Source organism: Rhinolophus hipposideros (genome assembly GCF_964194185.1).
Source record: "Rhinolophus hipposideros genome assembly, chromosome: 5".
In the NCBI taxonomy this organism is placed as follows: domain Eukaryota; kingdom Metazoa; phylum Chordata; class Mammalia; order Chiroptera; family Rhinolophidae; genus Rhinolophus; species Rhinolophus hipposideros.
The window spans coordinates 99,827,857-99,968,922 of NC_138051.1; the positions used below are offsets into that span (position 1 = coordinate 99,827,857).

A 141,066-nucleotide genomic window follows, 5' to 3' on the forward strand; every position below is an offset into this window, starting at 1 on the left:
TCAAGGACTGCATCTGAGCACTGTGGGACACACAGGTGAACCAGGCGTGGTCAAGGACAGGCGTGGGGAGGTCCCACAGGAAGTGTGAGACGGGGCAAGGACTGTCGTGGAGAGACAGCCAGGAGGTAGGGGAAGCGGGAGAGTCCAGAAAGGAAAGGCTTCAGGGATGGTGGTGTTCAGGCCACGGAGAGATCCAGGAGGATAAAAACTGAAAAATGGCTTGGCAACCAAGAGACGGCAACACCAACAGTCTGGTGCTGGCAGTCCTATCACAGATGTGAGAGCTGAAAGCCAGCAGTGATGAGCTAAGGGGTGGGGACGAGAAGTGGGGGGCACTAAGAATTGAGCTGCTTTACCTGGAAGATCACCTGGTGGGAGGAAGGTGGTGAATGAGGCAGGAGGACCAGGTCCCCAACCCAGTGGACAGGGGACCCTCCCACTGAGGCAGAAAGGATAACACAGGTGGGGTTGGGTGAGTCAGTTGGCAGAGTGGAGGACATGTGATGGAAGAGTGCCGGGTGTGAATCCCAACTGCCCCCCCACTGGCCCTGGGGCCTTGGGCAAGGCACCTGACCTGTGCCTCAGTCCTCCCGTCAGTACAATGGGCCCATGGGACCCACTTCATGGGTCTGCTGTAAGACCTGTGAAGCACTTGAAATAGCTCCTGGCTCACTGCAGACACACGTTTTTTTCCTTCCCCTTGGCCTCACCCTTGTAGAGAAAACAGACAGGAACACTAACAATAATCGGATTGTTTTGTGTCTCTCAGCTCACTTAATTTGTCCACAGCTCACACTGGAGCCTGGCTTGCCCCAGAGCCCAGGGAGAGTGGGAGGTGAAGAGGGTGCCGACAAGAAGCCTGTGGGGCCCAGGACCCCACTGACAGGAGACCCTGGACTTTGCAGGCGTACCAGTCCTTCCCCACAGTGCCACCTCAGGGTGGCAGTTGTGTAGTTTGTGTGGAGAGCAAAGATGCAAAGGGTGTACACAAGGGGTGTGGGCCATGATGGGGTTTAAGCAAGTTAGGAAATGGTAAAGGAGCAAGGAAGGAAGACATAAGAGGAAAGGGAGGAGGGCCACAAGTTTAGCAGCCGGTGTGCAAAAGTACGGAGGTTAGAGGTGGCGGCTTCAGTGTGAGACAGGTCCCGTGACCAAATCAGGGCATGCGTCGTGTTGCTCACATGACGTCAGGACTCCAGAGGCTACAAGGCGGGTGTCGCCACCAGGGACTGGGGCGGGTCTGCAAGTGACCACTGGAGCCAGCTCTGCTGTCCCCACCACGTGTGACCAAAACTGTAAGAGAATACACAGCGTTCTTGTGTTCAGAAGACTGGCAGGGCCCAGGGTGCCGCAGGTGTAGGCAGCTCGGCAGCAGAGGGCGTGGGGAACGGGAGTCGGTGGGAAGTTGTCTCCCCCTATCCCACACCCCCCAGGCGGAGACCCTGGAGTCGCCCCGAGCAAGCACTAACAGAGAGTGACTCCACACTTTGCATTGCAGTACACATTGTGTAGTCAAGCGAGCGTCGCAAGCATCCCGGTTGCAATGGAGACAGATGGGCCCTTATTGGAAGATGTGCTGATGCTGAGAAAGACAGTGAATGAAGAGGCTCGTCAGGTAAACACGCACAGGGCTCCGCTGGGTGCGCTCGTTGCAGGTTTGCTGCAGAGGTGCTGTCACTGCAGTGGGTGGTGCTCTGGCCAGAAGTGCCTTCCATGTTCCCTAAAGCGGAACTTGGTAAGCTCACAGTTAGCATTTTATCCGCACTGGTCGGATTACTACTAGACACAGACTTGAAGGATTAAGTATGTGCCTGAGATTTGTCCCTTTGTTTATCTTAACAGCAGTATCCCCACCCTTAAGTGTCTTTAAATGTGAACTTGAGCAAAAAAGCAAAAGCTTCGCAGTAATGTCTTGTGCTCTCTTTTCCCTCTCTCCCTCCGACTTCTGTTCTGGCCCAGCGGGTCCCCGTTAGTCCCCCATCCCAGTTACTGCCAAGCCCAGGCCCAGACAGCAGGGCCCACTGAGCCATGTCCCCTCCCAAGGACGCATGGCCTGCAGGGCCTGTCCCAGGGCACGAGCTCTGGTGGGCATTCCCGTGGTCTGGGGCTCTGTCGGGTCCATCTCATGTAGTACCCACGCTGCAGTGCTTTTGTTTCCACTGTGGCAGAAATGCATACTTAGATCACCACTGGTCCAAAGTCAGACCCATCGCTAAACTGCAGATCTGTACAAAGGGCTCAGGAGACGGTGTCCTCGATTCCTGCCTGTGTGCGAGGGCCTTTTCCTTGCTGTTTGTCTGAGCACACCTCCCGCACTAGTTCGTGAGAACTAGTGTTCTCGGGGGACACGGGCCTTCTAACTTTGAGATTTGAGTCCCTTTCAACCAGGGTAAGAATTTTTAAAGACACCCAGCACTAAAATTCTGACATGTAAAAAGTTAAGAGTCGCTAAAATTATACTGTATGCAGATGGTTCAGAAATGCTTGTGTCACTCTGGGCTCAACTAAACAGAGAGGGGTGTTTTTAATTCAAGTGAGTTGTATTCCCCACCTGGTCGGACAGGAACAGGTTGACGAGCTAGGCCGTCCAGACTGCACTGTCTGCACGGCAGCCACACGCCAAGCGGCCGCTGTGCACGCGAAATGCAGCCACTGAACTATGCTGTCCACTAAAGCTTGGGAATTCCCAGGCTTCATAGGAAAAAAAGAATAAAACACATCTCATTCGTAGTCTTTTATTATTTATTATATGTTGAAATGATAATATTTTGGATATATTTTGGGTTAAATAAAACATCAAAATTAATTTCACCTGTTTTTTAATGTGGCTACTAGAAAATGTGGAATTCCATATGTTGATGGAATTATTGTTCAATCGGACAGCACTGGTCTAGACTCCTTTCTCATAATGCTGACCACTATCATGCCTCTTCCTGCCCAGCCGGCTCCTGGCCTTAGGTTAAAATAAAAAGTTCATCAAAACTTGAAAATACTAAAAATGCAGTGGAAAAATTTAGTATATTCCTACTGAACATCAATAACTCATTTTTTACTTAATCTAGTTGAATTCCATCATTTCCTCACAGTTATGAGGTATGATGGAAAAGTACGGTGAATGTTTAAATTTTTTAACATTTATTATAGTAAAAGACACATTGTTACTAATTCCCCTCAAAATACTCCCCTCGCTTCAAACACACGTATCCCATCGTTCTTGCCACTTTCTGAAGCAGCTCTGGAAGTCCTCTTTCGTGAGCGGTGTCTTTACTTCATCCTCCATCGTGACATGCTCTGTGTCACATTGCTTCTGGTACGGCAGTTTCTGTCAGAAACATTACAGTGTGTCCTCATCTACCTTATTCACTGGATCTGGCACCATGTGACTTCTGGCTCTTCCCCAAAGTCAAAATGATTCAGGACATTGAGGCAGCCACACTAAAGACACTCACGAAAGAAGACTTCCAGAACTGCTTTAGAAAGTGGCAACAATGATGGGATAAGTGTGTGTGACACGAGGGAGAGTATTTTGAGGGGAAGTAAAGGCGTGGCAATGTATCTTTTTTTTTTTTTTTTTTAAGGAGGGCGCAGCTCACAGTGGCCCATGCAGGGATCAAACCGGCAACCTTGGCGTTGTTAGCACCACGCTCTGACCAATTGAGCTAACCAGCCACCCCGGCAATGTGTCTTTTGCTGTCATAAATTTTTTTTACTTAAACATTAACCGTATTTTTCAACCATTCCTCATATTTTAATCAATGAAATAGATTTAATAAAAAACATAAAAATTGTTATATTTTTGTCTATAGAGTGTTAATTTTCCTACTTGATTTTTTTTTTAACTTGGAAAGGAATTGGAGATCACCTTTTTTATTACCATTTTGATTCTGTGGCTTAAAGTGTGCTAAAGACATGAGAGCTAACCTCGTTACCTGCAGACATTCAGAGGGGATCAAAGTCAGTGTCTCCCCTTCCTTCCCCCCAGTAAGCCTGCCTGTGAATCTGTCACCGCATGTTAGTTTTTAAGTCACCGGGACCATACAAAGTTGAAGAGGAAATTGATGGTTTATAAGCCAGTTCTTCCACGTTAACTACATTAGGGTTGGAGGATTTTTCTTTTTGGTACATCCTTTAACTTGATCATTAAAGTGAGAAAAAGAATAAACTATGTCCAAAATGTAATGAACATATCACATAACTATGTAACTTATGGACAGATTTATGATTTAGGGCCTCCTCTGTAGGAGACCAGGGACTTGATCGTGAACGCAAACCAAAGCAGCATTCAACCTCATCTTGAGCGAAACTGCCTTTGAAAGTCAGCATTAGTGTTCACGTGGCAGCCAGTGGCCCTCTATGCAGTGCCTTAGAAAAGGGTGTGTCTCCTTCCGGGGAGCAGCACTACATGCGGCTCTGAGCTCACACACTTGTTTAGTCCAAATAACCGGTATGTAGAATGTTTAGTGGAGACCTCTTATGACATGTTTGTTTTTATGACTCTTAAAATTAGATTATAGAAGGGAGTTTTTTGTGTGATTCATCTTCTTACAGAGATTATCCCCCACTCTTACCTTTAGATTTCTGTGGATCGCATCCCGGGGGTTGGAAGACTCAATGCCATTAAGACATCAGTTCTCCCCAAATTAACGCAATCTCAGTCAGAATCCCAGCAGGCTTTTTTTTGTTTTTTGAAAGAGATTGACAAGCTGATTGAAAAATTTATATGAAAACACATAGGACGTAGAATAGCCAAAACAACTCCAAAAAAGAGTAAAGTTGGAAGAGTAACACTCCCCAATTTCAAGACTTACTATAGATTTCTATGGATCACTTGAATATGCCCCCCACATCTCAACCTATCTAGATGGAGATAGTTACAGTGCAGTCTCTTAGGTATAATATTCAATATGATAGACTCCTAATTTGGAACTATTTGGAGTCATGTTCCTGAAATTCTCAAAAACACTGTTGTCAAAGCAAAGAGAAGATACCGAGATACGGGGAAAATGAATGTGCATAATTTGGAGACCAAATTGACATAAGCTATAGCTAAAAATTAAACCTTTAATATATTCAGTGCCCTTTTATTTACAGCTAATTTTAGTTTTCCAAAATAATTCCACTTTAAAATGATTCAAATGTGGGCTGAGGACGGGACACGTGAGGTAAATGATAGTATTGCAGGAGGAAAGGGGAGAGGGGCTCTAATGCCAGCAGAATGTAGCTGGTTGGTATTTTGTGGAGGAATTGCACTGTATGTTTACCTGTGAGAACCATAATTTGGATTTCTTTTGGGAAGCTTGTATAACCCTCTATGTAACATCCAAAGAAAACTAGTAAGTTTCATGTGAATGACATTTATACCAGAGACATTTAAAATGTTTACAATTCTCATTTTTAACAGTCAGTCGGGAGAAAAGCAGTGTCAACCATGCAAATAAGGAAGGTGTAGAAAGACGAAAGGTGGGAAGTGAAGGTCTTCATTATTCAACCTGTAGAGTATATTTAACCTTTTATATATAAGAAAAGAATTGACAAGCTAATGTTGTGTACATGAAGTATTTTCCCGTCATTCCAGCTTGTGATGGTGAAGACCAAGGAATCTGGTCCCTTAAGAAATGTGGATGAGTTCTCTCCTATATTAAGTAGTAAAGACGCACACAATTATGTCCGTCCAACCCCTGACATTGTTTTACCACTAACTGTATAAAAATTCAGCCTCTTAGATCTGCCGTTATGCTGCAGAACCGAGGCCGTTTCTCTCTGGCTTGCATCCCCACAGCAGAAACGTCACAGTCACGGCTTTCCCGTCCGTCTGTCTGCTCTGTTCCGTGTGTCTAGTCTAACCCTCCCACTGCCAGCATGTTCACCAGCACACCCCCTCCACCATGCGTTACTCACTTAGGGTCACCGTCTGCATGTGTCATGCTCCCCTGCCTCCTGTGTTTGTCCCCCATGTGGTCTGTGACATTTTTCTCCGCTTTACACACCAACTTAAAATGCCTCCCCAGGAAGGCTGAGATGCGCCCATCACACTTGCTGTCCTTTCAGAAGCTCGAGGTCGTGTTGGTTTCCCAATTTGCATCTGTTGGTTCCTGTTCCCAGGTTTTTGCTGTTACCTTTTTCAATGAAAAGTTTCTTTTCAGAACGCCTGTCTCAGCAGTCACGAACTACCTCAAGTATCTAAAAGTCTTGGTTTTGTTTGGCTTCGTTTTGCTTTGTTTTACAGTTCAACCTGGAGCAGAAGTAAAACTTAGGGTAAAACTCTGAGTTTCTCTTGGGGCGAAGGCAAACCCACTTCACAAACAGAAGCACTCTCACAAGTGCTGTGAGTGTGACAGGCTCTGTTTGTCAGTCAATCTCCTGCTGTGCCTGCTTTTCCAGAAGCCAGCTTACACCAGGGAGGGGGAGGGGGTCAGAATTCCTGCCTTGGCCACAAGCGAATATTAATATTCAAACAACATCTTGAGAAATAATCTTAAAATGATGTCACACAAAATTCTTTCTAACGGCAACTGGTCTTGGAGCTAGGCTGCGCCCTCCACCACTAGATTGAAGGACAATGACTTGAAGCTGATGGGCCCTGGAGAAGCACACTATTCCCCCCAAAAAAAAATTAAATTAAAAAAAAATTCTTTCTAAACCTTGACATTGTTGCTGTTTCCATAGATAAATTTGCCAAGAACCCTAAGAAATATTGGCTCTGCAATAATGTGAACTTTTCACAGGTGACTTCTACAGGTCCTTGAATTTTTCATTAAAGCAAAGAAAAGTATACGTTACAGATTATACTGAAGTTAGAGATCCGAAAACTATGAGAAGTTGTTCCAATTCTGTTCTTTCTGTTGTCAAATGATTGGCTTAAAACAAATTTTCTCTGGTAGACGTTTGTTCATCACAAAGTAGATTATTCTCTGTAAACACTCTCGTTTTTGATGGAGACACTAAACTGAAGGGAAGACATGGTACTTACTGGTTAAGGTTTCTCGTTGACAGCCCTCCATATACACACGGTGTTCGGACGGCTTGTTGCCTTGTTTCAAAAATACTGCTATTAATGCAGCAGCCCTCCTTCAAAACTGAACGATTTGTTGCAGTGTTATTTATGGAAATGGGTGCTTTTGGTGTGTAAATGCCCCATATCAGGCTCCCCTTTCTTAGCAGACACAGTTCCCCCAATCCTTGTGCAAAAATGGGGCTCATTTAATTTTTCTTTAGGTAAAACCAAAATGTCCTAAACTTAAGGAAGATAATGGGATGGAGGATCCCTCCTTTTATTTCTTACCATTAGTATTAGGAGATTTTTACATAAATAATTAAATACAGTATAAGTTCTAGATGGTTTTTCCCCCATGTGACCCATTTAATACTTCTTAAAGTATCTTTTTCAAATGTGATCGAAGTTTGAGACCTTCTATTGGCTTTAAATTCAATTTAACTATGCTTTTCTTTCTTTTTCTTTACCTCCAAAAGAAATTTCAACTTGGTGAAATACTTCTGTAGTGGCCAGAGCCCTAGGATAGCTTTGCAGTTTTATGAAATAAGAGATTAGCAGTGGGATTGACTAAAACTGGTGAATTTGCAAAATAGAGGTACTGAGTACTCTGCAAAACTACACATTTTGGAAGAGCAAAACGCACCATTGTCCACACAGCTCTTCGCTAGGCTGAAGTCATTTTTAGCAGACGTGACGTTTTTGGTGAATTGGCACCAGAAGGACGACCATGCCCCAGGGCCTGTGCCTTAGAACTCATAGGGGGCCGTAGGATGTGTGCTGCTTCCTGCCACCCCGTCCTCTGACCCATCATGCAGCCATGCGCTCGCTCTCAGAGCGTAGTTCATAGCCAACCCCACTGCGTTTTCACTTCCAGGCCCAGAAGGATCTGAAGAAGGAGCGGCCTCTGGTGCGCCGCAAGTCCGAGCTGCCTCAGGACCCCCTCACCAAGAGCGCCTTGGAGGCTCACTGCAGAGCCGACCAGCTGCTGTCCCAGGACGGGCGCTAGCCCCGCCGAGAGCCCGCGCCAGCTCTTCTGGGTTCTGTAGAAAACATATTTTCCGTGCCATACAAATCAGTTACACTCAAAGTCAGAGTTTTCTTCGACCCCATCCTCTAGGCAATAACGCACTTCCGCCTCAGCTCGAGATTAGGAGTTCAAACAATGGTGACCCTCAGATGGGGCAGATCTGGGGGCTGCCGCTGGCGTCCCCATCACGGCGTCGTCGACCCGGGCATGTCCCAGATAAGACAACTTCCCCAAATCAGAGCTAAGGAAAGCACCCTGGTCGTCAGCTTCATGTTCTACCCAAATGGAATTCAGGATTGTTTAAAATAAGTTCTAGGATAATACCAATGTTTTCAAATCAACGGGATACTTTCAAAAAATATTACAGATTTTATAAGACTTTACAACCTTAGAAATTGTTTCCACATGATTGTTAGTGCCAGCAGTTTTGTTTTTTTGTTTTTAAATCATTGAAATGGTTCTTTGCTGTCATTGTTCTAACACAGCTTACTGGGAAACGTGACATGACAATCCTCCCTCGGCCACTGCTTTTTCCTAAGGTATTTCCTCACTCTGAGTGACGACATGTCCCCCATGTCGGACTTCTTTCATGTATTTGTAAAGCCATATATCCCAGTCTGTGGTCCAGCACCAGGACTCCAGGAGTAAGCTCATAGGAGAAATTTATTTTCCGAAAAGCTTTCTCCGTCTACCTTGACTGGAAGTGGAATTTTTAAGTAATGTGTTCATTTTGGGGTTTGCAGAGTTTTTTCCTCTGCTTACGCATTGTTGCCCTTAAACAAGGCTCTTGGGTTAATAGAATTAGAGTCTCTAAGAATTCCACACTTGGAGAAAGCTACAATGAGCACATTTTGAGTGAAGCCAGTTCGTGGCCTAATGCAAACTGCGGCTGCCTTTGGGCAAACGTTAACAAAAACACCACCGTTGGCGCCGGGCACTGGTGTGACACTGGCTTAGTGCTGTCACATGGTTCTAAGAGCTTACAGGAAGCAACAATGAGCATGACTTCGAGTCTTTTTATGTTGAAAAGAGCACACATTCTAAACACCCCATAAGGAAAATGCAGTGTCTAAGTTTTCATCAAATGCTGCTATATATTTCAGACTTCCTTGCATGTGTTGAGCTTTTTGTTATTGATGGAATAGCACGAGGAGAAAAATCTTTACACTTAGTGCTTTGTCTGTTCATTTCTCTCAGGGTGGCCCGTATCTTGACTTATTTATCCTGCTTGAAAGCTGTTTGAGACGTGTACTGCTGTTCTAAACAAGTGATTCTAGTTCCTTTTGTCTCCGGCATAAGATGATATAACTTGATGTTAAATGTCTTGATGCATAAAAGGTAAAATGTGGCTTCTTTTAGGATCTGTTTTTTAATCGAGGTCTTGGGTATCCATTCAAATGTTGTGAAAAGCAGACATCGTGCCGTGTGGCTGGGTGCCTGCTGCTGCCCATTGGTTCCACGTAAATCCCTGACAGTGTTTATTTCCTGTGTCTTGGAGGAAAATCATTTGGGGGGAGAGGATTTCTTGAGTGAAGAGCAAACATTAAATTCAGAGATCACCCCAGCCGAAAGTGAAAGACCCACTTTGTGAGCAGAAACACGTCCTGAGAAACTTGACAAGTACCTATCTATTTTACCATTATGAAACTTACCATTTAAAAAAAGTTTAGATGCCTTCTCCTTTTGAGGGAAAAAGGGTGCTTTTTATTGTACAAAGCAGCGTCTTACGTATTTTAATATACCATTGTTTGAACTTCTGTCTTCAGCTGATAGATGCTCTGATATCCTTGATTTTGGATGTTCAGCATGTTTGTGAGCGCTTTCTGGAAGACTTTTGTCCGAGGGAAAAAGCTAAACATCAATGTTTGGGTGATTGTGTGAAGCTCACCATATAAGAACATCTTTTTGTCTAGGTTTTATTTCTGCTCTTTATTGAAGACAAACATTCACCAAAAAAAGGGGGGGGAGTTTTGAGATAAACTAATTTTCTTTGACAAGAGTATTACTTAATATTTTGGCCTATTAAAGTTTTCCTAGTTAGTACTCAGATTCCCTGTGCTAATTGTTCAGCTTATATATTATTATATAGATACATTGTTTATTCTGTACCAAACTGATCTCAAAAGTACTACATTGAAAATAAACTGGTGACTGTTTTTCTTCATAAAGTTCTGCGTTTGGCATCTTCACTCCAAAATGTATCTGTACATCAGAAATGTCACTATTCCGAGTGTCTTTTTAGTGTGGCTTTAGTATGGCTTCCTTTTAATATTGTACATACATTGTATCTTTGTTTTATGGTAATAAGTAATAAAAATGTAGACTTCATATTTTGTACAAAATGTCCTATGTACAGAATTAAAAAGTTCATAGAAACAGCAAAAATAGGTAAGTGGCACAATTATTTTTCTTTAGAAAAATATCTGTAACTTTATGCTTTAGTGAAATGTTAAGTACCTACATATTTTTTAACATTTTGTAACTCAAAACTTTTTGTTTTGACATTGTTTATGGAGAGAAACTTCATACACTTGCCATTTAATATGCTCTTTTATCTAATTTTAAAAAAACTCTAAAAATGGTGTATTATATGGACTAAATAAAGAAATGTGAATTTTATTGCTCATCATGAAACTAAATTTAGTCCTGCTGTTGGGCAAGCTGGTTCTGACCATTATCAAGACACTGTTAGGGTCCGGCAGCCACGTCAGGGACACTGGCTGGAAGCTGGCAGCAGGGGTCCCTCACTCAGCTCAGGGCTGGCTGCCCACTGGGCTGTCGACTGAATTCAGGCCTTTCCCCAGCTTTGTGTGAACTCATTCTCCACTTCTCTAAAAGAAAAGTAGAGGTGACTTGTTACCAACAGCCTCTCCTTTTCTGAGTAGGGAAATATGAGTCGGAATACAATTTATGAAAATGGAATTATCTGAGTCCTAACTATCATGTTGAAAATGATTCTTGAAGTTAACGTCTTGAAAATAGAGTAGAATCACTGAGAATATGAATTTGGGATCTTAGTGGATCCACCCCCTTCTTATTGCAGCTCATTATCCTCACCGATGCTGCTACTAAAACGTCAGTGAGAGGAGGCCTAGAATAAAGCTATTTCATCAAGTCATGGTGATAACCTCACCTCTTCGTGGTTGTGTATGATCAGCATTGTGGTGGGTGGGTTGTGACCTGCGCTCCTTAATTTCCTTGGCTATCAAAAGGCTCTGTGACTCCCTTCTCATGGAAGAGGCCCTAGGACCTCCCCATGTGTCTGGCTGCGGCATCAGGTAACCTTACGGGGTGTTTTGGAGAAGCACGCACTCCCCACGTCCACCTGGGAGCAGGTACGCTGGTGAAGGATGCTTTAAACCTGGCACAGCTACTGACACTGTATCCTCAGAGTACATGTTCCTGTCTCCCTCCTTGAAACCGGAGGAAGCTGTAGTGTTTAGTAACGTCCTTTGGTGCAAGAATTCTCGAGAGAACTTACTGAATAGAGGCATGCTACGATTTCAGTCTAGCATCATGCTGCACTTTTTTCAAGGTGAAAAGAGGCCTAAAAGTAAAATTGAACTGGCTTTGTGTCTCCGTCCATGAGAATTGGTCTGACGCTATCAACAGTAACCATGACAGTAAGTGGTAACTTCCCGCCACGTTTATGCCACAGGCTGTTATAGGTGCCTCGCTCACTGTGTTAATTCCCACCACCCACCAAAATATTTACTACTGTTACCCTCCCTGACAAATGAGGAAACTGAGGCACAAGGTTAAGTCACTTGCCCAAGGTCACACAGGTACTGAATGGAGCCAAGTACTGAATGGAGCCAAGTAGTGTGGCCCTGGAGTCCAAGCCCCTCACACTGTTACAGTGTAGGAACACCCAGAACATTTTAGAAGCCGCTTGAACACATGATGGGGTCCCAGGATCACTAGAGAAACACCGTGGGAACTACAAGTTCGAGGGATGAACACAGGCGAGAGCTTCTGACCGTGCACTGCTGGAGCCCGAAGAACCTCAGAAACCATCTCGTCCAGTGGCCTGAACCCCCACTTCAGAAGCTATTGTTTCATGTAAATTTACACTTAATGTAGGCAGATTTCTACAAGATGTATTTTGGAGACAGAAATGAAAATAATGAAGTTACCAGACCTAAGAGAGATGGGCCTTAGACTGACGTCTCACGTTACAATTTAGTGCCGGGTCCAAGGTCCTGCTGTGCCCTCCACAGAGCCCTCCCCTTTACGGGTGAGGCAGCTGAGACCCCGTGCGCGTTGGCAGACCCACAAGCGGAACTCCGGTGCCCAGGTCCCCAGAATGTGCCCGGCGGTGCCCGTGCAGAAACACGAAGGCTTGACATCTCTCTCTCTCTGCCTTGCCATGTTGTTCAAAATTTTTAAAAGAACAAAGTGTAAGTTCCCAACCCTGTGTGCCGCCCCCCATCCCAGCCAGCCATCCAGTTCCACCTGTTACCAACTTGTGTATTTTTCCAGGGATTATTTTGCCTGTATGTGAGTCAATGCGTGTTTTTTCCGAGAGTTGCAGTTCCTGGCGGTGGTATCCCCTAAAACCCAGACAGCGTCACCTAGCATTGCTAGTCCTGCTATCCGCACGTGACAAAGGCAGAGCCTGAGGCCCGGGGAGCTGGGTGACCGGCCCAAGGTCACAGCACAGGACAACGGAGGGTCTGAGTGTTAAGAAGGGCTCTGACCCCGACGGGCATCGGGGTGGCGCTCTTCCCAGTGTCCGCCCCCTTCCTGTTCTCTCTCCCCGTTGTGATCACGCCCCCCACCTACCGGGAGTGCTGCTGTATCTGAATCACAGGTGTGAGGACCTTCAAGGTGGAATCCAAGTCCCGCTGTACAGATGGGCACACCGAGGCCCGGACAGTCTCCACACGCGCTCCCTCCTCTGCTCCCTCTGGCCGCCTGCGCCCTCCTGCCCTCGCGCCCCTTTCGTGAGCAGCCGGCTGGCTCTGGCTGCGGCCGGAGACCCACCCGAATCGGCCGCCCGCCTGCCTGCTGCCCAGCGACACCCCCTCTGCACCCGCCCCTGCTGGACCGTGAGCTCCCGGAACGGCGCCGCAGCCCGTGTCCGTGTCCCGCGCTGTCCCGTCCCATCCGCCCCACACGCGGGCTCCACCAGTGTCTGACGGGAGGACGAGCGTCCCGGGGGGAAGAGCGAGCCCCGCGGGGGGCGTGCGGGAAGCGGCGGGCGTCCTCCAGGGCCACCTGGGCTGGAGCAGAGGGCGGCCGGCAGAAATAACGCCAGGGCCTTGTCTTCCGCCCCGTCGGCGCCTCCGAACCTCGGAGCCTGGCCCTGCGCCGACCAGCAGCGCACGGACGGGCGGCCCAGGGCGGCCAGGCCGGCGGGGCCCAGCCTGAGGGCCTGGGCGAGCCAGGAAAGCACGCCCGCCCGCAAACGCACACACAAGCCCGACAGCCTGCTCCGCACGTAACTCGAAGGCAGTCACGGTTCCCAGGAGCCCAGCCAAGGACCGCAGGTTAAATACCCCTAGTCTACTTGGAACAAGAACGATCCAGAGTGCTTGGAGCGCGAGCCAGGCCGTGACAGAAGTGAGGAAGGGACCGGGGGCGTCAGAGCAGGTCCGGGGACAGCGGCTCGGAGCCAGGGAAGAGACGGCGACGGGAGGCCCTTGGGGCCACGATTAAAAAAAAACTCATCACATTCTCCATGCGACAGGAAGCCAAGCACTCGCAGAGCGAGAAGCGCCGCTCAGAAAGATGACGCAGGCGGCGCGCGAGGCCGCACCAATACGTGACGGCTCCTCCCCCCGATGCATTGTGGGGCTTATGGAGGCACCGGCAGGTCGTCGCTTCTCGCGAGAAAGCGAGATTCACGCGGATGACAGACTTGGGCGGGGAGGGAATGACGACACTTCCCCGTCCGGAGCAAAGTCCCGCCCCTAGCCGGGAAAGGCCAATCCCAAGGCTCCCCGTTCTGGCCGCGGGAATTGGTCCAAAGGCTCACGTGACCGAGCGGCCGCTGCACACGTGACCGAGCCTGCTACCCAGGTAGCCGACCTGGGCGGCGGTGTCCTTGAACCCAGGTCTTCCCTGCGGTGGGAAATGGCCTGAGAGACCTAGACGCCAAACCCGGGTTCGGGAAGGCGAACCTCGCGGGCGGCCTGCGGATGCCAGACTCCTCCTGCGGCCGTCGGCAGGGCCCGATGGGTGCCTGGCTAAGTAAAGAGCGCGCCTGATTCGTCCCGGTCCTGCTGTCAACGTGGTGAGGACCTCAGTGCGCTCGCCTGTGAAATGGGCGGTGTCACCCGAAGAACAAGGTTGCCCGAGGCCTGGGGGGGGGGGGGCAGGGTGCGTGGAAATGCGCTGCCGGGTGTGAAGCGGGGCGGAGAACGCGGACGGGGAACCGCTGCCGAGCGGGCAGAGCCCCGTCGTTGGCTGACTTCAGCAGGTGGCGACCGCGCGCTGTGGGTGCAGGCCGCTTGACTGGTCATCTTACTGAGTGTGCGACAGCAGTGAGGTTCCGGGGTGTCCGGGGGCCCGGGTCCCCACGCCCCGCCGCCCTTCGTGGGGGGTCACCCCAGCCCCGGTGACACTGCCTTTCTCTGCGGCTTCCTGCTCAGAATAATGGAGACCCTGGAGTCTGGAGCCAGCGGCTTCCCGTTCTCCCCTCCCAACCGGTGTGTTGAGCCGGTGGCACCGGGGGCGGGAGGCTGTCAGCTCCAGGAAAAGACGAGCAGCGGAGGGAGTGCGGAGCCTGGCAGCCACCACGGGAAGAAAAAGGATGAGAAACGGGCAAAAGCCCGAAGAGAAACCACCACCCACAACTTAGTTCATTCAACACCGAGTATCTGTTGAACCCTCCTCGATGCCGGGCGCTTGTGCTAGGCCTGGGGACCCAGCACTGAACGGAAGTAGAAATCCCCGCATCACAGAACCTCCAGTGCAGGAAAGAGACGGACAAGACAATCACCATTCTTACTGTAGTATAAGTGACAGTGCTACTGGGGAAACGGAAAACTGGGGAGAGGGGTAGGAAGGATCCAGGAGGGGGGGACAAATTGACGTAAGGGGCAGGGGAGACCTTACTGAGAAGTGACTTTGAAGGGAATGAGGGAAGAGCATCGGGGCAGAGAGCACAGCACGTGCAAGGGCCCTGGGGTGGGAGTGAGTGTGGGTTTGAGTAGTAGGAGAGGGTCAGAGAGGTAACAGGTGGCACAGAAAGCTCTTGGAATTTAACTCGGAGTGACAAGGCCATTGCATGTTCTCAGGCAGCGTTCGCATCATCCCCTGCCCCCCCAGCCTCTGCTGTTCTTACCACGCTGGACACACCCCAGAGCAGGAAGGCAGTATGCTTCCTAGTCCCCAAAGCCCAAACCACACTGGCATCTCCGTCATCTTTGCCCAGGGAATGACAGCAGCCCCCGCTCAGGCCCTCAACACCCAGCCCTCTTCCTTCCACCTTGGTTCTCCTATTCCCGATCCCCAACCCATCCGGTGGAATCTTCACGGGGAAAACCTGACCCTCACTGGTGTCTTCCTGTGCGTCATTCTCAGCCCGGTCTCTGAGCTCCAAGACTGCCACACAGGGTTGTGCAGGTGCTGAGATGGCCACTGGAGTGAAATCGCCATGCTGTGTGTCCTGGCGTGGCGCTGCACACACACAGGCAGTTTCCACAGCACAAGAGGGGCCTGCAGCTTTGCAGACTGGGCACAGCCAGTTCAGAACTCCCTTTCCCTGACTCCCGAAGCCGCCCGTCAGCCCCATAAGGATGTCTGGCCCTCAGGTGGAGGGGCCCAGGAGACGTGGTCATCACAACATCCACTGCCTCACTTTCTCTTCTTAAATAGGCTTTATTTTTCAGAGCAGTTTTAGATTTTTATAGAAAAATTTGAAGTACAGAGAGTCCCTCCCCCATCCCAACACACATACACACACACACACACACACACACAATGTTTCCCTTATTAACATCTTAATAATGTACATCTTCTACAGTTGAAACAATACTGATACTTTATTATTAACTAGAATCCATAGATTGTTCAGATTTTTTTAAAATTAAAGTTTATTGGGGTGACCATGGTTAGTAAAGTTACATAGATTTCAGGTGTACAATTCTGTAATACATCATCCATAAATCACATTCTGTGTTCACTACCCAGAGTCAGTTCTCCTTCCATCACCATATATTTGATCCTTTTACCCTCATCTACCAGCCCCCGCCCTGCCTTTCCCTCTGGTAACCACTAAACTGTTGTCTGTCTATGAGTTTTTGTTTATTTGTCTTATTCCTTTGTTGTTTTCAGTTTTATATCCCACATATCAGTGAAATCATATGGTTCTTGACTTTTTCTGTCCAAACTTATTTTGCTTAGCATAATAATCTCGAGATCCATCCATGTTGTCGCAAATGGCATTATTTCATTTTTTCTTATGGCAGAATAGTATTCCATTGTGTATATATACCACAACTTCTTTATCCATTCATCTATCAAAGGACATTTTGGTTTCCATGTCTTGGCCACCGTAAATAAAGCTGTCATGAACATCAGAGCACATGTATCTTTACGGATAAATGTTTTCAGATTTTTTTGGGTAGATACCCAGGAGAGGGACTGCTGGGTCATATGGTAATTCTATTTTTAATTTTTTAAACAACCTCCACATTGCCTTCCATAGCGGCTGCTATTCAGATTTTCTTAGTTTCTCCCTAACGTCCTTTTTCTGTTCCAGGATCCCATCAAGATACCACGTGACACTTACTTGTCCGCCTCACTTGTTAAATTGTGAAGATGCAGTAATGAGAAAGGAAGTTAAAGGAGCCGTAATTGCTTATCTTTGGCTTTAAGCCTCTCCATAAGTGCTAGGGATGGGGTTTGCTCCTTGTGGCTGCGTTTCGTGTTCTGCCTGACTGGTGGCAGTGCCTGAGCCAGCCCTGTCCTGTATGGGAAGGAAGGAAAGTCGGCGAGGGCAGTAGGCAGATGTGGCGCTGGGGTGGTTGGGACGAGGACGGCGACCGCTGGGGATTCCTGGGAGCATTAGGGACGGCACCCAGGCCTGCGGGCAGGACCTGCAATTACACTGAGAAGCCAGTAGGTGTCAAGATTCCCTCGGGCCTGCGTCCTGAGTCAGCAGGCTGATTGACCTTGGCATCTTTCTGGGCTGATGCTCAGAGATCCTTCAGCACCCTCCGAGATCACGGTTTGCACCGAAATCGTCATTTTACAGATGGAAAGCTGAACTTCGGAGAGCAGGCGCTGGTCGACATTTGAGAGAGGGTGGGGGAGGACTGGAAAAATGACAGAACATGCCCCAGCCTAGGCCCTCCTGGTGGTTAAAAGGCTCTAGACACAGGCAGTGTCTGAGTTTGAACCCCTCCTCTGCATCTTGTTACCTAGGAGACCTTAAGCCAGTTCCTTCTCCCTCCGAACCTGTTCCGGCCCCCATCTTCAAACTGCAGTGATAATAATATATCTCATTGGTGTTGTGAATGTTAAAGCAGTTAGAACAGGCGAGCCGATGGCGATGGCACAGCCTGATTAGCTCAGACATCACACTCCAGCCACAAACTTGGCTGTGGGGGGAGCTCGACTTGCTTCATTGTCTAGGACAGCCTACTTTCTGCCCCAAGCCCCCATTCCACGATTCCACAGGCTGGCACATCACAGCACTCGGTTTCAGAATGCTGCTCCTGTCCTCAGTCAGGACCCCTACAGGGACAGGGCCCTGTGGAAGAGCCTGCTGGTCACTGGCCATAAGTCCGCACTAGTTACTGCAGCCGCCTAGTCCCATGCCTCAGCGCTGCCGCCAGCCTCACTGGGCATGAGGGCCAGCCTGCCTGGGGTTCTGCCACACCCTTCCTGCGTTGCTCTCTGGGGGCTGGCGGGCAGCAGGCCCCGAACCTTACCACCTGCCTCTCCTACCCCAACCCAGGGGAATCTTCCCAGGATGCCTCATTATCCCCTGCTTCTCCTGGATACTTCGCATACAAGGGAGACCCCGTTCTCCCTCCTCCCCCATACACGCTTATTCTCTTAAGGACTTGAACTTTTGGGAAAATCCCAAATCTGAAAGACCCACAGATACCTTCTGCTTTAAATCGTAGGGCAATGGGCCCAGGCCAGCTTCTACTTGAATAGGGAGAAGGAACAGGTAGAGGGAGGGGAAATTTTTCAATACAGGCAGTCCCTGCTTTGCACGGTTCCAATATTCACAAATGTTAGTTACTGATCTAGTTAAATAATACCAGTCCCCCAACAAAACGGTTATTGGCCAAAATACTGTCAGTTACCACAGTATATTCATTGTGAGTATTTGCATCAAGTACGAACTTCTGTCAGCTCTTCAGTCCACAAATGACCAAATAACAGATGTGCATCATGACCCATGACCATCACGTCCGTTCTCCCGAAGTCCATGGTCACCGCCCACTGTGCACCTGGCACTCATTCCCACACAATCTAGAGCCATGCTGTCTTCTGTGATGAACTCAGTTAACTGCTGACAAAAATGCATCATGGAAGCAGGGAAGTGGCTAGTGGAGGTGAAAAGCAGCCAAGATAGGAAAAGCGATCGCGCCGGAAGTGACACTAGAGTGGCACAGTCATGGAGTCATAGAGAGAGCTGCTGGAGGAAATGTGGACACTGACCCTGCTCCCAACACCGAGAGGGGCAGCCAGAAGGGCCCAGTGGGGGTGGCTTGTCGACATAAGTGAGGAAGGCGGGGGTGATGGGGATGAAGGTGTCCCGAGCAAGTGGTGGGAGCAAAAACGTCACATTAAACAACTCTTGGAGACGTTTCACATCATTGAATGTGCAAAGGATAAAATGCTGAAAGCTGACCCAAACTTAGAAAGGACTTTGACAATTCACCAAGGTATGGAAAAGCTGCTTGCTCAGTTTTGTAAACACCATTAGAAGAAGGCAAGGCGTGCTCAAACTACTGGTAAGATTATTATTATATTATTATTATTATTATTATTATTATTATTATTTTATTATTATTTCTCTACATACTTATAACCCATAAGAAAAGTTCTTAATGTTTTGAAGATCATAGAACACTCATACTTTTCCACCGATTACTTTTTCTACATGTTTGTTTAAAAATGTTTTTTATTGAGATAAAATCACAAAACATAAAATTCACTACTTTAACCATTTACAGTATACAGTTCAGTGGTTTGTAGTATATTCACACTGTCCTGCACCATCACCACCCATAAGATGGCTTTGCATGTTTTCAGTTGCACCATCATTTTTATAGTCCCACACTATCTTGCAAAGCAAGGACTACCGTACTTCAAAATATTACCCCATCACACAAATAAGCAGCCTGGTCATTCATTCCTAGAGCAGTAAGTGGTGTGGTGTTCTGATTCCAGGCTGGTAGTCTCGGCTGTGCCACCACCCAGCAATGTCATTTTTAATGAGGTACGTAAACTCTGTGAGACTTGGTTTTCTCATCTACAACTAAGGGCTAGTCATCCATTTGTTCATTCAGTACATTTTTGTAGCGTCCCAGCTCTGTGCTGAGCCCTGTTCCAGGAGCTGGAGACACAAGACCTTGGGCTTCCTGGGTACACGATGGGGCTCCTACTGCTAGCAAGGTATGCACAGTGGATGCTTTCTGTGCTCGCAAAACAAAAACTTAGGTCACAAGGAGCCAACAGGGGGACAGTCTGGAGAAAGAGTGTTGCAGGCATCTGCTCGCAAAACTCCTGTACAAATGGTAAGGGGTATACAGCTGTTTTGATTATCATAAGTAGTAGTTCAAAATTTCCTACTTTTACCTGAGTATCCAAGTCAAATCCACTCTTTCTGCAACTTGTCAGCTCTCCTCTTACAGTGCCCTTACAGGGTTCACCCATTACTGGACAGGCCTCTTGTACATTTTGAATTATGTTAATGCCTTATCACCTGAGGCATTGGGGATTAATCATTAATAACAAATTGGTGAAATCCAGGAATCATAAAATATTGGTATTGGAGCATCTGTGCCCTTAATTTATTTTAACTTAAAATATGTAAAAGAAAAAATATTCATATGTAAAAGAATATTTATTCGTTTATTAATTGTGCCAGAGACAGTTTCTTTGAACCCTCATTTAATCCATTTTCTAGTTGCTGAAGTTTGAAAACTAAAAAAAAAAAAAAAAAAATCTGTTTTTCCCAGACTCTCTTGCAGCTAGGATTCTGTTGGTAATTTGGTTTTGCCAAAACACACCCACACAAGTCTTGGGAGGTAATCTTTCAAAGGAGAGTAAGAGAATGGTTGGGCAACCAGGCCCTGGTAGGTGTATGTGTTGACAGTAGCTGACCCACATCCCACTGCCTGGTCACCTGCTTCAGGTGCAGGTGACTAGACAGGAGCAATTCCCTGACTTCTGGATGACATCTGTGACAGTGGGCCTCAAAGCACAGGTCCAAGGGCAGCCCCTGACGTCTGCACCTCTAGCCCTTCCAGCACTTCTTCCTACACTTGACTGCCTAGATTAAATTCTTTTCTACTTGAAATACCTGGAGGGGACAGAAATAGGAGATGAGTATGGAGGGAGAGCCAAGGGTCTAAGTGGGCAAGCCAACAATGAGATGAGAAGCCATGGCAGTGTTGGGCAGAGAGCTGCCGACTCTGCCTTGTGTTTCTAAAGACTGTTCCCCTTGCACCTGGAGAACAGCCTGTAGTCAGCTGCCACGGGAGCCCAGATGAGGGTCGGAGGCATTTGAACCAGGGCTGAGGTGCAGGTGGAGAGGAGAGGTCAGATTTTGGAGATATTTGAGGAGAGTGGCAGGGTTTGCTGTTGGACCAGGCAGAGCTGTGAGGGAACGAGAGGCACCAAGGGGTACCCTGAGCACAAAGTGAGTGGCGGTGGAGTTACTGAGATGGGGCACTCTGGGAGAGGAAGGGGTTTGAGGAGAATCATGAGTTCACTTTGGGACAAAGAACAGGTGGGACAAACAGAAAACAAATTGCAAGGTGGTGACTTAACCCAGCCATAGATATATTCCCACCACACACAGGGCAGGGATTTTCAGAGAGGATTTTTCAAAAACAAGAGGCAACTATGTGCTGCCTTCCAGAAACCACTTTAAATATAAAGGCACCAATCAGCTAAAAGTGAAGGGTGGAAAAAGATACACCCCACTGACACTGATCAGAAGAAAGCTGGAGTGACTATGCTAAAATCAGGCAAAGAAAATTGTACAGCAAATAATACTGCTAAGGATAAAGGGGCATGTTCCAAAATGATAAAGGGGTCAGTTCATGAAAAGGACATAATGCCATATGTTTATGCATCTAATAAGGGAGCTTCAAAACACATGCAGCAAAAACGATTTGAACTGCAAGGAAGAGAGACAAATGCATGACTATAATCCACATGCCTCTTTCAGTAACTGATAGAACGAGTGGCTAGAAAATCCGTAAGCATGTGGAAGACTTGAACAGCAACTTTCAACCAACCTGGCCTAATTGGCGTGTCCTAGAACACTCCACCCAACACAGAAGGCCCCCTAAGGTCCATAGTCATCAGTGTAGAGATGTATTGAATGTCACAGGGCCAGGAAGTCACCTCAGGAGGGATCGTAGCAAGAACACAAAAGCCATCTGAGGGCTGATCAAGGCCACTGCAGCATGAGGACCGTGAGCTCGTCACTGGATTTGGCCATGTGGAAACCCTCAGTGACCTTCACAAACGCGCTTGCCCAGGAATGGGGGGGTGGTTTGAGAGCCCACCTGATCAGTATGTTCAAGACAGGTGAGAGGCAGTCCCCACAAACTCATTCTCAAGAACTTTTGATGAAGAGGGCAGCAAAGAGATGAGGGGCTGGCAGGAAGGTGTGGCAGGGTTTTCTCTCTTCTTTCTTTCTCTTGCGCGCACTTGTGCCCACGTGCCTTTTTTAAAAAAGATTTTTATTAAAATATAGATAACATACAATATTATATGTTTCAGGGGTACACCATAGTTCAACATTTCTATACCTAGAGAACTGACCATCATGATAAGTCCAGCAACCATCTGACACGGTACCATACTATCACAATATTATCGACTATATTCCCAATGCTGTACGTTACATCCCTGTGACTTACTTGTCATGGAAATTTGAACTTTTTATTCCCCTTCACCTTCCCCCGCTTTTTACATTTTTCAATTATAGTTGACATTCAATATTATTTTATATTAATTTCAGGTGTACGGCATAGTGGTTAGACATTTATATAATTTACGAAGTGATCCCGAGTTGTACGTCGTAATCCCTTCACCTTTTTCACCCAGCTCCCTACTTCCTGCCCTCTAGCAGCCATCATCTTGTTCTCTGCATCTATGAGTCTGTTTCTGTCTTGTTTGTTCATTTGGTTTGTTCTTTAGATTCCACATATGAGTAACATCATATGGTGTTTGTCTTTCTCTGTCTGACTTATTTCACTTAGCATGATACCCTCTAGGTCAATCCATGTTGTTGCAATCTCTTCTTTCTTTTTAAAGTAGGGATGCACTGGAACAGATTGGACACCACTGAGAAGAATTTAGGAGGGAGAGAGAGAATGTTTGGGAGCAAGAGGAGAATTTCAGAGGCGACATCCACGAGAGGGGTTAGGGTCCAGCGCACCCGGGAGCGGTGGCCTTGGCTGGGGACACAGACAGTTCTGACTTAAAGGAAGGGGCTCGTACCTCCAGAGAGGAGTGGCTAGGGCAGCGCCGGGTTCAGAGGGCCTGCGGGCAGGACAGCGACTGTGAATTGTCTGGTTGGAGGCAAACTTTTCTAACTTTAACAACGGGCGGTGGGGTACCGGCTGGGCCTGCGGCTGATATTCCCCTCTGGTCACTGCCATTGCTCACTCTGTAAACCTGGACAAGTGACCCAGGTGACCTTGGGAAGGTGAACCCCGTGGCGCCACCCGTAGGGATGGTGCAGCGTACTGGGGCGGGGCCTCCCCGCAGCGGGAGGAGGTTCCGCTTGCAGGTCTCCTCTGCACCACCAGAGGACGCAGGAGACCGCGCTGCTCCCGGCGTTTCCCCCTCCCTCCCCACTACCACCCCCAGCTGGGCTCAAGCCTCCAGGAGCCCTGTTTCTTTCCAGCCTTACTCTGATGCTCTCTTATAGAGGAAGCGAGACCCAAAAGGGGGTGGGTCCTGGGAGGAGCTTCATCAGAAGTCCTGTAGCCCGGTGATCGATAGGTGGGTGGAGTCCCACGCTGGCAGCCGCTGGGAAGGTCAAAATCCAAAGTGTGCCCTGTGGGCGGACTGCTGCTGTCACCGCCAGCACCCCGTTTCCTGGGCATAAGGCATTGGATTCACAGCCATTAACCAAGCATCTTGGCCAGACCCTGCTGGTATTGGGAATGAGCCCATGGAATGAATGAATGAATGAATAGATGAATGAATGAATGGGCAAGCCCAAAGTGGAACTCCAGGGAGAGGAGGAGACATCCCAGGCACAGAACCTGAAGGTGCCCCCAGGGTTGGAAGGGGGAGGGTGGAGGGAGGGGGGAGATGAGACTGACCCCAGGGTTGGGACTTGAGGAGCCACCCAGTGCTGTAATTTAAGGAGAAGGGCGGGGAGTGGACGGGTCTCCTCCGTGTAGACAGTTCACAGCCAATTTCTGATAAAATACAAGTGCCTCCTTAGCAGTAACTATCATCCCCCATCAACTGAGAACAAAACTTCTCTCCAGTGCCCCCTGTCCACTGCCAATTGAAAGCTGATTCTACTATGGCCTACAGAAAACTGAGATGCCAATGGAACAAGAGGGAGGTGGGCCCCACCCACTCCCACCCAGGGTCAGCTTGGGGCATCATGGGGGGAGGGGCAGAGTCCTGCAGCAGGTGGCCAAAGGGACATCTCACAAGAAGACCCCCTCACCTTTCAGCCCTGGGGCAGCCTAGCCAGCCCCAGGGGAGGAGTTTAGAGTGCTCAGCGCCCCGAGTACAGTAAGCACTCAATAAACGATGACCATTCTTATTTATTAAATACAGCAAACATCTTTAGAAAATAGAAATGCAAGCACTTTGGGTCAATGTATGAATCCTTGTAGGTTGATCGTTCAGGTTCCTCCGATTTCCATTCTCTTAGAAATAAGCCCTTTAGTTCTGAACCTATCACACAGGGCTGCCAATCTGGACACTGCCGCTCTGCTGCCCTGGCTCAGGGCCACGGTGCAGATGTTGGAGTCGCCTGGATGCCTGAGCGGCAGTGTCTCCAGGCTGGTGCTGACTCACCGTGCAGCCCGCAAGCAGCCTCTCTCCGTCTGTCAGGTCGCTGCTGGATTTCTGGGTCTCAGATGGCGTGCGGTCAGTTCACAATTCACTGGCCTGCTCCTAATAGATTTTCCTCTTCGTCCCTGTTCTTACCCCAAGGCCATGGTGGTGGGGGAGCACTTAGCAGCAAGCCTAGCATTGAGTGAGCAGTGTTAGCTGTTGATGGTGCTACGTATTACGTATACTGTTAGATAATAGCACAAACTCATCATAGTTGCCTCCAGTTCCTAGGAGACTATTTCAATCTGCTTGGGCATATTATCCAAGAGTGGACTGGTGCATGGCAGGAGGACTGGGTATTAATCTATCACCTCTTCCATTAGCTCCTTAAAGACAAGAATTGTCTAATTAGTCTCCATGTTCCAGCAGCCGCTGGAGCCTGGCACCTGCTAATTGAGCAAGGATAAGCACATTGTACGATTCGAAGTTTTCCAAAGATGATTTGGGGAAATCAAATCATCCCATCATCGTTTCACCAATCAGGACTCAGCTCTCTGACTGTGCACCCTGATATAAAAATAATGTCTTTGGCCTCCCTTCCTCCACTCAATTTAAGAAGCAAGTTATGAGTTTGAACTATCAAAGGCCAATGAATGCTCCTTAAAAGAATCTGTCATCTCTAAACTAACAATGTGGGCCACCTGGATTCTGGCCCTAGTGTCCTCTCAGTGTAACGAGGAGGTTCAGAGGGAAGGGAGCTGGGGTGGGGGAACCTTAAACAGCAGGCATCTCAGCCTTCTGTGGACCCAGATACCCAGGACCACGAATGACAGTGCCAACCCCAGTTGCGAGAGGAGCATCATTGTTCTAGGTGGATGCCCTCAAATAGGTCCCACGGTCCTCACAGCATCCTGGGGACAATTATTTTGTCATTAGCAGCCAGGAACCACCACAGCTTGGCTTTACCCCACCGTTCAGGACTCCAGCTGTCACCTTCAAGGCCCTGCCTTTGTAGAGGTTAGTTCCTCGGCTGGGAATGCCCCCTCCCAAACTCCCTCTTTCCAGCCTAGCCATGTGGCACGCCTGGACGCGCCCCTCATCCCTTCCCCCTCTGATAAATGTCCTTACTCTCCATCTATACACCTAATAACACATATGTCACGACTATATTTTAGCACTTAACACATTGTAGTCATTCATTCGTTCAATGAGAGAACACGGCTTCAGGGTTAGAACAAAGTCGGGCACAAACTAAGTGCACAAACAAAAAACGTTAGCGCTCGTCGTTAATACCATTAATTCATTCAATATTTATGAAGTCTCAGCTCCCACCTGTTTGCTGCCGCCAGTGCAGTAAACAGGACATACCTAGCTCCGGTGCCGAGTTCCCATCTTTAAGGGATTGCAGTGCCTAGATCGGGGGGCGCCGCCCAGCGCTGGGACTACAAGTCCCAGAAAGCTGCGCGGTGGCGCCGCCGGGGCCCGCGCGCATGCGCGACGTCATGACGCCAGGGCCGCGAGCCCGCGCCAGTGGCTGTGGCGGATCGCTGGCGGGCGGGGCGGGGCTGGCTGGCGGCGGCCTTTAGGGCGGAGCCGGTGCCGCTCGCTTCAGTCGGCCGCAGGCTAGCGGCGGTGGGCGTCTGGTGCCCGTTTCTCTCGTTTGCCCGCTCGATCTCGCGCAGTCTCGGCCGCCTTCTCAGCGCTGCCTGCAGGTCCCGAGCGCGGCGTCATGTCGGAGCCCGGGGGCGGCGGCAGCGAGGACGGCTCGGCCGGCCTGGAGGTGTCGGCCGTGCAGAACGTGGCCGACGTGTCGGTGCTGCAGAAGCACCTTCGCAAGCTGGTGCCGCTGCTGCTGGAGGATGGCGGTGAAGCGCCGGCCGCACTGGAGGCGGCGCTGGAGGAGAAGAGCGCGCTGGAGCAGATGCGCAAGTTCCTGTCGGACCCGCAGGTCCACACGGTCCTGGTGGAGCGCTCCACGCTCAAAGGTGCGGCGCCGGCGCCCCCGCCGCGCTCCCGCCACACCCCCGCCGGCCGGGGCCCGGGGCCCCTTCCGGGTGGCGGGGAGGGGAGGGAGCGTCTGTGTCGCCGTCGCCCACAACAATAGGGTCGCTTTGTCTGCGCGGCCTCAAGATGGCCGAGTGGGGTGGAGACGGCGTCTCCCGGGCCGGGCGCGGGCGGAGGCCGCATCCCGGACTCCAGCGTCACATGAGCTTTTCGGTTTCGTTTTGCGCCCGGGCCAGGCGGCCTGCGGAGGGACGTGTCCGCGGCAGAGCCGTGCAGCCGTGGACAGCTGGGCGCCGGCCCTCGCGTGGCGGGGGCGGGGGCGGGGGCCGCCTGGCGTCTGGGCACCTGCTGTGCGGACCCCGCCGCCCGAGCGACAGGCCTGCGGGCGGGCGTCGCTTCTGGGGGCCGCGCGTGGCGGGCCCCGCTCGGTCCTCGCAGCCCGGTGGGTCTGGCCCCCCCCTCACACGCGAGGAAACTGAGGCCCGGGGAGCCACGGCCTCCAGCTAAGCCTCGTCCTTGGGGTGGACGCCGCAGCTCAGCTCCCTGTCCACTGCCCGTTGTCGCTAACCCTACCTTTGGATGATCCCAGTAATGCCCCTGTGACGTTCGAGTGTATTTGACAGATTTTCTTTTAAAAAGGGAGACTCAGGTTAGGCACCTAGTGAGGGGCGGGGGCGAAAGGTCTCCTCAAATGTTGACCCCCCAAAAGCAAGGCCAGGTTAGCCTGGGGAGGGGAGCTTGCCGTCAGGGGGCTGTTGCGCTGACGCTAAGGCCGCGGCACATGTGACAGCCCGCGGGTGGGTGCAGCGCTGTCCATGCGGAAACGCAGGGACGACGTCTAAGCAGATTTTAAGGTCGGTCCCAAGCGATTGTGCGTTGTCTGACGGTGTTCCCCAGCAAGCTGTTTATAGTCTCAGAAAGCCGTATGGACTGTCAGTAAGAACCCATGCTATCTGCCTCACCCCCACACACTGGTTTCTTTCTGATAATTTGTTTCTTTCAAAGGCTCTTCTTAACTCAGGCGATGCTTCATTGTAGCCTCTGTTTCTTCTGGAGGAGTGGAGGGTCAGAGACTGAAAGATTTTTCTTAGAGCCACATGGAATGTTGCAGCAAAGAAGCCATTGGGCGTATTTAGAGCATTAATGTATTAATGTCTAGGATTTTCTCTTACGTTTGGGTTTATGTTTTCCTGAGTGGCAATCCACTAGTTTAAAAAATAAATTAACTCACCTACTCTTTTTCAGAAAGAGTATATAGCCATCGTAGAAAATTTAAAGTATACAGATAACAGATAAAATTAAAACCACCTGGAATCCTTCAACCCAGATAGAAGCACTGTTCGCATTTTGGCGTCATTCTGGTCATTTTTCAATGAATACACATTTTATTACAGTACGTTTTAATCTGTTAAGTTAAATGTATTTTGAGTAGTTTGACCTTGACTAATTCTTGATCATATTTTCATTGCACAGTTTCCGTATTGAAATCAGCGATTTCTACTTTGGCTCTCAGTTTCTTTTTATGGAAAAAAATGTGTGTTTTCTCGATGGGCGTAGAAGCGAATATCCAGGCATCCAAATCTTGGCTCCATAATGACTTGCACTTTTGAGCGTTGACTAAGGAATGAGACAATCTAAAATTGAAATCCTACCTCATTCCTGCATATATAAAAATCCCTGAAGTATTTGTAGTAATCCAACCTGTCTGTAATTTATTTTTCACTTACAGAAATCTAAAGAAAGGCTTTGTGGTCCCATCAGTCCTGTAGCATTCTGGCTACACTAGCATAATTGAGGTAGAAGTACAGACCCAGGTCACTCAGTAGGAGGGCTTTCTCCTGGGTGGTTTTTATGGGTTAGCATTGGCATCTGTGCATTGAAGCAAAAGATGAGCAGCCAGTAGTAACTACAGTGAAAAGGTAGGCTTACATTATAATATGGAAAACAACTCTGAATTATTTAAACTGAATAAAGACCATCACCAACAGTGAAATCACATGATTTACTTAACGAACGGGAAATTCCTTTTATGCCCCTCCGCCTTTTTCTGGAAAGAATTTTCCAAACATTTGTAATTGAATATAGAAGCATTTTTATATGAAAAAAAAAAATATATATATATATATATATATATATGTGTGTGTGTGTGTGTGTGTGTGTGTTTGTGCATATATATTATATACATGTTTATATATTTATACATTTTTTTACCCCAAGCTAACCATAAACTGTTTTTTTGTTAAAGTACAGTATTCCTTAAAATGTAGAATGAAGGTTGTGAATTGACCGGTTTATTTTGCTAGGGAAGAGTTGGTGGGAAAGGAATGTTAAATTCCGGCTCCTTACTTTGAAGAGGAACCTTCTTTCTCTAATCGCTGGCCTGTAGAACATTGTTTTCCTCATGGTGTCCTTCTAAAATTATGACCGGGTAGGGCTCATTCTTTAATAGGCATTTCAGTGTTAATGATGTTTCCTAGCACTTCTTCCTGAAGTGCAGTTCTGGTTGTGTTTTATCCCGGGGAGAGGTTTATGGTGAAGGTGGACTGGTGGCTCCAGGACCTGCCTCTGCGTTCCAGCTAGTTGGTGACCAGGCTGGGATCCGGTGCTGTGGGTTTTGTTTGTAACACAAACCCAGGTAAAAAACTAACTTAGAGCTTTGAGACTGAAACAAGTGGCTGCTTTTAGTCAGTACTTACTCTCAGCTTAGAATTAGAGTTTTTCTTGATGTATAATATGGGGGATTTTACTTCTTCATTAGATGGCGAGGGACTGGAATGTGAAAGAAAACTAGTTTTTTAGAGCACTCAATTTCTCAGAGAGGATGGTGTGGGAAACTTGATGGGGAATTTTTTGATAGATTTTTTTAAAAATTATTTTTCTGAGGACTTAATTTCCCTAATGGACAAAGAAATGTAGTCGATTGATGACCGCAGAGCACTTGTTTCTGGTGTATGCTTAGCGCCCAGAATGGTTACTACGTTCACCGGAAGTTTTCTGTGACTCCGTACTGCCTTGGCACACTGGGCCCGGCGTCCAGCGACCTGCGTTCTTACTGTGTGTGCTGTCACCCTGTAGGCGGGCCGAACGCCCTGCTTAGGACAAACCAGTCTGCAGCAAGATTCGTTTGAATGTGCAGTATAGCATGGTAAACGAAATTTATATACAGCAAAGGGAAACCAGTCATCTCTTCTTTTTAAAAAGTAAAAGGATGGAAATTCTGTTCGCCAGCATCACGGAGGACCAGACTGGGAGCAGTGGAGAGATTTTAGCCCCACCTCCGGTGCCATGAGAGAGGAAACCGGAACCCAAGATTTTAAGATCCAGTTGGGGAAAAGAGGTTTTAAGTAGGATTCTGAAACCAAAAAGCCAAATTTCTCTGTTCAGTTCTTTGGTCTCCATTAAAGTAGGAGTGTTTGTTTTCATTTGTTTCGTATCCATTATTTCTTTTGAATTAGTAGTAGCCTTAAAAATATTAAATCATACGTCCCTTAGGCATCAGTAACTTACTAGATTTTTCAATTATTTCTCTTTTTTCTGTAAATACCAAGATTTACCCGTTTTACAGCATATACAAGTATTATGTGGGGTTTAACCCTCGCTTCATGTTCCTAACCATGTTACGTGGAAGTGTTCAGGTTGAAGAGAAAACTCAGACTTTCTCAGCAGCTTTTAGCCTTGTCCCAGAGCAGGGAGTGGGTGTGGCAGAGAAGTCACAGACCCTCAGAAGGAAGACGAAGGATGGACCTCAGGGTGACAGGAGAAAGCACCAGAGACAAGAAAGGGGGAAACTAAAGCAGCCACCTGCAGCAAAAGGGGAGGACATGTATGGCAGTGAGCAACCAAAATCTGTGGTGTTAGCCTACTTTTTATTTTAAAAGGGAAAGATGGAAGGTAGAGAACCAGGAACATGTAACCAGTGATTTGGTGGTGTGTGGGGGCAAAGAAAATGACTGGCTTCATTCGCTGGGTGGAGAAGAGACTTGCCCTGTGGCTGGGAGGGAAGGGAATGAGGGAATGACCACGGGTGCAGGGGGCCGGGCAGCCTCGCCTGGTCCTTAGCAGTTTGCTCTGTTCCTTTTCCAAGTGCACATTCATCGGACTTTGTGGAAATGCGCCTCTCGCCCCAGGAGAGGCAGCACGAGCCTCACTGTGACCGAATGTGCATCTTTTTTGATTTCATTAAAGGAGGCGTAATGCTCACCTAGTTCACAATGTAATGACACAAATCATTCGTAGTTTGCAATCAATCAGTCCTTCAATAGAAGTGTACGCAGATTAGTGCTAAATGACACTTGGAACATCTCTAAACACTTTGAACAGCTCTAGAAATTCTATGAACTCTCAGAAGTTAGCCAAAGAAACGTCCGCGGGTTGTGGGTATCAGTGTGGCTTGCAGCAGAGGAACTCATGAGGCAGGCCCAACACTTTCTGTCCTGGTCCTGGGTTCTTTGACTGTATTAACAGGCAGTGCTGGTCCGTTATGTATCGACCAGTAACTTCAGCAGCATTAGGAAAGTGACGCACACTTGACTGAAAGAGATGACCTGATAAAACGGGCAGGTCATATTTGTCTATAAGCCTCTAAACATAGCACGATCAGTAGCCTTCTTGTTATTAAGCCTTAACTGTCAAGTATCTTTTCTTCTTTGAATAATTTTTAATGTTTCTGCAGAAGTAGAATGTCAAAGTATTGTTATTTGGAAGAGGTAATCATTTACAGAGAGGCAAAAAGGGTACTTGATGGCAGTTTATAAAACAATAGCAGAGTTTCTTTAACTATATGAGAGTCAGACATATTCAGACTTCATTTGATCTCTATATTTATGGGGAATAAGCAGTTAACAGACGAATCCAAGGTGTATTCTATGACTGAGCGATAATGACCTGCGTGAATTATTGTCAGAGACACGTTAGACTGTTACCAAGCCGGGGAGCATGCCTTCTTGCGGCTCTGCATCTGAGGATTACGTCACTGGGTGTGCCTGGCTGGGCCGCAGTCCTGCTGCAGTGCCGGCTTCCTCCTGTGACACCACCTGGCGGGGTGCCCAGTCCCCAGCCCGTGTGCATTAGGAAGTACAGGCAGCCGGCACCTCCAGCCCGTGGGATTTCATTTGTGTAGATGATGAATCTTTATCTGAGAGGAAGAAATGATTCGAAGTTCACATTTTCAGTTATGTCAGTGATTTCCTTTGGGGATTACAGAATATTACTTTTATTTTCTACATATTGTTTGGGTGTTATTTTGATGGTGTATTTTATGTAAATTGTAGAATAGTATTATGAAAGTTCAGAAAATTGAGGGAGAAAATATTTCATAATTCCACCCCCCTGACAACTATTTTAGCTTGGCGGTATGTCCTGATACTATGTGTACTTGTGGTTGCATTTTATGGATTGCAGTTATATGCGTGGTTGGTTTCAGGCAGAATGATTTATCTTGTGGTATATCCACGTTTCAGTAGTGATAAAACTTAATTGATTTGATGAGTTGGTATTCTGTTTTTTAGTTAGTCATTATTTTGAAAAACAGCTTGTAAGTACCTGGCATACTAGAATGTTCTACCACCCTCTCCTCCCCTTCTAAAAATTAATACGAAAAACAATATTTTGGAAGAGTTATTGTCTTAGATATACTAATTGTGTGAATTTTGTATTTGTTTCATCTTACAGCTAATGAAGCAGATTAGCTTTTGCGCAGACCCCATACCCTCAGATTTCCTAGTTTTTAGCCCTTAAAGAAACTGTACAGACCACGTAATTTAATACCCCACTCCCTCTGCTGCGCACTTCACAGCTCACGAATTGGAAGCCCAGAGGCAGGAAAATCACTTTCCCAAGATCACTTAGCTAAGTCTGGTGCCTTGGCTGTTACGTGACAACAGAAAAGGGAGGCCAGCCCTGTGTATACCTTGTTGATTTCCTCCTTAGACAGTGACTTTGGCAAATGCAGGTGTCCCACCTGACGTGTCACTGCAAAGCTAACTCGACGGGAGCACTGAGGCATCCAGTGGGTTAGTGCTAGGTCTCCAGGCTTGGGGTACGTCCCATTCTCACACATTTTTAATTTTTCAGTTTTGATTTTTAACTATTTAGAAACTTTGTCTACATGTATCTTGAGCTGTCTTACTATTAAATTCATTAAGCTTTTTTAAATGACTGCTGTGTGTGGTGTTTGCTGTGTGGGATACAGCAGGGTCCCTGCCTTCCAGAAGCTCACTGCTGGGGAGAAAGAGACATCCATAAGAGGACCCCAGAGCAGGCCCTGAAAAGTGCCATAGGGGCAGAGGGAATGGTTAGGTGAATGCAGTTTGGTTTTTTGTTTGTTTCAATAACATTAATGATGCAGCTCTTTTTTTTAAATTTTATTGGGGAATATTCGGGAACAGTGTGTTTCTCCAGGGCCTATCAGTTCCAAGTCATTGTCCTTCAATCTAGTTGTGGAGGGCACAGCTTAGCTCCAAGTCCAGTTACTGTTTTCAGTATTAGTTGCAGGGGGCACAGCCCACCATCCCGTGTGGGAATTGAACCGGCAACCTTGTTGTTCAGAGCTCGCGCTCCAACCAACTGAGCCATCCAGCCGCCCCTCTGGGAGTTCAGCGGCAGCTCGTTGTCTTCAGTCTAGTTGTGGGGGGCGCAGCTCACTGGCCCACGTGGGACTCGAACCAGCGACCCTGTACAGAGCTCGCATTCTAACCAACTGAGCCATCCGCTGCCCCCTGAATGCAGTTTCTTGATAGCAGTTTTCTTGTTGGGGGTTTGCCCTGGGGGGCCTTGCTGAGGGAGGGGGCCGGCCATGTACTGGTGAGGACCCTGGGTTTGGAATCACAAACTTCTGAATTCTCACTTTGTCCCATTCCAGCTACATGGCAATTTATTTACATTCCTTACTTGGAAAACAGGCATAGTAACAGCCATGCCAGCCCCCATGGGTTAAAGGTGTGCCACACCTAAAGTACTTAGTAAAATGTCTGTCACATAGTAAGTGCTGAGTAAACAGCTGCACAGAACAGGCAGGGAGGTGGGTGGAGGTGACTTCTGTGTTTGGAGCACGGGTGAGACTGTGGGATGGCGCGGGCACAGCAGGCTGTAGGGGGCACCTCGCACTGCCCGGCCAGGCCCTGAGGTGGCACTTCTCTGCGTCAGCTCGGTTCACCCTCCTAAAACACTGGCCTGCCGGTGCTGCCCTGATTTACAGACAAGGAAACGGAGGTCAGAGCCGTTAACCACCTTGCCCAGGGTCATGCAGCGAAGAGGTGCCCCGTCAGAAAAAATGGGTAGAGCCAAGTCAGAGGGGTTTAAATGTCAGGTTGGGGGTGGGGTGAGCTAATCATTCTCTAAGCAGTTGATAAATTAAAAATTGGAAATGTTGACAGGGATTTGATGCAATATTTATTATGATTTGTAGAGGACGTTGGTGACGAAGGAGAAGAAGAAAAAGAATTCATTTCCTATAACATCAACATAGACATTCATTATGGAGTTAAGTCCAACAGGTGAGTAGTGTGAAAATGCCGTGATCTCGGGCGCTGAACTTGCCAGAATTAAATGTCAATCTTAATTGACTCAAACGAAGACATTAAGAAACACTCAAAAGATTTCTGCTCTCTAAATTCAGTATCTTAGCTTTGATTTCATATGTTCAAATTAAGAGGGTTTCTAAGTCAGTATACATTCTAAAATATTTTTACTTTTGTTGCCATGTCATGGTACCCATTTTAGGTTATCTAACAGCACTCAGATTATGTCTGGATTTTCATAATTATAAATAACTAGTAAACAAATAACTACAAATAACCAGTAAACATTCTTAAGTACATTTAGGATAAATCCCTAAACATTGCATTCCAGGTTCAGATGCAATGCGTCATTAAAGTTTTTAATACATGTTACCAGATTGTCCACCTTTCAGAAACATTGTGCCAATTTATACTCCGATAGACATATAAATTTAAATACATAAACGTTATAATCAATTCTGCATTGGCTTTTAAAACCTTTTTATTTTGAATAATTTCAATTCTTACAACAGAGGGACACGAGTAGTTTCTTGAACTACTAGAGAGCCATTATGAACATTTGCATCATTTTTTCCTGGACCATTTGAGAGTCGGTTACGGATAACCTGCCCCCTTCCCTACATGCTTCAGGGTATTTTCCTCAGAACAAGGACATTCTTGTTCATACAGGTATCAGTATAGGTGTCAACCTCAGGAAACGTAATGTTGGTATCACACTAGTCAGGGACAACACGTATTCAGATCGTCTCAGTAAGGTTCTTTACAGTGATTCCCCTGTGATCCGGATTCAGTTCTGTGTCTTTCTTTCTGTGTCTGCCTTTTTGTGTCTTTCATGACATTGACGTTTTTGATAAGTATAGACCAGTGGTTTTATAGAACGTCCTTCAGTTGGGTTTGTCTGATGTTTGTGCATGATTAGATTCAGTTTGTACATTTTTGGCAGGAATACTATTGCGACTCAGTTCCTTCTCAATGAAGTCAAGAAAGCCTCATTGACTCCTTAAATAATGCTAAGTATTATGTATAAAGTACTGGCCTGGGACCTGGAAAATTCAAATATTCATTTTCTTAAAGCTATTAATTCAACCACCTTTGAGCATCTGTTATGTGTATGATGTGGCAGTAGGTATGCAAAAAATGAAAGCTAGTTCCTGTTCCTAAGAAACTTGTGGTCTTTGGGGAATAAGAATGGTAGATACACAACTAATTGTAATAGTTGACAAAAATCTACCGTGAAACATGGAGATTAGAGAGACTGCTTCTGATTAGGGAAGGCCTTGCGGAGGAAGTAATGCTGGAACTGAGTTTTGAGGGTAACTGGAATTTCAGCAGATGAATATAGATTTCTTAAGCAAAAACACAAAAGCACATGACACAGTTAGAGAATGGGACATCTAGCTTAAGTAGTGCCTCAGGGTGGGGAAGGGGTGCGTAGCAGGAGACGGAGCTGGGAAAGGTGGTTTAGGCCAGGCTGTGGGGATCCTGGAATGCCCACTTGTCACTTTAACCTATTGGTGACTTTTGTTGTTCAAGCTGATATGTGACTTAGTGCCGTCAATGAATGCTACAGATTGTTATAAGATCACAGCTAAGCACATTGTGGCTCGTAACTTGCAGTTGCCAGGGAGGTCAGTTTTAGTGAGGCCAAGATTAAATTTAACCAAGATATGGGACAAATAACTGCCTGGTTTCATGGTCACATGCTATAACCATAACCTTGATTTGATAGTTCTCATGGAAGTAAATGAATAAAGAAAAAGGAGCAGTATATTTCACTATTAGAAAAGCAACAGTTTATTCATAATAAGATTTTTCAACTAAAACATTCATATGAATTTTTAGTTTGTATGTGACACAAAGAAGGCTGCAGTTGTTAAGACTGATTAGGAATGAGACTTCTTATTCTAATTTCTTCTTGTGCTTTCTTTTAGCTTGGCGTTCATTAAACGTACTCCAGTAATTGATGCAGACAAACCAGTGTCCTCCCAGCTCCGAGTTCTTACACTCAGTGAAGACTCACCGTATGAGACCTTGCATTCTTTCATCAGCAATGCGGTGGCCCCCTTTTTTAAGTCCTACATCAGAGAGTCCGGCAAGGCAGACAGGTAAAAACTGTTTCTGGTTGGTTTGGATCGTATTTCGCTTAGTGTTTACAAGACACTGGGAGATACAAAATTCAGGAATTGGGACGGTAAAGCTAACAAGCCAAGAGGGTATAAATCCACTGCATTAAAAAATGTATATTATTACTACTTGACCTAAAATAAGAGCATCTCTTTGGAGGCCAATAGTGCACTCAGTTTGGAGGTATTTCCTATCTTTTTAGGGATGGTGATAAAATGGCTCCTTCAGTTGAAAAAAAGATTGCAGAACTTGAAATGGGACTCCTTCACCTGCAACAAAATATTGAAATTCCAGAGATCAGCCTGCCAATTCATCCAATTATTACAAATGTTGCAAAACAGTGTTATGAACGTGGAGAAAAGCCAAAAGTTACCGACTTTGGAGATAAGGTTGAAGACCCAACTTTTCTCAATCAGCTACAATCTGGAGTTAACCGCTGGATCCGAGAAATTCAGAAAGTAAGAGCACAGATTGAAAGTATCGTGTACAATGTTTCGTTCTTTGCTGTCTGTGAGCAAACTGGTCCCAGATTCTGTCAGTGAGGTCAGTTCTGCGGTGACTATTAGCCGTGCTACTCTTGGTCCTGGGGGAGCCCCACAGAGGACTGACACGGGCCGGGGGTGTGTGTGAGATTGTGTACTTACTAACCCTGACGGTGCTCATCTCAGCCATCTCATACCTTTGATTTCAACAAGTTAAACCATTTACAAGTTACAGGGAAGGAAATCTACTTGAAATATAAACAATGCAATTAAATTGTGATGCATGTGTTTAGTTAATGATACTTATTCTATCTTTGTTTAAATAGTAAATACTCTTGAATGTTATTTTTTCTTTAAAGGTTACTAAACTTGATCGAGATCCTGCCTCAGGAACTGCTTTACAGGAAATTAGTTTTTGGCTGAACTTGGAACGTGCGTTATATCGCATACAGGAGAAACGAGAGAGCCCAGAAGTTCTCCTTACTCTGGATATCTTGAAACATGGCAAGCGTTTCCATGCCACCGTCAGTTTCGACACTGATACAGGTGAAAACTAGAACTAATAATCTGGTCAAGTAATTAATCTGGCTTTTGTGAGATCTTACTGATAATTTAGATGAAAATGAACAGATTCACCATCTTTCCTGACCCGTTCCTCTCTTGCATCTGTCTCATCCCCTCCTCCCCCCCAGTTCTAGGTAATGGAAATGACTTTTCCACACCCCTCCCTTCCCTTCAGGGCTTTTGAGAACATGAGCCAGTTTCCAGGCCTGAGTATAGAGAGCCTTGGGAGTTTCCCTCCTGTTCCTAGTTCCTTGGTTCCTTGAGCAGGCTGCGCTTTCTTAGTGTGAAGTCGCTGTGCTTCTGCCAGTCCAGGCAGGAAGATGGTTTACATTAAGCAGAAGTTACTTGGTGCGCAGGACTGTGGAAGGAGAGCAGCCACTACTTACTTTCTCTTCCTCCTTTGACCTGCCCTTCCCGTGCTCTCCGCCTTCCTCCCTGCTCTGAAAAGTGGGTGAGGGGAATTTAGTTTCCCGCCTGGGTGACAGTGTGAGTGACGCTGCATTAGCACACAGTAGGCACACGGACGTTGGAACAACCTGGCACGGTTAGCATTTCTGTACCACTCCGTGCCCACAGAGATGTGTTGGAATGAGTAGGCAGGGCTGCGGTAGTTGTCGTGTTCTTTTCCTTTCCTGCCAAAAAAGGCATGGTGCCCACGTTTTAAATGTTAGAGGAAGTTCCGGGTGGAAAGTGCCCTGTTACATTGGTTACACTGCACACCTTACCTGGGCATTCACTGGGGCTGAAAAGTATATCTTGACTTTTTTTTGTAATACCTCTGAAACCTTTATTTCCTTCCTAATACATTTTTTTTTTTAATCTAATATCAGAGGAAATAAAAAAACAGACTGGGACCCAGGTGCTTCGTGATTCTGTGTCCATAACACACTCACCTACTTTGAGCCATGGGTATATAATTTAAATTTTAGTGTGTTTAAGGAAGATAAAGTTCTAGTTTTTCTAAACTCGGATAATATAGAAAGCAAAAGAAGATGAAATGGGAGGATACCACCCACAGCCTTTAGTGTGTACGAGTTGACTGATTCGCTTTGAAAAGCAAAAAGGAGACCACACTAGGACCCGCCTGTTAAAACATGGGTTTGTTCTCAAATATCAAACCATTTCTGTCACTAAATCTTCTATAACATCAAAACGTCAATTGTGAGGATACGTTTTAGTTTACTCACCCAGTATTAAGTCTGTATGGAGTATCCTTTTACTACCTTATATCCTTGTATTACCCTGTTTTTTTTCCAAAATTTTATTGGGGACTATTGGGGGACAGTGTGCTTCTCCAGGGCCCATCAGCTCTAAGTCGTTGTCCTTCAATCTAGCTGTGGAGGGCGCAGCTCAGCTCTAAGTCCAGTCGCCGTTTTCAATCTTAGTTGCAGGGGGCGCAGCCCACCATCCCATGCGGGAATTGAACTGGCCACCTTGTTGAGAGCTCGTGCTTTAACCAAATGAGCCATCTGGTCACCCCTACCCTTTTTTTTAATTGAGGTGAAGTTGACATGTAACATTATATTATGGTTGTATTACTCTATGAACACTGTTCACTGTTTCTCTGTTAAACTAGGTCTCAAACAGGCTTTGGAAACTGTCAATGACTACAATCCTCTGATGAAAGATTTTCCTCTGAATGATTTGCTGTCTGCCACTGAGCTGGACAAAATCAGGCAGGCACTTGTGGCAATTTTCACCCACCTGAGAAAGATCCGAAACACAAAGTATCCCATTCAGCGGGCGCTGCGTTTGGTGGAGGCCATCTCAAGAGACTTGAGTTCTCAGTTACTCAAAGTGCTGGGCACTAGAAAACTGATGCATGTCGCTTATGAAGAATTTGAAAAAGTACGTTTTCATATATCAGAAATTTACCTCAGGGCGTTGAGGAGAAACCATGCTCTAATAATAAGCTTGCTTTCTTGAATTACATCCTAGGTTATGGTCGCATGCTTTGAAGTTTTCCAGACTTGGGATGATGAATATGAGAAACTGCAGGTGTTGCTGAGAGACATTGTCAAAAGGAAAAGGGAAGAAAACCTGAAGATGGTGTGGCGGATCAACCCAGCCCACCGGAAGCTGCAGTCCCGCCTCGACCAGATGAGAAAATTTAGACGCCAGCACGAGCAGCTGAGGGCTGTCATCGTCAGGGTCCTGAGGCCACAGGTAGGACTCCCGTTCTAAAAATTCCTACAGTCAGCGTTTTAATGATGCACGCTTTTTTGTTTTCAAGAATTAGCTAATTGTTTCTATTTTGCACTGTTAAGTACTTCTTCAGCTTTATTTCCATCCTGTCACTGTCATCTTTGCGATCGAGTAATTGTGTTTTGTACTATTTCAATCCAAATCTTTTTAACGTTCTGTGCACATTTATTCCCACCCCCAAATTTCATGGACTCTAGAGCCAGACTTCTTGGTTTTTAAACTGTGATTCCACCGTTTAACTAGCTATGTGACTTGGACACAGTATTTAACCTTTTCTCCAGATTCCTCATCTGCAAAATGGGGATAATAATTGCATGTGTTTGAGATTTATTGAAAGAATTAAATGACTCATTTTCATTGTACCTGCTTTTTTTCTCTTTTCTTCACCAGTGCTTTTCTTCTCTTAAAAAATCTAGTCCAGAAATATAAGATGGATTGAGATATGTAGGTAGAGGAATTGATAGAGAGATATATGATAAAGCCAATACATAGCAAATGTTAATTGACTGAATGTTAATTATAGACCCTAGGTATGGGGTATAGGTGTTCAGACTGTAATGCTTTCAACCCTCCTGTGGTTTGAAAGTTTTGTAATAAATTGTTAGGGGGGTATCCAATCTAGAAATCATGCCATCTAGGAAGATCCATTTACAGATTGGGGTGCTTACTGTTCAGGGTTGAGTAATTGTTGATAACGAATCCTCAGCATGTCTTCACTCTGTGTGGTACTAATGTACGTGCACGTGTACGGGGGCTGGCTTTTAATGTTTGACACGCGAGAATTTGAGGCTCGTGCTGACTCCCAGCTTAGGGCTCCTTAGCCCCTCTTGCATGTATCTCTGCTCATGTATCATTTTCTTAAAGAGCTTTGTATATTTTCTTTCTGTTTTTTAAATCACGTGGTACACAGCCTTTCTGTCAGTAAAGTTGTATAAATCTATGAATGCGTATGTTTTTAGTGTGTTTTATTGGCATGTTTAGTCAGTTCATGTATGCATATGTTTTTAGTGTGTTTTATTGGCATGTTTAGTCAGTTCATTCAGTATAACTACCGATGTGGTTGTATCCAGATGTGCCGTTTCCTGTTTGTTTCCCACCCACCTCATTTTTCTTGTTCCGCTGTTTTCCGGCTCCCTTCTTTTATGTTAGGTTTAGTGTATCATTTTAAGTTCCTCTCTAGACTTGTAGCTATATGTCTTTGAATTTTTTTTTAGTGATTACTCTTGGGATTACAATATGCATCTTTAATTATGACAAAATCAATATTGACTTCCAGTAGAATATAAGAACCTCGTACCTGTATAGCTGTTTCCTTCTGCTTGTCATATGTACACTGGGGAAATAATTCTATTCTTGTCACATATGTTACATCTGTGTCTGTTAGAAACCCAACAATACAGTGTTGTAAGTTTTGTTTTAAACGGTCATACACATTTTCAAAAAATTAGGAGAAGAAAAGAAAAATAATACATATATTCTTTTATATTTGTCCACATATTTACATTTTCAAATTCTCTTCATTCCTTCCTGTGGGTCTGAGTTAGTGTCTGGTGTCTTTTCCCTTTAACCTAAAGGAATTCCATTAGTATTTCTTGTTCCATGGTTCTGCTGGCAACAACAAATTTCCTCATTTTTTGTTTATCAGGAAAGATATTTCACTTTCATATTTGAAGAATAGTTTCACTAGATACAGAATTCTTGGGTGACAGCAAGTTGTAAGTCTTCCCAGATTTTCATTCTTACAGGGCTCCCTGGGGTCTCCTGTGTGGATATAATTTCCTAGCTCAGCCATTCTCAGGCTCTCTCATTTCCAGAATCTACCCTTCAAACTCATTGCTATTCTGCTCCCCCCAGCAAAGCTGCAGGTTTTCCTGCCTGAGCTCGGGGATGGCAGCACCTCTAGGCAAGAAGGTGTTCTCACTTTGTTGTGAGCGAACACTTCTCAGGTTGTTGGCTGCCTTTGGTTCTTTCCATTGTCCTGAAAAGGTCGTTTTTAAAAACTTTTATGCAGTGTTTGTTGTTACATTATCATTACCAGGAGTCTTCATAATGTTTTAAATGCATAAATTAAAATGGATAAGTTTGCCAACAGTTAGCAATAGTTTTGAAATTGTGATCGAGTAATCCTTGTGCTCCTCTGTGAACACACAAAATAGCCACGGGCCTACTACTGTTATTTTGAGGTAGTGATGGGCATACACAGGCTCTCAGGATATGTACAACTGGAATGTGATGGGGAAGAACTGATTGTGCCAAAGTCAGGCACTGCGAACCACTGGGACTGTGGCCTGCATTCGTAGGTGGAGGCAATGTTACGTTGTAGTTAGGGGCTAGTGAAATAATGATTTTCATTTTCCCCCAAATTCTCAGTCTGTCTAAAGGGCATCTGTAGACCCCAGGTCAAGACCCTGCCTGGCTTTCTAATACTGTGGGAGCGTGGGCGTGCGGCACGTGCGGAAGTGTAGCACTTCCTGCCGGAAAGACCATGTGTTTACCCGGTCCTCTCTGGTAGAACTGAAGAGAGGTTTCTTATGTTATTAGAGCACTTTACCTGTCCCTCTGCTGTGTAGTTATGGGTTAGAATTTAAGGTACCATGGGTTAGAATTTAAGGTTTTTAAAAATCAAAAAGGAAGATGGATACTGAGTTTGTACGTAGCACTCCTATGAATTACTGAGCTTTCCAATGCAGTTTTAATTGTCAACTAGACATTGAAAAGGGAAGTGCCCAAAACCCAGGTTTTGACACATGTTAATTTAGCTTCTTAAGCAATGAAACTGCATTGTCAGAAGACCTGTACATTGCAGAGTTAGAATATACTCTAGTGTTTAATTGGGCTTTGTTGAGTTGTGGTTACAAAATGTTTGACTGACAACCTCTGTAGCTGACAGGTAATTTTGTGTGATGTGTGCTACGGGTGCACCACAAAATAAGAATCTTCGCTTGGTGACCTCTTTGGTTACATATCCTTCTCTTGTAGGTCACAGCAGTCGCACAACAGAATCAAGGAGAGGTACCCGAGCCCCAGGATATGAAAGTGGCTGAGGTTCTCTTTGATGCTGCCGACGCGAATGCTATTGAGGAGGTCAACCTGGCGTATGAGAATGTCAAGGAGGTCGACGGGCTGGATGTGTCCAAAGAAGGCACGGAGGCGTGGGAGGCTGCCATGAAGAGATACGACGAGAGGATTGACAGGGTGGAGACGCGGATCACTGCCCGCCTGCGGGATCAGCTCGGCACCGCCAAGAATGCCAACGAGATGTTTAGGATTTTCTCCAGGTTCAACGCGCTGTTTGTCAGGCCTCACATCCGCGGCGCCATCCGCGAGTACCAGACCCAGCTAATCCAGCGTGTGAAAGATGACATCGAGTCTCTTCACGACAAGTTCAAAGTGCAGTACCCGCAAAGCCAGGCGTGTAAGATGAGCCACGTGCGTGACCTGCCGCCCGTGTCAGGCTCCATCATCTGGGCGAAGCAGATCGACAGACAGCTGACCGCCTACATGAAGCGCGTGGAAGACGTCCTGGGTAAGGGCTGGGAGAACCACGTGGAGGGCCAGAAGCTGAAGCAGGATGGCGACAGCTTCCGCATGAAGCTCAACACCCAGGAGATATTTGACGACTGGGCCCGGAAGGTCCAGCAGCGGAACCTGGGCGTCTCGGGGCGCATCTTCACCATCGAGAGCACTCGGGTTCGGGGCCGCTCTGGAAACGTCCTCAAGCTCAAGGTTAACTTCCTTCCTGAGATCATCACACTTTCCAAAGAAGTCCGAAACCTCAAGTGGCTTGGTTTCCGAGTCCCACTGGCAATTGTGAACAAGGCTCACCAAGCAAACCAGCTCTACCCATTTGCCATCTCACTGATCGAGAGCGTCCGCACTTACGAACGGACCTGTGAGAAGGTGGAGGAGCGGAACACCATCTCCCTTTTGGTCGCCGGCCTGAAAAAGGAAGTGCAGGCTCTGATCGCAGAGGGCATTGCGCTGGTGTGGGAGTCCTACAAACTCGATCCGTACGTGCAGCGCTTAGCAGAGACTGTCTTCAACTTCCAAGAAAAGGTGCGTTCTGAGTTCCTCTCCTGTGTCCAGGAGGGAGCCAAACAGTCACAGCTAACTCACTTAGCGCTTAACTAACTCACTTAGCACTTAACTAACTCACTTAACTCACTTGTTCTCCCGTACAAGGCGTGTGTGACTGACGGAGCACCAGGCCATGTGAGCTGAACGGAGAAGGGGCTGTTTGATGGGGTTGGGCTTTGGGGAGGCCGTTCAGCAACAACACCCTGATTTAGAAGCCAGTGGAGAAGTGACAGACACCGGAGTCTGACAGGAGGAGAGCTTTATTACAGATAAAGCTGCGTGGAGAACGTGGCTCTGGGTCTGCAGCCATGGCGCTTGCTGTCGATCCACCCCAGACCTAGGCTTCCTCCTGGGCTCCAGGGCAGCTGGACAGTTGTCAGCCTGCTGGCCCCGCGCCTGCCACTGCAGACAGACCAGCATGCGAGCGTCCGGTGCACAGTTTACTTCCTGCTCCTGACTTAACAATCAGAGGTCGCCTTTCCCAGGAGCAGGAGGGAGTGAGGGGGAGAAGCTGGCAGTTTTCGTACGTTTCCCTTCCCTCTCAGCCCAACAAATGGGATTAGCTGTTTATGGAAGGCTTCTCTACTTAGAGCATTTGTTAGTTAATTGAGAAGAATGTACATAAGAATAAAGGGGTAGAGTGACAAGGTGTTTTAAATATTAAATGTACCTTCCTTTAGGTGGATGACCTGCTGATTATCGAAGAAAAAATTGACCTGGAAGTCCGTTCCTTGGAAACGTGCATGTACGATCATAAGACTTTTTCGGAGATCCTGAACAGAGTCCAGAAAGCCGTGGACGACCTGAACCTGCACTCCTATTCCAACTTGCCCATCTGGGTCAACAAGCTAGACATGGAGGTCAGTCGGGGCTTGTCACCAACGCTGCCTTGCACTGTCCTCCTGTCAGCGTAAGGCTGGGACCTCCTTCTTGAGCTTATTAGTTTGTCCCTGAAAAGCAGTTATCAATGATGGTTTAGTTTCTCCTCAGAAATCTCATTTAACTAGTAACGATAGAGCTCAGCTGTCGTACTAGCAGTACTCACGTCTGTTCCAGGTTGGAGGCAGGCAGGGAGCTATGAGGGAGGAGAGAGCGTTCTCTGTATTCCTGGGTATGTGACAGCCTCCTGCTTGGGCCTCCCTGCCCTTCTCATAATTTAGGTTGTCCTTCCTGGCCCCCCTCCAGGCATCCTCTGATAACCCTGCTCCTCTCCACCACCCAATTAAAAAAGAAATACTCGATGACAAAAACCTCTTAGACGTGTGTGGGGAGGGGGGAAGAGTGTGTGTGTGTGTGTGTGTGTGTGTGTGTGACAGACACACGCATACATAACCGCGCCTCATGGCTTGCTTGTTGGTGGATGTAAGAGAGTACACCCCTGACGAGTCTCAGGAAGGATATCTTAGGGCTGAGGTGACCCAGTGGACAGGTGGTAACTGGTCAGTTCCAAGCCGTTTGTGATTCACAGGTTTTCTCTTCCTTTCCCTTTTAAAATGGCTAAGTTGCAATGTGTCCACATAATGGACACTAACAGTGAAAGTTAACAAACCCCACTCTTGAATCCACTGAACTTCCCCTGTTGTTCTCATAGCTGCCCTTACAGCATTTCCAGGATGGTTGTGTGGCCCAAGGCAGACTCTTCACAAAGACTGTAATACACATGTTCTGTTTGTAGGAAATTTGCTTGTCTCATTCTAGATCAGAGAGAAGATTTTGTTGTTTACTTGTTCAGAGAGAAAGTGGTTACTATGTGTGGTAACAGATGTGATCATTTTGCATTATATACAAATGTTGAATCATTGTGTTGTACACCTGAAACTAATGTAATGTAATGTCAATTATACCTCAGTCAAAAACAAAAAAAGAAAATGATTTAATCTCTGAATTACAGTTTTCTAGTTTTATTTCTGAGGCTGCCAGGAAAACACTTTTATTTTGTAAACTTTTTATCATATTAAACAGATATCGAGACCTTAACTATATCTGACTGTGTCTCCACTTGGGAGGCTTGGTGACAGCCCACAGGTGGAGACAGTCAGCTAACAGAGAGCAGGAGTCTGAGGCCCGGAGAAAACGACGGAAGTGAGACTGAGAATAGCAGGGCGGGGGGGTGTAGTTAGTAATTTTATCTTTGCCCTGAAACCTCTATTTTATGTGCTCTGTGAGCTAACTTGTGGAGGAATCTCTATTTTTCAACGTAACTTTCTCTGCAGATTGAAAGAATATTGGGCGTTCGCCTGCAAGCTGGCCTGAGAGCTTGGACCCAGGTGCTTCTGGGACATGCCGAAGATAAAGCTGAAGTTGACATGGACACAGACGCTCCACAAGTCAGTCACAAGCCCGGAGGGGAGCCCAGGATCAAAGTGAGTCTCCCCACAGCGGCTCACTTGCAAGTCAGTAAACTTCTCCCCCTAAAAGGTACCCATGAAAAGGCCACTTCACAGTGGAGAAACCTGACAGACACCACCTTTCCCAGGTGACCAGGTCAGCAGCACCCACGCTGTGGGGAGTAAGGAGGAGGGCCCTACACCTCTGTGGGCTTTCTCCCTAGATCTTTGCACCTCGTTCTAGTCAGGAGCGAAACATCAGACAAATCCAGATTGAGGTTCATGCTACAAAACCCTTGTCCAGTACTCCTCCCAAGTGTCAAGGTCATGAGAAAGACAAGGAAAAAGTGAGGACCTTCACCGATTGGAAAGGATTAAGGAGTTGTGGCAGCTGTGATGCGGTATTCTGGATTAGATCCTGGGAAATCTGACGAAAGCCTGTATTTTAGTATCAGTGCTAGTTGCTTGTTTTGACAATTGTACCACTATGACGTGTTCACATTAGAGGCAGGTGATGACGGGTATATGGCAACTTTTTGTGCTTTCTTTGTAACTCCTATGTATAAGTCTAAAATTATTTCAAAAGCAAGTTTTTAAAAATGAAAAATATATTTACCTGGAAGAAAAATCTCTGCTTCCCAAGTGTATGTGCAAGAAATCATTTTGAGAACTGAACATAATCTGCCTCAAGTAGAATTTCAAATTGACACCAAAATGTCACTGTTTACGTGAAAATCTAAATCAGAGTCTTGTGAAAGAATGCAGTAATATCACGGTGGTCACCACATTGGACAGCAGTCGTTTCCCAGCCACCAGTTTCCCATTCGTGTGAAGAAGTTGTCGGTCAGAGCCTAGCAAGCTTTCTAGAAAATTCTATTCAAACTGCAAGGAGGCCCTGTCTCCTGATGTGGGCGGTGGTTTTAAATATGTCCACAGTGCAGTAAGTCAGTAAGCCCCGCAGTGTGGTGTGTAGTTCACAGTGTTTGTGTTCCATTTATCAATAGACAGGTCTCAGAGAACTGCCAGCAGACTTTGATCTGGGAGAAACGTTTGGCTTTTTTTCCTGACTCAGACTTTACATTCTCATTTTCTCTTAATGCTTGAAAAATATTTTCACTTTGAATATTAGATATTTATCCCCAGACTATTCTTTGTAAAATACTGAGATGCGGGAAAGCAAGGGGGTGAGTATCTGAGTGGTATGATCTGTGGAGGCTGGGTGGGAATCCCTGATTGGCATAAAGCACTGGCAGGTGGCACAGAGCTCACTGGACTCACCCCTGCCTTATGCAGCACGTGTGTGACAGCCAGTGCCGCCTCCTGTCACTGCATCAGTGGCACGGGGCTCTCGGGGCTCGAGGTCATTGTGTCAGAATCATGCACATCAGATCAGATGGTGCCTTATTGAGCACCCAGGCACAGGGACCACGAGAGAGAGACCTAAGTAGTGCCTGCCCTCTGACTTCTCATCCCTCGGGGCGGGCCACAGAGCACAACCATGAAAGTGTACATAGAGGTGACAGACCTTATGCTTCACACTGAAGTCGTTTCATAGTTTAAAAAGTGTTATGCATCCAACCCGTTTTGTTGAAATAGATTGCTAACTAAGACGTGCAACCTTCTTTGCAGAATGTCGTTCATGAGCTCAGAATAACCAATCAGGTCATCTATTTGAATCCGCCAATTGAAGAATGCAGGTACAAGCTGTATCAGGAGATGTTTGCCTGGAAGATGATTGTGCTGTCTCTCCCCAGGATCCAGAGTCAGAGGTACCAGGTGAGCCTGCTGCCCCCCTTGCCCCCAGGCTCCGTGACCGCACCTCTGCCGGCCATTTAAGTGCAGCTCTGGCTGTGTCGTTTCACACCCAGACTCCAGGCTCAGCATCCCAGGAAAGCTAGAAGAAGCTGTGTGACCTGACGTTACTTCCCCAAATAGTTGTATTTGCAGCTCTGGTCTCAGTGTCCCTTAGCAATCCCCTCCATGAGTTTCTTTGGGAATTTTAATTCCTGCTTCTTCCCCCCCGCCCACACACATGCTTTTAATTATGGAAAATTGCACACATACACAAAAATAGAGGGCATCATAGGAGTTCACATCACCCTACTATTTTTTTTATCAACCTGTGGCCAATTTTGTTTTATTTGTATTCCCCTCCATGCCCCCCCACTGTATTTTTTAAAAGCAGATTCCATATATAATATATTCTATTAGTGTACTTACTTCTAGAGCAAAAGAAAACTCAAGACCGTTCTGGGCGTCTAGGGAACACTACTTTTAAACAGGACCAGTGGTATTTAAATAAAGGATTCCACAGCCTCTGCTTTAACAGGTTCTTCTAAAGAATAGCGATCCTGGTAGGAAGCACATCTCTTTGCTTGGAGCATAATCTCAGCTCCTTTCAGAGTTTTCTGAGGTACCATCTGGCCGTGGCTTGCAGTCTCGGCAGTGCGTGGCCCAGAACTTGGAGTGTCCGGCTAACCGGAACAGAGCTGTGAGTGGTTCCTGCCCCTTGAGGAGTCGGTGCCAGCCTCAGGACGTTTCTGGTCATATCTGTCCTGCCCTGAACTCACTGCTGAGTTTCTCTGCATTGTTCTCGTTCATCTCCAGATGTAACGAACTAAAGCCAGCCCCTCTGCTTGTGCACTCACCCCATCTCCCTCATTCTGTCTCTCAGTTCTTCCCTGTCTTCTGACTCTTCATGTCAGCGAATAAACTTGACCCTGTCCCTCTGCAGCCATGTGATTTCTCTGCTCCTCTTGGTAGCAGACAGCTGCTCCAGCCCCTGCCCCTCAGGCGAGTGCCCACTGCTCCGCCAGCACTGTCTGCTCAGTGTCCCCGGGGCTCCCCCCTGCTGGTGTGTGGCTCCTTAGTCCTGGAGAACGGTTAGCTACAGATCCCACAGGGTGTGCGCTCACCGCTCCTCGATACACTGTTTTTGCTCAGCTTCCCTGGTTTTCTCCCACCCCACTGGCCGGTCGCCTTTACTGCTTCTTCTCTGGCTCTCCCTCCTCCCCACCTCTAAATATTCAGTGCCCTCCACCCCCGAGCACTGTGTCTCATCCAGTCTGTCGACTTTCAATGCCAGCTGTGTGCCAACAACTTCTGTTCACATCTCCAGCCTGCGTTGACCCTGAACTCCATACCTGTCCGCAGTTGCCTCCTTGGCATCTCCACATGACCATCTGAGAGACGTGTCAAAGTGAAGGTGTCTCTCCAATCCGCCTCCCTCAAGTTTGTTCCTTCCCGGTCTTTCCTTTCCCATCCTTTGAACCCACTTGGGCCAAAAATCGTGGTGTCATCCTTGACTTCCATTGTCTCTACTTTCAAAATTCACTGCAATTTACTTCTTACCACATTCACTGCTAAGGTACCATCATCCCTCACTTGGATTATTAGAATTTCTTCTTGATTGGTCTCTCTGTGTCTGCTTAGCCCCCAAAAATCTATTTTCAACACAGAAGCCAGAGTAAGTCTTAAGTTGCATGTTGATCCTGGCAGCGCTCTTCAGAGGCCATTACTGGCTAGCTGGGCCCCACGTCGTAGCCTGCTTCTTGCATCTCTGACTTCAGCTCTTGCTTCTCCCTCGCTGGCTCCGGCCACCCTGGACTCTTCTCATCCTCACACGTGCCAGGCAGACTCTTGTCCTTGGGCTTTGCACTGAGTGATCTCCTCTCAGAATCCCTGGTGGCAAATACTCATAGACTCCCTCCCTCGTCCTGGTCTCTGCTCACATGTCACCTCAGTGAGGCCTTCCCTGACTTCCCCATTTAAAATATGGCCCCCCCCAACCCTCTACTCCCTGCCCCCCTCTTTGCTGCTTTTTCTCCATGGTACTTTTTCTGTATATTGTGCATTTCTCTTAATTGTCTCTCTCCTCCCATAAAACATAAGTCATAAGTCAGTGTGAACAGAGATTTTTGTCTGTTTATTGTTCCTACAACAGTGCCTGGCACATAACAGGCAGTCAGATTGTTGAAGCAAATGATTGTCGTGGGTTCCGTCTTCCGGGTTGGCGTAAGTCTTTGGCCATGGTATTGCACATTCTCAGACATCACCTCTCAGATGAGAGGATCAGGCCTCCCAGGTCTGCTCTGGGCGCCATGCTCTGCTCCTTAGGCTGGGCGTGAGCATGTGCCGAGGGGGAAGCCACATCTTCTAGCTTGTGGTTGATTTGATGAGTTTATCTAAGTAGGCCTCTGGTTACTTGTGATGGGGTAAGAGGGTGTTATCCCTTGCGCGCCATTTTTATTGGGGACTGTTCTTTCAGTTCATTTTAATAAGTGGGTGGTGACTTAGATTACCACCTGTGTGCACACCACTCACGTTCATCTCTGGCTTTGCTTGGTTAGGTGGGCGTGCATTACGAATTGACTGAAGAAGAGAAGTTCTATCGGAATGCTCTGACACGGATGCCTGACGGCCCCGTGGCCCTGGAGGAGTCCTATTCTGCAGTGATGGGCATTGTAACTGAAGTTGAGCAGTACGTCAAGGTGAGAGGCCCCCGTTTCACTCAGTATGCCGGGTAGCGTATGTGAGACACAATGGATATGGAACTAAAAGGTCTTGACTGTATGTAATAGGTGTCACTGGATAATTGCTACTTGAAAGCAAAGTGAACCGTAGGACAAATCTGGGCTATTAACGATCATTTTGGAAAATTGTAAATTGCATTCTTTTTCTGATACGATAATTCTCAGAATTTCAAGTGAGAATTTTTCTAATGATCAATGAACGTGAACTTTTTAAACAGACTATGACTATCTAAATGTTCTATAGAAATGAAAGTTAAACTCTGCTGTTTGACTGTTTTCTTCTCTGCAGGTTTGGCTTCAGTATCAGTGCCTATGGGACATGCAAGCCGAAAACATCTATAACAGACTCGGGGAAGATCTCAACAAATGGCAAGCTCTCTTGGTTCAGATAAGGAAGGCCAGAGGGACTTTCGACAACGCGGAAACCAAGAAAGAGTTTGGGCCAGTCGTCATAGATTATGGCAAGGTGAGCTCTGCGGTCTTAGGAGAGGTGTCGAGCTCGGGAAGTTGAAGTGGAAACAGCCTGCAAGAAAAAAGTGACCCTCTGTTGCCATGTGCTCACTCACTTGCAGGTGCAATCGAAGGTGAACTTGAAGTATGACTCTTGGCATAAGGAGGTTCTCAGCAAATTTGGGCAGATGCTCGGCTCGAACATGACCGAATTCCATTCCCAGATCTCCAAGGTGAGGCGAGGCAGGGTTTCAGCAGCATAACGAGGCTGCTGACAAACCTCGGCTCCAAGCTGAACCTCCTTCCGTGCTCTCTCTGGACAGTCTCGCCAGGAGCTGGAGCAGCACTCGGTGGACACGGCCAGCACCTCGGACGCCGTCACCTTCATCACCTATGTGCAGTCTTTGAAACGGAAGATCAAGCAGTTTGAGAAACAGGTTGAGGTGAGCTCTAGGAACAGTGACAATTCTCGCTGTCCCCCCTGTAGGCACTGCTCACAGGTCACCTCTTGTAACCACCTGATCGACATGCTCGTTCAGGGGCAGGGGCTGACATCCTGGGCTGCATGTTCTATCAGCGCTGCAGGTTCTCCCTACGCACACCAGGGTCTGAGGACCACTGCTTTTATCTTTTAAGCTCTTTCAGTTTAGTTATGGATCTTGAAGTTATCAGACTTGGATTTCCTTTTTGCTGTTTGCAGTGGGGGGCGAAGTACAGATGTGGTGTGCATAGCTCCTCTCCAGAGCCTTCTGGATGCAGCTAGAGCAGTGAGGCCTCGCCGGCCGGCTCTCAGCACACTGCCTCTGACCACAGTGCTCGGGACGGGAGGTTTCTGGACAAGGGAGGCGTATTGATATTCTCTATTCGGTAGCCAGTATTGCATGGGACACAGAGCAATTCCTGTTGTTACAGAAGAACAGAAGTGTTTATCTTTTAACTCTCAAAGCTCTACCGCAATGGTCAGCGCTTGCTGGAAAAGCAAAGGTTCCAGTTCCCGCCCTCCTGGCTCTACATTGACAATATCGAGGGGGAGTGGGGGGCCTTCAACGACATCATGCGGCGGAAGGACTCTGCCATTCAGCAGCAGGTGGCGAACCTGCAGCTGAAGATTGTGCAGGAGGACCGGGCCGTGGAAAGCCGCACCACCGACCTGCTGACCGACTGGGAGAAAACCAAGCCCGTCACAGTGAGTCTCAGCCACCATGCCGTGGCTTAGCTTTCGAATAACGAAGACTTTATAATTTAAAAAAACTTACAGAGCGTGCATTTGAAAACGGGAATGCCAACTTAGACGTCTGTTTACCCAGAACCCTCATGAGAGTCCCTAAGACAGTAGATGGTCTGCAGAGTAAATGTTTTCTGTTCTGAAGTCGTCCTCTTACTGAGGCATATGCAAAAATGGGAAGTACTCTCGTAGACGCAGGCTGGGCCCCACTGCTGCTGCACTGTCGGGGCACAGGTTCTCTGTCATTACTGTTAGGAAACTTGTGCCCAGAACCTGCCACATCCGGTTCTCTGGATTCAGTCCAGTATTTACCAAGCTCCTGCTGTTCTAGGCAGTGGAACTACAGCGGTGAACAAAGAGGACAGGAGCCCCACTTCATGGAGTTACGCTCCAGTGGGAGAGACAGATAATAAAACGTGGACGAGGAAAACTTGTATTTTACGTCATGGTGATACGTGCCATGGGGGAAGGGTGAGGGCCGGTGGAAGGGGTGTTAGTGGTGTACTTACTGCTGTGTCAGGGACGGTGACGTTTAAGTGGAGCTGTGGAGGTGGACGGGTAGAGGGGACAGCAAGTGCGAGATTTGGGCAAGCAGGTAACAGCATACCTGGTTACGGGGGCGGACCTGGATACTGGAGATCGATACCTGGTTACTGGGGTGCAGTTCAAATCTTTATTTAGACGAATGTAAACATAGACAAGAAAGGGAGAAGGATGTTAAATTTTCGTGAGTGTTGACCTGGTTTTGTAGTTTAGGGATGTGGGTCTTCCACCAGGCCTGGTGGCAGATTTGGCCTCCCCCCATCTACTGGTTAGGGCTTGTCCTGCACTGCCCTGTCTGTTGCTGGGTCCATAGGCCATTCTCTGGGTTTAATTCGGTTTCCAGGGGCCCTTGTTTTTTGTTGTTTTGTTTTCAGTTTCATGCATATTTCCCCCTATTTTTTTTTTTAATTGGGGAACAGTGTGTTTCTTCAGGGCCCATCAGCTCCAACTTGTCCATCAATCTAGTTGTGGAGGGCGCAGCTCACTGGCCCATGTGTGAACTGAACCAGCAACCCTGTTGTTCAGAGCTCGCTCTCTAACCACCTGAGCCATCGGGCCGCCCCATCAGGGGCCCTTGTTTTAAGAAGGTCCCTGCTTTTACTAATGCCAGTGCTGTGGGTTCTGCAGAATGCTGGTTGTAGTAGGGGATTGAGTATTGATCCGTAGGCAAGATTCTGGTCATCCAAACTTGGTGAATATCTCGTACTGCCTCACCTTGCTAGTAATGTGCTATAGTTAAAATTTTAATCGCTAGTCCGTATAGTCATACTCAAAAGTTAGTAAAGCGGAAAAGAGAGATGGACATAGTGTTAATCCTGAAGTACCGGCCTTCTCCATGAGGGCAGGGCTTTGTTTCTCCCTCTTAGTAACTGATGGAAGAACTCCGTGTCAGGGAGCGTGTGGCTGGCAGACCTTAACAGCAGGTCCCCGCAGATCGGGAGTGAACGTCTGTCCTGTCTGTCGTCTTCCCATCTCCCAAGGCACTTAGTGAGATGATGGCTGAATTCAGAGGTGTTCCACCTTTCTTGTATTGTTTTATTTGTGTCAAATGGAAGGGTTACACTCAGTAATGTACACAATCAGAAGAGTCTCTCTTGTTGAATGTGTATGTACGTGGACATGTTCACGGACTCCCAGCAGGCTCCCGGCTCCATTTCCCAGCCAGTGTGCACTGTCCTGAGACCCAGGTGCAGCGCTCTGTGCTTTGACTGCTTTCAGGGCAATCTCCGCCCGGAGGAGGCGCTTCAGGCTCTCACCATATACGAAGGAAAGTTCGGCAGGCTGAAGGATGACCGGGAGAAGTGCGCGAAGGCCAAGGAGGCCCTGGAGCTGACGGACACGGGGCTGCTCAGCGGCAGTGAAGAGCGCGTCCAGGTGTGGACCGCTGTGAGGCGGGGTGGAGGTGGGGACAAGGGCGTGGCTCCGTGCCTGACTCTGCGTGACCTGGGCCCTCTCGGGCCCTGCCAGACTCGGACATGGTTTGTTTCCAAAGTTGAAGTGCTTACTATTCTTAACCACAGGTGGCCTTAGAAGAGCTACAGGACCTCAAAGGCGTTTGGTCAGAACTTTCTAAGGTCTGGGAGCAGATTGATCAGATGAAGGAGCAGCCGTGGGTCTCAGTGCAGCCCCGGAAGGTATGTCCCATTAAAGGTGGTATTTGTTGTGCCTTCGTGTGTTAAGATACAGACTGTTCTTAGAAACTGCAAACAAGGAACAGTGTTGTGAGTTCACAAACTCTCACATACGGTTCTGCGTGTACATTATTACATCCAGCCTAACGTAAAATTTCTTTTAAAATATTTTTAAAAAACATTTAAAAGAATGCTGGCCAACTCAGTATTGTGTTGTGTCTCTCTTGACAGCTTCGACAAAATTTAGACGGCCTCTTGAACCAGCTGAAAAACTTTCCCGCACGATTACGGCAGTACGCATCCTATGAGTTTGTCCAGAGGCTTCTGAAAGGTTACCTGAAGGTAGGTGACGAGGCGCTGCAGTCTTGGTGTCCAAAGAAACGCACCTGTCCCTGACCTGCTTCCTCTCCGCACAGATCAACATGCTGGTGATCGAGCTGAAATCCGAAGCCCTGAAAGACCGCCACTGGAAACAGCTGATGAAGAGGCTGCACGTGAACTGGGTGGTCTCGGAGCTGACCCTGGGCCAGATCTGGGACGTGGACTTGCAGAGGAACGAAGCTGTGGTCAAGGACGTGCTGCTCGTAGCACAGGGGGAGATGGCCCTGGAGGAGTTCCTGAAGCAGGTAAAGAAATGACAGCACTGACGGCCACTTTCAGGTCGCTGTGACGTTGATCTAAGCTGCAAATATGGAGCCAGTGGTGCTGCTTTTTGTCCCCACAACCTGTGTTGCCTGAGCGGCCCGTGAACGCCCTCTCTCTGGTTTTCATCCAGATAAGAGAAGTGTGGAATACTTACGAATTAGACCTGGTGAACTATCAGAACAAGTGTCGCCTGATTCGCGGCTGGGACGACCTCTTCAACAAGGTCAAAGAGCACATCAACAGTGTGTCTGCCATGAAGCTCTCGCCCTACTACAAGGTACCGGTGGGGGAAGCCTTCCCTCCCTGATCAGAGCGTCCCCACCACTGTCACTGTAGTACCTTCTGACTGACGGTCACCAGAGCCCGTTACTTAATACGTGAGCCAAGTAACTTGCCAGGCTCTTAATGTGCATTTGGCGTGAGCTTTGGCCTATGTGTTCTGGAGGGAACGCTTAGCAGGTGGACCCTTCCTCCCGTCTGCACGCTAGGTTTTCGAGGAGGACGCTTTGAGCTGGGAAGACAAGCTGAATCGCATCATGGCTCTGTTTGACGTGTGGATCGACGTGCAGAGACGCTGGGTCTACCTGGAAGGCATCTTTACGGGCAGTGCGGACATCAAGCACCTGCTGCCTGTGGAAACCCAGCGCTTCCAGAGGTGGGCCAGCCAGGGGCCAAGGAGCTGACGGAGAGATGGGCGGGTGCCCCTTCTCCCACAGGGCTGACCTCGCCTTTGATTTGATCTCTAGTATCAGCACGGAGTTTTTGGCGCTGATGAAGAAAGTCTCCAAGTCTCCCCTTGTTATGGATGTTCTCAACATTCAGGGGGTGCAGAGGTCTCTGGAGAGATTGGCAGATCTGCTAGGAAAGATCCAGAAAGCCCTGGGAGAATACCTGGAAAGGGAGCGGTCATCTTTCCCCAGGTGAGAGTTGTTTTTTTGTTGTTGTTTTTTAAATTTTATTTAAGTGTGTTTTTCTAGGACCCATGAGCTCCGAGTCAAGTAGTTATTTCAACCTAGTTGTGGAGGCGCAGCTCACAATGGCCCATGCGGGGATCGAACTGGCGACCTTGTTGTTAAGAGCACCGCGCTCTAGCCAGCTGAGCTAACCGGCCACCCCAAGAGTTGTTTTGAGTTGCACTGAAATGACGTCTCTTCCCTTCCTTTTCAGTTGTGCTATCTTCCAGCCCTCCTCTCTCCCTTCTGGGCCTGTGTGGTGGTTCCTTTTGACAATGAGGGTCTTGTTACACATAATCCACATAATGAGGACCGTTTCCTTTTCAGGCACTGATTGCTGATTCTAACAGATAATCCTTTGTTTTCTATCTGGATTTGTTTATTAAGCTTCATTTAAAATCTCATTCACCCTCCCAGGCAGCTTGCATCTCTTAAAAATTTAGCTTTGATTATTTTCTAAGTGGCATCTTTTCCTTTTGGGATAGTTGCTTAGCGTAAATCACAGTTCGCTTAGTGTAAATCACACTGAGTGGTTCAGGTTTTTTAAATGAATTCATGAAGTAAGGTCAATGACGTGAAATTTACTGGCTTCCTCGTTGATGTCTTGTTAATAACTGTATGTCTTGCTGGGGCTGGATGTGATCCGGATCCAGTTGGGAACTGTCCTCCACCATCCCGTCCACTCTGCTTTCCCACAAGTTGAAGTTTGGCCTTGGTTCACCCTATTTGTGTTTATAGGACATTTTAGCAATTGGAATGCTGTTTTAATTCTAGGTTCTATTTTGTGGGTGATGAAGATTTGCTTGAAATCATTGGAAACAGCAAGAATGTAGCTAAATTACAGAAACACTTTAAGAAAATGTTCGCTGGAGTTTCGAGCATCATTCTGAACGAGGATAACTCTGTCGTCTTGGGCATTTCATCCCGTGAAGGAGAGGAGGTAGTTAAATTATGTTTGTAACCTCGAAAACTTCTCTCCCATTTTTGTATATCTTTTTTTTTTTTTAATTAAATTTATTGGGGTGACAACTGTTAGTAAATTTACATAGATTTCAGGTGTACAATTCTGTATTACATCGTCTATAAATCCCATTGTGTGTTCACCACCCAGAGTCAGTTCTCCTTCCATCACCATATATTTGATCCCCATTTTTGTATATCTTAATTCTTAAATTTTACTTGTTTCAGGTTATGTTTAAAACTCCCGTGTCGATTACTGAGCATCCCAAAATCAATGAGTGGCTCACGCTGGTAGAAAAGGAGATGAGAGTCACGCTGGCTAAGCTTCTGGCTGAGGCTGTTACCGAAGTTGAAATTTTTGGTAAAGCAACTTCAATTGACCCAAACACCTACATCACTTGGATTGACAAATACCAGGTAATGTAGAAGGAAGTGGGGAGGGCTAACGAGGAAGGTGCTACTGACCTCTGCAGTGACCCTTTTGGGTCTCGTGTCTTCCAGGCCCAGCTTGTGGTCTTGTCAGCCCAAATAGCCTGGTCTGAAAACGTGGAGACGGCTCTGAGCGGCATCGGGGGAAGTGGCGACGCGGCGCCCTTGCAGTCTGTGCTCAGCAACGTGGAGGTCACGCTCAACGTGCTGGCCGACTCGGTCCTCATGGAGCAGCCCACGCTCCGAAGGCGGAAGCTGGAGCACTTGGTGAGTCCCGTGCCCGACTCATTCCTCTCTGTAGGCTCTTGTGCCTTCAGCTCAGTGGTGAAATCATGCTTGAGAAGTATTCTCCTTGATGTTAAGAAAGAAAAGTAGACGGTGTGGATAGGCCCTGGGGTGGGTATTTGGCTCTGTTCCCGTCGAAAGATAATCTTGGTGCATACAGAAGTTAGGCGACATCCTGGTAAGAAGGGAGGGGCAACCGTGATCAGGACCTTTCCCTCCTCATCGCCTTCCCAAAGGGGCGGGGAGCTCTGCCCGGCCCCGAGCCGCAGCAACTGGACTGGGCTTTGCGCTCCATGCACTGAGCCTGTTTGGACAGACAGCTGTTCTCCTATCACGTCTTAACATTCGTTGCAGCTTTTACTTAGTGAGGTGGTTTTGGGTTTGCTGCAGCTCTTGAGGCTAATTAATTGCATTGCACAAACAGCATTTCTAAAAGTGAATTTGCGACTTAAAGTGCAGTAAAGAACACCCGGGTTCTCCGTTGAGATCTAATAATCCACAAACCCACTGAAAGCACTGCAGTGCTCGAGTTTGTGGTAAACTCTCATGGGGACTTTCTTCAGATTACAGAGCTTGTTCACCAGAGAGACGTGACAAGGTCCTTGATCAGAAGCAAGATCGACAACAGCAAGTCGTTTGAGTGGCTCAGCCAGATGCGGTTTTACTTCGACCCGAAGCAGACGGATGTGTTGCAGCAGTTGTCCATCCAGATGGCAAATGCCAAGTTCAACTACGGCTTTGAGTACCTGGGCGTTCAGGACAAGCTGGTGCAGACCCCCCTCACCGACCGTTGCTACTTGACCATGACACAGGCCCTGGAGGCCAGGCTGGGCGGGTCCCCCTTCGGTGAGTTAGTCCGCAAACCTGGACAGGTGCCATCTGACAGCAAACTTACTTCTCAGGGATTAAGTAAAGTAATACTATGTTTCTTAACTACATGCCTCCTGCAGTCTAAGAACTTGAAATTTGTTTGCATTTATGACATCTGTGTTGGTTTTTTAAATGAATTGCCTTTTACAGTAGTCAGAGCTGCAGCTGTGTTCCCAGCTGAGAGCTGGACTTGGGCACTGAGTTACTTATCTTCGTGTGACAGGGCCCGCTGGGACTGGGAAGACCGAGTCGGTCAAAGCCCTTGGCCATCAGCTGGGACGCTTTGTTCTAGTTTTCAACTGTGATGAAACCTTTGATTTCCAGGTGAGGAGCTTTGTGGGATCCACCCCAGATCTCACAGCCTGAGAGGGTCAGGTGGGCAACAGTGAGCGTGCACCCCTCTCCAAGCTGCTGGCCTGGTCGCAGCATGGCCTGATCCTCTGGGGACGGGTGTTGTTTGGAAGTGTGCGCAGTGTCCAACATAAGTGCTTTGGCCTTGACTTGAGCTTCATGTTCTCACTGACCTCTCTAGTGTAACAAAAGTTTTTCTCAAAGGACAGTTTGTGAAAGAAATGCTGGGTGCCTGCACGTGGCAATAAACAGATGTTAATGGGAAAGATTTTTTTAATCAGCAAAAGTGATAGAATAAAAGTAACAGCTTTGTCATTACATTTGGGGCACAGGAGAAAAGTATGATGCGCTGCATCTATAGCTAAGTCACTGTTGTCTATGAAGCACTTGCTGTGTGAAGGCGTGGCCCCTCGCCTCACCTGTGAATCTGATTGCACCTTCACAGCCACCTGGGTGGGGGCTGGTATTATGCCCACTTCAGAGATGAGCAGATATCAGTTCCAAGTAGAGACTTGCCCAAGGGCAGACAGACAGATGGCCCGAGCCAGGACTGGAGCCCTGTGAAGTCAGTGCTGAGGCCGATGGCTTTAGCTCCTCTCTGTCCATTTCAGGCAATGGGGCGGATCTTCGTGGGGCTTTGCCAGGTGGGCGCGTGGGGCTGCTTTGATGAGTTCAACCGGCTGGAGGAGCGGATGCTGTCGGCCGTGTCCCAGCAAGTGCAGTGCATCCAGGAGGCGCTGCGCGAGCACTCCAACCCCAACCTCGACAGGGGTAAGACCCCTCTGCTCCAGCGGCTGCTGGGGGACAGAGGGAAATCCCACGGGGCACTATGGCCACCTCTTGGTTAGCAGTGAGCGAGCGGGTCATTTAGCTCCTGGGACTGACTGTTGCAGGCAGGGTGGTGAGTCCTGAGTGAAGACGCAAGGGGCCCCCAGGCATTTTGTCCTCCTCACCCCAGAGCAGTCCTCTGGACAGTCTAGAGTCCTGTGTGTACCCCCTCTTCCCCCACAGCGCCTGCCCCAAAATGAGGGCTGGGCCAATGGGGGCCCTCGGTGCTCCCCACCTCCTCCCCTAAGAGCCAGCCTTCCTAGCCACCTGTTTGGCCAGTGCTCTTCCATGCAGCTCTGGGAATGAGCCCTCGGTCATGACAGGATGAGGTGGAAGCAGGTGGGGTGCTGAGGAAAGGACCCCATCAATGGATCGGTGTTGGATAACTTATGTGCTCTTTAACTTTTAATGTTTCCTTTTATTCCATAATAATAGTAATTTGTCTACCAATTTGCCAAACCTAAATAAAACAAAAGGAGTATCAACGAAAATAATACCTGTGTGTTCCATGTTCTCTTATGGAGAAACACTATCCCCGAATGACTTGGAATTGTGGGTTTTTTAATGATCCTAGGAAAGGCTAATTTTCATGATCTAAGCCTGTCAGTTGTGTCACGGTATTGATTTTTCATTTCTGCAACTGTCATTGGACTGACTCCATTTGTGGTCTTGCACTGAACCTGTGACACAATACGGCACCACTAGGTAGTGGGCTTCCTGCCCCTGCTGACTTCATCTATTACATAATCAGACACTTCTGTGTAGGTGAGGGTGGCCGTGCCTGGTGAGTGCCTACCAAAAGGCCACCACGCCGCTCCCCTGCAGTTCTGGGCTCCGGGCTGCGAGGCCAGCAGAGAAATGGGTGCTGGGTAATTTTAGAAAGATTTTTAAAATAGGTGTTTAAACATCATGAGTCTTAAGGCCTTCATCCGATTTCAGCCGCTGCCCCCATTACCTGTGAGCTGCTGAACAAACAAGTCAAGGTGAGCCCAGACATGGCCATCTTCATCACCATGAACCCCGGCTACGCGGGCAGGTCGAACCTTCCAGACAACCTGAAGAAGCTGTTCCGGAGCTTGGCCATGACCAAGCCCGACCGGCAGCTGATCGCCCAGGTCATGCTGTACTCACAGGGCTTCCGCACTGCCGAAGTCCTCGCCAACAAAATCGTCCCGTTCTTCAAGTGAGTGACTCAGCCATGAGCATCAGTTTCTGCCACAGTTGAATGTGCCCGTTGAAAGTTTCTCTCTAATTATGGCACATCTTTCGCAGTATGCTCTGATTTCTTGACATTTGATGCTCTTGTGGCTTAAAGCCCACCCTTAAGAAAACCCTTCCTCTGCTAGGCTGTGTGATGAGCAGCTGTCGTCTCAAAGTCATTACGACTTTGGTCTTCGAGCTCTGAAGAGCGTGCTGGTGAGTGCAGGTAATGTGAAGAGGGAGAGAATTCAGAAGATAAAGCGGGAGAAGGAAGAACGAGGCGAAGTAGTCGATGAAGGAGAAATTGCGGAAAACCTGCCTGAACAAGAGGTCTGTACGCATGCTCTTTAAATTCACCTTGTCGACGTCCAAGTCATGCCTTGACTCTGTGCCTTCTCACTGCGACTCACGTTCACTGGAGTGAGTAGCAGAGATAACATTTACACAGTAGATTGAGTGAGTCCGTGGGGGCGAGTGCTGGGTCACACTGTTCACTTAGCAGCGTGTGGAGATGCGGCAGTAACTGCGAGCCGGGCTCCCTGGCCCTTGGCGCTCAGTCTCCCTTTCCCCGCATAGATTCTGATACAGAGCGTCTGTGAGACGATGGTGCCAAAGCTGGTGGCAGAAGACATCCCTCTGCTCTTCAGTCTCCTGTCAGACGTGTTCCCTGGAGTCCAGTATCACCGCGGTGAGATGACTGCACTTCGAGAGGAGCTGAAGAAAGTGTGTCAGGAAATGTACTTGACATACGGAGATGGAGAAGAAGTTGGTGGCATGTGGGTGGAAAAGGTAACAAGAAATGTTCTGGTGGCTGCAGCCCCCACACACCCGCTGGCGGCAGGATAACGACCATAGGCACCGGGAGGAAATTACATTTTCTGGAACTCTGTCCATGAAAAAATTGCAGTACTTGCCGTTAAGAGTTCATAGCACACATTTCTTGCTTGTTGACGTGGCATGTGGCTGAGGAGCCTTGGCCATGCTTTGCATGGTTGTGATGCTGCTCCTTTCGGTCCTTTCGCAGGTTCTCCAGCTCTATCAGATCACTCAGATTAACCACGGCCTGATGATGGTGGGGCCCTCGGGCAGCGGGAAGAGCATGGCCTGGCGCGTTCTTCTGAAGGCTCTGGAGAGACTCGAGGGCGTGGAGGGCGTGGCCCACATCATCGACCCCAAGGCCATCAGCAAGGACCACCTTTACGGAACCCTGGACCCCAACACCAGGGAATGGACAGATGGGCTGTTCACGCATGTGCTGAGAAAGTAAGTTCGCTTGGATCCACGTTGGCATTTGGTGAACACAGACCTGGGTGTGCTGAGCTCATACAACAGTGTATTTTACTTTTCCAACCAAAGTCTGAGCACATTTAAAAACTACCTGAGAAACCCTAGGGCGGATGTTAAATCTTAACCGTCTTGAGTTAGTCAGCAGCTGCTTAAAACCCTCCCACCAGGATCATAGACAACGTGAGAGGCGAACTGCAGAAGCGCCAGTGGATTGTCTTTGATGGCGACGTGGACCCTGAGTGGGTTGAGAACTTGAACTCGGTGCTGGATGACAACAAGCTGCTAACTCTGCCAAACGGAGAGCGCCTCAGCCTCCCTCCCAATGTAAGTAGCCCTCCTGGGCGTCCTGGACCCAATGTTCTAACTTGAAGTTCATGGGCTAGCCGACTACAGTCTGGAGACAAGGTGCCAGGTTCCATAGGGTAGCAAGCAGGTGTGTAGTTAATTTTCAGTCAGTCAGAGTCTCTAGAGTTTTTCTGTTCCTGTGGCTGGCGAGAGATATTTCCATGGACTTTATTAATAACTTTCCACTGTTGAATATTAAGCCTCCCTACGACCCTATAAGGTGGGGTTGTACTTAGGATTTCTGTAGTTACTGTACATCTGGGAAGGGGCAGAATGAGGAAGCCTCAGGGCTGTCCCCTGTGAACGAGCATTTGGTCCGGGTTCTAGCAGAGCAGGGAGAGTGGGCAGGCCTGCGTGGATTTGCATCATTCTTTGATCCAGCGCTTGGGGAGTGCTGTCATGTGTCGGCCTCTGTTCTAGATTCTAAGGGTACAGCAGTAACCAAAATAGCAATACAGTGGTACCTCGGGTTTCGAACATCTCCGTTGACGAACATTTCGGTTTACGAACCCCATAAACCCAGAAGTAAATGCTTCCGTTTTCGAGCCCCCTCGGAAGTCAAACATGTCACACGGCTTCCGCTGAGTGCAAGATCCTGAGGCCTCGCTGTCGGCTGTTTCTGAATGTTTCAGAACTTGAACGGTCTTCCAGAACAGATTACGTTCGAAAACCGAGGTACCACTGTACCTTCACTCTCCTGAGCTTATAGTCAGCTGAGATGACAGACAAGCATAAGTGGTGATGGTGCTAAGGAGAGAATGGTGAGAAGTGAAGGTTGCCCTGTCAGAACAGGCGGCCGGAGGCTCTGCTGGGAAGATGGTGGTTTAAGTAGAGACTGAGGGCTGGGGCTGAGGGGTGAGGTAGTGAGCCCCGTGGGCTTTGCGGCATCCAGGCCAAGGGCAGGTCTCAGGGGGAGTGGTCTGGGTGTGCCCAGAGTGCGACAACAGTAAGGGGGCAGTTGGCTGGTGTGGAGTGAGCTGGGGGAGGGAAGTGGGTGAGACCACAGAGGAAACAGGGCGATCAGGTTGGGCCTGGGGGTCCATGTGAGGACAGGAGCTTGCCCCACAGTGAGTCAGGAGACATGGGAGAGCCTGGGTCTGGGCGATGCAGCCTGTTTGTTTACAAAGACCCCTCTGGCTGCTGTTGGGAGGACAGCTGAAGAGGGCAGGCATGGATAAGGAACCGTAGGAGGCAGTGTGGTGCCCCGGGCACAGTGTGGAGATGGGCTAATGGATTTACAGCTTGTGCGGTGGAATTCGCTGATGGACTAGAGGCGTGTGTGCCAGAAGGGGGTGGAGCCTGACTCCCAGGGTGTTGGCTCAAGCAGCCGGTGACATGAGCCTTTATCACAAAGGCTCAGCATTGGTGGCTGTCATCACTTCAAAACCAAGCCTTGAATGCTTAGTGCCCATCTGCACATGTGTACCCACTCAGACGCGAGCTTGCTTTGACTTGTCAGGTTCTTTTCTCGTAGCCCATCGGCCAGTAGATTCTGTTGTCAGAACAGTTGTCACACAAGGTGTAAGGCACATTAGCCCTGAGGTTAAGGCTCGACTCAGCATGTGGTTTGAATCTCAGCACCACCATCTGCTGGCCGTGGGACCTGGGCAGGTACCCACCCCATGGGGAAGATGAAAACACTGCGGGCCTGCCTCGAGGCCCTGGCAGGAAGACTGAGTGGGTTCCAGTTGGGAGCATGGGCCCAGGGTCCACGCGCTGTGTGGTTACTGCTGGCCCCCCTGCAAGGGAGCTCCATGGTCCTGGTCTCACTGCTGGTCCCAGCATGCACATCGTCGCGCCCAATTTCTTATGGGGAGAGCTTGATGGATGTAGCGATGTGAACTGCAGCTATTTTTACATTTAAACTAAGTACAGAAAAATTAGATTTAACTCGCCCTTTCAGTGTGTATGCAGGTAAAAGAATTTTAACATCCAGGTTTCTACCAACCCTGCATCATGCAATCTGCTTCATGTTTTCTCTCGAGGTGCGAATAATGTTTGAAGTGCAGGACTTGAAATACGCCACCCTGGCCACAGTGTCACGCTGCGGCATGGTCTGGTTCAGCGAGGACGTGCTCAGCACGGACATGATCTTCAACAACTTCCTGGCCCGGCTGCGCAGCATCCCGCTGGATGAAGGGGAGGACGAGGCCCAGCGCCTGCGCAAGGGGAAAGAGGACGAGGGCGAGGAGGCCGCCTCCCCCATGCTGCAGGTGGGGGGTGGCGAGGGACGTCCCGAGGGTCTGGGGCGGTCACTGCTGAAGCTAGGCGCTTGGTCGGTCGCCAGCTCCTAATTAAGGAAGCCCAGGAGTCACAGCAGCTCCAGGCAGATGTGCACGGGAAAATGCAAAGGACTCTTGCAGTTAGTCCAGTGTCCCCAGGAAATGTAGCTTTTGCGAACCACCAGGATGAAGGGATGAGGGTTGTTCACTGAAGCGTCATCCTTCATTTTGTAATCCAGAATTAATTTTCAGAGGTCATGTGATCCGCTCCCAGGCCTAGGTTAGAGTTAGAAGGGATGAAAATAGCTGGGCTTTTTGAAAGGACTGGTTCAACACCGTTTACTACTCTTGTAGATCCAAAGGGATGCGGCGACCATCATGCAGCCGTATTTCACGTCCAACGGCCTGGTCACCAAGGCGCTGGAGCACGCCTTCCAGCTGGAGCACATCATGGACCTGACGCGCCTGCGCTGCCTGGGCTCGCTCTTCTCCATGCTACACCAGGCCTGCCGCAACGTGGCGCAGTACAACGCCAACCACCCCGACTTCCCCATGCAGCTGGAGCAGCTGGAGCGCTATGTGCAGGTGGGGTTGACCCCCGGGAGGGGGTGGTTTCACGCAGGGCAGGGAGTGGTTCCCTGGCGCCCTGATCCAGAAACACCCATGGGCGCCAACCTCAAGCTTAGTGCTGCCATAAATGACTGTCTTATTGTGGTTGCAACTTTACAAAATGAGACCTTACTTCCTGTTTCAACAGCGGTATCTGGTCTATGCCATTCTCTGGTCCTTGTCTGGGGACAGTCGGCTGAAAATGAGAGCGGAGCTGGGCGAGTACATCAGGAGGATCACGACCGTGCCGCTGCCCGCCGCGCCCAACATCCCAATCATTGATTATGAAGTGAGTGCGCGAGGCACCGCCTTCCTCCCTTGGTCTCTGGGGTAATTCCGCCTGCAGTCACGTCACTGTGGACTTGGACGTAATCCTTCTGTTTCATAAAAGCGGTTTATCCTTTTGGTTTTATGCAGTCCAAGGAGTGCAGATTGACTTGAAAGTTCTGATTTGTATGAAAGTGAGGAGGCACGTGGGCCCCGAGTGACCCCTCCCCGTCCCTGTGTGCAGGTGTCCATCAGTGGGGAGTGGTCGCCGTGGCAAGCCAAGGTGCCTCAGATCGAAGTGGAGACGCACAAGGTGGCAGCCCCCGACGTCGTCGTGCCCACCTTAGACACGGTCCGCCACGAAGCCCTCTTGTACACCTGGCTGGCCGAGCACAAGCCGCTGGTCTTGTGCGGCCCCCCTGGGTCCGGCAAGACCATGACCCTCTTCAGTGCCCTCCGGGCCTTGCCCGACATGGAGGTAAAGGGGCCGGGAGGGGGGCAGCAGGCTCTGGTGGTCAAATGCGGGGCCAGCCCTGTGCTACCTGATTTGTTCCTTCCTTTTCAAGGTTGTGGGTCTGAACTTCTCAAGCGCTACGACTCCAGAGCTCCTCCTGAAGACGTTCGACCACTATTGCGAGTACAGGCGCACACCTAACGGGGTCGTTTTGGCTCCTGTTCAACTTGGCAAGTGGCTGGTATTATTTTGTGATGAAATCAACTTGCCAGACATGGATAAGTACGGGACACAGAGGGTCATCTCTTTCATCAGACAGGTTTGTTTTTGTCCTTGAGCCCCCTTGTTCACCCCTCACGTTCCTTGTTCACATTTGCTCCTGATGTGTGACACTCCTGCTTTCCCTCAGATGGTGGAGCATGGAGGCTTTTACCGAACCTCAGATCAAACCTGGGTGAAGCTGGAGAGGATCCAGTTTGTCGGGGCCTGTAACCCGCCCACAGATCCTGGGAGAAAGCCCCTCTCTCACAGGTACCATGGCTCTGTGTCTTTTCTGGCCTCGCACACCAGTTCCAGGCTGGCTCTAAACACAGCACGACACAAATCTGGGTTTAATTCTAAAAAGGTAACAATACTGCTTATAGCGTCCCTCCTGGGTTACTTGCCCTGTGCTGTAATACGAGGAAACACACTTGAAAAGAAAGTATTTTCTTGGGCAGTAGTGAAGTGCCCCCAGAGCTGTCTGCAAGGCCGCTGTGAGACTGAAATAAGCCTGCATTATTCCCCACCTTGCCTGAATCGTTTGCAAGCATTTTGCATCTACCCTTGTGCCAGACCCGGCCTGGGCAGGCTGTGTGGCCTCAGGTGACTGACATGCGGCCTGTGGAGGTGGGTGAGGAAGCGCGTCGGGTCCAGGCCCAGAACGGGGCTGTGCTCGGACACACTGCTCCTCCCGGGAGGGACTGAGCCGGCTGTCCTGGCACAGGTTCTTGCGTCACGTGCCTGTGGTGTATGTGGATTATCCGGGGCCCGCCTCCCTGACACAGATCTACGGCACCTTCAACCGGGCCATGCTGCGGCTCATTCCGTCGCTGCGCACGTATGCCGAGCCACTGACCGCTGCCATGGTGGAGTTCTACACCATGTCTCAGGTAGGCGACCCTGCCCTCTAGCCATCCAAGAACTCTGTGGAAACATTGAGCCTGTCTCCAAAGTCCACCCTCCAATCATTCCCTGCCCGGGTGTTTTGACTGCGAGCATTTCCGTGCTTACTCCTGCCATCCTCATTCCTGCACATGTACACAACCTAATTTCCTGTAGGAAAGTGGGACTGTACTGTGCAGTTTGCAAAAGGACACGTGCACTTGTTTCAACAGTATAGATGTGAGCATCTCATTATTCTCCTGCAGTGTTTGTACTGACTACGTGTTGACCCGCTTACACTCCCACCAGCAATGCTTCCTTCCCTGTATCTTCGTTAACATTTTAATAGTATTTAGAAAGGTCTTTGCCCACTGAGTGAACAGAAGTGGTTCTCATTTGCATTTCTTTCTGAAGGCTTCTCACTTTAGCCCTTTAACAAGGGGTCACATGAGAGAACTGTAGGATTTTCCACTGATGCTCCATCTGGCTCATTGGGCTTTGTGAGCACTGTCAGCACATTGCAAACATTTCCAGTATTTGCTTTTAATTTTATGTAATTGCAGGTTTTTTCCCTACAGAATCTTTTATGTCATCGGGTTAATTATTTCTGCGTTTGAAATCATGCTTAGAAGGTTCTCTTTCAACTTAGGAGTTAGATTATTTTTTTCTCCCTAGACCGTGACTCAACTCAGGAGGTAGATTTTTAAAAATATTTTCAGAAGAATTTTCTTATAGTTTCATTTTTTTTTCCAACATAAAATGAGCAATTTGGATCTAATTTTGCTGGAGCAAAATTTGAACATTAAAAGTTTGAACATTTAATTCATCCTTAAATATTGCAGAGTCTAGATTCTTTATTTTTAATATAAAAATGTTACACAGCATTTACCTTTTAATCACTTTTCCTGTCTTAAGAGATTTACATGTAATTTCCGTTTTTCCAACTCCTGCAGGAAAGATTCACTCAGGACACACAGCCCCACTATATCTATTCACCCCGTGAAATGACCAGGTGGGTGCGCGGCATCTTTGAGGCCCTGAGACCTCTGGAGACTCTGCCTGTGGAAGGCCTCATTCGGATTTGGGCACATGAAGCCCTCCGTCTCTTCCAAGACAGGTAAAACCAAGGGTCCTCTTGGCCGCAGGTCCCCTGCTTCTGACCCGCTGAGTTCGGGTGGGTGTGTGGCCGGCCCGCCCACGCGGGAGCCAGGCTGTGAGGGGCATGGGGGGCAGAGGCGGCCGGCAGCCTTGTATCTGGGATTCTATCACAAGCACCCCTGGTGTGAGGGGCCACAGTGCACGGTGACTGCCTACCGCTGCTTACCTGCTGTGTGGCCTTGGGCAGAGCACCACTCACACGAGGTGGCTAGTTACCTGTGATAACCTTGGCAGAGCACAGAGGTTGCTGGTGAATTGCAGGCCTTCTAGCGACTCCCTGGGTGCGGGTCCCATAACCCCCATCCTCCTCGCCTTCAGTCTTCACTGTCATCCGGAATTCGCACCTGGCTCTCTGGGACATGGTTTTCTCCTTTACCTGGTAGCCCTGGTGGCAGCTCTTGCCTTGTAGGTTTTGACTTTTCCTAGTTAAGTGACCAGCACCTAAGCAGAAGAGTGGCTAGTGACTAGTGATCAGCACCAATCACAGGTTTGTGGTTTGAGCCACCGTGTCACAGCAAAAAGCTGAATCTTTTTGTCTTTCAAGGAATCTTGAAAACTGTTGACATGTTTCAATCAGAACTTTTTCCTTGCATTCATTTTAGTTCCATACAATCGTTGTTTTAGAATAAATTCTTCATTTTCGTGGCTCTTGCCTTGTCATTCTTTTTTCTTACATGTTTAATTTTATGTAGTTTAGCACTGTAGTCCTTCACAGAATTTTAGGCTCAGTTTAGATTAGTGAGAAAAAGTTAAATTTTTGTTGCTGTAACTACTAATAAACAGCAAACCTCAACTGACTTACTGTTTAATGCAACCCCACAGTTTCCTGTTGCAAATCATTTGGGGAAATTTTCTGCCCGTGAACCAGGTGCTCGGAGTGGGGGAGGGCAGGGCAGGTCCCCTTGCTCCCGGGAGAGAGCGAGTTTTCCCGAGGTGGCCCATCTACAGGACACAGTCCCAGTAGGACAAGCTCCTCTGGTCACTGCTCATCTCAGGTGTGGTACGTGGTAGCAGTTAGTTAATAGTTACTCCCCTGGGAGGACCCAGGGTAGGTGGTCCCTCCAACTAAGAAATAAGCCATTAGCGGTCATCCCTCTGGACCAGTCACCTGTCTCCAGGGGCTTTTCTCATACAGGCTTCAAGGAGTCTCTGAACACTGCCTTTTTGTCCATCGCTGGTGTTCAGGCCACTTTACAAAGAGCCAGGCTGCGAGATGCGGGAGGCAAGGCAGAGCAGGGCCGCTAGTCCTGCAAACCCTATTTCTCTCTCTCGTTTTGGGTTCTCCACTTTAAAAGTGTCTTTTTGTTGTTATGTGAGCTATCTTCACTGTCCGTTTTTGCTTTTGTTTTAATTTAAGAGTTTTAGCTACAAAATACCAGAGCAAACTTGGTTGGATTCCAGTGCAGCCCTGGCAGTTGTGCGTCTCAGCTCTCTGGGCTTTAGTACGTGGGTGCCTTCACTAGACCTTCAGCTGGAAGCCTGCTGGGTGTACTGTGTAGTCAGCTTCTCAGAGGCCCCCCACCCTGTAGGGACAGTCGGTCTTACCTGCTTTCCCTGCCCTGCCTCCAAAGCTGTACAATCTGCAGTCCTGATCTCTGTGCCCTTGGTGCCCCAATACTCAGAACATGTATATTAAGCAAGCTTAGAAATGAAGCAAATTTTCATTTTTCAAATCAATGTGATTGAACCTTTTTAGGGGAATTTCTTTAAGGGTAGTCGTGCCATAGTTCTGAGGATCTTTATATTTCATGTTAAAATTTTGTATTGCTTAAGCCATCTTAAGTTCAGAGTCTTAGGTTCTTCCATTCGTGGAAAAGATTTCTGGTAGAGGCGATTCCAGCTCTTGGAGTAGCTGCACACACCACACCTGGTGTTCTCTCACCATGGCCTCCAGGACTCAGAGGTGTCCACTGCTCTTCTCCCGACAGGCTTGTGGGGGACGAGGAGCGGCGCTGGACAGACGAGAACATCGACATGGTGGCGCTGAAGCACTTCCCCAACATCGACAAGGAGAAGGCCATGGGCCGGCCCATCCTCTACAGCAATTGGCTGTCAAAGGTGACACGGCCCTGCACTCACAGATGCCTTCTGTCCGGTAGTTAGGGTTCTCTTGGAACCAAAATACCTTGTTTGGAAGTGCTCTGTAACTAGCTGTGATCGTAGGCGTGACGATGGCCTGCATATTTACAGCCATTGATCATTTGGGGTAGAAAGCCCCAGGGCTCTGGCTGGCTGACTGGCTGTGTGCTTCTTATGCCCGAGTGCTGGTCACTCCCACCAGTAGACGAGGTTGCTCTGGCGGGTTTGCAGTGAAAGAAGGCCCCCACTCCTTTGCTTTCATTTCCCCCACACTAAAAATAGGGTAATTGTGAGTAAAGGTGACATTTCCAGAAGAGCCGTGAGTTGTCCTTTTCTCTGAAAAAGAGATTGGAACGTTTTAGTAAGTTACAGTCTTGCTATGCGTTTCATGCAGTACACTCCTGATACAGGGCGAAGTAAAAATCTTCCTTTCAGGAGCTCAGGGTCTACAAGGGGAGAGGCAGATGGACATGGCTCAGTCTGGGGAGAGATCTCGGTAGAGCTGACCCCTGCGTTGGGTTTTGAAGGGTTCGAAGGCCTTCTTCTGAGTGTCTAAAGTGCATGCCAGGCAGAGGGCCCCACAGAAGCAAAGGCGTGGTAGCCAGGAAATGGCAAGGCAGGTTTCCTCCGTGTTGCTACAATTTTCATTTCTATTTATTTCTGGACTCTAGATACTAATCTTCCATCATTTATAGGCAACATCGTCTCCCAGTGGCTTTCTTTTCACTCTCTTTATAGTGTCTTTTGAAAAACAATTGTTCTTGAAGATATATCATTTAAATCTATTAGTAATTTTGTGTATGAAGTGAGCTTTTTCCTGTGGACATCATTGTCCAGTGCTGTTTGCTGAATGGCCCTTTACTCTGAAGTGTCACTCTATCATACTAGCCTTCTCTAGGCGTGGGTTTATTTCCAAGCTCTGTCCTACCAATCTATCACTTCCTGTGCAAACCACATAGCCTCGATTACAGCCGTAAGTCTGTGTGACAGGATCGGTCCTCACACCTGGTTCTCTAGGGAGAGCTCGACCATTTGGGCCCTTTCCTCTTCCATATGAAGCTTAGAATTGGTTTGTCAAGTTGCACCTAAGCAACCACTGCCATCCACCGTTGAGATTTTGAGTGGGATTACATTGATTTTCGATGTTAGTTTCTACAGTAGTGTGTGTTTTTCTCCGTGTTCATTGTATATCTCTTCAGTTATTTAGGTTGTCTGTGATGTGTTCAGTGAAATTCAGTTTTCTCTATAAAGATTTTCCGTATTTTTTGATCCAGTTCTAGTTAACTTATTTTTTTTTTTTTGCTCTGTTGTAAATGATACCGTTTTCTGTTGCATTTTAATAGCTGCTTAGTATATGGAAGTATAACTGGCTTTGGTTTAGTAACTAAGATGATTTCTTAGTAACTTGGTCTTACCTTTTTCCTACAGGATTACATCCCAGTAGACCAAGAAGAGCTAAGAGATTATGTCAAAGCAAGGCTGAAAGTCTTCTACGAGGAAGAGCTGGACGTCCCTCTGGTCCTGTTTAATGAAGTGTTGGACCACGTGCTCAGGATTGACCGGTGGGCTTTTTGTTGTTACAGCCTTACCTCCTGCCTCCGCTGCCCTTGATTTAGGGTCGGTGTCGGGGGCGGTCATGCCAGGCCTAGCCCATCTCCCGACGGACCTCCCGCTACCTCCCCGTCAGCCTTCTCTGCCAAGCGACTCCTCTCTTCTTGTTTTCTAAGTCCAGCTTAACTGTCCTAAACTTTCCCACTAAGAGCTTCCTTCAGCTCTTCCTAGCACCTGACGCCTACCATGGTTACAGCCCCTCAGCCTCCTGCTAGAATTGGGTCTGTCTCCTCGTGTCATCTGAGTGTCTGCAGGACAGGCCCATGTCTTACTGCTCTTTGCATCCCACGGGGCCTGGCAAGTAATAATTGTTCATCAAATGTCTGATGTGCAAATTCAAGTTAAAATACGTTAGAAGTGTTGTTGACTAAATCCTGAAAAAGTTCAGGGCAGAGTGTCAAAGGGGACGCAGCATGAAAGCCTTAAAATCTCTCCTTCCTGATAATGTTTCAGAATATTCCGCCAACCTCAAGGCCACTTGCTTCTGATTGGTGTCAGTGGTGCGGGGAAAACCACCCTGTCCCGCTTCGTGGCCTGGATGAATGGTTTGAGCGTGTACCAGATTAAGGTGGGTCTGGCTGCAGCCTCGTAACCCATGAGCATTTGTGGGTGGCGCACGTGGCCCCGTGCCTGAGTGGCCTGACCCGCCGCGCGTCTGCAGGTCCACAGGAAGTACACGGGAGAGGACTTTGATGAGGATCTGCGGACGGTGCTGCGACGCTCCGGCTGTAAAAATGAAAAGATCGCCTTTATAATGGACGAGTCCAATGTTTTAGATTCTGGATTCCTGGAGCGCATGAATACGCTTCTGGCCAATGGAGAGGTAGGTCAGCGATGTGTTACGTCGTGTCACATGTTGCGTGGCATCGGGTGACAAGGACCGGTCAGGCAGCGTGCTGTTTTATTCCTAGGTGCCCGGTCTCTTCGAAGGAGATGAGTACGCCACCCTGATGACCCAGTGTAAAGAGGGCGCCCAGAAGGAGGGCTTGATGCTGGACTCGCACGAGGAGCTGTACAAGTGGTTCACCAGCCAGGTCATCCGCAACCTCCACGTCGTCTTCACCATGAACCCATCCTCGGAGGGACTCAAGGACCGCGCGGCCACCTCCCCGGCACTTTTCAACAGGTACACCACTCTGCGCTCAGCTCGGTCCCGGCAGCAGGCTTCCTTCCAGGGCTCAGCCTGCTCTTGGTAGCCGTTCTGAGATGTGCGCATCTTTTCAGGTGTGTGTTGAATTGGTTTGGAGACTGGTCCACAGAAGCACTGTACCAAGTTGGCAAGGAATTCACAAGCAAAATGGACCTGGAGAAGCCGAATTATATCGTGCCTGATTACATGCCAGTCGTGTATGACAAACTACCACAGCCGCCATCCCATCGGGAAGCTATCGTAAACAGCTGTGTGTTTGTTCATCAGACTCTTCACCAGGTGGGTTCCGTTTTGAGATCAGGAAAAGCAAAAGTAACCGTTGTACTAAAGTAAAACTAAACTGACTCAGAAATAGAGCCTACGGTCCTTCGTGTTTGACACTGTGCCATCACCTGTAGGAAATCGGCTTCGCTCCTGTGTTCTTACCTCTGTCAAGGACAGCTCAGCCTTCTTGTCAGCAGCCCTCTTACTGCTCCCATTGCTTCTTCCTCTGTAAAGCACTCTCTGCTTTTCTCTTGTCACTGCTACTGTGTCCCTTGTCCTGTCCTCTCTACAGGGGATCGGCACCCCTTTTCTGTAAATGGTTCAGGCTATGTGGGCAGACAGGTGTCTGGCACGACTGCTGGGCTCTGCCATTGGAACAGAAGCCCCTGTAGCCGTGTGAGGGCGTGGCTGCCACCACCACATTGCACTAGGAAACAGCAGTCTGACCTACTGGCTGCACAGCTCACTGACCCTTGCTCTAGAAAAGTCCAGTCCACTCCCATCTGGAAAGCTTTGTGAAAACCACTGTGAGCCTGTGAGTGTCCCATCGGCCGCTTGCATGGCCTCCTGGCTTCCCCTGTGGTCCCATTCCCCACTGCCCTGCTTCACACATCTCCCTTCAGGCAGAGGGGACCAGAGCACTTGGTGACTTGGAGCCTGTGCCGCTTTGCCCCTCTCTTGCTGGTGCGTCTCTTTTGGTATCTACTGAAAAGAAGCAGTAGGTAGAGGAGGCACGACTAACATTTACGTGGTAATTACTAGTTTGGGGAGCCTTTTCCTGTGAAGTACACCTCCGAGGTTGCCATAATCACCTTCCTCATCTTAGAGAAATTTGAGGAGAAAGCTTAGAGGTTTAAGGGCCTTTTGAGATCTAAAGATCCCAACTCCAGTAGCGGGATTCCTGAGGGCGGGGTCCATGCCACCACGTCACACTGAGGTCCAGCAGGCAGAACAATTAGAGTTTCTTGAGGTCAAATCACAGAGGATGTCCTGAAAGTGAAAGCTTTAACTTCCTTTTCTGGAAGGCTAATGCTCGGCTAGCCAAACGAGGGGGCAGGACCATGGCCATCACACCTCGACACTACCTGGACTTCATCAACCATTACGCCAACCTGTTCCACGAGAAGCGCAGCGAGCTGGAGGAGCAGCAGATGCACTTGAATGTGGGGCTCAGGAAGATCAAAGAGACGGTCGACCAGGTACGTCACAGGCCTCAGCTTCACGGCCTGGGGCAGGCGCAGTGAGGTCCCTTAAGTTCTGTTTGCCTAATGTGGCTTCTGTTATTTAGGTAGAAGAGCTGCGTCGTGACTTAAGGATAAAGAGCCAAGAGCTGGAGGTAAAGAATGCAGCAGCCAACGACAAGCTGAAAAAGATGGTGAAGGACCAGCAAGAGGCCGAAAAGAAAAAGGTGCTGCTTCTCTTTCAGGAAGTGCAGCCTGTGTGGGCTGGGGGGCAATCAGGGCAGGGCTAGGGGTGTCGTTCTAGGGTTCACTCGGCAGATTAACCCATGCTTACCCAGAGCTGAGCCATCCTTCCTTTCTAGGTCATGAGCCAAGACATTCAGGAACAGCTGCACAAGCAGCAGGAGGTGATTGCAGACAAGCAAATGAGCGTCAAAGAAGACCTGGACAAGGTGGAGCCAGCTGTCATCGAGGCCCAGAATGGTACGTACGTCCTGGCGGAGGTCTGCTTCCTAGAAAGGATGCTTTCTTCTTGCAGCTGGAGAGTGCAGGGGAGTGAACAGGGCTTCCGTCAGGTTCCAGGCGTGTGCGCCTGTAAAAGCCTCCCTGCTGACGTCCAAAGGCTGCTTCTACATACTTAGGGCTGTCTGCAGCTCTTAAGAGCAGCGGTCCTATACAGCTAGTCTGCTTTGACTGGGGCGAAAAAAGGGACACAGGAAGCTTTATGTTGATACGTTATTTTCTATCTGGTGACAATTAAACATTCTGTTTATAAACCCCTGACTTGAATGTCACCAAGAAATACTGTGAAGTATGCAGTGCTGTCATCCCGTAGTCATTTCTGAGAGGTTCCCGTCATGCCTAGTGATTACTGATTTAAGGATTGATGACAGTCACACTGCATGTGTGTGGGAAGTGCCGTGGAAAGAAGTAGGGCACCTGTCACCCTATTTTTATTGGCAACTTGCACAGTAATTAAAAGTAGCCTGTGCTCCCTTCCTGCCCATTAGCATTTAACTGTTTCAAATAACCTAATTAATTATGCGTAGTTTTCATGTTGTACCACAAGATGAATTAAAAGTACCATCCAAATTATAGATTTTCATTCAGAGTAGGGTTTACAGGAGAATTTTATTTAGTTCTCACCTGCTGAGTAATTCCTTAAAAGTGTTTTCATAAAAGTTCAGGCTGCAAAACTACATTTCAGCTTGTGGAAGGCACTGGCCATTTTGTAAGAACTGTTAAATTCCACATCTTCACGCAGCCAGTCAGGCAACTTCTAAACAGTGGCAGATCGAAAGTGTCTTTGTTTGAATTGTGTGAAATGCAATTTCACACAATTCAAATACAATGCTTAACTCATAGCTGTGTCGTCATTACATTTAAAAAACCTTTTTTTAACCTTTCTGGAGGTAAAGGCATGAGAATGAGAACTTGTGAGACATTTTCAAAGGTCACATCCTGCTTTTTACAGAATGTTGCAGTTTGGCCTTAGTACAGCAAGAAAGGTCGGCTCCTTAAGCTATTCCAGAGGATTTTCAGACAGGAACCCTGACATTTGCTTGAACCTTCTGAGCAGCTGTCGCTTTCCTAACTGGAGTCCGAGTGTCTGGCCATGCTTTGGTCCCTCTCACTGCCCCGCTTTCTTTCTCCCACTCCACCCTCTCACACGTCTCTGCGCTCAGCTGTGAAGTCGATAAAGAAGCAGCACCTAGTAGAGGTCCGGTCCATGGCCAACCCTCCTGCCGCCGTGAAGCTGGCTCTCGAGTCCATCTGTTTGCTGCTGGGGGAGAGTACGACCGACTGGAAGCAGATACGCTCCGTCATCATGAGAGAGAACTTCATCCCCACCATCGTGAACTTCTCCGCGGAGGAGATCAGGTGACTTGCCGCGAAGCAGAAGGACTGTTCGGGTGTCCGGTGGTTTTTTTCTTTTTTCCTGGCCTTGTTGTGTGAGCTGTCAGATGCCAGGAGGCAGCGTCAGTTACATTCGTCACACAAATGCCTTCCCAGGCCATTGCGATATAGTCAGATGTCTTCCCCACGTTCCTCCTCACTGTAGTTTTCTGATCCCTTAACGTAACCCTGCGAGCCGAATCCTTGCTGTGGTCAGAGCAGGGGCCACCCGCCTGCTGCCTCAGAGCCAGCCCTAGTCTGTCTCCCGTTGGGGGAGGGGGCAAGAGGCCTGATGGTCAGAGTCCTCAGAAACAGTGTCCACTGTCACCTAGAACAAGAGTTATTCTGGCTCGTCCTCCGTGGTCACTGGGCCAACAGGTGGAACTGGGCTTTCCATTTCAATTTCCTAAAAACATCCCTTACTGTTGCCCTACATGTGCTTAGAAATGCACCCCTCTTTTGCAGTGATGCCATAAGGGAGAAGATGAAGAAAAACTACATGTCCAACCCAAGCTACAATTATGAAATTGTGAACCGGGCCTCCCTAGCCTGCGGCCCCATGGTGAAATGGGCGATCGCACAGGTAACGCGCAGGCCGGGGACTCCTGCGGGCGACACTGTCTGTCTGGTCATTGAATAACAGTTACCATTCACCCTGCTCAGCTCAACTACGCAGACATGTTGAAGCGGGTGGAGCCTCTGCGCAATGAGCTGCAGAAGCTGGAGGACGACGCCAAGGACAACCAGCAGAAGGCCAACGAAGTGGAGCAGATGATCCGAGACCTGGAGGCCAGCATCGCCCGCTACAAGGAGGAGTACGCCGTGCTCATCTCGGAGGCCCAGGCCATCAAGGCTGACCTGGCCGCCGTCGAGGCAAAAGTAAGTGCGTCTTGGGGCTTTGGGGCTCGCCGCCGACTCCCCGAAGTTCACATGCTGTGCTCGCTGCCCCGTTTGGTAGAAGCAGGGTTCACACGTTAGCATGTGCTGCATGTATCACGGCCGTCGCAGTGAATTAGCTCTGTGATATCCTAAGGTCCTGAGGACGCTGTCCTGCATACGTGTAGATAGGGACCAACTGAGCAGTCTAAAGTGAGGACGTCTTTGTCAGGGTCTCCACCGCCGCCCCATTGCGCATGCCTGCACTCCTCATCAACCCTCAGAATACTCTAATCCCTGCCCTCAGTCCCTCTCCCTCCAGGCCAACCCTCAACAGCTGTCCCTCCCACCTCTTCCTTCTTCCTGCCCCATCTCTGCTCACACACAAGGCTGACACTTAATCTGCGCACTCTCTCCCGCTGATGACGTTTTAAGACTGTCGTTTTTGACTGTGGATGATCTGGGCCCCATCTCCTTGGGGACAGCTTGAGCGGGTTTCTATTTTTAGCCCGCCCAAAACCCTGCACCTAATGTGGCGGGACAAATTTGCACTTTTCTGTATAACTCCTGTTGGGTCTTCCTTTTAGGTAAACCGGAGCACTGCTCTTCTGAAGAGTTTGTCTGCGGAACGCGAGCGATGGGAAAAAACAAGTGAAACTTTCAAAAACCAGATGTCTACCATTGCTGGTGACTGTCTCTTGTCAGCTGCGTTTATTGCTTATGCGGGTTATTTTGACCAGCAGATGCGGCAAAACTTGTTTACCACCTGGTCCCATCACTTACAGCAGGCCAATATCCAGGTAACGGTCCATAGGGAGTTGAAAAACATGTGAGCCAAATTGGTGTTGGGTAAACTTGTCCTGAGCAGACACCGTGACAGGACAGCCAACTGCCCTACTCTCTCAGTTCCGCACAGATATTGCAAGGACGGAGTACCTTTCCAATGCTGATGAGCGTCTTCGCTGGCAGGCCAGCTCCCTACCCGCGGACGACTTGTGCACCGAAAATGCGATCATGCTGAAACGCTTCAACAGGTAGGGAGAGCAGGTTAGATAGAGGGCAGCAACCCCAGTTTCATTTTTATTCAAAACACACCTTCGAAGAGATGAACAAAAATTGAGAGTGGGCGTGTGGTGCTGACACGGTTTGCACGGTCTCCTGGTGAGGTGTGCGTGGTTCTTGTTATCCATCTGACTAAATTGTTCTGCGGTGAATGCTCCTCGTGTAACCATTTGAAATTCATTGTCAGGGTTGTGTGTCAGGTTGGACATTAGGACAGACCCTCTTCCAACATTATAACTGAAAATATTCAGCTAGAAAGAGTTAAAGGGGAAATTGCTGTCTGTTTTTCAGTTAAGAAGGCCAGAGTAAGAAATGAAATGTAACTCAGCGACACTGCAGATCAGGGGCAGTCCTCAGAGCTGAGCCCGAGAAGGGCACGCTGCCCTGTGGCGGTTCTGACACCCAGCACCCTTGGGGTTTCTTTTTCCTTTTTTTTTTTTTTTTTTTTTTTTTTAGAAAAAAGGAAACTTACTCCCAGATTTCTTTTTAATCTCATCTAATTGTGTTGAGACCTTTGAGTCATTGTCCCAGGGACACAAAGAAGATAGAGCACTCGTGTTGGTGTTGTCTGATTTTTATGCGCAAACCTGAGGGTTCCATGAACGAATGGCTCCATATCCCATCAGGTGGTGCTGGTGAGACTGTTGAGTCACCAGTAGTCTGCAGGGCCGGAGTCGTCTCAGAGCAAAGTGTGCACATTTCTGTTTAGTCAGTGGCCCGGCAAATGTGGAGAATGACAGATCTGAAAATGTTCTTGAGGATGGAGTGCGTACTTGGCAGAAGACAGGAAGTGCCCCAGATGCCCCTCGTTATGGGCCAGTTAACACATGACTGTGCGTCTCCACAGTGGCAGGCCGGGAGACCAGGCCGTTCAGGCAGAGCCTGTGTGCACAGGGCGCTCCAGCAGTGCTCGTGAGGAGAACAGGTGCCGAGCAGGGCGGGGGGTGCTCCCCTGGACACGTGTGTCTGCAAGCCCCTAAGCCGCCGCATGGATACACCAGAAACGGGCCCCAAGGATGGGGGTGGTTCTCACGATGTGCCCTTTCATGTGTGTGTATTACGTTTTTACATTTTTTAGTTGGCTATGTGACTCTGAACACTTCAGTCTTTTCGTGCCACATTTTCCTCATTTGTAAAAATGGGTGTGAACAGTCCTCTCATCAGGCTATTGTGAGGATTAAAGGAAGTGTGTGTGCTTCGCCAGGAGCCCTGGCAGTTTGAACTGTCAGGTGTTGGTGGTCACTGTCTGGAAGGGCCGTCAGTAACGCACAGAACAGTAATTCTAGGCTCAGCCTTGGGAGACGAGCGCGGGCAGGACACTGAGTGAGGAGGCCCCGTGCGTGCCCCAGAGAGTTACCTGCTTCCCAGAGTCTGGGACCTGTCACCCCTCATTGCAGAAGTTCTACAGAAAGACGATCATAGCATGAAGCCTTCAAGTCAGACAGTCTCTGTGGGGAAGTCTGGAAACCACACTGAGTGGGGGCAGGGTCCGTGTGCCTGGTTGGGGCTCTGCCCACCGTGTTCTCGTGCTTCCCTTGGCTTCTTCACAGCTCTTCCACCTCCCCCTTAGGTACCCGCTGATCATTGACCCCTCCGGACAGGCCACAGAGTTCATCATGAATGAATACAAGGACCGGAAGATCACGCGGACCAGCTTCCTGGATGATGCCTTCAGAAAGAACCTGGAGAGTGCCCTGCGGTTTGGTAACCCCTTGCTGGTGCAGGTGTGTGCGCACCGCGTCCTGCCGAGGGGGTTCTTTAGGGCCGTGTCTGGGTTGTTTCAAACACGGCTGATATGAAACCCAACTGAATTACATAATACAAAGCGACAGTTCAACGCTGCAAGACTTCATTTGATACCACAGCAAGGATAAAACCTTGAGATTGCTCTGTTAAAAAATAAGCCCAACAAAAGCGGCTTTTGCACTTAAAATCCCTCTTAGTCTGGACCACCGTCCACTGGCTCTTTGTGCAGTGATGGACGGACATGTTTAGTGTGTGCTGGTAGGATGGGAGCCACACTGAGCTCCGCGTGTGACTAGTGTGACCAAGGGATGGGACTAGAAACATGGCCAGTGGCTGTCATAGCGGCCAGGGCAGGTCTGAATGCTGGGTGCTGCTGGGAAGGTGAGTCTGGAGTCGGAAGCTGGTGTCAGTACAGCAGACACTAAAACCCTGACCATCGCACTCCTTACCTGTGCCTGCAGGATGTGGAAAGCTACGACCCAGTTCTGAACCCAGTACTGAACCGTGAGGTCCGGCGGACCGGGGGCAGAGTGCTGATTACCCTCGGTGACCAGGATATAGACCTGTCACCATCATTTGTCATCTTCCTGTCCACACGCGATCCGACTGTAAGCAATAAGGCACTTCTCGTGTGGGAATGTGGCGGTGCTGGGTGTTCCAGCTGAAGTGACAAAGCAGCCTGTCCTGTCACCCCTCCTGCCAGGTGGAGTTCCCACCAGATCTCTGCTCCCGGGTCACCTTTGTCAACTTCACAGTCACCCGTAGCAGCTTACAGAGCCAGTGTCTAAATGAAGTACTGAAAGCGGAAAGACCTGATGTGGACGAAAAACGTTCCGATCTTCTCAAACTCCAAGGTACATTTCTGGGTCTGGAGGCAGGAGGAGGCTGAACTATGAAGGGACGGAATGTTGCCAGTGCATGTCCGACTGTCAGCTTCCCTGTGAAAGAAGGTAAGTCCTCCAGCCGACTCGGGATGTTTTTGGTCCCTTCAGGGGAGTTTCAGCTGCGTTTACGGCAGCTAGAGAAATCGCTGCTACAAGCTCTGAACGAGGTGAAAGGGCGCATTTTGGACGACGACACGATCATAACGACTCTGGAGAACCTCAAGAGGGAGGCGGCCGAGGTGACAAGAAAGGTCGAGGAGACGGACATCGTGATGCAGGAAGTGGAGACCGTGTCCCAGCAGTACCTGCCACTGTCCACTGCCTGCAGCAGTATCTACTTCACCATGGAGTCTCTGAAACAGGTGACCACGTGGTGGCCCAGGCGGGTGAGGGCTCGTGGTGCTGAGCCATGGGGAGCTCATGGCCCCGCCCACCACCTTCTTTCAGATACACTTCCTGTACCAGTACTCCCTGCAGTTCTTCCTGGACATCTATCACAATGTCTTGTACGAGAACCCGAACCTGAAGGCCCTCACGGACCACACGCAGCGCCTGTCCATCATAACAAAGGACCTCTTCCAGGTGCGGAGCTGGCCCTTGGCGGTCCCGGGGCGGGAGGAGCTGGCGCGTGGCCATCCCGGGGAGGGGCAGGCCCATGCAGGCCGGTTCCTTGCAGCTGCAGTGTTTCCGCCTTGTCCCCAGGTGGCGTTCAACCGGGTGGCCAGAGGCATGCTGCACCAGGACCACATCACCTTTGCCATGCTGCTGGCGAGAATCAAGCTGAAGGGCACCATCGGGTAAGGCCGCCGCTCTGCCTCCCCTCCAGCCTAGACGGCGGTGCATTGCCCGCGAGCATTTCATGTTACGGGAGTTGTGGTTTCCCTTGAAGTCATCGTGCACGTTGAGTGCAATAGAAATGAGTGTAAGCCCTCGCTCGCCTCTGCCCCTCCGCAGGGAGCCCACATACGATGCCGAGTTCCAGCACTTCCTGAGAGGGAAGGAGATCGTGCTTAGTGCTGGCTCGACACCCGAGATCCGGGGCTTGACCGTGGAACAGGCGGAGGCGGTTGTGAGGCTGAGCTGTCTCCCTGCCTTCAAGGATCTGATTGCAAAGGTTCAGGCCGACGAGGTGGGTATTCTTCTGAATGTTCCTTTCCCCAGGAAATTGGCAGTGAGGGACTGCGTGTCGTGTAAAACCCAGAACCTCGTGTTTGTGCACGTGCGTCAAACGTCTGCATGCTAGTCCCGCCTTCTGTGCCCACAAAGGCGCGCTCTGCCCCTGGTGACGATCCCACTGTTGTCTCCACAGCAATTTGGCATCTGGCTGGACAGCAGCTCCCCAGAGCAGACGGTGCCATACCTCTGGAATGAAGAAGCCCCTGCAAGTAAGCCCCGGGCCTCTCCCTCGTGTTGCCCTTCTGGACCCCCATGTCATGTGGGGCCCCACTGCTGGAAGAAGGGACGCTGCCAGGAACTAGTCACTGGTTCCTATGAGAAGTATCTGTGTTCAAACTTTCGGAGTTGGCTAGACGTGGGAGAGCAAAACATTCCTAATTCCCGTCCAATGCACGCTTAAATTAGACCAAAGGAGGAACGAGAGGAAGCTCCTTGCCAGCACGGGAAAATGGGCAGTTCTTGTTAGCCGAGGCCCTGGGCGAGCCAGGCCCCCAGAGGGGGAAGAGGCGGTGAGCCCCACCCGGCTGCAAGTGGTGACTGACCTGCAGACGCTCCTGAGAGTTCAGGGGGCCAGCCTGCAGCAGCCGCTACCGGTGGAACCATTTAAAATCAGCAACTGCCACAGCACCCAGAGACCGAAGCAGTAGGTGCTGTCATCGCTTTGTCCAGAGTGTCCATGGGGACACAGGAGGTGGTGACTGTCCTCTGAGCTGTGTCTTGGACACTGCGTGTTTGCCAAGTGCAGGCTCATAACAAGAACAGACCAGGCAGGGGGACAGCTCACAGTCTGTCCTGTCACCAACCCCCTGACCTCTGTGTGGCCTCATTTCAGCACCCATCGGGCAAGCCGTCCACCGCCTGCTCCTGATTCAGGCCTTCCGGCCCGACCGCCTGCTGGCCATGGCCCACGTGTTTGTCTCCACAAACCTCGGGGAGTCCTTCATGTCCATCATGGAGCAGCCGCTCGACCTGACCCACATTGTGGACACAGAGGTGCTCCTCGTCCCTCTGTCCTCCCGCAGCCTCCACGCCAGTCGGCCAGGTGCTGGGACTGACCCCGACCCGTTCATCTGCAGGTAAAGCCGAACACTCCCGTCCTGATGTGCTCTGTGCCCGGGTATGACGCCAGTGGACACGTGGAGGACCTCGCAGCCGAGCAGAACACCCAGATCACTTCTATCGCAATCGGTAAGCGGCTCGATCTCTCTCGGGCTGGGGCCCCCACAGCTCGGGTGGGCTCTGAGGTCCGCGCCTGCCGTGCTGACACCAAGCTTTCTGGCACCAGGCTCGGCAGAAGGCTTCAACCAAGCCGATAAGGCGATAAACACAGCTGTGAAGTCCGGCAGGTAGGCCTGCTTGTCTATTCGGAAAGCCCTGGCCCAGAGCTCAGACGGGAGCCTGAAGCCGGCCTGGCGCTCACTCTTCCCGCAGGTGGGTGATGCTGAAAAACGTCCACCTGGCCCCAGGGTGGCTGATGCAGCTAGAGAAGAAGCTGCACTCGCTGCAGCCGCACGCGTGCTTCAGGCTGTTTCTCACCATGGAGATTAACCCCAAGGTGCGCCGGCGCGCGGGCAGGTGGGGCGGGGCGGGCAGGTGGGGCGGGGCGGGATGGGACGCTTCTCTCGGTGCCGTTCGGGCTCTTTGTGTTCAAATGGGTGTGTGTGTGTATGTACTGTGTGTGTGTGTGCTGTGTGTGTGCTATGTGTGTGTGTGTGTGTGTGTGTGTGTGTACACTGAAGCGCCCGGACAGCCGAGTGGTGACAGGCGCCGTCTTCTCAGGTGCCCGTGAACCTGCTGCGCGCTGGCCGCATCTTTGTGTTCGAGCCGCCCCCGGGGGTCAAGGCCAACATGTTGAGGACGTTCAGCAGCATCCCCGTGTCACGTATCTGCAAGGTAGGAGCGCGCTGTGTCAGCCCAGACAGGCCAGCCCCTGAATTCACACACGGGCCCCACGCCTCCCAGAAACACCAGCGTGGCTAGTTGTACAGGGAATTTTATTTAACTGCAGGCAAGTTTCCTTCCGGTGAACAGGGGTGTGGTGGCAGGGGCGTGACAGTTAGGCTCCCAGGTGAGCAGACACGTCCACAATAAAACTCTAGCCTGAACCCAGGTGTGCATCTTAGACCAAATGGGAACCCCCCGCTCCCAGGCATGGGCCACCCCAAGGCTGAGGCCACGGGGCAGGAGGAGGGGGACCCTTGAGCAGCGCGGCAGGCATTAGGGGTACTGACCTCTATGCATTCAAAAGTCTGTGGATAAGTTTTGATCCCCCGAAACTTCAGTCCCTCAGTATCCACAGGGATTGGCACTAGAATGCCGTGTGGACGCCAAACTCCATGGAAGCTCAAGGCCCCCCATAAAATGGTGTGGATCGATGCATGTAGTCGGCCCCTCTCATCTGCGGGTGCACAGCCTGGGGATAAGGCTGACTGTGGCAGACCGGCGCAGTCCAAACCGTGGTGTTCAGGGGCCAGCTGTACTTAGTGCTATAATGCACCTTTTCCGACACTTAGAAAAAACACCTTCTGTGTAATTCTCTGTTGGCTGAATAACGTGTCTCCATATCTGCTATTTGTATTCATTTGCTCATGCCGAGCCCTGGAGTGCGAGTGGTGCATGTTAGACGTGGGAGCTCTTGTTAAAGCTGTCGTTCTCTTGGGAGGATCCGCTCTATTTTCTCAGAAGAAAGGACGCTGCTTTTTGCTGATTCTGTCCTTGATAACACTCTCCCTCCAGTCTCCCAACGAGCGTGCTCGCTTGTACTTCCTGCTGGCCTGGTTCCACGCCATCATCCAAGAACGCTTACGATACGCTCCCCTGGGGTGGTCAAAGAAGTATGAATTCGGGGAGTCGGATCTGCGGTCCGCCTGCGACACCGTGGACACATGGCTGGATGACACGGCAAAGGCAAGTGTGGGCTGTGCCTCGTGAGGTAGACAGGAAGCACGTGGTAACGTGGTGACGCAAGGTCGCGTGCTCAGCTCACATGTGCAGGTGGGAAAGCCCGTTCGAGGTGAGAGTGCGGGAGGAGGCTGCAGGCAGAGCCAGGCTGTGCCAGCCCCCGACCTGAGCACTCACTCACCTGTCCCCACCCAGGGGAGGCAGAACATCTCTCCGGATAAGATCCCGTGGTCTGCACTGAAGACCTTGATGGCCCAGTCCATCTACGGTGGGCGAGTGGACAACGAGTTTGACCAGCGTCTGCTCAACACTTTCCTGGAGCGTCTGTTCACGACCAAGAGCTTCGATAGTGAATTCAAGCTGGCCTGCAAGGTCGATGGGCACAAAGACATTCAAATGCCAGACGGCATCAGGTATGAGCCTGCCTCTCGTGACAGCCACCGTGGCACCACTGGGCAGCTTCCGGCGTCGCGCGTGACAGCATTTCTAATGTGCTCTTTGGCAGGCGAGAGGAGTTTGTGCAGTGGGTGGAGCTGCTCCCCGACACCCAGACGCCCTCCTGGCTGGGCCTGCCCAACAACGCCGAGCGGGTCCTCCTCACCACGCAGGGTGAGTCCCTCCCGGTACCAGCTGCCCCTCACCCTCGGGGAGGGGGGGCGTCATCAGCCCCACCTAGAGTCTGTCTTGCAGCCCAGGCTCAGTGCTGGGCAAAAGGCCTGACATTCGTGTAAACGAGGTCTGGACATGGCGTTAGCTTTTCCCCTTACGTTCAGAAATAGTTCCACTTTCCTTCTTAGGGTTGCCAAGTACTGGTGTTAAGTCAGAGTAGCAGCTGGGTCCCTGTGAATGCCCTCTCAGGACTACAGTGACTGTCATCTGAGCCCCCGTCACACCAGCACTCTGCTAGGGTGTCACCGCCAGTCCCACCTTAGAGCAGCACTGCAGCCGGGCCTAACAGGTTGCCCAAGGTCACTGGCCCACGTGGAGGCCCTGAGTCCTGAGCGCTGAGCCGACACCTCTGCCGTCCGGCCTTCAGGCAGCCACGCAGGGACAGGCATTTGAGAGGGAGCAGGTGGTGTGCTCCAGGCCGCAAGTAGCCGCGAGTCCCCAGGGCAGGTGGCCCCGAGCCCCTCCCTCGGCCGTCCCGCAGAGGCCTCACGCTGGTCCCTGCACTCTCAGGCTGCTGGTCCAGGCCCCGCAGTCATGACTTGGTCTGGTACCACTTCTCTGTATTCGCCTCCCCGTCTGTGTGGCCAGGCCATTTGCTGTGCCCACTCGGTATGTTGCGAGTCCACGTGGGCCATGGTCTTTCCACTTACGTCCTCCTTCCTCTGCTCTCCTGCCCGTCCCTCCCCTCCCCCACCCTCCGTGGGTGCACCTGCGGCCCAGGTGTGGACGTGATCAGCAAGATGCTAAAGATGCAGGTGCTGGAGGATGAGGACGACCTGGCGTACGCGGAGACCGAGAAGAAGGCGCGAGTGGACGCCACGTCGGACGGGCGGCCCGCCTGGATGAGGACACTGCACACCACCGCCTCCAACTGGCTGCACCTCATCCCCCAGACACTGAGCCATCTCAAACGGACGGTGGACAACATCAAGGTGGGCGGGCAAGCTGTGCAGAGGCGCAGGCTGGGGGCTAACGCTCAGAGGGACCAGAAACGCCCCCAGGTCGTCCTGCCACGAGCTAGCTCAGTAACTCCCCACGCTGCTTCCGAGCAGCTTCCTGCACCGTCTGGTCCCAGGTCGGGCTCGGGCTCAGCTGTGGGGACCTGGCCGGGGCCGTGACTCCTGGGGCTCCCGGAGGTCGGCTTCCTCTGGCTGGCTGCAGCAGCGGCCGCTTCTAAACGGCCCCCTCACTCTGGCTTCTCTCCACACAACAGGACCCTCTGTTCAGGTTCTTTGAGAGAGAAGTGAAGATGGGAGCGAAATTACTGCAGGACGTCCGCCAGGACCTTGCTGATGTCGTCCAAGTGTGTGAAGGGAAGAAGAAGCAGACCAACTACCTGCGCACACTCATAAACGAACTGGTGAAAGGTGCGCAGGGAGGCTGCGTGCCGGGCGCGCGTTGGTCCTGTGTTGACACGTCCCAGGCCGTCCGCTCCCTCTGCAGCCGGCCCTCCGACTGCAGCTGGGGGCCCTCCCTGGAGCCCAAGCTCAGAAATGTCTGAAGAGTTTTCCTTCTACTAAAATCTTTCTGCAATTGCTGCAGTGTTTAGGGGCGGGCGCAGGACAGAGGAAATGTTGGGGGGCACTTGAGTATGAACAGCAGGGCAGCCGCAGGTGTCTCCCGTTGTCCCCGAGAGCCTGAGCTGCCAGTGACAGAGTCATACCGGGCAGTGTGTGACGGGAGTGGGTAGCTGTGGTGTTATGGGGGAGAGCCTGGTCCTCCAGACACCCCGTCAGTCACACGGGACTGTCAAGTTGGGGTGGGGGGCGAGGCTGTACCTGACGCCGGCCTGGGGCCTCCCTCCCCTCCGCAGGGATCCTGCCTCGGAGCTGGTCGCACTACACCGTGCCTGCCGGCATGACCGTCATCCAGTGGGTGTCTGACTTCAGCGAGAGGGTCAAACAGCTGCAGAACATCTCACAGGCGGCTGCGTCCGGCGGCGCCAAGGAGCTAAAGGTGGTGACGGCAGCTCCTGAGAAGCCTGGTGGCTGCTGGCAGCTGCCCTGGGTTTGGGGCAGCAGCTGGGGGGCCAGGCAGAGGCCCGGCTCTGAGCTGGGAGAGCAGGTCGGGCTCGCTCCTCACCGGCTGCTTCCTCCCACAGAACATCCATGTGTGTCTGGGCGGACTGTTTGTGCCCGAGGCGTACATCACCGCCACCCGGCAGTATGTGGCCCAGGCCAATAGCTGGTCCCTGGAGGAGCTCTGCCTGGAGGTCAATGTCACCACCTCGCAGAACGCCACCCTTGACGCCTGCAGCTTTGGAGTCACGGGTGAGTTGGAGTGTGCAGACCCAGGCCCGCGGTCTTAGCTTCTGTCTCAAGGCCCCCACCTACACCCACACAGGTGTTTAAGGGGCCGGATGGCGGGAGCGGAGCTGAGCCCGAGGCCGGTGGGTTCCGGGGCTGTTCCCACTCCATTGATTTGACTTCCTCCGCCCAGGGTTGAAGCTGCAGGGGGCCACGTGCAGCAACAACAAGCTCTCCCCCTCCAACACCATCTCCACCATCCTCCCGCTGACGCAGCTGCGCTGGGTCAAGCAGACAAACGCAGAGAAAAAGGCCAGTGTGGTAAGGAGCACCCCCGTCCTGTGGGCAGGGAGACGCTGCGAGCACGGCCTTAGTCATGTCCCTCTTCCCACCGCCGAGTTCTGCCCGTGACGAGCAATCAGCAACTCCCGGGAGAGAGCGCCCGTTGCCCTCTGCCACAAAGCCCTGCACCCCACAGCGCCCTCAGGCGTGTCGAGGCGGGCGTCTCGCCGTCCCCTGGGCCGGCGCTGAGCCCCTCTGCCCTTCCTCACAGGTGACCCTACCCGTGTACCTGAACTTCACCCGTGCAGACCTCATCTTCACGGTGGACTTTGAAATCGCCACCAAGGAAGACCCTCGCAGCTTCTACGAGCGTGGCGTCGCAGTCCTCTGCACAGAGTGAAACACTTTTCTAGCTCCCTATTTCTGTACTGGTAAAATGCAATATTTAACATTTATTCATTATTAAAACGTTTGGAAGCTATGGACTTGTCAAAGGAAAGTCGTTGGTTCGAGGTTAGAGGAACGTGAAGGAGGCCTGACGGTTGGGACTGGTGGAACGTGGAAGGACGACGCACGTGTTTGGAGGAGCAATAGCATGGCTTGTTTTATGAAATAAAACACTAAGCATGACCCGCCTCCCGCCTCTTCTGTCTCTGCGCTGGTCCCGGGCACTTCGGGCACTAGGGGAGCTCAGCACCGGCGAAGAAGGAAGAACCTGGGCCCTTCAGGGACACGGTAACGGCCAGAAAAGGGCCTGGTCCGTCCTGGGTCAATAGTCGACCCCTTAGCTGTGCGCCCCAGCTTGCCACCCCTCGTGGTGGGGCCTAGCGCCATTTCTTGCATCACAAAAGGTGCTGACGCCCTGGTCCGGCTCTGCCACCCGTCCCGTCTCCTCCCTGGTACCTTCATTCCTGCAGAGCCTGAGGTGGCGCCAAGTAGAGGAAGCGGGTAGGCAGCTCCTGTGGGACGTGACGGATGTGGTGTCCCTGGGAAAACAGGCCTTGTGAGAGCTCCTGGGGTGGATCGGTGAGCAGCCCGGGCCTCAGGCCCTGTGATAAAACCTGTTCATCCTGCTGTTGGACCACCCATGACCCACCTACCCCATGTGACCCCTGTGTTTGGCCACCAGCCACGTGATGGTCTGATTCCTGGCTAGACGGTCAGGCTCTGCCCCCCGCACCCCTAGGGCTTCTGTGAGCTGCCAGGTTCCAACTGTCTCCAGGCCTGAAGGCTAGACTCAGCCTGCTCCTTGCCCACTTCTGGAATGTTCCACCAGGGGTCTCTAGGTGGCTTGGTTACAGTCCAAAGCTGTATTCCACTGAACACGGGCTCATTTTAAATGTTTTCCTCTGAACCAATAAAGATTTTCAGCATTTCTATGGTGGGCATGCTGGACGGTGCTGCAGGGTCTCACCTGAGAAGAGCTGGGCCAGGGCCCTGGCGATGACAGGGAGTCCACAAAAAGGCTTCCATGGACGAGGGTGCTGGAGCACAGGCTGAGGGAGCGCAGGGCAGCTCCCAGCAGGGCGCAGCTGCCTCCAGCCCAAAGGGCAACCAGAAGAGCAGAAGCAGCCCTGCTCCCAGCCCCACCCACCCCGGCCACCACCGAGACACTCGTCTACCTAGAGGCTGGGGGCTGGGGACGGGTAGGTCACCACAGGTACAGGATTGCGGTTCCCTCATCCAGGGCTGCCATATGGACCCCACGAGTGCCCAAGGCCTACCTAACACCCCAGAGGACAACACCCAGGTCCGGGCCTTCTTGAGCTTCACTCCCAACCCACCCCACCCCCACACTGAGCTCAGTCCATGGGCCTGAGGGGGACCCCACCTCTGGGGCCGCCTACTTGCCCTGCAGTTGGAGGGTCAGGCTGTACAGTGGCCACAGTCCTACTTGTCCTCACCAGTAGAGCTGGCAGAAGGGACCAGAGCAGTCTCCCGAGGGGCGAGCTCCACCAGCCACGTCACTGCTGTCCCCACCCACCAGGAGAGACAAGAGCCTACGGTCATTGGGTGCAGCCCTTTCATTGGCACTGGACAGCGGCCATAGAGGAGAGGGGCTCAGCCACCCAGCGCTAACACCAACTCCAGAATGTCGCTGGGTTCATGCCTGTTGGAAAGGGAAAAACCCTGAAACTGGGAAAAGCACAACAGCCACCCACTGCCACCCACCCGTTTTAGATACGACCACGTCAAGGCCACCATCACGCCCACAGACTGAGCCCCAACCAGCTGCTCAGAAAGTCCCTGCTCCATCAGCAGTGACAGTGGGGAGAGGCAGCGCTATTGTCCACGCACATCCGCTTGCGCTCCCTGCTCCCCATTCCTCTGGCGTCAGTCAGCACCCTGCCCTGAGCTAACCTCTCACCTGGGTCTCAGCCACGTGCTGCTGCTTTCTCTTATGTTTTTCAGGCTCTGCAAGTAAAACCTCCAGTTTCCTCTTAGACAGAGCTTGGGCCCCTTGTCCCTCTCATTCCCGAGTCTGGGTGGTGGCCGTGACACTCTGGCCCTACCCTGGGCACGTCTGCCAGTCTCTGGGGGCTCCACAGTAGGGAGGGGGGTTCCGTGCTCCTCCTCCATTATTCTCAGGTTCTCTGGGGACCCAGGCAGCTGGGCGGTGGACACAAGCGCCTTGGGGCGGCCTGCCCCCGTGGGCTGCATGTCCACATCCTCGGCCTCCAGGGTGGAAAGGGCCCCGCTGGCAGCTTTCCAGACAGTGGGTCTAATAAGTGAACTGGACTCCTGGACTTCAGCACGTGCAAAGGCCGGTTACAGGTCATGTGACCCAGGAAACAGTCGGTGAAGCTGTGGGCGGAACGGCCAGGGATATCTTCCAAATCACCGTCAGGGTCTAAAAACTGGTGACAGACATGTTGGAGCTGGTTAGCAATTCCCAGCAGTGGGGTCCAGTGCGACACATCTGCACAAACTATTTCTTCCGTCACTGGCGTTGGCAAACTTGGCACCATCTGCCTTGCAAATGAATCTTTAAAAATGCATTTGACAAATAGCCCATGGCACCCAAAAAGCCTGAGGGTCCAGCAGTGCTGGGGGCCCAGCCTGAACCCTGTCATTTAAAGGCCTCATCTGGGGTGGTCGGTTAGCTCAGTTGGTTAGAGCGTGGTGCGAACAGCACCAAGGTTGCCTGTTCAATCCCTGCATGGGCCACTGTGAGCTGTGTCCTCCTTAAAAAAATGAAAAATAAAGGCCTCATCCCAGCTCCCAGCCGGCTCAGTCCACACCGCCCCACCCACCACCGGGGGTCTGAGCTCATTCCTCCCACGTCCCCTTCAAGGCGCCACGTCCCTGGTGAAGGCCCAACTCGGCTCTGTCCTGCTCCCTGACCAGTCCTGCACCCACTGTGCCTCGCACATATGACCAGAAGAAGCTGAAATGAGCCTTGAAGTCCAGTTGTTCCCCACTTTCAAAGGTCTGTTCTCGAAGGCCGTGTGTGCGTGTCTGAGCAGCAGCCCCCCACCCCCACCCTCAGGGCAGTCAAGCACCTCTCACCTCTATGACCACTGGCTGAAGGGGGCTTTGGAGCTTTCTGGACATCTAACACCCTCCTCACCCAACCTTTGTGCCAGGATTTCCTATGCCTTCCGCTGCCTTTCTTCACCTTCCCGCGTCAGTGCTCTTGACTTGAGGGGCTCCGCAGTAACGGTCCCCACAGAAAACCGAAGGCTTTGCAGCTAATCCCGTCCCCTCCTGCACTTCCCATCACTACTCCCAGTGCTGTGTTGAGACATCCTCCCAAAGAGGACCCGGTGAAGTCTGGAAGCCAGTCAGGTTTATCAATGCGACTAGAGGTCCATACGTCCCCAGTGTCCGTGCCTCACCCACACCAAGCGTGGCTACATGACAACCAGAAAGGACCCAGGACCGAGTCAGTGCAGGGACCCCCGTGGGTAGTGAAAACCCCCCATCACTCACTTCCTCTGGACAGTTGATGCTGTTATTTATTCCAGAAAAAAGGTAAATATGGAAATGGTTAAACACCATGATCTGTAGACAGCTGTAATCATTTCAGATTCAGAAACTGGTCAGAACTGTTGGAATTCACAAAGCTGGCACCCATTCTGTGACACCGCCTGCTCCCTAAAGTACCCCCCCACACACACACACACACAGAGCAGCTAGCATCCCCGGCCCCAGGCTGGGGGTGCATGTGTGGGGTGGGTAACCATCTCACACTGCAAATAAGCCAGCAGGGTCAGTTCTTACCAACAAAGAGGTGCCAGGCTGCGACATCTATCTATCCACTGGGTTTGGGTCAGAATGACTGGCCGCACACCTGCTCGTCAAGGCTACCTGGTGCCTTAAAACACCACGAGACCAGGTATTAACCACACCTCAACTGATTACTGAGATTGATTTCAGTTTTGATTGAGATTAATTTTGAAATTGACTAATTGTAAACCAATGGTCTTGTCAATACTCCAGGCAAACTACTTTCAGTCCTTGTCTTATTTAAAAAATTTTTTTGAAAAAGGAAAAACAATTTAAATATCAAAGTGAAGTTTTTTTCCAAAATATGATAACACCACTATGCAAAGAAGACTCCACACAGCAGGCCCGAGACAGCTCTCCTTAGAAAGTTCTGCTGACTAACGGGCCCTTGGCTGGCCCCTGGGGACTTGGGTTTCGGGAGGCCTCCCGCCATTCCCTACATAAGAGTGGCTGCTGGCTCATTCTGGCTCACTCTGTAACTTACCTCTCTCCAGATACCTTCAACGAAGTCCACGTGGTTCTTTTTGTGATAGACCTGGGGGGAAAAAGGCTTGAATAATCCTTCTCTCTAGGAAGGCATCAGCTTAGTGTTCAAGGGCAAGAGAACAAGGGCGCCCACTGCCCATGCCAGCGGTCTCCACCACACTGGACACTCGAAGGACAGTGGTCCTGGCGGGGTGGGGGAAAACAAAGAGAAACTTCTCCCCAAAGCCTGAGCAGAGACAGAGGACCCCTTAGAGGTTTGGCTTGAGGGACTAAAATGCAAACGTGGGCAGCTGCAAACAGGAATGTGACAAGGAGACAGACTTGGCAGCTGGGTCAGCCCCCATCACATTGGGAAGAGACAAGCGTGCCCAATTGATCCCACAGGGCACCCTGGCGCTCCTCCTGGACCCAAAGCCAGAAGATCCTGGAAGACACTGGACCATCTCCCAAGCCCTTCCGTTCCAGAGGCAGAAGCAGGCCCAGAATGCGGCCGGGCCTTGCCCAGGGCCCCTCAGAAGAACCCAGGGCTGGCATCGGATATTCTAGAACCCTCCCCACTAAACCCAGGCTGTGGGAAAAGCAACTCTTCTGTTTCTTCTTAATTAAAAGAAAGGTTCCCAAAGGACAGGAATGTGAACACCTCTAGTTTGGGGGAAGAGAGAAAACACCTGTAAGGATGACACCAAGTCAGGGCCTTCTGGTCTCGGGCACACAGGGTCTCCCCCCACCCCCACGAAGAGGGAGAGGGCTGCAAGCAGGAGAGTACCTGCAAGCCATTGGAGCGCGCCCGCCTGCCTCTTCTGGAAGCGGGCCCTGATGCAGGTGGCACTGAAGGCTGACCTGATACAGGTGGGTCGGCCATGCCTCAGCCCCGCCATGGCTCGGGCCTGTTACAGACTTGTCACTAAAAAATACCACGTTCGTGGGGACAAAGCACAGGCCAGTGGTTACAAGGGGTGGGGGAGGGGCTGACCACAAAGGAACAGGCGGGAACTTTCTGGAGGGTTCTCTCTTGACTGTGGTGGTGGTTGCTCCCCAGGGTGCATTTGTCACAGGTCAGAGTGGTGGCCTAAAGGAGTGAATTTTACTCTAAGTTTTAGAAGACGAATCTAGGGAGTTTTCAAAAACTTTTTTAGTGAACAGAAAACCCACAGGCAGCTGGGGGCGTGGCAGTATAGCCCAGGATCAATATCTCAGTCTGCGAAAAACCCCTTTGCATTGACATGCTCTGTCTTACACACGCTCATTGGGACACGGCACACGTTCATGGACACTGAAAGTTCTAGAATGTTAGCCTGGGGAGGGGACCACCATCCAGCCCAAATGTCCACCCTGCTCTTTGTTTCTTAACAGATAAAGAATTTTAAGCCGAGGCTGAGGACTGACTCGCCCAAGTTGACATAAATTCTAAGAGATTTTCCTAAGAAGTTTGAGGTTGTTAAATACATACAATTTTAAAGCCATACATCCAAAGAACACAGAGAGAACATCCACACTAAAAACAAACAAACAAAAACAAAACTGACTGGGGCTGGGCCGGTGGCTCAGGCGGTTAGAGCTCTGTACTCCTAACTCCTAAGGCTGCCGGTTCGATTCCCACATGGGCCAGTGGGCTCTCAACCACAAGGCTGCCAGTTCAATTCCTCGAGTCCTGCCACGGATGGTGGGCTCCGCCCCCTGCAACTAAGATTGAACACGGCACCTTGAGCTGAGTGGCCGCTGAGCTCCCGGATGGCTCAGTTGGTTGGAGCGCGTCCTCTCAACCACAAGGTTGCCAGTTCGACTCCCACAAGAGATGGTGGGCTGTGCCCCCTGCAACTAGCAATGGCAACTGGACCTGGAGCTGGGCTGTGCCCTCCACAACTAAGATTGAAAGGACAACAACTTGACTTGAAAAAAAAGTCCTGGAAGTACACACTGTTCCCCAATAAAGTCCTGTTCCCCTTCCCCAATAAAATCTTTAAAAAAAAACAAACAACAAAAAAAACTTACTAAGAGAACAAGAGACTACAAACTTCCTTAGAATTTCACATCACTTGCTTTCCTCAAGGACCCTGTGGGAAGGCACCGCTGGGCCCTGTTGGAAAGTGCATCAGTTACCAACACTCACCACCGTGCATGCGACAGGCTTTTCGTGAGCAACTCGGGCTTCCCAAATGGTTCCCTGGAACACCAGTTCTCAGGCCTATACGGCAAAAGTTCAGGAAAACAAAATTCTACAAACCAGACCTTAAAGAATCCTGCCGTGCCCAACACATGCTAGCATTTTAAAAGCTAGAAAGGTCCCGGCAAAAAGCAACCTACTTTTTTTTTTTTAAGCTAATTAACTAAAGTCTGTACTTTACTTGGATTCCCTTAGTTTTCACCCAACGTCCCTTTCTGTCCTAGGATCCCATCCAGGACCCTACATCACACTCAGTTGCCATGTCTCCTGAGGCTCCTCTGCGCCGTGGCAGTTTCTCAGAGTGCCCTTGTTTTTGACGACCTTGACCGTTTTGAGGAGGACTTTGTGAGATGTTCCTCAGCTGGGATTTAGCTGATGTTTTTCTTACCAGGAGACTGGGGTTATGGATTTTGGGGAATGTTCACAAAGGTGAAGGGCCCTTCTCATCGTGCGTATCAAGGGCACGGCTATCACAATGACACATCACAGGTGAGATGACCTTGAGCACCTGGCTGAATGGTTTCTGTCTGCTTTCTCCACTGGAAAGTCACCTTTCCCCTCCCTGTCCCTCCTGCCCTCTCTGGGAAGAGGTCACTGTGCAGCTGACACTCAGGAATGGAGAGGGAACAGCCACGTGAAATGCAGGCAGAGACCCCCATCACCCATTCACGCCAGCATGGACGCACCTGTGTCTGTACCGCACAATTTATTTTGTTCCGTCTTTGGCTGGAACTTGTTCAGTTGGTTCCCACGTCCCTTTGACGTGCCCAAACCACCCTCAATTCGATCTCCGAAGGAGCACATGCTGTGCAATACTTGGTGCTCTCTCTAGGCCGAGTTTAGACACAAGTACCAGAAAAGTAAAATTATAACCAGTGGATGAACCGGAGAACCGTCTGTCCCCACCGCCTCCCACAGAGGTTTGGGCCACACTCAGCACCAACAGACGTTTTCTAGCCCAGCTGCACCAGGTAAAGGCCTCCTCATAGACTATTCCATCAAAAAGCATTCCACACACATGGTTCAGACACCGTATTAAACGACACGCAGCAAACACAGGAGGCCGCAGCCCCACTGTGCACCGCCCCTGTGCCCCCAGGAGTTGGCTGGGCGCGTCCTCCACAGGCTCCTTTATCCTCAGCGCAGCATTTACACCGGACGTGGTTTGTAAAGTGTCTCCACGTGGGATCAAAGACTGAAGGGCACATGCCCTCCCAAGCATCCTCACCAACGTGTGGTTTGGGGTTAAACGCAATGACATCTGCATAGGGACAAGTACTGGTTTTGACACCAGCAGGAATTCAACCAGTTAACGGATAGAAGCTTGTAGATGGCATGAGGGTGTTCACAGGTTTACAGCTGGGGAAACTGAGGCTAAGAAGATTGGATTTGCCCAGAGCCAAGGCCAGAAGTCGATTCTAACCCGTGCCTGTGGCTGTGCTCTGCACACACACACAATGCCATCTCAGGGACATTTTGGGCCCCAAGGCACCAGTGGCTCAGCCTCACTGCCCCGGAAGCTTCTCAAGCAGAGCAAAAAGACAAACTTGAAATTACCCAGGACTTTCCCCCTCCTCCCTCTGCCTTCTGCCTCCTCTCCACCCCACCCCCCACCTCTTCACCATCGAAAATTACAGAAAAATGCTCCTGTCACGCAGACTTACTAGAGAGTTCTTTGATGTCAAGACTATTATTGAAGTCACCCTGTTACACAAAACTCTGCCATCTTCCTGGCCACTCCAAGGTCAAAGCTGGCCGTGGGGAGGCCCCCAGCCCTCTCTCTTCCGCCCCTGGAAGCTGACTTTCTGCCTACAGAGTCCCATCTGCCTTGCACACTGTCTCGTCGGGCCTCTTTATAGCCACCCTGCTCCGCTCCAGCTGAAAGTCCTTGACCCCAACGGGCTACAGCTGTCCCCATACACACACACCTGCCCAGGGCAGCTCCGCCAAGGCCACAGCCTTGGGAGCTGAAGATTCCAGGGGGCACTTCCGGCCTGGTGAGGGTGCTGTGGCTATAGCTGAAAAGGCCCTCCCTTTTAAGGAGATGTACGAGGAGGGATGAAGCAGGACTGGCCGGGTATTATGGGTTCTTGAAGCTGTGAGAAAGTTCCACGAGTCCCTTCTGTTCTCTGTTTGAAATCTTCCTAATGAGGAGTTTATAACAGCTGGGGCGGCCAGTTGGCTCAGTTGGTTAGGGCGCAGTGCTCATAACACCAATGTCGCCGGTTCGATTTCCCCGTGGACCAGTGAGCTGCGCCCTCCACAACTAGAGTGAAAACAACGGCTTGACTTGGAACTGATGGGTCCTGGAAAAACACACTGTTGTTCTCCAATATTCCTCAATTTAAAAAAAAAATTAAAAAGTTTAGAAATCACCGCCTCTGCCTGAGTGCGACCAAATATCTACCTTCAAGCTCTGACCCCGAGTGCCCCCTGCCCACCTGGCCTCTGTCCAAGCACACGTATACACACACATGCACACACACCCCGCACCCCATGTCATCTGGCCCCAAAGCCCCACCCACCACTTCCAGTGACCCGTTTCCATCTTCCAGCTCCACACCCTCAGACCTCACTGCCCAGCTTCCTCTGGGTCTCTAGCAGGTTCTTCCAACTTGACAGTCTGAGATCAAACCCCTGATCTTTCAGTCCCCCTCCTGGCTCAGGAGGGTGACACCCTGTGCCTTGTTGCTCAAGCTAAAAACACTTCACACCACCTTGACTCCCCTCTTCCAAACCCACACACAGTTATCAGCCGTTGTTGACTCTGCCTTCCAAATATGTCCAGACTTCTCCCCACTTCCGGGCGCAGCCATTCTCGTCTGTCTCCTCATGGCCGCCCCTGCCCTGAGCCCGGCCCTCGTCCTCAGCCCAGAGTGATGCTGCTGAAGCTTAGCGGGAACCAGGCCACGGCCCTGGGGAAAGCCCTCGCTATGCCCAGACGCCCCAGCAGACAAGCCCACCCCCAGCCCTGCAGCTCGGCCCACAGCCCCTCCCAGAGCACCGGGCCCCCCCTGACCACATCCGGCTGTCCCCTGCTCCATGCTGTCCTCACTGTAAGGCCACCCTCCATGGGGCCTTCCTAGGGGCCCCTCATCTCACATTCCCACCCCCCCTGCTTCACCTCGCCATTCCACGCACGCAAGCCCCTGCCTGGCCTTCTCATCCTCGGAGAGTCTCTGTGCCCGCCTCTTTCTCAGGTCGGCATCCCTTCAGGGGACTCACTCCCTACCACCCAGGCTCTTTGCTTCTTCCTCCACAGCCGCGCCCCCACAGCCTGGCGTGGCACCAAGCACGTGGTCGGTGTTCAATAGATATTTACTGGGTGAGTGTGCGGGCACACTTATCCCACAGACCTCGCACCTGACTTGTCCCACGCCAAACGCACTTTCCCCAGGATGCGCCCCTGTTTTCAGCCTCCACGGCAGCCAAACCGGATCCCCACCCTGCTGCGACCCCCCCAGCCAGAACCCATAGAGATTCCCCTGGAAGCTGAACGGCTGGCAGGTCCAAAGCCAGACTTCTTGCATCCAAACCCCACGTGTGCTGCCAGCCTAGCTGTATGGCTTCAGGTGTCTAAAGTACCTTTTCCTGGCCTCAGTTTCCCTGGCAAACTGATGAGGTATCCGTGACGTGACACCTGAGAGGGGTCAGCATGCTGGCTTATTATTTCATCAGCTACTCCAAGGCAAACATGTCATTTAGCCCACTCCCTGCAAATCACCGCCCAAGGGTGTCAGAAGGCTCAAAGGGCATCCTCCCACTGGAAGAGCAACATTTAAATCAAAGTGTCACAGTCCACAGGGGTGGTGGAAGTCTGTATGCTATGCAGTGTTTTCTTATTTGATGGGAGGGTCTTGTCCAAAATTCTCTATAAAAATAAAATAAAATTCTCTCTGGAGGCCCTGTGTTATGGGTTGAATGGATGTACCCCAAAATATATGTCCACATTCTAACTCCTGGAACCTATGACTGTGACCTTATTTGGAAAAAGGGTCTTTGAAGATGTAACTTAAGGATCTCAAGATGAGATCATCTGGACTTTCGGGGTAGGCACTAAATCCTATGACAAGTGTCTTTATAAGAGAGGACGTCACACACACACACACACACACATACGGGGCAAGGTGATGTGAAAAGAAGGCAGAGACTGGAGTCATGTGACCACAAGCCCAAGGGTGCCAAGGGTTGCCGGCCTCCTCCAGAAGCTGGACAGGGGCCTGGAACAGATTCTGCGTCAGACCCTCCGGGGGGCACCCAACACCTGGATTTCCGACCTCTGGCCTCCAGGACCCTGAGAGAGTAAATCTGTTCTTTAAAGCCCCCCAGTCTGTAGTCATTGCTACAGCAGCCCCAGGAAAGTAACATATGCCCTGGTAAGTACAAGGGTTGCTACTCTGAGAAAAATGACATGATCTTAAAGAATTCTGTTCTTTTCATTTGAACTTCAAAAGAACAAGAGCAGATCTTGGTGCTGTTTACTCTGTAGGAAGGGGATAAACAGCAGTCTGGCGGCATAAGTAGTCCCATGTGAGCACCAAGAATGGGCAAAAGAGCAGGCTAGACACGAAAGCATCCTGAATTCAATTATGGTCGCCAGAGCACCAATCATCTAAAGTGACATTATTTCTAGTATGTGGGGAGAAATACCCCAACTAGTAAGGAACACAGAAAAAAAGAAAAAAAAGTTTGGGTGGAGGTATGGGTCCATTTTTTTCTTTGGGTGGGGAAGAGGAACAGGACTTTTATTAGAGAACAGTGTGTACTTCCAGGACTTTTTCCAAGTCAAGTTGTTGTCCTTTCAATCTTAGTTGCAGGGAGCGCAGCCCACCATCGCTTGTGGGAGTCGAGGAGTCAAACCGGCAACCTTGTGGTTGCAAGCTCGTGCTCCAACCAACTGAGCCATCTGGCATTGGCACATATGGGAATCGAACCAGCAGCCTTCGGCATTAGGATCACGGAGCTCTAACTGCCTGAGCCACTGGGCTGGCCCAGTATGGGTCCATTTTTTAAAGGTACCATCCTTCATTTGAGTTTATTTGAGTTAAATATTTGAGTTTTAGAATGCAGTATGAAAGAATATATAAAAGAATATCACACATATAAAAGAATATATGTGGAGGATATTGTTATACTAAAAAACCAGAAATAATCCTAGCCCTTCATCCCCACCAGGGAAAAAGTTATTTTCATAGCCTGACTTCACAGGTGTCAAGAAGTCATAACCTGGTAACCTGAGGTTTTAAAATGGAAAAGTTCGAGAGCTGCAAACCAACTTCTGGCCAGTCCTTGGTTCTGCCCACCCCCCAACCCCCCAACCCCCCAACCCCCCACACACACCCCGGTGCTCCACCCCATGTCCATCCTGGCCCCGCCTCCTTGCCCATCCTGAATCCCAACCTCATATAGCTGTGGTTATGAAGCTGGAGGATAAAAAGCCCAACAGCAAAACAGAAATGGAAGACAAGAGTGTGCATTCGTCCCTCAGTCTTTTGCTGGTTAAGGACACCAGCTGGCAAAGGATCAATGCCGTAATTTGACATATGTTAAATTTGAACACTTGGAAAAATTTCCTAATGAAGCTGTTAAAAAAAAACATTAAATGAATGTTTACTGCATTAGAAAAACATTGAATAGCAAAAATTTATTTTAAATAATACAAATTAAATGCCTGCCAACAAGGCAGGAAGAGGAAAAAGATAGATGAGGGTCAGGACCTTTCCCAAGCAGCCCAAATCCCCAGGGATTAGGATGGCCTTCTAGATCCAGGAGAGGAAAGGAGTTGTCTGGCAGCAGCTCCTTTTCACTCCACCCCTGAAGCCATGCCCAGGAGGAGTGGCCCCGGGAGACAAGCCAGCTCCCCTACCAGAGTTTCCTCTGAAGGTTCTTACCTGAAGTCCGGCAGGGAGCGTCCAGGAGCAGCAGCTGCAAATGATAGGCAGAAGTGAGTCCAGAGCGCCAGCTGCTGAGAGGAGAGGGGTCGGGAGACAGAGACACCGGCCTGGAGACAGGAGGAAGGAAAAAGAGCAGAGGCAAAAACGGTCTTTTCACAGAGATGAGCTTAGCAAATCTACTCTGAAGACCTGGAGGAAAGAGGAACTGGTACTGGGCGCTGCCTCTCTTTTTCAAAGAGAAAACTGTGCAGTTCCCACCCTGTGGAAAGAGGCCGTGGGAGCGTCAGGACTCAAAACAGGTGACCTCTATGTGGGCCTCTAAGCTGGCATCAGTGCTTCTCAATTTGCATTTCCTCTTTAAAGGAAAAACATCTTCCCAATACTCAACAATTCACCGCAGCAGACACCCTTTCCTTGCCATACAATTTGTTCCGAAAGATTTTTCAAACTCCTCTTCCCCAGAAGTGGTTTCTAAGAGAATTCGCTTTATTCCAGTGTAGACACAACAGCACTGAAATAGCCGGTGGTTTCACAGGATGCTGTGTTTTTATTTTCCCTCCACTTGCAACGAAGTTCTGGTTCAGCCTTCAGATATCTGAGCACCTTCCCTGGACCAGGAACCCAGACAGCAGGAAGCCTGTGAGGGTCACCTTTCCGAAGATAACACCCCATGCACATTCGAAGTCCTTCAGACACACTTCCATCAAAAACACATCCTGATGTGAACACCTTCCAGGGGCCATGTCATCGTCTCCACAGCGAGGCCCCTGAGCCAGGTCAGTGCTCAGGAAACTTACTCCAGCGGAATTGTCCCAGGGAAGTCAGGAGACTAAACACACTCCTCTTTCTTGACTGCAGCTAGAACAAGAATTGACACCCCAAATAAGTATGGCCCCCTTATATGGGAAGGTTGGTTCTGCAGGGGGACATTAAGGCCTGTATTTTGATGCACAAATCACAAGGTGTTTTTCTTCTTTTTTTGGTTCCCTCCAGTGTTCATTTTTAAGACAGACATCTTCATACCATACTTGGTATTATTTTGAGCACTTTTTCTATCATTATTCTGAGATATAATAAATTAAGAAGAATGACAGTGGATCTCCCCCCGCCCCCGCTCCAATTTTGCAATCTCCTGTCCCTATGGCACCTGAAAAAAGGGTCAAAAATTGTAACTTATGTTCCAGACAATGTTGACCAAGTTTTAAAAAGAAAACTACATTCTGGATGTGGCCCCTTCTTACTTTACCTGGTGTTTGTGAGTCAGCCGCTCCAAGGGACCTGGGCTCATAGCTGGAACCCGTGGGATCACAAAGTTCTACAACCAAAAGAATACCAGTTCAGGCTAAAGGAATCCACAGAAAGCATGAGCACAGGACCACAGGGACTTTATTTCCTATTTTAAGTCACTTTGTTTTAGAGGAAACCACAGCTTAAAATAGTATTTAGGAGAAAGGCTGTGTAGCTTTGTGTGCAAACGCTAATTACCCCCAGGTTAACTCCCAGGTGCCCTAGACTTCTCCCGGGCTCTTGGGGGAGGTGGGGGGTCCACACTGCCCAAGCACAGGCTGGTTGCTGTCTTAGGGCAGAGCAGGGTCAGCCCCCAGGCCACCCTCCCACCTTCCCCCTGGGCAGAGCTGGCCCAGGCCACACCATGTTGGAAGCCTGCTGCAGGGGTGCCCCTCAATCCCTCCTCATACCTGGGGTAAATGAATGAACCCCCACATTGCCCCCCCTCATACCAGTCTCCCCCTGCAGGCCTGACTCCTCGGGGAGGGACAGTCCTCCATTGGGTTAAATAAAGAAGGGTCTCTGTCAGGGGCCCCCGCCCAGAGGGTGAGGCACCATCCTCGCTCCTTACTCCGTGTGGCAGGACCCCCCTCATAGAGCGTGGGAGTGGGCAGTGGGGTTGGTGATGTCCTTGTTCCTGAAGGGCAGGGACCACCGCCCTTGGGGGGCAACGTCCACACTTCCACTGGGCAGGGACCCCCCCACCTCACTCCCACGGGGCAGCTCCCCCACGGGCTCGCCCGGTTCCTCACCACCACGGACCAGGGACTCCCATGTAGGATCTGGGGTGGGCAGCCTCAGGCCCCTTCTTGTTGGGGCGGCACCTTTCCCCCACGTATCCCAGCCCCGCGCAGCTCTAACAGCAGCTGCGGGAAAGGCGCCACAGGGCACCTCGCGCAGGGGGGCGCACCTGGCCTAGACTGGGGCTGGGCAGCAGCTTCCCGGACTCCCAGAAAAGCATCCCCCAATTCAGCCTCGCGGGGTGGCCAGGAACTGGAGCGTGCGGGTGACTCCGAGGAGGGGTGTTGTGATGGAGTCGGGCCAACGGCAGGCGCTCGCGTGCGGCTGCCCCGGGAATGCTTACGCAGAGCAGCGTCGGAGGCAAGGGTCGGGTGCGTAGGGCACAGACTGTCACTGCACTTACCTTCTCAATGGCATGTTCCTTTTGTGCCGAGTGACCATCCCTGGGGGAAGAGGGTCCTGTGGGCCAGGCCTGTGTGACGTCACAGGCATCTCCATGGCAACGAAGCACGCGGCTCGGGGAGCCCAGGTCCCCGCCCCGCGCCCAGGGAAGGAGACCGTGTCGTCCGCCGGGGGCCGCAGCCCAGGCCCGCAGCCCAGGCCCGCCCCTCCGGCCGGCCAGCCTCCAGTCCCCACCTGAGAACTGCCCGGCCCCACGCGGAGGCCACTCCCACTGCTCCTAATTCTGGAGGGCACCAAGCCCCTCCCCTCCCACCACCCACAGCTCAGATTCTGCCGGAAATGCGCCCCTCACTCCGCCCTCACTTTTAGCTATCTTGACCTTTGCGGCGTAGTTTGGCACCTCCTCCGGGAAGCCTTCCTTGACCTCGGAAGTCCCGGTTAGGAGCCGCTCCTCCCTGCGCCCACAGCAGGCCAGACTGATTTCTACGTGGCTGGCTAGACTGTCCTCAGCCCAGGGACTTTCAATCCTAAACTCCCCGATGGTGCCCACAGTAACCGCTCAAAAATATATTTTGAATGAATGATGAAATGAACTGGCGAATTAAAGATGCCACAAAGAATGTTAGCTGCTCAGTCACTTTTTTGTTTTTTGTAAGTTTTGAAGTCAGGAATTTTGTCCTTTTTCAAGATTGTTTGGCTCTTCTAGGTCCCCTGCATTTCCATGTGAATTTTAGAAATGTCAATTTCTGAAAAACAGAAACAAACAAAAAAACACCAATTGCAATTTTGATAAGGATTGTGTTGAATCTGTAGATAAGTTTGGGGAATATTGCCGTTTCACCAATATCATGTCTTTCAAATCATGAGCATGGGATGTCTTTTCATTTATTAGGTCTTCTTTAATGTTTTTAAACAATGTTTTGTAGTTTTTAGAATGAGTTATGCATTTCTTTTGTTGTTTATTTCTAAGTGTTTTTTGATATAATTGTAAAAACCGTCCTGTTTTCTTAATAGTTTTGGATTGTTCATTGTTAGTGTATAGAAATACAACTGATTTTTGAATATGATTGATCTTGAATCCTGAAACCTTACTGAACTTGTTCTAATAGGTGTGTGTGTGTGTGTGTGTGTGTGCTCCTTATGATTTTCTATATACAGGATCACACCATCTACAAATAGAGATAATTTTACTCCTTCCCATCCAATCAGGATGCCTTCTTGTTCTTGAACTTGAACTGCTCTGACTCGAACTCCGAACCTCCAGAACCGGAACCGTGTTTAATGGACATCCTGTCCTGTTTTCAGCTGTGCATTTAATCGTAGTACCAAGTACTGAGTCTGTCTGAATTACAAAGATTTGTTAAGGAATAGATGAAGGGCTGATGATGTGCTAAAAGCCAGGAGATGCCTCAGAAAGCCTGGGAGAGGGAGGGAGGGAGGGATGGAGGGAGGGAGGGAGGGAGGGAGCGTGAGGTGTCATTCTGTTCACTCATCTATCTGAAAAGCAGGTAGCTGATTTATCAATTCTTTTTTATTCTGATTTGTTAAGGTTTTTTCTTTTTTAATCTGGAAGTTAAAAAAACAGCAGCGCTTCTTGTTGGACCACATTTCCAGCTCTAGAATGTTCAAGCGATGGTCAAGTGTTGACGCCCTAAAGTACGTTCGTAAGAAGGTGATGTATGTTCCAAGGAGACAGAGGCACTTGGCAGAGGGTAGGTTCAGCTCGTTGGCTCTGCATCTCATCATGTAATCTTTGTTCCGATTTCAATGGTGCTATTAATACCAATGACTCACTGGAAGCCCCTGCTTCCTGGAATGTTCTTCCCAGGGAGGTGAGGCAATGTTCCTTCCTACAGAAGAGTAATCTGTAATCGCACTTTGAAAGGTTGGAGCAGATCTGGAAGACTTAGAGAAGGGACAGAAGCTTCCTAAATTATGCAAAATTATTTAAACAAAATGCCATCGCCACAGGAAGGGGAAAACTATCAGTTATATGTAATAGTCATTCATTCAAATCCACAAATACCAGGTCTGACAATTAAGTTCGCGAACTTGTTGCAATGATGTTGCTAACCTTTTTTGCTATCAGAGGGATTATTCTTTATGAATTTGTACCAACTGGACAAACAGTTAGCCAACTTTACTATTTGGAAGCGCTGAAAAGGCTGCATGAAAAAGTTAGATGACCTGAACTTTTCGCCAACAATTCATGGCCCTTGCATCACGACAATGCACCAGCTCACACGGCACTGTCTGTGAGGGAGTTTTTAGCCAGTAAACAAATAACTATTGGAACACCCTCCCTACTCACCTGATCTGGCCCCCAATGACTTCTTTCTTTACCCGAAGATAAAGGAAATATTGAAAGGAAGACATTTGGATGACATTCAGGACATCAAGGGTAATACAATGACAGCTCTGATGGCCATTCCAGAAAAAGTTCCAAAATTGCTTTGAAGTGTGGACTAGGTGCTGGCGTCGGTGCACAGCTTCCCAAGGGGGGTACTTCAAAGGTGATCGTAGTGATATTCAGGAACGAGGCATGGAGCACTTTTTCTAGGATGAGATAGCGAACTTCAGTGTCCGACCTCGTATGTCCCGGCCCTGAGCTGGTGGTGAACAAATGCCTTCCTTCCTGGGCAGCAGGGAGGCAGGGTGAGGACCATGCACATCACAGGACAGTTGTGAGAAATGCTGCAAAGAAAGGGAGAGGACTGAGTAAGGAGGTATGTCGCTGGGGCTTCTCTGAAGAAAGTGACATGCAAATAGGCCAGGTCATGGGAGGGCTTAGCCTGGTCCCAGGGATGTGAAGACTATTCCAGGCAATTGTTTATTGGCTAGATTTCTGTTTGGGATATGAGAAAGTTCCGGAAATACATAGTGGTGATGGTTGCACATTTTGAATGTAGTTAACGCCCCTGAACTGTACACTTAAAATGGTCAATTGTATGTTATGTATATTTTACCACAATTTTTAAGAAAGATCAGCCCTGGGAGGAGGTCTGGTGCACGGAGGGGCTGTCGAGAGGGGTGTCTGTGGGTTTTGAGCTGCTGACCTTGTTCTGGGGCTCCCCTACATACCTCAGGAGGCTTGGTGGGAGGCCAACGGAGTTCCAGAAATCTCCAAAATAAAAGTGAAGAAAAATGAAAGAAGTTAGAGACTGTACATTAAGCTAAAGTATTTGTAAACTGAAATGGCTTATTCACAAATATTTGAGTATCCACCATGTGCCAGACACTGTTAGGAGTATTTGGGATACATAAGTGAGCAAAGCAAACATGTCCGTTTTAGAAACTCAGGACTGCTCCTTTCAGCTCTTCCTAAACCCCACCTTTGGAGGCGAGCTGAGCCTCAGACGTTCTTCCCAGCACTCAGACCCAACCCAGGGGCTGCAGAGGAGACCACTGAGTGGAAGTCGGGGTGCCTGCTCCCTCCTATTGGTCTCCCTCAGCCCAGGTTGCCCTGTGTTTTCCTGTAAGACAAGATGGGGTGGGCTAGAATGGAGTAATTTCACAGATCATGACGAGACAATTTCATCATGGTGACGAGACAATTTCACAGATCATGATGGTGGAGCTGACTTACCAAATCACTTCAGTATTCCTGGCATTTTTCAGGGGTGGGCACAGGCCCCACAGGCCTTCTGCACAGGCCACGGGCCTTCCCACTACGTAAGTTGCTGAGCAGTCCCCAGCCCAGGCCCAAGGCCATAGCTAATGTTCAAGACACAGTTAGTGATTTTGACCCTCCAGCTTTCTCTTTCATCACTGAGATTCCATGTGTTCCTTCCCAAAACAGGAACCTCCCGGATCTCAAGCCTGGTGATGCCCTGTCCCTCGTCCTGGGAAGGCTTCCCCCATTCCCCTTTGTTGAAATAAGGTCAGCTTCATTCGTATCAGCAGTCACCCCCTTCCAGGAGCTTCCCCAAACCCTGCCCCTCCTCGCTCTGTCCTTCTGCCTCAGCTGGGCCTCCAAGGCCCTCAGTATAGCTGTCATGGTTTAGTTCTGCTTTGCCGTTTTGGTCTGTGGCCCGCCAAACTGTGCTGGGCTGGTTCCTAGTGCGTGTTCAGTAAACACGATGAATATATGCCTGGAAGGAATTACTGAAAGTTCAGAGGACTGAGACAGTGAGGGCGGAAGTAGTCTAGGAAAACTTCCTGGAGGGGGTGAGGCTTAGACTGGGGCTTGCAGGCAGTCAGTCACACTGTGGGAACAGTGAGCCTAAGTCAGGTGACCTTGCAGGACAGGGAGGTAGGCCCCACCCCCTGAGTAGATGTCTTTGGAGGTAACAGCTGTCACTTATGAGGACTTAAACGCCAGGCACCTAAGCCCACTTACCTAGAAAATGGTAGAAGAGTCCTCAAGGTATTATCTCTTATTTACAAATGAGGTAATGAGGCACAGATGTCTAGGGACCTGCTCAAGGTCACTTTTGAACGCCAGCTGACTGCATTCTGTACCTTTGCTGCTTTTTCGATTTGTTCTTTAGATATGGCATACCATTAAATTCACCCATTTTCAGTACATTTTCAGCTTGATGGATTTTACTAAATACATACCCCCAGGCAATCATCACCTCAGGCTTTGGGAACTCTCCCAAGTTCCCTCTTGGCCATCAACCCCACTAGGATGCCTGGACACAGGGAACCCACTTCTCCGCTTGTTTTGTCCTTTCTGGAATTTTATGAAAATGAAATCGCGTAGTACGTAGCTTTGTCTGGCTTCCTGTACTTAGCATGCTTTTGAAAATCCCCATCTCGAGTCTTCCAACACTAACCACCTCTCCAGTCACCTAGATTTCTAACTTTCCTCAGCAATGTTTAGTTCTGCTGAGGTCTCGCAAAACCTTTTGTAAAATTTATTTCTATTTAGTATGCTGTGAATGAATTTTTGAAGATTTCATTAACGACTGTTTATTGCTAACATAAATTCAATTGATTTTCATGTATTTCCCCTATCCTAGGACTTTGCTGAATTCACACCATTTTTGTTGATTCCATATTGGTGGTCTACAGACAACCATGGAATCTGTGAATGAAGCTTCTTTCCCAGCCTGAACCTGTCCTATTTTTTTTAGCACTCATTGCCCTCCTCGGCAGGCAGGACTGGACTAAGGATGTGACTAATCATGGAGGCAGGGCGAGAAGCCATGTTGGGTTTTGGAGCCGGTGAGGGACTCCTGGACGTTGTCTGTCTGTGGTGGGAGGACAGAGCCAGCATGGTGTGTGTCATCTAGCTCGAATTCTCACCCACTGGACTGGGAGGTCCAGTCCCCAGCACAGGGGTTACTGGCGACAGTTCCAGACAGTGAGTACTCTACTTGCCATAAACGTTCTCCCAGTAACTCAGGGAGGACAAGTTGTTGGAAGACTGTTTCGTATAGAGGTCTGCTGACTCTAGGTACCTGCTGCTTTAGATTAGAACAGTCACAGGGAACCAAAATGAGACATGGGGAACATGGCAATGTCACGTGCCCTTCAATTCCTAGTCCTACCACATAAACCTGTCACCCCAGCTGGTAACATCTCCCAGTAAGCTTAACAGCAGAAAGGCAATGGGCTTTGGAGTTAAACTGGGCCCCAACACAGACACGAGGTAAGTAACCCCCTGGTTTGTCTAAAGGGATGAGAACTCAGCCTGAGGATTTTAAGGAGTAAATCTTATCAGCACGCACCAGACTGTCTGCTGAGCACTAGGGCAGTGACCTTTCCCAGTAGGGTCCTGTGTCCTCTCCCTGCCACTCCGCTCCTTATCACTGTCACCTTTTGGAGGTGGTCTTAGAACCCAAATCCTGTGTGTTACCATTTTTTTAAAAATGAACTTGAGCAAATATGATAATGGAAGCAGTGACTCTGGACGAATGCAGTAATAAATAGGTGATGTACTACAGAACTGTACACCTGAAACCTACGTAACTTGACTAACAATTGTCACCCTAGTAAACTTAAAGAACTTTAGGACTGACTTTAGCCATCCCAGTCCCAAGACCAGTGCTCACCCTCCCTCTCCCACCAGGCCTGCAGCTCACACCCATCAGCAATCCCCTTCGCACCATCTCGACTGTGCCTCGTCAAGAACAAGGCGTCAGGGGAGACAGCAGTAAGTACATCTGCTAGACTCTTGAGATGAGGCTTCGTCAGGCCAAGCTATGAAGGGGTTATCTTTCGAGTGGAAGGTTTTACTAACGCCGTCCAAGGCAGTCTGGGCCTGGAAATCCTAAGGGAGGATTGGTTGGTTGTTTGTCAGAAAACGTAACAGAAGCAGGCAGTGCAAGCTGTCTCATAGCCCCCTTCTCCTCGTCTAGAATATGCTCACCACCCACACCTGCCACCTGGGAAGGTCACGTGAAGACAAGGCAGTCAATGTGAACCACATTTGCCCACGAATTTCCTCCTGGACAAGATGTATATGCCTAATACTTTTAGGTCTGGGACCTCCCAACCATCTGTAGCCCCCAACTCCCAAGTAAAACACTTTCACATAAAATGTTTTTTCATACATCTGTATTTGTCACCTTTTAAAGCAAAATGTGACCTGTGCACAATGTTTCCATTCACAAAACTTGCTCTGGTTCCTTTTCAAGTGCCTCGAGAGGCAAGCTTACAATTCCGCTCCTCTAAAGAACACTTTTCTTTGGAACACACACCCTATGGATAGTTACTCCCATCAAGTTGGTTCAGCTTAATATACTAATTTCTAGGGGTGGATACATGCAGTTAACAATTACAGGGGTGGAAGGGTTATAGCGGTCCTAGGAGATTCAAGTTGTTTTACGCGATATTCTTTTCAACAGGGCTGCAGCTCAGAACTTCAGTGACAAAAAATTTGGTACACTAAGGAATCCGCTTTATAGCTACCTAGGTCACAAAGTTAACGTAACATTTAGGTCAGACATTTTACAACAAAACGCTATGTCTCCACCTGTTCAAAAAACCCAACATGAAACGAGAAAGGAAAAACTAGCTCAGCTTTAATGCCTAAGGTATCACAGTAGCAGACACTTAAAAGTTGAAAGAAATCTTATCGAAAGAAATCTTATCTTTCCTTTAAGTACGTATTGTCATGCCATACGTTTTCAAACTAACACAAAAATAAAAAAATCCTTGAAAATATATGGAAGGGAATGAAGGTAAAATATTTAACACGTGTACGAGCCACCCTTCAGGCAGAGCTCAGTCTACTTCTTCCATGCGTGATGTGTCGTCATCCCCTTCGAGAGGCGGCATCTCTTCAGTGACAGTAGCACCGCTGTCGTCAGCAGTGGGGTCATCTTCATCAATACCTTTTTAGAAACAAAACCCAAGTATTAGATTCTTAAAACCAACGAGTTGGCCTAACACCGTTGGCTCCTCCCCCCTTTCAAGGCTGGGCAATCACAGGTACATGAATCTTTCACTTTCAGTCCTTATGAGCAGAAGGTATATTTATTTACCCCTTCCACACGTGACTTAAGTGTCTCCAGAGCCAAGTAAGATAAGCCAATTTTCTCCACGTAGCTGGCAGCTACCCCTCCCTTTCCACAGCCCCACGCAGACGTTTCTTTTCCTGACAGCACAGGCTCACCTAGGCCGAGCTTGATCATCCTGTAGATGCGGTTGGCGTGGGTCTGGGGGTCCTCCAGACTGAAGCCGGAAGACAGGAGCGCCGTCTCGTAGAGCAGGATGACCAAGTCCTTCACAGACTTGTCGTTCTTGTCAGCTTCCGCCTTCTGCCTTAAGGTCTCAATGATGGAATGGTCAGGGTTTATCTCCAGGTGCTTCTTGGCCGCCATGTAACCCATTGTTGAGTTGTCTCTTAGGGCTTGAGCCTTCATGATTCTTTCCATGTTTGCTGTCCAGCCGTATGTGCTTGTGACAATGCAGCAAGGGGATGTCACCAATCGGTTTGACACAACCACCTGTAATCAAAGCATTAAGTGATGACTGACAAGGCCTAGAAAGACTGTTGTTCTAACTTCTCAGGACCTGTATCAGCTTTATTGTGCAATGAAACCTAAGGAAGCAAGTACTGAGGCGTCAGCAACTGTGTAGCGGCACCTTTAGGCACGCAAAGTTTGCTTTCTGTACCTTCTCCTCCTCTCAGGCCCTGTAAGCGTCATGAGAGCTACATCCATCACTGAACGAAAAGGCTAGTTTTCTATTTGTAAGTTCAGAGAACTTTTGAGAAAAGGGCCATGTGTGTGACTTGACTTGAAGAAACAACACGGCTTCTAGGTGTCAGTAATTAAAAATCAGAGGTAGAAAGAAACACATTCACACACCTTTTCTACTTTTTTCTCAAGGATGTCCTTCATGATTTTGCAGAGGTTTTCAAACTTTGTTTTTTTCTCTTCCTGTTTCTTTTTCTCTTCTTCATCTTCTGGAAGTTCCAAGCCCTCTTTGGTGACTGACACCAAAGTCTTGCCCTCGAACTCCTTTAGCTGCTGGACACAGTACTCATCAATAGGCTCGATCATGTAGATCACTTCTAGGCCGTGCTTGCGCAGCCGCTCCACGAAGGCCGAGTTTGCCACTTGGTCCTTAGTCTCACCTGTGATGGAAAAGTTACTGCTAGACCTTTAACAGGAAGAGGCTTCATTTCCTTCTGGCTTATCCCACCTGTCAGATCTAACCACCACCAGACACAGGCTGGTTCCCCTTCACTATCTTGCCCGGACTAACACCTCGTGTGCACCTACAGCCACATGGGTAGAAAACACCCCCAGCTGTTTTCCGTGAGGTTACAAGAAGGGACGTGAATTTAACACGTCTTGTCCCTTACCTGTGATGTAATAGATGTGTTTCTGGTTCTCCTTCATTCTTGTGCAATAATCCTTGAGAGAAACCATCTCATCACCAGAAGCAGATGTGTAGTATCTTAACAACTCGGAAAGCTTCTTCCGATTTTGAGAGTCTTCATGTATTCCAAGCTAGAAGATAACATTAGCTTTAGAAAGACTTACCCACAAAAAGGAAAAGAAAAAAAAAAAAAAAAATCACTGAAAATTTGAGAAGCCTGTTCGATTATTGCTAATGGTCAAATGTGGTTAGACCAACCTTAATATTTTTAGAAAACTGCTCATAAAACTTTTTGTAGTTCTCTTTATCTTCTGCCAGTTCAGTGAAGAGTTCTAAGCATTTTTTGACCAAATTCTTTCTAATAACTTTCAGAATTTTGCTTTGTTGCAACATCTCTCGGGAAATATTGAGAGGGAGGTCCTCAGAATCCACAACACCTCTGATGAAATCTGAAAAATTAACAAGTGCACTGTCATTGCAAAAACAAAATTAACAACAAACACATAAACCCAAAACACTGATGGTGAACGATCCCCCCCTCCACCAATACTTAAGAATTCGTGGAGCCCATAGCATGAATTTCTCTAACCGGTAACTGTACCATTCTTTAAATCTGACTACACTTACTCAGGTATTCAGGGATTAGCTCCTCGCAATTATCCATGATGAAAACTCTGCGAACATACAACTTAATGTTGTTCTTCTTCTTTCTGTTTTCAAAGAGGTCAAAGGGAGCACGTCTTGGGACAAAAAGAAGGGCTCGGAATTCCAATTGTCCTTCAACTGAAAAATGCTGTAATAAAATGCACACCAAGTCCATCAATTTAAGATCAACACTTGCAGTGACACAACTTCCAGCACTGTGGGAGGGAATGGGCGAGGGGCTGGGATGAAGTGGCCGCCAGCAACCTCCCTGAAGCCTCCCGACCTGGACAGGGCACCTCGCTTGCTCGGAAGCACTCGGCACTCACTCACCTTCACCGCCAAATGATCCTCCCAATCATTAGTCAGGCTCTTGTAGAATTCCCCATACTCTTCGTTACTAATGTCGTCAGGATTCCTGGTCCAAATAGGCTTTGTCTTATTCAATTCTTCTTGATCGATGTACTTCTCCTTAATCTTCTTCTTCTTCTTCTTGTCACCATCCTTCTTTTCTTCTTCTTCTTCATCAGAACCAACGTCTTCTATCTCAGGTTTGTCATCAGACTCCTTTTCTTCCTTTTCTTTCTCTTCCTCTTTGTCTTCCTTTTCTTCAGCCTCATCGTCGCTGACTTCTTTATCACGTTCCTTCTCCACCTGCAAAACACACGAATCACATCACTCTGCATTGTAAATAAGCAGCAAAACCGAGGGTGCACACTTTACTCCTAAATCTAAATTAGCTGAGAGATATTAATATTGCCAGGACACTTGTCAGTATTTGATGGATTTATAGCCCTGGGTACCTTAAGAATAAGAAAAACTTCAGACTAGTCACTCCATTCATTACTACAAGTTTGGGTCTTTCCTTTCAAGACCATGGTTCAATTACCGTTTATCTACACACAGGACACATAGAAACTCACAAAAAGAGTAATGGGGTAGCCAATAAACTGAGAGTGTTTCTTCACAATCTCCTTTATTCTTCTCTCCTCCAAGTATTCAGTCTGGTCTTCTTTCAGGTGCAAGACAACCTTTGTTCCACGACCCATAGGTTCCCCTAAAAGGGAAGTAGGAAAACAAATTTAATTTCAACCTCAACAGCCAAAGCTAGGTAAAAAAAATTACAATCTACTCAGCTCTGAACACCATACCCAACATTTTTTGATCGAGTCTCTAAGACAGGGTTTACTGTTACTACAAATGGAAACAGTCCCAGCACAGTGAACTGCCTTGCCCGAGATAAACCACCACAATGGCACGCCGTTACTGTCACGAGCTCGCTCCCAAACACCAATTTCACAGCATCCCCAGGGCTTACAGCTCCCTAACTCTACACGACGGATTCACCCAGGGAATTATTCTATCGTGTGCCTACCTGTGTCAGTCCTGACTGTGAATGAACCTCCTGCAGAAGACTCCCAGGCATACTGCTCATCATCGTTATGTTTGGTGATCACCGTCACTTTCTCCGCGACCAAATACGCCGAGTAAAAGCCAACACCGAACTGGCCGATCATGGAGATATCTGCACCAGCCTGCAAAGCTTCCATGAACGCTTTGGTACCAGATTTGGCAATAGTACCAAGGTTATTGATCAGATCAGCCTTGGTCATTCCTATTCCCGTATCCACGATAGTGAGGGTTCGCTCCTGTTTGTTTGGAATGAGGTTTATGTGCAGCTCTTTCCCGGAGTCTAGTTTACTGGGATCTGTCAAGCTTTCGTATCTGATTTTGTCCAGAGCCTATCAAAAAAGACGAACTGTTAAGCGGAGCCCCGAGGTGGCGAAGTTACACTGACGCCAAAGCCCACTTTTGCGTTACCAGGAGACTTACGTCTGATGAATTTGAAATGAGCTCCCTCAGGAAGATCTCTTTATTCGAGTAGAAAGTGTTGATGATCAGTGACATCAACTGGGCGATTTCCGCCTGGAAGGCAAACGTCTCGATCTCCTCCTCCTCCATCGGCTGGTCCTGGGGCTGGGTCTCCTCGGGCATCTGCAAAGGCGCCGCGCGTCAGGCCCCGCAGGCCGCGCACAGCAGCACCGCGGGGCCCCGCCGCGTCCTCCCGGCACCTTCACGGCGTTTAGGAGACACGCGACACCGAGCGACGCGCGCACGGGAGCCGGCCGGCAGAGCGGGGACCTCATTCCGAGTCGCGCCCGCGGAAGGAGCCGCGAGCCAGGCGCCCGCGGGCCGTGGGGAACGGGCTCGGGCCGGCGGCTGCACAAGCGGACGCCCCTCCGCCCGGCGCGGCGCCGGCCCTGCGGGGGCGGCCTTCTGCGGGGGGGGGTCCCGCCGGCGGGCGCCCACGCCGCGTCTCCAGTGCGGGCGAGACCCCGGGCCTCCCCGCCTTCCCGAAGGGGGAGTGTGCGAGGCCACATAGGCCCGCGGCCTCCGGGGGGACCGACGCGCCAGCCCGCGCGGGCCGACGCTTCCCCGGCCGCCGGCCCCCGGCCCCCACCGCCCGCCGCCCGCCCTCCGCACCCCTCCGGCCCTCCGAACGCCCCGGCGGCCCCACAGCCGCCCCCTCACCTTGGCTACAGGTCTGCAGGAGCCGCGCAGCGACCGGACGCAGGAGCAACTGGCGCGCCGCCCCCGCGCCGCCCTTATATAGCGGCGGGCCCGCCCTGCGCGCGGCGCCTTTTCCAGAAGCCTCCCGAACCTTCCGGAAGAACCCTCCCCAACTGCCGCCGCGGCCGCGCGCTTGCGCCTGCGCTCTGGCCGCCGCCCGCGCCCCCACTGGTACGCGCGCCCTTCCCCCAACAGCCGCCGCGCGCGCCCCTGAGCCTGCGTCAGTGCGCCTGCGCGCGCCCGGAATTCTCGGCAGGTCTCGCGCCTTCTGGGCCCCCTCCCCCTCCGTCCTGCCTCCGCGGCCGCCGCTCCCCGCGCCTGCGCGCCTGCGTCCCCCGCTCCCCGCGCCCGCGTCCCCGCTCGGCGTGGAAGGCTACCCCGGCGGCCTGTGGCCGGGGAGTCGGGAGCCGGGCCGCGCTGGCGTTTTTATCAAGTCTGCCGGCGAGCACTGGTACTTCTTAGTGCCCTCCCGGTGCGTCAGCCGCGGGAATTAGGACCGACCCTCAGTTACGCGCTGGCGCTCCGCGCGCTGTCCCGCCGGGCCTGGGGACCGGGTCCCCGGTGCCAGCGACTAGCGCCCGGGCGAGCTGCAAGGCCGCCTGTGCAGGGGTTCAAGGCAGGGCGAAGGGCAGGGGCTGGAGGGACCGCGGCGACCACCGGGAGCCCTGGGCGGGCGCTGGCGCTGCGGGACCGCGTCTGTCCTCCCGGCAGCGGTTGTGGGTTTGCGTCCCTGGAATTGGGGCGACAGGTGCCAGCCGGGGCCTCGTGACTGTGGGGCCAGTTCACGATCGCGCGCGAGGGCTGAGCGGGACACGTGCACAGGGGCGCAGGCGGACCCCGGGTTTCTGCCTTCAGGAGAAGGGCGCCCCGGGAGACGGGTGTGGGGGCCTGTTGGACGAGGAGCCCCGCACCCTGGGTGTCGTGGGACTCGGGCCGCTGGATGGAGCACAGGAAGCGGGCGGTTCTGAGCGTCCGCCGCAGCTCCGAGGGCCCCAAAACGCACCACTGCGCGGGTTCGGGGCTGGTCCTGTCCCCAAGCCCCGTCGTGCGCAGGGGCAGATGACGAAGCAGGCACGAGCCTCGTCCCCAATTCTCCAAACCCAGGAGCGCTCCCTTGGGGATTCGCTCCTGCCTTTGGTTTTCCTAAAACCACATCCTTCACACTGACGGCCCCTTAGTCCAGAATTCCGGCGTTTGGTGAACAAATGCGTACCCCCCCAGCTACATCCATCACGATTTTGTGAAGCCCATCTTTTTTACTTATCTTACATAATTCCAGGGATCCATCTAAAGTATCTAATTCATGGCTGGAGAGATTAAATTGCGCCAAAACCCACTTTCTAAATGGGAATTCCCAAAGTGTTTTGAAAATGCCACGTGAGAGGTGTAAGCCTCTTGCGGGGGTCGGGGGGTGTCCGTAGACCTCGCCAACCCAAAAACCTGGGAGCTTTACGGGTGAGGAAGCGCGAGCATCCCTCCTCCCTGCCAACACCACCCAGTTATCCACCCCCCACTCTCGGCTCCTTTGTCTCTAGCGCCTCCCACTGCCCCTCCCCCTCCCCCCCCACCGAGCCTTCGGGAACAATCTGGAAGCTCCTTAGGATGTAAACAAACCTGACCGAACACTCACTCCCCCGCCTTGTCTCCAGAGAAACCCCGCTTTTCCAGAACTAGGGTTTTCAAACTGGGCCTTGAGACCCATAGGCAGTGTGTGAAATCAACGCGGGCGTCCTGACTCGCGATGAAACAGGAAAAATAGGACGGACACTACCACCCACGTACAGGGGTGGTCAGGCATTTACTGGGCACGTTGCAGAATGTATTTCTGACCCCAGCAGGGTCTGGACGGAAGCTCTCAGCCTGGCTTTCCCTGCGGCCTGGGCTGGGGTGCGGGCAGAGGGAGGTGGGGAGTAGGAGGGAAGAGGGAGGACAATTCATGCTGCAAGTTCCCTGCGGTCGCTGTCAGCAGTGCGAGGTCTCCACGCGTGGTGGTGTCGGGCTGTAGCCCACTGTAGCCCACTAGCTGCCCTCCTGACATGATGGCCTGGCCCGCTTCTTCCTTCCTGCCCCTCCTCTGCTGTGGCCCAGGAAGTTGACGATTTCTTGTATACTGTGGACAGGCCATTCAAAACCCCAGCGGTGAGCATCGTCACCTCCCCTCCCCTCCCCGCCGGAGAACTTGCCTCAGGCCACCCCGGGAACACATTTCCCAGCAAACTCCAACTTTGTCGTCTGGTCTTTCTGTCCTCCAGCTCTCCTCTGCCTGCATCTGTTAACTAACTAAATCCTAGGACGTTTTCCGTCCTGTCCTTGACCTTTGGGTAACATGCCACACTAACCACCGTCTCCCTCTTGGAGACCTCTGCCTGAGATCCACCCTTGGTCCACTGGCAGCTCCTGTCTTCTCTAGGCTTGTCCCCTCTCCCTTGCCTGTCACCGGGAGCTCCTGGAACAGTACGTGTGTGTACGGTAATCCACGGAAAAGACCAGGCCAGGCCTGTACCAGCTCCAGACCCCGACGCTGAATCACCTGGCTGCCTTCCAGGTCCCTCCACCGTCTAGAACCCCAAGCATCCCAACAGATCCTGCGTGGGCCCTGCCATTTCCGTCTCCGAAATTTCTCCTGAGTCCATCCATTTCTCTCCATTCTTGTCCCCCACCCATGTCCCCAGTCCTTTCCCTATCAGCTCACCTGGGAGACCTCTGCAGCCACCTGACTGCCTCCACTACCTACTCAGGTCTGTCTCCACCCTATATAGCCAGGGGGGCTTTGAGAACACAGGTCTGACCATGTCAGTCTCTTCCACAACTTCCCCAAGCCCTCACTGACACGCCATCACTCCTAAGGGACAGACAGTCCTAACCAGGCCTGCACGCCCTGCAGGGCACCCCACCTACCCATTTGTCCTCAGTTCCCACGGTGCTCCCACAAGTTGTGCACATGCTGTTCCTTCCCCCGGAACACCATTCCCTCTCTTCTAATTAACGTCCCAGTCACTGTTCAGTTCATTTCCTTAGGGACCCCACCTTGCTTTCCTACCATAAAAAGGTTCCCTGACATAAAAAGGTTCTCAGACGTGGGTCCCTTCCTGTCAGCATGAGCCACAGGCCCTCACCCACTTCACCCAGGCCTCCAAACGCTGCTTTTCTAGCCCCACGTCACTTCCTTCTCTACCCAGTCTCCTCCTGCTCCCTCAACTCTGCATTTCTAATGCATCTCCAAGTCCTGCAGATTTAGCTCCTAATTATTTGTTGAACTCTTCCCAAAGTAATCTTGCTGTCAGAGGAAGCTGACCATTTTCCTCCTCCATTTGAAAACTTTCAGTGTCCCTCCACTAAGTTGGGACACAAGGCACAGACTCTGGATCCAGGTGCCCTGGATTCAAGTCCCTGCTCTGCCACTGCCCTGTGTAACCCGGGCAAGTCACTTATCCTCTCTGTGCCTCTGGTTCAGCATCTGTAAAATGGGCATGAAAATATCTTCTTCATAGGGTTGCTAAGAGGCTTAAATTGGGAATGGCCCAGGACACGGTCTGGCACACAGTAACTGTTATATACATATTTGTTAAAGTAAATAAATAACTTTCTAATTTTCCTTCTGATTTCTTCTTTGACCCATAGGTAATTTACAAATGTGTTCATTTCCAAATATTTGGAGGTTTTCCAGATACCTTTTTGTTACTGATTTCTAATACTCAATTCCATTGTGGTCAGAGAACATTCTTTGCATGATCTGAATTCTATCAAATTTATTAAGACTTATTTTATGGCCCAGAATATGGTCTATCTTGATATATGTTCTGTACACAAAATAATTATGCTGAGGGAAAGATGCCAGTCATTTACACAACATTTTAGAAGATGCAAACTAATCAACAGTGTTGCCCGTGGGGGCGGGGCTGACAGAATACAAGGGAGGGATGGGGGGGCAGGAGGACACTGGGTGATGCGGCTGGTCACCGGCTTGTTTGCAGTGATGGTTTCACAGGTGCATGCTGTGCTGTAACGTACCAAACTACTTTAAATGTGTGCAGTTTATGGCATGTCAATTATACCTCCTAAAGCTGTTTGTTGTTTTTTAAATACATTTTATTGGGGAACAGTGTGTCTTTCCAGGGCTCATCAGTTCTAAGTCATTGTCCTTCAATCTAGCTGTGGAGGGCGCAGCTCAGCTCTAAGTCCAGTCACCGTTTTCAATCTTAGTTGCAGGGGGTGCAGCCCACCATTCCATGCGGGAATTGAACCAGCAGCCTTGTTGTAGAGAGCTTGCGCTCTAACCAACCGAGCCATCCGGTTGCCCCTAAAGCTGCTTTTTAAAAACTGACATCGTTTAGCAAAGACCTAGGAGAAATGTTCAGAATCAAGTTGTATAGGAAAATTCAGGGGTTCATGCTTTGGCACAGTTGACTCGGAGGAGTCTGGTGTCAGTTAAAGCATGGGTGGCAGCGAGATTGTGAGTCCTGCCCCTGCCATCGCTGGCTGTGTGACTTTGAGCAAGCTACTCAGCCGCTCTGTGCTTCAGTCTTCTCACCTCTACAACAGGGGTGATTGTAGTTAAGATGTGGGAGGATGCCATGAGCTAATCTCATGGAAGCCCTCAGCACCTGGCATGTAGCACTAGTGCTCAGAGCACGGACACGCTGTTGTCTTGACAGAGAGCGGGGAGCCGGGGTGACAGCGTAGGCAGCCGAGAACCACTGGGATGCCATCCTGCCCTGGTGCCCACCTGCCAGGACTGGGCTCACAGCTGGGGGGGAAAGGAAGGGCTGAGAGCGGGCCCCAGAGGAAGTGGTGAACTGACAGCGCAGGAAGGTGGGGTGACTGGGCCCTCTGTTTCTGGCCATGTGTGTTTCAGAGACAGCCCCAAAACGGATTTTCCCAGAGCAAACCAGTGTTCCCACTGACTAGCTATAAAATGGGATACTCTGGTACCCAGTGTGTTCTCTGCTTGGCAAATTTTTTTGCTTTTTTTAAAGACACATTTATTCAGTGTCATGATCAGACTATTGCATTTAGCAATCCACAGCATGCGTACAAAAACAACTCTACATGAAAACCCTTTGCTGGTTTGCTGTACACTTTCCATAGAACAGAAACTAAAATAACCTGTTACACAATTAATCACAAATACAGTCCTCGAGTTTTTTCCCCATACACATGAGTATTGTCTAAAACATGGCTTCTTTGTATAATAAGAGCTAGGCTCCACCACCACTGTGCTTGGCTGAGTTCACAAATCTGCTGTAACCTGTGGCTTCCCTGTCACTTCTCTGGCTCTCCTCTCCTGCTGCGCTTTGTTTCCTGGCAGCAGTTAAAACCTTCCGCCACTGCCATAGCTGCTGCTGGAATAGCCATAGCCACCTTGGGTTCGTGGTTTGACAAATACTGGCCTCCACCACCATAGGGGCCAGAGCCTCTGCCTCCAAGGTTTCTTCCTTTCATGGGTCTAAACTTTGAAGATTGATTGTTGTAATTGTCAAAATCATTGTAGCTTCTGCCACCTCCATAACTGCTTCCATTGTTACCAAACCCATGATAGGCATCCCCACTGCCCCCATATCCTCACCACCACGACTGCCATCAAAGACACCTCGACCACTGAGGTTTCCTCCACGACCAAAGTTGTCCTTCCCACCAAGACCACCGCCGAAGTTTCTGGAACCACTTTGACCTCTGGCTGGCTGAAGCACAGCCGTGTCCTGCTTAGATAGGGCTTTCCTTACGGCACAGTGGGGCCATTCCCAGGCTGGTTTCTGAATGACAGTCGTGTCTACAGAGTCATGGTCATCACAGGTCACCAAAGCAAAGCCTCCCTTCCTTCTTGCCACAGCCTCGGTCAGTCATGATCTCAATCACCCAGTGTTCCCACACTGTTCAAAGTCTCTCTTAGGCGATGTTCTCCAGTCTTGTCTTTAATACCACCAACCAAAATCTTTCTCGTAGTTAACTGGGCAGCAGAATCCAGAGAATCTCTTCTTGAGACAGCCCTCTGGTTCCATAACTCTTCATCCCCCTGCTTGGCCTTGAATTTGTGGCTGTATCCGCCCCCTCTATGGTGGCATAGGTGACAAACCCGAAGCTTCTGGAGCATTTGGTGTTTGGGTCACCACACAGTCTGGGAGCGTTCTCCATTGCTCAGAGTGGCTCTTCGGACTCCCATCGGTTGTTTCACAGCTCAGACCTCCGAAGAAGAGCATCCGCATCTGTTCAGGCTCTTTGGGACTCTTGGACATGACCACAGAGATGTCTAAGATGCTCACTCAGCAGATCCACCAACAGGAAGATGTAATCTAATGAATGTATCTGCCAGCCTACCTTTGGCCTCGCTTTTTGATCTGCCTGGCAAGTTGTAACCATGCTTCAGGGCCCAGCTTGGGTGGCCACTACTGGAGGTCCATCAGCTTACCATATGCTGCCACCAGAAGGGGGCCCGGCGAACACTCCCCCTCTTCTCTCCCACTGCTACCAGCACTAAGTGTGGCAGAAAAAACGTTTGGCCATTTTGACAGAGGAAATGGTGTCTTAAGCAACAAGCACCATTCATTTAATGCCTAATTCCTGAGAGCCCGTGTCCGGGACCTGGGATGCAGTGGGCAAGAAATTGGGGCAGTGTCCTCACAATGGAGATGACGCCACATAAATGTACAGGTTTGTAAACTGACGAATTCTGGGAGGGTGTGGGGTCCTGCTCAAGGTAGATCTCCTAGAGGCATCTCTGAGAATTGACGAGATATTAGCCACTGGTGTGGGGGAGGGCATCCAGGAGAGAGAATGGTGTTTGCAAGGGTGAAATCTAGAAGGTATACTAGGAGTCAGTAGGGAGGCGTGAGAAGCAAGGTAGAGAAAGAAATGGAGGTTGTAGAAAATCCCTTTTGTGTAACTGGTGGGGTGGGGAACAGAGCCCGAATGGGCAGGGGTGGCTGGTGGAGCCGAAGCAAGAGGCAGGCGCAGGTGCCAGGCCCTGCAGTGTGCTGGGCCAGGGGACTCCATATGTGGCCCAAAGATCACAGGAGGCTTCAGCGCCTTCCCAGGAGCCCCCGTCACCTGCAGGCACTCTGACCACATTGCGGATGAAGTTGGGAGCAGGGAGACCCAAGGAGGTCCTGCACATGCAGAGCTGGTGGGTGGAGATGCGAAGCAGGCTTGGGAGAGACCATGGAGTCACCTTGGAGTAGCAGGTGGCTGGTGCAGAGTCACCTGTGTTGGGCCTAAATGTCTGTGGAGCACCCAGGTGAACTCGGTGGGAGGATGGCTGAGACGCAAGGGAACCAGACGCTCTTGGACAGGTGCAGGATATTCTGAGGACCGCAGTCTCCCACAGCCCAAGAGCTGGGAAGTGGGAGGGAGAGGTAACCGGGGACAGGAGTCTGGCCTGTGAGGGGCTGCAGCGTGGGGGCCTGGGTGATGGCGCTCTCTGCCCCCCTACTGGCCTCGCCAGTCTCTCCTGCAGACACCCCTGCGTCTCAGGCTCTGAGTCGGGCAGTGGATAGGTGTGCACTGAGTCTCTCCCCCCACAGCAGGAGGAATCTCAGGCAGCACCTTCAGCAGCACCTTCTGGGGGGCGGGGGATGCAAACTATCAACATGTGGACCAGGAGTGGGACCAGTTTGGGCCGGCTCTCCAGGCTTACAGGGACCAACAGTCTTGGCTGTGAATTTGAACTCCTTCCCAGAAGCACCCACCACCATTTACCCTTGAACCCACCTTCGAGCCTTGTCAGTCACCTTTGACTCATCACTCAGCGCCCATATTCCGTCAGCTGCGGAGTCTGGTGCATTCTTCCTTTAAAATGTCCTTTCTCTCCATGCTCAGGGTCCCTCCCTGATCCAGGTCCCCTGGCCCACATATCGTGGCCACCTTCAGCTGGCTCTCGCTGGATTTATGTTCTACAGTCCTGTTTTCATCTGCCCACTTCCCAGTGCAGAAATGCCAGGGCTCCCAGGAAACCAAGCTAGCAGTCCCTCTCGGGGTGAAAAACCCCAAAGCCCAGAGCCTAGCTCATCCTACCGCTGGGCCCCTGGCTTCTCCCCGCCTCCACGCCTGACCTTGATCTTCTACACCTGGAACACTGGCTGCAGACACCTACCAGCCCTGCACACAACCCCGCTGTCCCCGGGAGGAGGCACCTGTCAGCCCTGACCAGGTGGCCTGGAATTTAAGAATCCGTACAGCAGAGAAATTGATAGGGAAGGAGGAAGAACAGAGGAGGAAAGAGTGGTGGGGCGGGGACAGGGTGCATGCACCGAGAACCAGCTGCCCTGCTCTGTGGTTTTGCTCCAGCCCCGCCCCTGCACTCAGTGCCCCCTAAGCCCAGGCCGCGGGAATGGGCCTGTCCCGGCACAGCAGAGCCCTCCGCCTAGCTCAGGCATCTTCGCAGCACATTTCCATTCAGTCACTGTGCAAAGACTGCGGCAGCAACTCAAGGGCCTTAAGGTCTGGCCCTGATCTTCTCTCCAGAGCCTTCTCTGTCCACTCGCAGTTGTTCCCCAAACGCGCCTGGAACCTCAAGGCAGGTTCTCCACCTGGAACCCCTTCACCTCTTCTCCAGGTTGACACTTGTCTACCGAGCTCAGCTCAACTTGGAAGTCACCCCCAGGGGCCCACGTCACTCTAGATGCCTCCTCCACAGCTCTTAGTCCACGGGGCCAAATGGAAATTACACTATGTATTCCTTACCTCTTTAGCCCCCAAACCTGGTGCAAGACCTGGCACAGGGCAGGAGGCCACCTGTGTGGAGAATGAATGACTCCGTACAGGAAGTCCTCACTTATTGATTGGAAACTGACTTGAAATGAAACAACACAGTATAATGAAATTAATGTTACCAGAGCCTAATTGATATAAACAAAAGTTAATGTCCTTTGGCATTTTTCTGGTCACAAAAACATCACCAAGCTTCTAAATGAAGACCCAAAACATTTCTAATACTCAACATTGAAATAAATGTGAGCTATACAGACACTTAAGCCAGATCAATAAAAACAAGTAAGATAAGCTTATTCCAGGTCAGGGTCACAGTTGGCTGGAGCCAGTCGCTGGCAGCTCAGGGCACAAGGCGTGACCACCCTGGACAGGACGCCCTTCCATCACAGGGCCACTCACACCCCCACCCACTCACATTGGGACAGTGTAGACACGCCATTCACTCACGGGCACATCTTGTAATGGCGGAGGAAACTGGAGGCCCTGCAAAAACCCATGCAGACCTGGGGAGACCTGCACATTCCACAGACAGGGGCCCTGACTGGGAATCGATTTTTATTTTCTCATCATTAAAATGAAACTATATTGAACGAAACGATCTTTGGAGGAGCTGCTGTATGTTTGAAGGCACAACGTGAAAAACCCTGGGCGAGAAGGCAGTGGTTAACCATTGGCACCATCTAGTGGCCAGCTGAAAATTTGTGTTTGGGACCTCCAACTGAAATGGCTGTGACGTTTAGAGATTATGTTTTCTTCTCAGGAACAGGAGAATTAGGAAAGAGACAGTTATATGAGCTCCACTCTAGATCACCACCATCAATGTCTCACCCTGAGAACTTCATGGCGAAGCTTCCAGCCTTTTTCTGAGTAGGAACAAAACTGTCTCTAGAAGAGAACAGAAAGAGGCAATATTTTGAAATTATTATGTGGTGTGGTAGTGGTGGTGTGTATGTGTGTTTCACTGCTAAAACCTCACACACGAATAAAGACTAGAGGGCGAAAATGCAAAATTTGAAATCACCTGAGTCTTAAGATGGAGAGTTAGGGGTGAGTGTGTCTAGTCCTGCCCTTCTCCCCAGCCTCCTCAGGGTCTCTCCTGGGATCTCAGGGTGGTCGCCACAAAGTGGGGGGCGGGGGTGCCCAGAGGGGCTGTTGATCCTCACAGACACCCGAGGTGGGGCGAGGTGGGTCAGAAACAAATGGCAGTTGGGGCTTGGGAGGAGGGGCTACTGGAAAGGTAGGGGGATGGACAGGTACAATGTCTCTGTCTGGCCTAGCAGCTGACAGTTTCTTTCCATCTGAGCTGAGCCAGGAGTCTGTCAGTTAGGACTATGCCCATGTGGCCAGCTGACCAGGTGGTGGGAAGCTTGGTCTGGCCACCTGTGGGGACAGAGCCCCAGAGAGCAGTTTCCAGGCTCTCGGCCTCACATGGAAAGGTGCTCACTCGGGTAGTAAATGGCCATCAGCTGTAATTGGATGGCCATCAGCTGTGGCTAGTTGGCCGTCAGCTGTAACCAGTGAGCCATTGGCCACTGATATAACTGCCATGGCTTCGCTAGCAGAAAGGAATGGGGGCTAGCAAGGAGATGGTGGCTGAGCCTGCAAGCGGTGCAGTGAGGGTTGCGAACAGTGTGGCTCCTGCTTCCTGTGTCTCCAACCCAGCCTCCAGCGAGAATATAGTGGTATGACTCCCCTATCTATGGCTCCGTGGGTGTTCCTGTTTGGCCTCACATATCCTGCGTTCTTATGTGGGGAGCGGGAGCTGAGACCCCGCAGGCCGCCCTCCACGACACATAGCGCAGCGAGCAGGGTCCCCCGCACGTCACCACCTTTGCCACAAATGGGGTGTTATATTTGGTGCTGACTCACTTATAGGCTCCTGAGCTGGGCCTACCAGCCCCTCCATCACCTGGTCCTGCCGCTTCTCCCCCTCACCTGCAGACCCTGAAGTAAAGCCCTCTGCCCCCAGCATCCTGTTAGCCTCTGTGATTGCTCCTGCCTTTGCTTTCCAGACATGCCTGGAAAAGCCCACCACTCTTTTAGGAGCCAGATCAGTGTTACCTCTTCTCTGCCACCCCCAGCAAGAGGGGGTGTCTGCTTCCTTGTCCTTCTTTTGTTCCTCCTCGGCCAACTCTGGGGGGTTACTTCTCTTTAAGCTTCACTTTCCTCATCTGGAAAATAGGGGTAGGGATGGGACAGTTGGATGAGGTTCCATCTGTCATAGTTTGGTTCTAAATTCTTTCACTCGAGGGCAGGTCAACTAGGGTCGAAGTGTGTTATTAAATAGAACTGAGCAGTGGACGAGTTATTGGAAACTTGCACACATTGCAAACATTCAGCTCCTTCTCCGAAGTTAGCACAGAAAAGTGTTACGTAAATGTTTTAACTGTCTCAGTGAATACGTTGGGTAAATCATAATGTTAAAGTAAGGTATGGTTCAAGTTGCCAATGGATATATAATAACCAATTTTAATTTCTAAGCTATTTCAGTGTAGTATGCTGACTAGATGCTGCCTAGAAATTCAGAATCTTTTCAGCAACTTTGCAGTTCATTTAAAAACAGGGTAAGTAAATCTAACACTACGTTTCAGTCAACATTGAGTCTTGTTATCCAAAGGAACACAAGTAGTGGATCAAACCTCATAAGCGCGTGAAGGGGCTGGTGAAGAATGAGGTGGTGCTCATGCACTACTCTTACAGGTCCTTCACCATGCCGTCTGTGCCCACCACTCCCCGTGGAGGCCCAGCTTGTCCTGCCGTTCTCATGGGGGGGCCTTAATTCTAATTTCTACTTTAAAAATCTATACATAAAATGATTTAAAAAGCCCCCCTTTGAAACAGAAGAGCCGGCGAGCCGCCTGGCTTCTTTCCTTTTTGAAGGACGGCAGCAGTGAGGGGAGTTGGGCCCACAGCGAGCGAGTGAGCTCAGGGTGCAGGCCGATTGTTTCTATTACCCAGAAAGAGCGATGAGAATCTTACTGGCCCCTGTGCTTTAGATTCGGAACATGACCAAATACGTGGGTGTGCTCTCTGCTTTACCATACGCATGCGTGTGTCCTTACATGATGGATGTGTCTGAATGTAAATACTTATCACATGTATTCTGTGAGGTTTTTTTCCCTCAACACTATGTTTGTGGAATTTATTCATACTGACTTGCATAGCTGTAGTTTATTCTTTTTTCCTGCTGCATAATATTCTACTACATGACTGTACGACAAGTCGTGTATCTGCTGTTGGTAAATATGCCCAGATTTTTGCTGTATAAACAACGCTGCTATGGACGTTCCAGTAACTTTTCAGTTTTAGCAGAGATAGCCAAATTGTTCTCACAATACTGTTGTCAGGCGGCATTCCCAGCAGAAAATGAGCACCTCGCGCCCACTGTCACTAACACTTGGTATACCAGATTGAAACAAATATATTTTTTTCCATCCGGTGTGTGTGCAGTGGTAACTCACTGTAATTTTAATTTGCGTGTCATTGATTTTTGTGTCTTCACTGGCTATGGGTTTGAAGCCCGCTTCATCACTGGTCTATGTGACCCTCGGGACATTACTTAACTTCTGTGTGCCTCAGTTTCCTCACTTGTAAAGTTCCTCTCTAGAGAAACTAACCAGCTTAGACTCTGACACTGGGGTGGGGGGGGTCCTCCAAAAAACTGCGGGGTACTTACCCACAAATCAAAAAACTTAAATCAGCGTATTAGTACCCCCCTTCCTCATCCAAATTATCACGTGCCGGACACTGCACTGGCTGGGGGCTGTGACACAGAGATGGTTAAGGAAAGGCCAGTGACTGCCTGTCCATCTGTTTCCCACCATCTGAAAAGGGGTTCACATCCCTCTCCTGCTGCTCTTCTCATTCTCTTGTTCTATGGTTGCATGAGATACAAATGTATAATCTTTACTGCCATATATATGGGGCTCCGGAAGGAACAGATGTGAGTACAAATGTCCCGCTTATGTGTCCAACCACAGGCCAAGGCACGAAGTGTGACTCTGTCCCTCCATGGAAGGGCCATGGTTCATTCTGACCTTCGTGTCAAGTGCAAACCCCTCAGCACAGCCCGCCCGGGCCCTGCCTACATGTCCCCTCTCCTCTCCTGCCACTACCAGTCTCCCAAGGTCCAGTCAGGCCAAAGCCCTCCTGTCCCTGCCCATGTCCTTTCACGCTTTTGCTTAGGTCTGCCTCCCCGAGCTGGTCCCCAAGGTGTGGCTCGAGAATGTCTCTCCCGGGGACCCAGGGAACTGTACTGTCTCCTCTTTTCTCCACAGCACTTTTTCCTGATGTGCTGCGGCCCTGTGTGGCGATCGTCTGTCAGGTGCCCTCCAGGCGGGATCCGGTGCCCTCTTGGGCAGTGCTGGGGCCCAGCGCAGTGGAAGAAGATGGGGCAGACAAGGGAGCGAACAATAAAGAGAACAGCCCTGCTCTGCTGTCTGCAGCCCTCCCAGGGCTGCTGGCTGGCTAGTTACCTTTGGCGGAGATGTTTAGGACGGTAATGTTAAACCTTTCTACTGACCACTAGCAGTGTGAAGAGTACGCACGGTGGCTGATGCGTGTGGGGCATGGTGACGCCAGGACAGAGCGCAGGGACTTGGACGAAGCGCTATTTTCAGAGACAGACTGGAGCGGTGGATCCCGATACCCAGGTCTGTCTGACACTGGGGACATGCGGGCCCTCTGGGTACCAGTGAACAAGCACCCTGCTGAGAACACAAACACAATTGAGCCCCAAAACGACCTGTCAGGGAGGAAAGGCAGGTCCCAGTGAGGTGGTGCCAGGGTTTCTCCAGGTGTAAGGAGCCAACAAAACAGCAACAATGGGTGGCCTACCTTGGGATGGTGGCACGCAAATCACCCAGACACAGCTGGCACCAGCACGGACAATACCGGCTGAAGGAAGGGGGGAGAGCAGCTTTGTGGGGGTCCCTCCTGAACGAGGCAGAAATCCATCTAACACCACGCACCCACACCTGCCGCATGCCAGCCCAGTGCGGGCACAGGACAAACACAGACTTGTCCCCGCAGGACTTGCCGGCTTCCTTAGACTCTCGCTGTAGCTGTCAAGTGAATGAAAACACGAGGCATGTTCTCTTCCCATGTGCAAAGCCAACGTGGGAACCTGAACAAGGTCTGAAAGGCGGATGGAGTCAGTATACAGGGAGCTGGGTGACCTGAAGGACGTCGTGGGCTCATGCGGACTCCTCTGCCTGGGGATGGTGGCGCTCACTCTGGGCCTGGGCAACCTAGCTCAGGCTGCTTTCCAGGCTCCTGCAGAGCTGGGTCCCCATGCAGGCGGGTGGCACTGGAGGGACTCAAGTTCTGGCTGGCTTCCACGTGGGTGTCTCGGCCGTGCCCCTGGAAGCCCCTCAGGAAGGTTTCTCACTGGGGCCTGCCTGACAGGTCCCCTCTTCAGAGATCTGTCCCGCGGGTTTTCCTGCAGCTGGAACTGGACTTGGTTCTTCTCTGAGCATCGGATGGGACAGTTAACTTGATTTTAGGGGCCAAGTTGTACGAAAAGCAAGGCTCTTTGCTCACCGAGTCCCAGAGTCTGCTGAGGGCGTGGCCGATGAGGACCAGGGCTCTGGGCGTGGTGGGGGGCACGATTCCTGCACTAGCCAGATGGCACGTGTGTGCACGTGTGTATCCGTGCGCGTGCAGACCTCAGTATGCTCAACGCCTCAGTGATGTGAGCCCCTGTAAGTCACAGACTGCTCTACTCTGTATGCAAGGGCCCTGGAAGCAGAAAACCTGGGTCACACACTTGCCTCGTGAGGGTTTCTCCTCATCAGTCAAATGGGAACAATAATAGTTGCTTCCTGAGATTATTTGGGGCTCAAATTAGATGAAGCTCAGGAAGTGGGAGTGGATTTTGAGTTGGTAACGTGCCACCCTCGGTGTGGTCTGAGAGTCCCGTAGTCTCGAAAGCAGCATGATTACAAACAACCTCTTAGGAAGGGCCATCGCTTCCCATCATGAAGGAAATTGCCTCTGTGGACAAGCCACTGTCACAAGGTGGGGTTTTCCCCAAGGAACGAAGGCAGGCTGCCTGGAGCAGGAACTGGAGCTGCTCGGGCCTAGGAGAGGAAGTGATGGCCTCCGCTGTGGGGTCCAAGAAGGGGATCCTGGGCAAGGGCTGGCTCTTGGCCATGGGACACGCCTTGGAGAAGGACGGCACGTGTGTGCGTGAGCCAACAGAGCTGTTGGTGAGAAGCAATGTGGCGAAAGCATGGCTGGGAGGCGTGGAGCTATGCAGGAAGGCGGCCTGTGGAAGAGGCACAGATGGGTCTGGAAGGCCTGCGACTGCGTGTGGGGAGCGTGGCTCTCCGACAGGGACAGTGACAGCCGGGAAGGCCCTGTGGAGAGCTGTGTTCTGGGTGAAGCTCGGTGGCGCGGTGGACGTGGGATTTGAGGGTGACCAGCCTGGGCACAGGGGTAGTTAGAAAGCTGTTGCAAGGTGCCCGCTGGAGCAGGGAGAGTTCGTCGATGAGGTGCCTGGTGTGCGTGTCCATTTACATCACGTCCCTGCACGGAGTGAGTGGAGTCTGGCTGCGCCAGCTCCTTATTTAGAAACAGACCTTCCAATCAATGACTCTTGACCTCTAAAAGCATCTGCCCACAGAACCAGTCAATTGCTCCTGGAAGTTTTTTGCTATTTTCATAGCAATGGATATCAAAATTCATTTTGGTCAAAGTAGTTCATTGGCTTTTGACTTTCAGAGCAGAAATGAGCCACCATTTAATCAAGAACCTTTTGTTCTGTCAGCTAATATCAAGTAGGGAGCTTCTTTAAAAAGAAACCCTGATTACAGCATCATGAATAACCATGATGGAGAGGAAGTGAAGGAAACAGTCGTGGAGGCCAGCTTGTCAGCCCGAGCTTCCCATGCAGCTCAGTATTTGAGAGGATGGACAAACTACAGGTGAAGGAAAGCAGAATCAGGGACGCATCCTGGAAAACGACACAATCCTGAAAAATAGTCAGAAGACTGTGCTGTGGTTTGTCAGACATTCTAAGGAAAACAAGAAGGTCTTTGAAGTTATTCTTAGAGACAGAAGAACAAAGAAGGGACAGGTCCACTGCTTAGGGGATGATACAAAGTAGAATGACACTAGGAGGCAGAAGTATGCACCTTCTTGGACAGAAGGGCTGCTGCCATTTCTAGTGATTTCGGCAAAGGACAGGCCGTGTCTCCTGGTAAGCTCAGCCCTCTGAGGGCCTGGGGATGGGGACTCTGAAAACTAAGGCGACACAGATAGGGGCAGAGGAACAACCAGTCATGGCACACTCACGTTTCCACGTCAACGGACTTCAGCTTCAAGAACGATAGGAATTCTTAACCTTTGGAGGTAATGCTTTCCCTTAGCTGCTGTAACAAATTATCCCAAACTGGGGGTAGGGAGGGGACTTAAAACAACAGAAATTTATTCTCTCATAGTCTGGGGGCCAGGACTCCAACATCGAGGTCTTGTCAGGACCTTGCTCCCTCCAAAGACTCCAGGGGAGGGTCCTTCTTGGTCTTTCCCAGCTTCTGGTGACTTCAGGTATTCCTTGGCTTGTGGCTGCGTCACTCCAATCTCTGCTCCATGTTCACATGGCCTCTTCTGGTGTGTCTGTGTGTCTCTCCTCTGTGTCTCTTTAAGGATTCCTGTCATTGGATTTAGGGTCCACCTGGGTAACCAGGATGATCTCACCTACAGATCCTTAATTATATCTGCAAAGACCGTTTTTCCAAATAAGATGACATTTGCAGGTTTCAGGGATCAGGATATAAACATATCTTCTTTGAGACCACCATTCAGCCCAGTACAGGATCATAAACCACTGTCAGAATCTGAGGAGAGCTAATGAACCCTGAACTGCGTCAAGTTTTTGTACAAGTGGCTTAGGGAGGTAGTGCTCCCAGGAGAAAGGGAGTGCGAGAGCAGGCTAGGGCAGGGGAGCAAAGCTAAATAAGAAAGTCTTAACTCAGTGTGGGCCCATGAGACGGCCCTGCAACATGGATGGCACTACAGAGTTGTTCCTACCTTGCGGCAAAGGGGTGGCCTTTGTACCCCAAGTCAATCTCCCTGGGGGGGCAGGTATAGCCTCTCTGGCTGGGGGCTCCCTTTGGGTCAGGAAAAATCATCACAGAAGGGGGCATCTTCCAGGCAACACTCACAGCAGCTCTGGAAGGTGGGTTACAGGTTCCCACATTTTCTGCAGACTCTAGAAACACGCACACACACACACACACACACACACACACTTCAATTTCAGGGACTTCACAGGTCCTCAGAAGCCATGGACTGCAGGTTAAGGACCCATGACTTCTAACCTAATACCTTTGGGCTCACATCCTACTTTGCACCTTTTCCTCCTCTCGTAATGACTGGTCAAGTCTGGGAGCAGGATGGAGCACGCTCAAATCAATCCTCTTCTGATGGCACGCATCCTGCCTGCTCTCTGCCCCAAGGGGGACCTGCCACTGTCCCACCAGGCTGCGACAAGGTGGAGGAAATGAATCCTAAGGGAATTTGAATTTAAAGGGAAGTCCCTTTGGCCACAGATGTATAACCTTTCTTTCTAATCAGCTTTTCAGTGATAAAGCTAATAGCTTCAGCCCCACCTGTCCAACTCTTGTCTCTCTCAAGTAGTTCTGAACTCAGGCAGTGAAGCAAGAGGTTATTTACAAACCTCCTGAGACCCCAAATCGTCTTGTAAAAGACAGCTGCTGAAAGTATCATCTGTGGACTGGCTGCCAATTCACCGTTATCTGCCTCTAATCAACACATGCTTCCTTCACTGATAAAACTGGCTACGACGAAAAACGTCAGCTGAACTCAACAGGATGCGCAGTGATGGAGATGACGTGTACTCAGGTGCCAGCTCGTCTCTGTGCAGACCAGCCCTTTGAGCAGCACCCATGGGATCAACTACTGAAAAACCTGGGCTGGCTGAACCCAGAGACACTGAGAGATAGGTGGGGGCTCTTGTTTGAAACATGGAGGACAGGATAAGGACCACACGTTAAATAGAAGCAACATTTGACTCCAAATAATGTAATGGTAACAAAAGTTATGAACGGGTAGGTGTTCCGAGCCTTCGCTGCTGCCGCTGGGGGCTGGATCCCGGCATGGAGGGCTTCTGTCTTGGGGAAACAGTGGCTGCCTAGGGAAGGCTCTAGAAGTACCTGTAGGGAAGAAGAGAGAACAAAGCGGATAGAAGGGAGGCGGCTGAAAGAGGAGTCCTGTGGGCTCAACGCAGGAGTGGGTTGATTGGGAATTGAGTAGGGGGCTGGCATGTTTTGGAGAGCAGCTGCCATTCACAAGGGGAGAAATTAAGCAGAGGTGGACTTCCATGAAGGGTCCCTCACTTTCACGGGCTCCCTGGATGGTCCTACAATGTGTGCATGCTCTTGTAAAGTTTGAAAAATTAAGCTATTTCACCACAAATGGTTAAGACCACTGTCTTTTTCTGCTCCATTTCCACTGTCACCCTTCTCCTTCTGTTAAATAGTTACATTAAGTTTGGGTTTAGCAGGCTACATTGATGCAGTTGTCGCTTCTCTGTGTGGTCAACGTGTCTCAAGCTTGCCCAGCGAGTCAAGGGCCAGCAGTTCCAAGCTGTGAACGTGTCCTATTGTGCCTGGCAATGGAAAGATGTGCGAGCGGGGGAAGAAGCCGGGTCAGAAGTACCTGAAGCCAGGAGTGGGTGGAGAAGTCTTCCAGTTACCAGAGGTGAGAGACGCAAACAGAGGATTCAGTTGTCACCCTCGTCAAAGCAGAAGGTCTCTTCTGTTAGGAAAATACTCATCTACGCAGTGAGCATGATTCTAAGCACATCACACATCTTTTTTTCTTTTTTGATAGGAATCACATGAAATAGACTTGATCAGACTTCCTGGGTCCTATGCAAGAACCAGCAGCAATACTGCAAACAGCCAAGTGCATCTGTGTATGAAGCCGCATGTTTTCTACATCCCTGTCCACTGGAGCGCAAATTTGAGTGTCTGATGCATTTTAGCAAAACTGTTCCAGAAGCAGCAAAACAGCCTCAGAAACAAGTGTTCCTGTGATGGCGTGCCCACCATTTCCATCAATTGGTGGAAGTGGACGTATGAAGTATAAGAACATTTGATTACAGCAATGTGACACAATACAACACCGCGACCGAAACCCATTTGAATTATTTGTCTGAATTTCAGATTCATTTCGTATGTTCTTTCCGAATATACGAACAATCAGATGACAGTGCTGATCTTTTGATCACACCAAAATTCAAATAGATGAGGATGACGTGACCCAACGGGAGTGCAACACAAAGTGAAAGAAAGGAGATGAACAGAAAGTTCAAAACAATAAACACTATCATTATATCACAGCACACTAAAAATTCTTATGGTCAAAATCATGAAGACAAGGAAAAGAATCATGGCAACCAAGAAAAATAGATAATGAAACTTAAAACAGTAGAGATAAAGAAGATTATGAGAATCAGCACACTCCCAGGCATGAAAGCAAAAAGCATTAGAAACAATAAAGAAGTTCGTACATTCCACAGGAGCTACACGAGCTCAGCAGCAGCCTCTTTTGACTGAATTTGCTGACTTCCATAAATACGATCATCTTTCATCGTGGCCTGCTACAACGAGCAACCCTACGTTTTAACTGGGCAGTTATGCTTTCTAATTTCCAAAAGCTCTTCTTTACACCTAGGTGTCTGACCTGAGCAGTTATGTGGGGTGGTGGTGCTGTCATTTATGGAGATGCAAAGGACTGGGGAAAAATAAATTCAGAGGTAGAAATCAAGAGTTCTGATTGTTGCAAAGAAAGCTGGCAGCACTATTGAGTTATAGGCTGTTTGTACAGTTCTAGGCTGTCAGACAGCGCACCAGCTGTCTATGCCTTTCATTATCTTTTATATTAATACTTCTGCTATCTTAAAAGCTATCTTTGGAAGATGTGGAGCTATGCTGCTCAGGTCCCCCTTCAGGGAAGGACTAGTGCCCAGATGCAAGGAGAGTGCTACCTTGGAAGATGTGGAGCTATGCTGCTCAGGTTCCCCTTCAGGGAAGGACTAGCGCCCAGATGCAAGGGGAGTGCTACCTCCTTCAGGGTCCATCTCAGCTTTCACACAGGTCATGCCCTTTTCAGGGCATCTCCAGCCAATGACTGACAGGCGTGGCAGCCAAGCGCACTCTCTTTCCTAGGAAGTCCCCAGTGAATGACTGAGCCACATAGCCGCACAGGGGTCTGGCCGTTTTCCTGACGCAGGACACCTGTCTAGCAATCTGTACTCTGGAAATCCCTGTTGAACTGGCCGAGACTTTGCCAGGTCTGCACTGTCATCTGATGGCAGCCTCTTTCCTTTACAGGTGTTAGGCTTTAATAAATCTTTTGTACTCTTAACTCCCATCTCATAACCTGCTTCCCAGAGAAGCCAACTTGTGGCACTGTCTACTAGAGACCAAAATACAATTTGGTCCCATTTTTAAGCTCTGTGCCATGTAGTAGTAAGATGATAGGAAAAATGAACTTGGAGTGTGTATTAGTCAGATACTGACCCGGTAATGCTGGGTCACAGCAATCACAGCAACTTAGAAGTATAAGACAAGAAACATTTATTTCTTACCCATGCATAGGCGAGTCAGCTGGGGCAGCTCTGCTTCCGGCCGCAGCTCTGTGGGGCAGCTCATCCCACGCCTCATTCTGGGACTTGGGCTGCAGCCATCACTGGGAAGCTGTTTTCCTGGTGGATCACCGGAGTGTAAGAGCAAGCCCAAACACCCACGCACAAGCACATTCCAGCCTCTGTTCACATCATGTACCCTAGCACCGACCAAAGCAAGTCATGTGGCCAAATCTGAAATGAAGGGGTAAAGAAAAACTTGACCATCTTCAGACATGCCGGGGTTTGGATCAAATAATTCACCTGTAGTTATTTCACCAATGACGGTTCTATTGGGTTGGTAACAGACTTGACCTAACCATGTTCAGCTCACATTTTCCAGCTGTACATCCATTCTGTAAGAATGCTAATCTCACTTGCAGGGTTTTCTCTGGGTTCCAGGCATATTAGGGAGATCTGGATAACAGGATCTCTGGGGGCAGTCCTGAAGATTACTCCAACTAAAATGTTCTCTGTACATGCAGACAAAATCTAGTGCTCCTCTATTATCAATGTCATACAAAGATCCAGAATGCTTCTTTGTTCACTGAAATCTGATTAACAGTTTTGGTGGAATATACACCATCAGTCTGTATTGTAGTTAGTTATTTCAGAACACTGAAACCACTTTATTGAGGTCTGTTTGACTAGATAGGACTGTACTTATTTAACGTATGCAACTTATTTAACGTATGTTTCAGGATCCAGATGGACATTTTTCTAATGGTAGGCTCGGCCTACTGTCAGTATGAAAAATGTAGACCTCTAAACTCTCATCTTCTAATTTTCCTGAGTCTGATCGCTGCACGGATCACAAACTCCTTCTTGAACCTCTGTTTTCCACGTTGATAGGATTATCAGAATGTAGCAGAAGTTGTTATTGCCTTCACAGTTCTTAGCACAACCTAAAATTATTTTTCAAGTAATTTTCAAAATAATATAGAATTTAAAAATACAATTGTTCTAAAAAGCTTATAATGAAAAGTAACAGTCCACCGCCCATTCACTCCCCCTTCTTCCCCTCTGCACCCAGGCAGTTACTTTCAACTCCTTTAGCTGTTTTCAATCATTGGCCTGTACAGCTATTTTTAAAATTTCCGATAGGTACTACTGAGTTCTTGTTATGACAGATGAAGGTTTAGCTCCTTTACCACCAACAACCCCTGCTGCTGCTTCTCCATACTATCATTAGAGTTCACCATAAACCTTGGTTAAAAGAATAGTTTTTACATTATTAAGGATATGAAAGAATGGCTCAATGATGAACCAAGAAGTGTGCCATTACGTGCCCCCCACTCTGGATAACTATTAGTTATTCTGTTAATAATTGCTTTGTATTTATCTGTTTGCATTTTGTTTTAGAATTCTTTTCCCTAAAGTCTCTATAAGATCCTTCAAATACCTAACAGTATAACATTTTCAATACAACTTAAGTGCAGCGGGTCCCCTGTTAACGTCCTGGAGTCCTCCCTCCTGCAGCCTTGACCTTCTGCGTCAGCCTCGGCCTGCTCAGAGCCTGGGAATCCTTTCCCCACTTTGCTCCATTAGAATCCTTGTTTCCTAGATCCCATGTCTTCCTCTTTCTCGGTTCAGCCTCTAGTTTCGCACAAGCGCGTTCTCAAGGGGACATGGCAAACACTGGCGAGGATGCTGCTGGTGTGCCTGCTGGTGCAGCTGTTCTGAAGAGCCATCTGGCGGTTTCAATCAAATGAGCACATGAGCACGGGGACCCAGCTGCTCCGGAGCTGGGAGCACATACTCCGGAGCATCTGCTCCGGAGCACATACCCAAGGGAAGGCGCATGTGGGCCCCTAAAAGGACAAATATGAGGATGATCACTGTGATGCTGCCTTTGTGTTTGTGTGCATAAAGCCTTCCGACTTCTGGAGAGAACTTTATACTTTATCACTTCACTAAATTCTCTTAATAGCAGTGTTTTTAGTTGATTCTCTTGGGTTTTCTAAGTATTTGATCGTACCATCAACAAACAGAAGTTTTACTTCCTGTTTTCTGATTTTTATACATGTAATTTCTTCTTTTTGTCTGATTGCTTTGGTTAATACCTCCAGTACAATGTTAAGTGGTATTATTATTATTATTTTTTAATTTATTGGGGTGACAATTGTTAGTGAAATTACATAGATTTCAGGTGTACAATTCTGTATTACATCATCTATAAATCCCATTGTGTGTTCACCACCAGAGTCAGTTCTCCTTCCATCACCATATATTTGATCCCCCTGAACCCTCATTGCCCTCTCCCCCTTACCCTCTGGTAACCACTAAAATATTGTCTGTGTCTATGAGTTTGTGTCTCTCATTTGTTTTTCTTGTTCTTTTGTTGTTTTTGGTTTATATACCACATATCAGTGAAACCATATGATTCTCTGCTTTTTCTGTCTGACTTATTTCACTTAGCATATTAAGTGGTATTAGAGACAATGGACATTCTTGTCTCGTCCTGACTTTAGTAGGGATTTGTGCATTCATTTCATTTATTTTTTATTAGACAGTTGGATTTCTTTTTCACTTTTTCATTGAGGTATAATTTACATAAACTACAAAAATCCTAAGAGTAGAGCTTGATAGTTTTACATATGCACACACCCAGAGCAAAATATAGAATCTCCAGTACCCCAGAAGTTTCCCTATGTTCCCTCTCAATCATTATCTCCCTCAAAGATAATCGCTAGCCTGACATCATTGATTAGTTCTGTTTTTGAACTTCACATAAATGGAATTATACAGTAAGTACTCTTGTGTCTGGCTACTTCCACGCAGCATTATATCTGTAGGATTTGCCTATGTTATTATGTGTAGCAGTAGTTATTTTTCACTGATGTGTACCATTCCACAGAATTGTATGCATGTACCACAACCTATTTAACTGTTCCACTGCTGGTAGAAATTTAGACTATTTCCAGGTTTTGGCTTTGGCTCTTATAAATAAAACTATTGTGAACACTTTTGTACACATTTTTTTTATGAACATAGTATGCATTTCAGTTAGCTATATACCGAGGAGAGGAACTGCGAGGCCACAGGGTATGTGTGTTAAGCTCATACACATGCTTAGTTTTAGATACTGCAGAACCATTTTCCAAAGTGGTTGTACAGGTTTACACTTTGAGTCGCTCCATTACGTCACCAACTCTTGGTTTTCCAGTCCTTTCAATTTTAGTGATCTAGTGGGAATGTAAGGGTGCTTTTATTTTGTATTTCCCTGAGTGATGACACTGAACACCTTTCATATGATTATTGGCCACTGGAACGTTATCTTTTGTGAAGTGTCTATTCAAGTCTTGCCCATTTAAAAAATGCATTGTCTTTTTCTTGTTGATTTGCTCTGTGCATTTAGCTTTTTCATAGATATTGTAAAATTATACTCCAAAAAGTTGACATCAATTTACATTCTTACCAAAATTTATGAAGATGCTAGTTTTGCCACACACTTTCCAATGGTGGATATTATTTAACTTTGTAATGTTTGCCAGTACAGCAGGGGCCAAATGATATTTCATTATTACTGCATTTTTAACTTTCATTTTAAAAGTGTGGAATGATTCATACACACATATATATGTGCACAAGAGTGCATGTAAGTTACATACGTATGCTTAAAAGAATGGAATAAAACAAATACCACTGTACCCATCACTCAGCTTAAGAAACAGAACATTGCCAAATCTTAGAAGTGCCTGCATGCCTCTCCCTCAAGCAGCTACTGTCCTGTCTTTTGTGTCATCATTTTGTATTAGCTGTGGGGTGTGGGAGGGACAAAGTGCCGTAACAAAGACATTCAACATTGCACTAAAAAATGAACTTTTCCCCTCATGGGCTAGTCTGCTGTGAACAGTCCAGGTTGGTGGGGCAGCTCTTGCTCTACATGGTCACTCTGGGAACCTGATTTGTTTTCCATGGTCACTAGGACATTTCACTATCTGTGTGGTTGAAGCTGCATCACTGGCCACCAGGAATAGGAAAGGCCCCCTAAAGTCTGAGACCCAGACTCAGAAGCAGCCATCCCTCCTACTTAGGCTCCACAAGCAAGACCTTAGTCACATGGCCATACTTAACCTCAGGGGAAGAACTGCAGTCCAACTGGGTAGTCATGTGCCCAATCACAGCTGTTTCCATGGAGAAGGGCAGAATGGGTTTTTTTCCCCCTTGCTTTCCTTTGTGGTTTGCCACCTTGGTGTGTACCTCTCAACAGTATATTCCAGTAAATAAAACAAAACAAAAACAAAATGGTAAGCACCTGCCTACCTGTATAAGGAAAGGGCAGTATTGCCACTATCTGATTGGAGGTTGCCAGGAAAACAAACTCAGCACAGGTTGTACGTCACTCTGGCTTCAGTTTCCCTCATTGCTTACAGGAGCCCCTCTGGGCAAGATCACTGGGCAACTGTGCAGAAGACAGTTCACGCAGCAGGCCCGGTGCTGGACTCCCCAGAAAGGCCAACCTGGAAAGCTGGCCATAGCGTTACATCTGGGCATTTGATTTCAGGTGGGCTCCCGCCATTCCCTGAGTGGTAAGAGTGGATTAAAGGTGCAGACAATAAGGTTTATGTTGAACACCTGCTTCCCTTCTGAGACTCTGGAAGTTTGGTAAGTGCTAGGCAGAGGGTGCCATGAGCAGCCTCCAATAAAAACCCTGGGTGCTGTCTCTACTGAGCTTCCCTGGTTGACACCCTTCACATGTGCTGTCAGAAATTTGATGTGACCCGTGTGACTCCACTTGAGGAGGTCTCCTGGCTCATGCCCGGTTTCCTCTAGACTCTGTCCATCACCTTGTTCCTTTGCTGATTTTGCTGTGTGACCTTTCACTACAAAAAGCAAAGCCTTGAGTACAACTATCTGCTGAGTTCTGAGTTCTCTGGGCAAATCTCCAAACCTGGGGGGTCTTGAGAAACCTTACACAACAAGGTTGTGAAAGTATGCTGGGAAACGCAGGGGTCACCACAATGGGGGCGTTTGGCTGGAATGCAGTGTGGATCAGGTTCAGCATGAGTGGGACTTGCTGTATCTTCTGCTTCTTATATTATCTTGTCCTCCCTCCTGCTCTCAGGAGTCAGTCAGAGCAGAATATTTCCGTGAATGCTCTCAGTTAATTCAGGTGCAGGGGATGGAAGGGAGGGCAGGAAATTCATTAGCACACGGTCCAGGAACTAAGTTCAGATGAGAATCTGGGCCAGGATAACCAGGGCAGTCTGTTCTTAGCAAATGGTATTACATGGCCATGGGCATCGGTGACCACTCAAATCTGAACTGGCTGCCGCATCTAATGCTCTAATGCAGACGTTATCCTGGGCTCTTCTCACCATCTTCCTAGGGGTCCTCCATCTCTCCCCAGCATTAGACTTCCTACTTCCGGTACTGCTGGCCTGTATAGGAAGTAGGAGGTTACTCTCTCGTTTTGGTGGAACATCTCTCATAGCTTCCTGCGCAAGAGTACATGGAGGGTAAGTTGCTCGAGAGCTTGCCTGTCCAAAAATGTCTTTCTTCTATCCTCACCTCTTGACCGACATTTTGCATAGGTTACTTACAGGCTGGAAGAAGCTGTTCCTCAGAATTTTGAAAGTATTGTTTTCTTTCATTCAATGGA

General features: G+C 49.7%; 4 protein-coding genes across 9 annotated transcripts in view; 2 read left to right on the forward strand and 2 right to left on the reverse strand.

Annotated features, from left to right (window-relative positions):
- Positions 1–10,647, forward strand: part of PPP2R5C (protein phosphatase 2 regulatory subunit B'gamma) — a 137,373-nt gene extending 126,726 nt beyond the window's left edge. For 3 of the 5 annotated variants that reach the window (XM_081047812.1, XM_081047811.1, XM_081047814.1), the window contains 2 exons: positions 1,499–1,615; positions 7,869–10,647. In XM_081047812.1, coding sequence (XP_080903938.1) covers positions 1,499–1,615; positions 7,869–8,000 — 249 coding nt within the window. In that variant the 3' untranslated portion in view covers positions 8,001–10,647. The remainder of the gene's footprint in view (positions 1–1,498; positions 1,616–7,868) is intronic. The other 2 variants (XM_081047813.1, XM_081047815.1) reach the window with 1 other exon arrangement.
- Positions 10,648–25,784: 15,137 nt separating this feature from the next.
- On the forward strand, positions 25,785–88,540 carry DYNC1H1 (dynein cytoplasmic 1 heavy chain 1). The gene is made up of 78 exons (XM_081047816.1): positions 25,785–26,185; positions 33,610–33,697; positions 35,653–35,826; positions 36,048–36,303; positions 36,687–36,873; positions 38,468–38,739; positions 38,830–39,057; positions 42,076–43,152; positions 43,854–44,033; positions 45,387–45,536; positions 47,130–47,276; positions 49,850–49,990; positions 50,322–50,498; positions 50,605–50,715; positions 50,806–50,925; positions 51,429–51,668; positions 53,469–53,624; positions 53,771–53,884; positions 54,113–54,223; positions 54,298–54,507; positions 54,657–54,803; positions 55,015–55,181; positions 55,273–55,446; positions 56,254–56,419; positions 56,668–56,856; positions 56,941–57,135; positions 57,717–57,999; positions 58,247–58,347; positions 58,986–59,145; positions 60,142–60,385; positions 60,549–60,732; positions 60,979–61,191; positions 61,427–61,665; positions 61,857–62,013; positions 64,020–64,247; positions 64,611–64,841; positions 65,014–65,154; positions 65,377–65,610; positions 65,699–65,905; positions 65,996–66,117; positions 66,572–66,737; positions 67,683–67,846; positions 69,816–69,945; positions 71,395–71,528; positions 72,031–72,145; positions 72,239–72,400; positions 72,489–72,703; positions 72,802–73,006; positions 74,017–74,190; positions 74,280–74,399; positions 74,535–74,655; positions 75,858–76,053; positions 76,534–76,651; positions 76,732–76,947; positions 77,532–77,744; positions 77,851–77,978; positions 79,577–79,730; positions 80,214–80,360; positions 80,456–80,606; positions 80,745–80,998; positions 81,084–81,218; positions 81,339–81,433; positions 81,591–81,765; positions 81,946–82,021; positions 82,645–82,805; positions 82,889–83,000; positions 83,098–83,158; positions 83,244–83,367; positions 83,592–83,705; positions 84,549–84,719; positions 84,909–85,126; positions 85,219–85,322; positions 86,103–86,314; positions 86,596–86,749; positions 87,196–87,338; positions 87,484–87,652; positions 87,822–87,949; positions 88,182–88,540. The coding sequence occupies exons 1-78, from the start codon at positions 25,930–25,932 to the stop codon at positions 88,308–88,310; spliced, it is 13,941 nt and encodes a 4,646-aa protein (XP_080903942.1). The 5' UTR covers positions 25,785–25,929; the 3' UTR covers positions 88,311–88,540.
- Positions 88,541–90,378: 1,838 nt separating this feature from the next.
- LOC308497927 (uncharacterized protein) lies at positions 90,379–104,403 on the reverse strand (the record flags this gene model as incomplete). The annotated part of the gene is made up of 7 exons (XM_081048997.1): positions 90,379–90,768; positions 92,625–92,675; positions 100,682–100,791; positions 101,482–101,542; positions 101,931–101,999; positions 103,116–103,355; positions 104,329–104,403. 7 exons carry the CDS (start codon positions 104,401–104,403, stop codon positions 90,496–90,498), a joined length of 879 nt encoding a protein of 292 aa, XP_080905123.1. The 3' UTR covers positions 90,379–90,495.
- A 5,198-nt stretch (positions 104,404–109,601) lies between these two features.
- HSP90AA1 (heat shock protein 90 alpha family class A member 1) lies at positions 109,602–116,106 on the reverse strand. Of its 2 annotated transcripts, none has more exons than XM_081047347.1 (11): positions 115,607–116,106; positions 114,368–114,529; positions 113,910–114,276; positions 113,458–113,591; positions 112,868–113,188; positions 112,520–112,685; positions 112,151–112,341; positions 111,876–112,023; positions 111,376–111,644; positions 110,679–111,012; positions 109,602–110,397 (listed from the first exon to the last, which is right to left on the reverse strand). In XM_081047347.1, exons 2-11 carry the CDS (start codon positions 114,527–114,529, stop codon positions 110,288–110,290), a joined length of 2,202 nt encoding a protein of 733 aa, XP_080903473.1. In that variant the 5' UTR covers positions 115,607–116,106; the 3' UTR covers positions 109,602–110,287. The 2 variants fall into 2 exon arrangements, with proteins under 2 accessions (XP_080903473.1, XP_080903474.1); XM_081047348.1 differs by lacking the exon at positions 115,607–116,106 and adding an exon at positions 115,067–115,248.
- Positions 116,107–141,066: the final 24,960 nt, after the last annotated feature.

What these genes read in the sequence shown, in the direction of transcription:
- DYNC1H1 (XM_081047816.1), top strand. Translation starts at nt 25,930, where the DNA reads ATGTCGGAGCCCGGGGGCGGCGGCAGCGAGGACGGCTCGGCCGGCCTG. An exon ending in GAAACCCAGCGCTTCCAGAG is followed by an intron (nt 55,182 to 55,272) that starts GTGGGCCAGCCA and finishes TTTGATCTCTAG; the next exon opens with TATCAGCACGGAGTTTTTGG. An exon ending in CCGTGTCACGTATCTGCAAG is followed by an intron (nt 83,706 to 84,548) that starts GTAGGAGCGCGC and finishes CTCTCCCTCCAG; the next exon opens with TCTCCCAACGAGCGTGCTCG.
- HSP90AA1 (XM_081047347.1), bottom strand. Translation starts at nt 114,529, where the DNA reads ATGCCCGAGGAGACCCAGCCCCAGGACCAGCCGATGGAGGAGGAGGAG. An exon ending in ACACATCTATTACATCACAG is followed by an intron (nt 111,645 to 111,875) that starts GTAAGGGACAAG and finishes TTTCCATCACAG; the next exon opens with GTGAGACTAAGGACCAAGTG. An exon ending in TTGAGAAAAAAGTAGAAAAG is followed by an intron (nt 111,013 to 111,375) that starts GTGTGTGAATGT and finishes CTTTGATTACAG; the next exon opens with GTGGTTGTGTCAAACCGATT.